General features: G+C 42.6%; 2 protein-coding genes across 2 annotated transcripts; both read right to left on the bottom strand.

Annotated features, from left to right (window-relative positions):
• Window positions 1–42,866: 42,866 nt before the first annotated feature.
• Window positions 42,867–99,518, bottom strand: tnfsf10l (TNF superfamily member 10, like). Its single transcript, XM_038995552.1, has 6 exons — window positions 99,254–99,518; window positions 76,759–76,908; window positions 47,903–47,939; window positions 47,497–47,604; window positions 44,864–45,027; window positions 42,867–43,157 (listed from the first exon to the last, which is right to left on the bottom strand). The coding sequence occupies exons 1-6, from the start codon at window positions 99,476–99,478 to the stop codon at window positions 42,867–42,869; spliced, it is 975 nt and encodes a 324-aa protein (XP_038851480.1). The 5' UTR covers window positions 99,479–99,518.
• Window positions 99,519–110,346: 10,828 nt separating this feature from the next.
• Window positions 110,347–117,360, bottom strand: si:dkey-171c9.3. The gene is made up of 2 exons (XM_038995551.1): window positions 117,297–117,360; window positions 110,347–112,515 (listed from the first exon to the last, which is right to left on the bottom strand). The coding sequence occupies exons 1-2, from the start codon at window positions 117,297–117,299 to the stop codon at window positions 111,124–111,126; spliced, it is 1,395 nt and encodes a 464-aa protein (XP_038851479.1). The 5' UTR covers window positions 117,300–117,360; the 3' UTR covers window positions 110,347–111,123.
• Window positions 117,361–144,179: the final 26,819 nt, after the last annotated feature.

Raw genomic sequence — 144,179 nt, 5'->3', positions numbered from 1 at the left:
TCTTCGTCCTGCTTGGGGAAGAGCGGGGGCTGATACCCCAGGGAACACTCAAATGGAGATAGGTCCATGGCAGAGCAGAGAAGGGTGTTGCGGGCGTATTCAACCCACACCACCTGCTGGCTCCAGAAGGTGGGGTTGGCATAGACCAGGCAGCTCAGAGTAGTCTCAAGATCCTGGTTGGCTCGCTCCAACTGGCCATTGGGCTGGGGGTGGAATCCAGAGGACAGGCTGGCCGATGACCCAATGTGGTTGTGGACAGGCAGTGGTTGCAGAAGACCAGCCAGAGCTTGCTGAGGAGTCTAATTCTGAGCACAGACCGTGCAGGCGGAGACAAACGAGGCGACATCTGGAACCATCGTAGGCCACCAAAAGCATTGTCGCACTAAGGCCATGGTCCAATGGGATCCCAGGTGGCAGGCAAGCCTGGAGGAAGGGGCCCACTACAGGACCGCAGAGCAGACAGCGTCAGGCACAAACATCCGATTATCAGGGCCCCACCCAGGGTTCGGCTGGGATTGCTACGCCTCCTGGACCTGTTTCCCTATACCCCAGTTGAGTGCCGTCACCAGGCACGAGATGGGAAGGATGGTCTAGGGCTCCGGTGGGGTTATAGTGGCGGGACAGTGCATCCGGCTTGACATTCTTGGATCCTGACCGGTACGAGAGGGAGAAGTTGAACCGTGTGAACAGCAGGTTCCATCTGGCTTGCCTGGAGTTGAGGCGCTTGGCGGTGCGGAGATACTCCAGGTTCTTGCGGTTGGTCTACACGATGAATGAATGTTCCGCCCCCTTACCCAGTGCCTCCATTCCTCCAACGCCATCTTCACCGCGAGAAGCTCACGGTTCCCAACATTGTAGTTATTTTCCATGGTGGGTGGTGGAAGGTGGTGGGAGAAGAAGGCGTAGGGATGTAGCCTGAGGTCCAGGGCAGAACGCTGGGACAGGACCGCCCCCACTCCGACATCGAAAGCATCGGCCTCCACTACGAACTGATGGGACGGGTCTGGATGAACCAATATGGGAGCTGTGGTGAAGCGATGTTTGAGGTCCCGGAACGCCCGGTCAGCAGCTGAAGACCATGTGAACAAAACCTTGGGCGAGGTGAGTGCGGACAGGGGGGAAGCTAGGGTGCTGTAACCCCGGATAACTTCTTACGGATCATTGGGACGCTAGCGTCTCACATTGACAACATCCGTTGAAATTGCAGATCGCGAAGTTCAAATTACAGAAATCGTAATATTAAACATTCATGACAATACAAGTGTCATACATCATTTGAAAGCTTAACTTCTTGTTAATCCAGCCGCGTTGTCAGATTTCAAAAAGGCTTTACGGCGAAAGCACACCATGTCATTATCTGAGGACAGTGCCCTACACACAAAAGCATTACATACATTTTCCAACCAAGCAGAGGCATCACGAAAGTCAGAAATAGCGATAAAATAAATCACTTACCTTTGAAGATCTTCATCTCGTTGCAATCACAAGGGTCCCAGCTACATAACAAATTGTCCTTCTTTATATCCCAAAAAAGTCAGTTTCATTGGATTACTCAGTAATCCACCGGTTTCCCTCGTTCAAAATGCATTCAAATGAATCCCGTAAGCCTGAAACTCTTTCTAAAGACTGTTGACATCTAGTGGAAGCCCTAGGAACTGCAATCTGGGAGGTCTTCCTTTTATATTCCCATTGACAGCCATAGCAATCAAGCGTGAGCTGAATTATTATTTTTTCTGGATGGATTGTCCTCGGGTTTCTGCCTGCCATATCAGTTCTGTTATACTCACATACATTATTTTGACAGTTTTGGAAACTTTAGAGTGTTTTCTACCATTATATGATTATCCTAGCTTCTGGGCCTGAGTAACAGGCAGTTTACTTTGGGCACCTCATTCATCCAAACTTCCGAATACTGCCCCCTAGCCCGAAGAAGATAAAGTGACGATAGAAGTTGGCGAACCCCAGGAAGCGTTACAGCTGCACCCTGGAAGTAGGCTGGGGCCAATCCACCACCGCTCTCACCTTCCCGGGATCCATTTGCACACTCCCTGCGGCGATGATGAAACCCAGAAAAGGGATGGTGGAACGATGGAACTCGCACTTCTCTGCTTTTACAAACAGCTGGTTCTCCAGGAGGCATTGGAGAACCTGTTGGACGTGGAGCACATGTTCTTGGGTGGAACGGGAGAAGATGAGGATGTCATCTTGCTAGACAAAGACGAACCGGTTCAACATGTTGCGGAGAACATCATTGACCACAGCCTGGAACACAGCAGGGGTGTTGGTAAGTCCAAATGGCATGACCAGGTACTCGTAGTGACCACTGGCCATGGTGATGGCGGTCTTCCACTCATCCCCTTCCCATATCCGCACCAGGTGGAAGCACGAAGACGAGGGCAGACTGAGCACGGAATGCCCGACAGGTGCTCGGCGCTCCATTGAAGCGTTCCGGAGGAGGTAAGCGGGGCTCCCGAGAAGTTGGGGTGACCGATGAGATGGCGCTGCTAGCAGCTGAGGAGCTGTGGGGTTGCCAACGTGGTAGGCGGCCTCCCAGACAACCCGTAACATTTGGACCCCCTCCACAAGGCCACAAAGCAATTCCTTGTGCCTACCGATGGTGGCTCTTTGGGTGGAGATGACGTTGCGCAGCTGGTCCGGGTCTGCTGGGTCAGTCATGGTCAGTTCGTGCTATCAGGAATCAAGGTAAGACCCAGATGCAGACACATCGAATTAACAATGGTTTAATAATCCAACAGGGGCAGGCAATAGACAGGTCAAGGCAGACAGGGGTCAGTAAACCAGAGGTGGGGCAACGGTACCGGACGGCAGGCAGCCTCAGGGTCAGGGTAGGCAGAGGTCAATAATCCAGAGGTAGGGCAAAGGTACAGGTCGCCAGGTGGGCTCAGAGTCCGGACAGGCAAGGGTCATAACCAGGAGGGCGAGAAAAATAGAGACTGGGAAAAGCAGGAGCTGAGAACAGAAACGCTGGTTGACTCGACAAACAAGACGAGCTGGCAACGGACAAACAGAACACAGGTAAAAATACACAGGGGATATTGGGGAAGATGGGCGACACCTGGAGGGGGGTGGAGACAATCACAAGGACAGGTGAAACAGATCAGGGTGTGACAATAATATGCAAGGGAGATATGTATACTGTAGCTAAGAAAGCAATACTAACTGTATATTGTGTAGTAAGCTGTTAGTAGCCCATGTGCCTCACCCTAATAATTTGGTCTATTTTCACCAACGCGGTATTGTAAACACATCGTTCGTTGCCAGTCTGTACTTGTTTGACAACTTTTTGTGTACAGCTTTGACAGTGCTACCGATAGTAGTGGTGAGCTTGTCTTGCACGTGCAAATTCAGCACACACAACATTCTACAATAGAATTGTGTTATTTGACGTGTCAAATTAAAAGCTTATTTACTGGGGGAAAAAGGCTTTGGTCAGAGAGGTGACCAAGAACACGATGGTCACTCTGACAGAGCTCTAGACTTCCTCTGTGGAGATGGGAAAATCTTCCATAAGGACAACCTTCTCAGCTGCACTCCACCAATCAGACCTTTAAGATAGTGTGGCCAGACAGAAGCCACTTCTCAGTAAAAGGCACATGACAGCCCGCTTGGAGTTTGCCAAAAGGCACCTAAAGAAGATCTGATGAAACCAAGATTGAACTCTTTGGCCTGAATGCCAAGCGTCACGTCTGGAGGAAACCTGGCACCATCCCTACGGTAAAGCATGGTGGTGGCAGCATCATGCTGTGGGGATGTTTTTCAGTGGCAAGGACTGAGAGACTAGTCAGGATCGAGGTAAAGATGAACGAAGCAAAGTACAGTGAGATCCTTGATGAAAACCTGCTCCAGAGCGCTCAGGACTTCAGACTGGGGCAAAGGTTCACCTTCCAACAGGACAATGACCCTAAGCACACAGCCAAGACAATGCAGGAGTGGCTTCGGGGAAAGACTCTGAATGTCCTCGAGTGGCCCAGCCAGAGCCCGGACTTGAAATCGATCGAACATCTCTGGAGAGACCTGAAAAATAGCTGAGCAGCAACGCTCCCCATCCAACCTGACAGAGCTTGAGAGGATCTGCAGAGAAGAATGGGAGGAACTCCCCGAATACAGGTGTGCCAATCTTGTAGCATCATACCCAAGAAGACTCGATGCTGTAATCGCTGCCAAAGGAGCTTCAACAAAGTACTGAGTAAAGGGTCTGAATACTTACGTAAATGTTTGTTTTTATGTTGGTTTTTTTTGTTGTTTTTTAAAAAATGTTTTTTTAAATGTTTTCTAAAAACCTGTTTTTGAATTGACATTATGGGGTATTGTGTGTGGGTTGATGAGGAAAAAAAGCTATTTAATACATTTTAGAATAAGGCTGTAATGTATTTTTTGTTGTTGTTGAAAAGGTTAAGCGGTATGAATACTTTCCAAAGGGGCTGTATATACAAAAGTGGACACCCCTTCAAGTTAGTAGATTTGGCTATTTCAGCCACACCTGTTGCTGACAGATGTATACAATCGAGCATGCAGCCATGCAATCTCCATAGACAAACATTAGGAACAGTAGGATAGCCTTACGAAAGAGCTCTGTGACTTTCAACGTGGCATAGGATGCCACCTTTCCAACAAGTCAGTTTGTAAAATTTCTGCCCTGCTAAAGCTGCCCCGGTCAACTGTAAGTGCTATTATTGTGAAGCGGAAACATCTAGGAGCATCAACGGCTCAGCCGCAAAATGGTAGGCCACACAAGCTCACAGAACGGGACCGATGAGTGCTGAAGCGCGTAGCGTGTAAGAATCATCTGTCCTCGGTTGTAACACTCACTACCGAGTTCCAAACTGCCTCTGGAAACTACGTCAGCACAATAACTGTTCGTCAGGAGCTCCATCAAATTGCTGCACAGAAGCCTAAGATCACCATGCGCAATGCCAAGTGTCGGCTGGAGTGGTGTAAAGCTCTCCGCCATTGGACTCTGAAGTAGTGGAAACGGGTTCACTGGAGTGATGAATCACTCTTCACCATCTGTCAGTCTGACGGACTAATCTGGTTTTGCGGATGCCAGAAGAACACTACCTGCCCGAATGCATAGTGCCAACTTGAAAGTTTGGTGGAGGAGGAATAATGGTCTGGGGCTATTTTTCATGGTTCGGGCTAGGTCCCTTAGTTCCAGTGAAGGGAAACCTTAACGCTACAGCATACAATGGTATTCTAGACAATTCTGTGCTTCCAAATTTGTGGCAACAGTTTGGGGACGGCCCTTTCCTGTTTCACCATGTCAATTCCCCCGTGCACAAAGCGAGGTCCATAAAGAAATGGTTTGTCGAGATCGGTGTGGAAGAACTTGACTGGCCTACACAGTGCCTTGACCTCAACCCCATCAAACACCTTTGGGATTAATTGGAACGCCGACTGTGAGCCAGACCTAATCGCCCAACATCAGTGCCCAGCGAAACTAATGCTTTTTTGGCTGAATGGAAGCAACTCCACGCATCAATGTTCCAAAATCTAGTGGAAAAACTTCCTAGAAGAATGGAGGCTGTTATAGCAGCAAAAGGGGGGCCAACTCCATATTAACACGCATGATTTTGGAATGAAATGTGTGATGAGCAGGTGTCCACATACTTTTGGTCAAGTAATGTAGTTAGATAAATCTGACTTGAATTACTCTTTGAATTAGTCTTTTCAGGGCTGAGTCTGGGCAAGGAAGGCCCCCTGGTCCATGTAGCATGCTGCAGTGCTAATATCCTCTGTCACTTGTTCACCAAGTACAGACAGAATGACGAGATGAGAGGTGGAAATAATGGGGAGGGAGGAAAAGGTAAAGGGAGAGTGGGAGGGGGATGTTGGGGCAGAGAAGAGGATAGATGGAACTAGGAGAGATGGAGCTTTATATGCATCTCAATAGCAATGATCTCCTGTTATTTTTTGCATATCCTTCATATCCTGAGTGGCGCAGCGGTCTAACACACTGCATCTTATCGCAGTGCTAGAGGCGTCACTGCAGACCCGGGTTTGAGGGTTTGGCCGGGGCAGGGCGTCATTGTAAATAAGAATTTCATCCTAAATTACTTGCCTAGTTAAATAAAGGTTAAATAGGTTATCATATCAAAAACAACTAAAAATATGGTGTCATATATACTGATCATACTCCTGCTCTATGTGTGTGTGTAATGAACGGCTATGTCTCTTGCTGTTTGTGTTGTCTGCAGCTGCGTCAGTGGGTGTGTCTGTAACCTTTGGAGCGCTCATTGGAGCCGTTCTCTTCAGTCTGGAGGAGGTACGTGATATGGAACTATTTAGCGAGACCAGTAAGAAACAGACCAAATACTTTAAGCGTTTGCTTTCGCCTGCCTGAAGTGCCACTTAGGTGGGATTTGCGGTTTTGCAACTATTTCACTGGTTCCATTTCTCCAGGCAAACTCAACCAAACCTAGATAAAGTATTTGAAATGAAATAGTATTTGAACCCAGGTCTGGTAAGGAAGTCAACAATTCAAGGGATAATTAGACAGTTTGGCAATGAAGACCTTTTTTCTACTTACCCAGAGTCAGATTGTCTGTGTGCACTTTGAAGGAAGTTGAAGGTAGTTTCTGGAGCCATTGCTAACTAGCGTGAGCACAATGACTGGAAGTCTACAGGAGCAGCTAGCGTGCTTTACTGATCTCTCTGAAGAACCTGTGGAGGTTGTTCTTCGCTGCATTGGTGGCAGCCTTCACGCTCGGCGCCATCAATCCTTTCAAGCCTAATTATTATTATTGTTAATGACTATTATTATTATTATTGTTATTGTTTTGTCATGGTTTTGTCTTGTTTCTGTTTTGTTTTACTGGTAACAGGCAGTTGGTGTTATTCTATTTAGAGTTCCATACTCCCTGGAACTAGTCCCATTTGTCCTGCTGGATATATTTGGTGGCCTCTGGGAGGCGCTCTTCATCAGAGCTAATATCACATGGTGCCGAAGACGTGAGTAGTGGACTGTCGTTCTTTTTCAGATAGAGAGGGAGAGAGAAAGAGAGAATGACAGAGAGAGAGAGAGTGTGTGTCTATACTTATTTTACTTGTAATGAATGACCCTCTCTGTTTTTCTCCTCTTCCAGTTTTGATTGTCTAAGTAACTGATTGATTAGTTGATTAATTGATTAACACAATTATTAAGTATTTGATGAACTTATTGACTGATTGACTTCCTCCAATCCCCCCTCCTCTTCCCAGGAAAGAACACTCATCCTGGCCACTACCCGGTGCTAGAGGTCCTGGTTGTAACTGGAGCTACGGCCCCACTATCCTTCCCTAACAGGTAGTTATAATGTGTGCCGGTATAACATGTATTAATGCACTACCAGTGTGTAACAGCACACACATTATAAACAATTTGCTGATGTTGGGTTACCAAGTAGCTTTTATTAATGAATAAAACAAAAACAAACTTCAGTTACACCTGCTTTGGCCTGGATTTGTCAATATATAGTTCATACATGCAGAATTACTCTTTTACTGCAATTATCCACAAAATCCCTAGTTTGACCTGTTTCTGGAAGCTGTGCGATGCCATTTTCCCTACATTTTCCCTCATGTGGGCCAGCCCCCCAGCAATTTGAGTTTCAGCCAATGAGCTTCAACCCCCTCGCCATTTGAGTGACAGTTGTGAGAGAAATGACGTGGTGCACATATCTGTACATACAATGCATTTGGAAAGTATTCAGACATTTTGTTATGTTACAGCTTTATTTAAACATTTCCCTTATCAATCCACACACAATACCCCATAATGATAAAGCAAAAACTTTATTTTTATTGTTGCTAATTTATATATTTTTTAAACATATCACATTTACATAAGTATTCAGACCCTTTACTCAGTACTTTTAGCGATTACAGCATCGAGTCTTCTTTGGTATGACGCTACAAGCTTGCCACACCTGTATTTGGGCAGTTTCTCCCATTCCTCTCTGAAGATCCTCTCAAACTCCGTCAGGTTGGATGAAGAGCGTTGCTGCACAATTCAATGGATTAGCATTTGTTGATGCACTAACTCATGATGCGCCCTACATGGTCGGACCCTCCCTTGGTAGTGCTCAGGAGGGTATGAGTGTAAGGAAGGTGGAGGGGATGGGAGCAGACACAGGATTCCTCCTGGTGGTCTCACAGGAATTTTAAAGACTAGTAGTCTTCGTACATGGGAGGGTCCTGGTCATATCTCTGGGGTGGGGTGTGTGAGATGCAGAACCAACTATCTCATTATTTTTCTTTCTCACAGTAACCATTCTCTCTGCTACTCACCCATTGTCTGTCTGCCTGTCTCTTTTTTGTTGGTCTCTGTATCTCTGTCTGTCTCTCTCTCCTTCGCTCTTTGTGTCTATGTTTGCTTTGTGTGTTTGCCAATCACTGGCACAGGTGATGTGTGCGTTTGCCAATGGACATGTTTGACAATGAGGTGTGAGGCAATGTTGGACTGTGTGGCTGATCTGTATTTGTTAACGTGTGTCTGTTAACCTTTCTGAACCACCCATCCCGGTACCGGGATAATTGTCATCAGCAACGCTGAATAGCAAAGCGCCACAGTCAAATAATATTACAAAAAATATATAATCATGCAATCACAAGTTAAATATACCAAAACACAGCTTAGCTTGTTGTTAATCCACCTATGGTGTCAGATTTTGAAAATATATTTTACAGCGAAAGAAATCCAAGCTTTTGTGAGTGTAGTTTTCAATGCTACATCAGCTAACCCCAAATTAGCTTAGTCACGAAAGTGTGAAAAACAATAAAATTCATCGCTTACCTTAGATAATCTTCGGACATTTCCACTCACGAGACTCCCAGTTACACAACGAATCTTCTTTTTGTTCGATAAATATTACTTTTATCACAAAAAAACGCCATTTGGGTTGTGATGAAATGATGAAAAAAAACGACAGCCTCATTCTGGTCCTGAAAGGAAGACGGAAATTTCCAAATGTATCAGATTAAATTTTTTTACAAAAAAATATTTATAATCATGCAATCACAAGTGAAATATACCAAAACACAGTTTAGCTTGTTGTTAATCCACCTATCGTGTCAGATTTAGAAAATATATTTTACAGCGAAAGAAATCCAAGCTTTTGTGAGTGTAGCTTTCAATGCTATAACATTAGCCTTATATTAGCTTGGCTAGCATGGTCACGAAAGTAAGAAAAGCAATCAAATTAATCGCTTACCTTTGATAATCTTCGGGTGGTTCCACTCACGAGACTCCCAGTTACACAACAAATGTTCTTTTTGTTCGATAAATGTACTTTTATCACAAAACACCGCCATTTGGTTTGCGCAATATTTTGCGGAAACAAAAGCCTTGTTCCGTTCGACAAATCCCCAAAAGTATCCGAAATGGTCGTAGAAACATTCCAAATGTTTTTTATAATCAAACCTCAAGTTGTCTTTAACAAACATAATCGATAATATTTCAACCGGAGCATAACCTATTCAATAAGAGAGAAAAGGAAAATGGTGAGCTCCTCCCGCGCGCGCAGGAAATATTCAGAGGACACCTGACCTCTTTTGAAACATCTCGCTCATTTTTCAAAATAAAAGCCTGAAACTATGTCTAAAGCCTGGTCACAGCCTGAGGAAGCCATTGGAAAAATAATCTGGTTGATACCCCTTTAAATGGAGGTTAGACAGGCCAGGAAACATTATTATTATTATTTTTTTTAATATCACTTCCGGGTTACTTTTTCTCACGATTTCGCTTGCAGAATAAATATAATTTTTCTCACAGACAACATTTTGACAGTTTTGGAAACTTTGGAGTGTTTTCTATCCTAATCTGTAAATTATATGGATATTCTACGATCTGGGCCAGAGAAAATTTATGTTAACGTTGGGACAATAGAATAGAATGTTTTGGTGATTACAGAACATCATTCTATTCAGTTATCTGAGGTTCTGAGAAACAACCCTCCTTCTCATCAAGCTGTTCTCCATTTTGCTCTCTCCCCTTTAGGCTCTTTCAAACCTAACTGGCTACAGTAAACATACCAGAGTTGGGGTCAATTCCATTTCAGTTCAGTCCAAACTGCAAAATTTTGCTCAAGAAGAAGCATTGAGAAAAATGTACATGCAAATTTCTGCTTACTTCCAAAATTGAGTGAATTTAAATTGATTTGACCCCAACCTTGACCCTGACACACACACACCCTCTCCCCTACTCACCCATTATGTGTGACCAGACACTGGCTGAGTCCCAGATTCCGAAAGATGTCCACAGCTACCGACGCGGCCTGCTCCCAGGACTGTGGGCTCTCGTTTTCTGTGGCCGACCCTCGCAAGGCTGCCGGCCCAGACGGCATCCCTAGCAGCGTCCTCAGAGCATGTGCAGACCAGATGGCTGGAGTGTTTACGGACATATTAAATATCTCCCTATCCCAGTCTGCTGTCCCTACTTGATTCAAGATGTCCACAAATGTTCCTGTATCCAAGAAAGCTCAGGTAACTGAATTCAATGACTATTGCCCCATAGCACTCAATTCTGTCATCATGAAGTACTTTGAGAGGCTAGTTAAATATCACCTCTACCTTACCTGACAACCTAGGCCAACTACAATTTGCATACCGCCCCAATAGATCCACAGACGATGCAATCGCCATCGCACTGCACACTGCCCTATCCCATCTGGACAAGAGGAACACCTACAGTGGATTCAGAAAATGTCAGACCCCTTGACCTTTTCCACATTTTGTTACATTACAGCCTTATTCTGAAGTGGATTCAATAGTTTTTTCCCCCTCACTAATCTAAACACAATACCCCATGATGACAAAGCAAAATCAGGATTTTTGTTGCTAATTTATTTAAAAAAAATGATATTACATTTACGTAAGTATTCAGACCCTTTACTCAGTACAGTTGAAGCACCTTTTGCAGTAATTACAGCATTGAGTCTTCTTAGGTATGATGCTACAAGCTAGGCACAACTGTATTTGGGGAATTTCTCCAATTCTTCTCTGCAGATCCTCTCAAACTCTGTCAGGTTGGATGGGGAGCGTTGCTCCACAGGTATTTTCAGGTCTCTCCAGAGATGTTTGAATGGGTTCAAGTCCGGGCTCGGGCTGGGCCCCTCAAGGACATTCAGAGACTTGTCCCGAAGCCACTCCTGCGCTGTCTTGGCTGTATGCTTAGGGTCATTGTCCTGTTGGAAGGTGAACCTTCTCCCCAGTCTAGGGTCCTGAGCATTCTGGAGCACGTTTTCACCACGAATCTCGCTGTACTTTGCTCTGTTCATCTTTCCCTCGATCCTGACTAGTTTCCCAGTATCTGCAGCTGAAAAACATCCCCACAGCATGATTCTGCCACCACCATGTTTCACGTGATGCTTGGCATTCAGCCCAAAGAGTTCAATCTTGGTTTCATCAGACTACAGAATCCTGTTTCTCATGGTCTGAGAGTATTTAGGTGCCTTTTGGCAAACTCCAAGCGGGCTGTCATGTGCCTTTTACTGAGGAGTGGCTTCTGGCCACTCTACCTTAAAGGCCTGAATGGTGGAGTGCTGCAGAGATGGTTGTCCTTCTGGAAGATTCTCCCATCTCCACAGAGGAAGTCTGGAGTTTTGTCAGAGTGACCATCGTGTTCTTGGTCACGTCCCTGACCAAAGCCATTCTCCCCCAATTGATCCGTTTGGCTGGGCGGCCAGCTCTAGGAAGAGTCTTGGTGGTTCCAAACTTCTTCCATTTAAGAATGATGGAGGCCACTGTGTTCTTGGGGACCTTCAATGCTGCAGAAATGTTTTGTACCCTTCCCTAGATCTGTGCCTCGACACAACCCTGTCTCAGAGCTCTACGGACAATTCCTTCGACCTCATGGCTTGATTTTTGCTCTGACATGCACTGTTAACTGTAGGACCTTGTATAGACAGGTGTGTACCTTCCAAATCATGTCCAATCAATTGAATTTACCACAGGTGTACTCCAATCAAGTTGTAGAAACAGTGATGATCAATGGAAACAGGATGCACCTGAGCTCAATTTCGAGTCTCATAGCGAAGGGCATTTCTGTTTTTTTATTTTTAATACATTTGTTTAAATTTCTAATACCTGTTTTTGCTTTGTCATTGTGGGGTATTGTGTGTAGATTGGTGAGGATTTTTTTTCTGTAATACATTTTAGAATAAGACTGTAACGTAACAAAAAGTACTTTCTGAAGCCATTGTATGTAAGAATGCTGTTCTTTGACTATAGCTCAGCCTTCAACACCATAGCACCCTTCAAGCTCATCATTAAACTCAGGTTCCTGGACCTGAACCTCGCCCTGTGTTACTGGGTCCTGGACTTCCTGACAGGCCGCCCCCCAGGTGGTGAAGATAGGAAACAACACCTCCACTTCGCTGATCTTCAACACAGGGAACCCAAGTGTGCACGCCTCCAACTCAATCATCAAGTTTGCAGATGACACAACAGTAGAAGCCCTGATTACCAACAATGACGAGACAGCCTACAGGGAGGAGGGCCCTGGTGGAGTGGTGCCAGGAAAATAACCTCTCCCTCAACGTCAACAAAATGAAGGGGCTGATCGTGGAGTTCAGGAAACAGCAGAGGGAGCACGCCCCTATCCACATCGACAGAACCGCAGTAGAGAAGGTGAAAACAACAGCGCCTCTTCAAACTCAAGACATCAACCACCCGAGCCATGGCCTGTTCACCCCGCTATCATCCAGAAGGTGAGGTCAGTATAGGTGCATCAAAGATGGGACCGAGAGACTGAGAAACAGCTTCAATCTCAAGGCCATCAGACTGTTTTATAGCCATCACTAGCTGGCTTCCGCCCGGTTACTCAACCCTGCACCACCTTAGAGGCTGCTGCCCTATGTAAATAGACATGGAATCACTGGTCACTTTAATAATGGAACACTAGTCACTTTAATAATGTTTACATACTGCTTTACTCAGTTCATATGTATATACTGTACTCTATCCTACTGTATTTTAGTCAATGCCACTCCGACATCGCTCGTCCTAATGTTGATATATTTCTAAATTCCATTATTTTACTTTTAGATTTGTGTGTACTGTTGTGAATTGTTAGATAGTACTGCACTGTTGGAGCTAGGAACAGAATAAATTCGCTACACCCGCAATAACATCTGCTCTATATATATATATATACATATATATGTGACCAATACAATTTGATACGATTTGATATGGCCGTTGTTGGCAAAAAAGCGTCATTAAATTGTTGCCAGCAGCACAGTTACAGTCACCAAAAATCTGGATAACATGAAAACAGCCTAACCAGCTCTGCTAGAGTGAGTGAAATGGTCAGAGTGAGGTGTTCTCTCATTTGTGTCTGGAAGTAGCTAGCAAGCCCTGTTAGCTTGGGTGCTTGACAGCAGTTCTGACATCAGAAATCTCAGATCAACCCTTCTCCTTTGGCCAGAGCGTCCAGTTTGAACGCTCCGATAGCGAAACGCTCTGAATTTACGAACAGACAATCTGACAACGCTCTGAATATACGAACGCCCAGAGAGCACTCTGAGCGCACTCTGGCACTCCAGATTGAATTTACGAACACACCCATAGACTGACCAGCTGAATCCAGGTAAAAGCTATGATCCCTTGTTGATGTCACCTGTTAAATCCACTTCAATCTGAGTAAATGAAGGGGAGGAGACAGGTTAAAGAAGGCTTTTTAACATTGAGACATGGATTGTGTATGTGTGCCATTCAAAGGTCGAATGAGCAAGACAAGACAAATATTTAAATTATTCATATGCCGGGGTATGGTAGCAAGTGCCAGGCCTACCGGTTTGAGTATGTTAAGAACTGCAACGCTGCTGTGTTTTTCAAGCTCAACAGTTTCCTGTGTGTATCAACAACGGTCCACCACCCAAAGGACATCCAGCCAACTTTACACAACTGTGGGAAGCATTGGCGTCAACATGGGCTAGCATCCCTGTGGAATGCTTTTGACACCTTGTAGTCCATGCCCCGACGAATTGAGGTTGTTGTGAGGGCAAACGTGGGTGCAACTCAACATTAGGAAGGTGTTCCTAATGTTTTGTACACTTGTATTTTGTCTATTTGTCTCTCTCAGAACATAAATACATACATTTAGGGTATAGAATAGAAAAGTGTGTGTGTGTGTGTGTGTGTGTGTGTGTGTGTGTGTGTGTGTGTGTGTGTGTGTGTGTGTGTGTGTGTGTGTGTGTGTGTGTGTGTGTGTGTGTGAATACATCCTCATCTCCATTCCCAGACAGAGAATGAGTGACAGTGAACATCCCCCTCTCCTCTCCTCTCTCCATCCTTAACAACATTATGGCCTGATTAGTGGAGAGGGTGGAGTCTGTCAACAGAATCTTCACTACACACATATTTAGACCCGGAAACCTTGTATGGTGATGTCAGTGTGTATTGTTTGGTTGTCTAGTAGGATGGCTCTTGTTGATTTGAACACAAAACCAGAACTTTGAATTGGATACAAGTTTCCTCTCTTTCATGAAGATCTCTCTTATGTGCAATTTAAAACGTTCTCTTTCCTTCTATCTCCACCTCTCTCTTCCACCCGTCCCACTCTCTCATCCCTCTCTCTCAGGATGTTGTTGGGAATCATCACTAAGAAGGACATTCTGAAGCACATGGAACAGATGGCCAACAGAGAACCACACTCCATCCTCTTTAACTGACCTCCTCTCCTACTTCCATATCATGCACTCCTCTATGGGACTAGAAAGAGGACGACTGGCAAATTAAGACCGTCTCCATATTCTTCAACTGAGCTCCTCTCCTCCTTCCATCCCTCGTGCACTTCTCTATGGGACTGGGAAGAGGACACCTGCCCTTTTGGACACCTCCGTTCCTCTGTCTCCTTGCATCCCGCCATCTCTCCTTTAATCCACTGCCCCATGGGAATGGGAAGAGGACACCATCCCCATAGGAGTGAAGACACATGAAGACTGTCTTGCTTCCCTAATAAAAGTGGGGACTCTCAAGGGAGGGAAGGAGAGAGTGTGGAAAAATAAGTGGCTACAGACAGAAGATATCATAATGGCAAATCATGAAGGAATAATTATGATGCATTGATACCACTGACACAGACAGGATGGGAAAAGGAGGGGAAAGAGAGAAGTAGGGATAAGAAGGGTGAGGAGAGGTGGTGGGAAAGTGCTGACTTAAGTGTTACTGATACTAGCCACAGTTAGAAACATAGTATGGAGCCCCAAGCTACCTCCAGCCTCCACCTTTCCCCGTCAGAAGACATGCCCAGACAGAGCACTCCATCCTGGGCTGATGGATGCTTGGGAGCCCCCCTGCCCTAGTTCTTCTGTTCTGGCTTCCTCTACCCTCAGGGAAGGGATAGGTTGGGAAAAGAGGATTCAGACACTTGCGCACACAAACACACACCAAAGACTCTCTGGCTGCCTGGGAACTACTCCGAGACATATTGAACAGACTGCGAGAGCTGCAATATCGCACACACAGAGAGAGAGAGACAGGCCAACGCTGTAAACACCAATCTGTGCCTTCTTCAGGAATCTTTTATACAGATGTCTATGGTCATAATCTCTGTGGGAAGGTATTTTTAAGGTATCTTTAAAAAACAAGAAGTGTGTGTGGGTTGGGAGCGGAGGTGTGTGTGTGTGTACGGACTGTGTGTCAAAGTGTATTTGTGTGTGTGTGTATGTATGTGTGTGTGTGCAAGTGTGTGCTGAAGTAAAGCTAGAACACAAAAGGGAAACATCAGTTTAGTATTCCTCCTAAAATAGTCCCCATTACTGCATAGGTATGTTTCCAAGACAACCTTGTTGCCTTCGTCAATTTGATACGCAACAGGCGTGGGAAAAGGATGACAACACACACACACACACACACACACACACACACACACACACACACACACACACACACATACTGACAAACTGTCCGGTTATTTGAATACAATGCAGTTAATTACAGGTGACTCCCACAGCTACAACAGAATGCTAGAGAGCTAAACGGACACAAAGAGACTTCACATGGTGATCAGGTTACTGACCTCCTCAGTTTCACACATTCCTCAAACACCTACTTGTTGGAAGACACACACAGGGACACACACGTGTGCGTGTGTTTGTGTCTGTGCATATGTGTCCTTAAGTGTGGGAATATTTTACAAAAAGTGAAAGTTTGCCAATATGGAACAGTTTCTGAGTTGAAAGATTTGACATTAAGGAAGTTCACACACACCCATGTTCCAAGTTAGTCAAGTTGTCAGTTTAACCTTGTCAGTTTAAATTGTTTGTCAAGTTGTCGATTTAATATGGTCAGCTTAAATTAGTCAAATTGTCGGGTTAACCTTGTCAGGAATCTTGTGGTCTTTTCTCTTCTCTTTTTCTGATCCTTAAATCTTTTTTGAATTGTGAATCAAATGGGAATCAATTCTGAATCGAATTGTAATGAAATGGAACCCAACAAACTGTAGTGTAGTTCTTTGATCCAACGACTAAGGGTTACTCGTGCACATACACACAGACACTGTATAGCTGTACTGAAGGTACTATTAGTAAGGTAGGTGTCTCACAAAACTGTGTGTGTGTGAGAGCTGGGGTGTCTGTGTGTGTTGTGCGTGTGTGTGTGTCGATGATGAGTTCTTGGGATGCCTTGTGTTTATAATCAACAATGTTATCGGATTATCTCATAATTGTATCCTGTTCTTGTAGGAAAAACCATTTAAATCACATCTTTCATATATTCACTGTTCCCTTTTTATTATGGCATTATTGCCGTCATTCATCAGTTTATCCACCCATCCCTCTCACGTGCTCACTTCCATCTTGGTATGTGTCCCAAATGGCACCATATTCCCTATATAGTGCACTACTTTGACCAGGACCCATAGGGAAGTAGTGCAGCATGTAGCGAATAGGCTGCTATTTAGGACGCAAGCCCTGGTCATTCCTTTTTATCGTCATCCCTCTATCCACCCATTCAATCTGTTTATTCCCCCATCTTCCTCATCATCACATAATGATATAAAGACACAAGGAGATTGTTTTGGCACCTGCTGTGATTCTTGTCCACCCATTTCTCTCTCCATCTTAATGTGATTCTCATGTTCACTGTTCTTGGACACTCATTTTATGCACTAAATCTCACACTCACCCATTCCTCCATCCACCCATCCTAACCTCTATTATTTTGTTCTCTCAGTCTCTGTCCTCAGACAACTCTCTCTCTTCTGTACTGTCCCCACCGTCCCTCTCTCTCTTCCTTCCGAAGCGACAAAACATTCCAAAGATGATTTCACAATGCTGCCTGTCCTGTTGAGCTGCTTGACTCCTCTCTCTCTCTCGTCTTGGAACTGGAAGTGCAATAAGAAAAAGGGTTGGGTCAGGTTTTGAGCGGAGCACTGGACAGTTTTTCCTTCTCTCACTGTAGGGGCCACTTCCTCTGCTACTGCCAACCTTTGTGTGCTTGGCTGGGGTTTAAAGCCTTATCACTGAGACGGATCACTGAGACTGTACTTACAATGAGCACCTCCATACTTCCTAAGAACCTTATCAGAAGTTTAATGATTTTTCATTCTGAATGTGGAATGTTGCATTGTTTTCATGCCCTATGAGGTATTCCAAAATTCCGTGTCCCTCCCAGAATTATAGAAGAGTCCAAATTCCTCTAAAGTCTGGGCAATGTGCTCGTTGCACTCGTATTGTTCTGCGTGTGTGTGTGTCACTGTCTGAGCCACACACACAGTTGTCTGGCCCCAGTTGGTCTATCCAGGATGTTGTTGGTTTGTTTCCTAGACCTGGCCACAGACAGGGTTTAGGGAGTGTGGAGGGGTGTGGGCTCCAGTCTTAGAAAGCCAATTTCCTGACTGGCCTTTAGAACAACAGAGAACTCTATAGACTAATAACACTGGAGAGAATGGAGAGAATGTCAACGTTGTAGATATGAAAAAGTGTGTGCGAGTGTATGTGAGAGAGAGAGGTGTGTGTGTGAGTGGCAGGATGGGAGATGTTGGAAAAAAAGGGGGATTAAAAAAGGGATTAGTCCTTGTTCACACTCCTTAGAAAATAATGAACGAGGGAGGAGGGAAAAGAGAACGGTTAGTCAAACAAGGCCCTAAGACCCACTGGTCACCTCAATCATACCACACGTGTGGGCATAGAAATTGAATGATGCAGTTCAATGTCTTACATGTAATTGACATGCCTTGATTGAACTCTGTGGATCATGTAATTGTTTCACTAATTGTAATTATCTAAACGTCGATCAGAAGTAAGAACTCCTAATGGCCAGTTGGAGTTAAGCGTTATACAGAACAATACGAATAATTGATCTAAACCACTTGGCTGTAAGTTCTAGAACTTGGCCATATTTTAGAACTGACCTAAACACTGCTGGGGAACTCTATTTGGCTCCATCCAAGAGGACCACATGCGCACGCACGCTTACACATGCAAACAAACACACACACGCACGCGCACACGCTATTACTTTTTTTGCAGGACTGGATGACGTAGTATAGACAAAAAAGGGACCTGTTTTGGCATGTGAGACCCACTTTCAAAACAACTGGATGAAATTATACAAAAGTTCTGGAGCATTACTTCAAGACTCAGGGGATTCGATATAGCTGGCCCTGGTGGGCGGAGATTGCACCAGGTGAAAAGTGATTGCAGTTGTTTTTAAATCGGGCTGACTCCCGGGCGTGAGCCGGGTGCCGCGTTCAAAGCCCACATCGAAGTCGATTCAAAACAAGGTGAGGTATGTCAAACACGTGGAGTAATGATTTAGAATGCAGGTGTTCACATCCAAACGTTGTTTGCTCTTGATAATAACGCATGTGTGACCAACTGGCTCGATTCGGTCTTATGTAGCAACATTTAAAATTGTGTTTTTTACATTGGATAGAAGTAGATACTCAGAGCTAGAAAATTGTATATCATACACTACACACACACACACAATGGGAAAGTGCTTTGAAAGTTGATGAACTTGTAACCCCACTTTTGAGAAAATGGCCCTTGAATGTTTTGGAACATCTACTGGAGAGCTCTTTGTTTACACCCATTCAGCATCATTCAAACCCTATGAAGCCTTAGCCCCACCCATCTCTTTAAGGATTCACATGCGAGGCCATGTGCTAAACAGACCTTGGACTTCACATTACCGTCTCTGGTAAACACGCACTATATCAAATAAATTCAACGTTTATTTGTCACATGCACAGGATACAGAAGGTGTAAAAGGTACAGTGAAATTGTTACTAGCATAATGGAGTCTTGTTTAGCCGTGAGTCTTTATGTTAAGCTAGCTAGCTAAACAATGAACCACAACCCAAACTCATAACATTACTACCCTGCATGAATCTGCAGGTAGCTAACCAACTAGGTTCAATGTTAGCTAGCTAGCTAACATTAGGCTATGACTAGCAATGCAAATGGCACTGAGATATGAATAATATTACTATACAGATCATAAATGTACCTTTAAGCTAGCGAGCCAGCCAGCTAACATTAGCTAGTTAGCTAACAGTACGCTTTAGCTTGCAATGAAAACAACTTTGACAAAATTTGAAACGTTTAATTTTTGAAAACGTAACTCGCTAGACTCTCTTACCCGTCCGTATACATGGATGAACACTTCTCCCTCTGTCACGTATGCTATGGTTGCACTTAATTTAACTTCTTCTGGCTGCAAGCCCTAAGTCGGGATCAATATGACAACAGCCACTTCAAGTGCAGGGCGCGAAATTCAAAATATATTTTTTAGAAATATTTAACTTTCACACATTAACAAGTCCAATACAGCAAATGAAAGGTACACATCATGTGAATCCAGCCAACATGTCCGATTTTTTAAAAAACAGCACGTATATTTATGTTAGCTCACCACCAAATACAAAAAAGGACAGACATTTTTCACAGCACAGGTAGCATGCACAAAGCCAACCTAACTAACCAAGAACCAACCAAACTAACCAACAAACAACTTCATCAGATGACAGTCTTATAACATGTTATTCAATAAATCTATGTTTTGTTCGAAAAATGTGCATATTTCAGGTATAAATCATAGTTTACATTGCAGCTACAATCAGAAATTGCACCGAAAGCAGACAGAATAATTACAGACACCAACGCCAAATACCTAAATACTCATCATAAAACATTTCTGAAAAATACATAGTGTACAGCAAATGAAAGACAGGCATCTTGTGATTCCAGACAATATTTCCGATTTCTTAAGTGTTTTACAGCGAAAACACAATATAGCGTTATATTAGCTTACCACAATAGCCAGAAACACAAGCCATTTCCCAGCAGCAAAAGTTAGCGATCGTAACAAACCAGTAAAAGATAAATAATTTTTGACTAACCTTGATATGCTTCATCAGATGACAGTCCTATAACATCAGGTTATACATACACTTATGTTTTGTTCGAAAATGTGCATATTTAGAGCTGAAATCAGTGGTTATACATTGTGCTAACGTAGCTACTTTTTCCCACAACGTCCGGATATTTTTCTGACACTTTTTCTGACACACATATTCTGACCAAATAGCTATTCATAAACATAACTAAAAAATACATGTTGTATAGGAAATGATAGATACACTAGTTCTTAATGCAATCGCCGTGTTAGAATTCTAAAAATAACTTCATTACGACATAAGGCTTACGTTATGGCGACCGAGTGCCCAAAACCTGGGCGCAAAACTAATAGTACACAGTTCGACAGATATATGAAATAGCATCATAAAATGGGTCCTACTTTTGCTGATCTTTCATCAGAATGTTGTACAAGAGGTCCTTTGTCAAGAACAATCGTTGTTTGGATTTAGAACGTCCTTTTTCCCTCTTGAATTAGCAAGCGCACTAGCCAAGTGGCGCGAAGCTCTCCTTCCTGAACAAAGGCACACAACGCAACACGCCTAACGTCCCGAATAAATTTCAAAAATCTAATAAAACTATATTGAAAAAACATACTTTACGATGATATTGTCACATGTATCAAATAAAATCAAAGCCGGAGATAGTAGTCGCCTATAACGACAGCTTTTCAAAAGGCAATCCCCGGTTCCTCCTTGCGCCTTCCTGAAAACAGGAAATGGGTGACACGTCATTCCAAGAGGATTTATTCCAACTCAGACCAAGATAAACACTCCATTTCTTCTCTCACAGCCTCTTGACATCTAGGGGAAGGTGTATGATGTGCATGTATACTAATACGTATCATGCCCATTTATAGGCAGGACCTAGAACAGAGCATAGTTTTCAGACTTTCCACTTCCTGGTCAGGAAGTTTGTGCCAAATGAGTTCTGTTTTACTCACAGATATAATTCAAACGGTTTTAGAAACTAGAGAGTGTTTTCTATCCAATAGTAAGAATAATATGCATATTGTACGAGCAAGAATTGAGTACGAGGCCGTTTGAAATGGGCACCTTTTATCTGGCTACTCAATACTGCCCCTGCAGCCCAAACAGGTTAAAGATGTACTGCAGAGACAGGTGTTTCATACAACAGCATTCAGTATGTTCTCTTTTTGACTCCCTCCACATATTTGCAATCAAAAGCCAGAATTTTCTCCATCTCCTTAGCTATCATACTGTGCTTCCACCGGGCTTTCCAGTGATTTTGTCAATCGGTCCTCCAGAAAGTGGAGAGCAACACTTCTGCAGTTCTTTGTGTTCTTTTTTCAAAAAAGCCACGTTAGAAAGGATTACCAACACATACTGAGCAGCTCATGTTATAGACAGAAGCCGGCTACATGGCAGACCAATCCGAACTCATCTTGGAATGACCAGCCCATCCATTAGCTCAGCTAAATCATGGCTAGCGGAAAGGTTCCTGCCTCTCCTGTCAAGTAGTGACGCGTGACATATGCCTTGATTCCTGAAATTAGTCACATGTACTTTTAAAAGTAAAACTAGTTTGAAAATCTGAACAAATCTGCTAATCAAGACAATCCAATTTGTGGGAGGTGCTTCAGGATGCATGAGGTGAAATCCCTTCAGATTACCAAATTGACAACTAGAATGCCAAAGGTCTGCAAGGCTGTAATTGCTGCAAATGGACGAAAGCAAAGTTTGAAGAACACAGTTATTATTTCAATTAAAAATCATTATTTATAACCATGTCAACATCTTGACTATATTTCCTATCCATTTTGCAACTCACTTCATGTATGTTTTCATGGAAAACATGGACATTTCTAAGTGACCCGAAACTTTTGAACTCTAGTGTGTATGTATTTATATATACAGTGGGGAGAACAAGTATTTGATACACTGCCAATTTTGCAGGTTTTCCTACTTACAAAGCATGTAGAGGTCTGTAATTTTTTATCACAGGTACACTTCAACTGTGAGAGACGGAATCTAAAACGAAAATCACATTGTATGATTTTTAAGTAATTAATTTGCATTTTATTGCATGACATAAGTATTTGATACATCAGAAAAGCAGAACTTAATATTTGGTACAGAAACCTTTGTTTGCAATTACAGAGATCATACGTTTCCTGTAAACCTCTACATGCTTTGTAAGTAGGAAAACCTGCAAAATCGGCAGTGTATCAAATACTTGTTCTCCCCACTGTATATCCATTGATTATTGTCTATCTATTAATCTGAGAGTGGTTACCTTTCTCCAGGCCCATCCCTCAGCTTTTTACCAAAACAGAGGCAGGGCGAACATTTTATTATTGTTTCATCTGTGGATTTGCCCTTTAAACAGCTGCATATTATCAAGATATCAAAGTGTTACCAACAAAAAGGTATACAAAATGCCTACAGCAAATGCAGCATATGGCATTCATTTTTTCACATGCAAATAGCACTTTTCAGTAGTGCTCAAAGCTTGCCATTCCATGAGCGCAGCGTTTGTTTTTCTACTCGAATCAATGAGCCCAATCAGTCCTCCATGACAACAAAATCCTAAACAACAGAGTAGGGCTGGCTAATAAGTCCTTAGTTTTGGGGTTATGGTCAGGTAAAACAATTTGGCTCATCTATACTTCTGTCACACCCTGATCTGTTTCACCTGTCCTTGTGATTGTCTCCACCCCCTGCAGGTGTCGCTTATTTTCCCTGGTGTATTTATCCCTGTGTTTCCTGTCTCTCTGTGCCAGTTCGTCTTGTATGTTCAAGTCAACCAGTGTGGTTTTTCCGTGCGCCCACTTTTTCTTTTCTATTCTCTTCTACTAGTCCTCCCGGTTTTGACCTTTGCCTGTTTTGTGGACTCCATTCCCGCCTGCCTGACCATTCTGCCTGCCATTCTGGATCTCTGAACTGGTTTTGACCTTTTCCCTGTCTACGACCATTCTCTTGCCTACACCTTTTGGATTGTTAACTTCTTTGGGGTAGGGGGCAGTATTTTCACATCCGGATGAAAAGCGTGCCCAGAGTAAACGGCCTGCTACTCAGCCATAAAAGCTAGAATATGCATATTATTAGTAGATTTGGATATAAAACACTCTGAAGTTTCTAAAACTGTTTGAATGATGTCTGTGAGTATAACAGAACTCAACTCAGCTCCTATTGAAGATACAGTGGGATATTGGTAATGCTGCACTTCCTAAGGCTTCCACTAGATGTCAACAGTCTTTAGAACCTTGTCTGATGCTTCTACTGTGAAGTGGGGCCGAATGAGAGGGGATTGAGTAAGGTCTACCATGACCTGAACATGCGCTGACCATGCGCGTTCATGTGAGAGCGAGCTCTGTTCCATCGCACTTCTGAAGACAAAGGAATTCTCTGGTTGGAACATTATTGAAGAATTATGTTAAAAACATCCTAAAGATTGATTCAATAATCCGTTTGTCATGTTTTTACGGACTGTAATATAACTTTTTTAACTTTTCGCCTGTACTTTCCGCTGGACTTGCCCGCGCGTCGTGAGTTTGGAAAGTGTACTGAACGCTAGAACAACAAGGAGGAATTTGGACATAAATGATGAACATTATCGAACAAAACAAACATTTATTGTTGAACTGGGATTCCTGGGAGTGCATTCTGATGAAGATCATCAAAGGTAAGTGAATGTTTATAATGTTATTTCTGACTTCTGTTGACTGCACAATATGGCAGAGATATTTTTGTCTTGATTGGGCTCTGAGCGCCGACCTCAGATTATTGCATGGTTTGCTTTTTCCGTAAAGCTTTTTTGAAATCTGACACAGCGGTTGCATTAAGAAGTGCATCTAAAATTCCATGCATAACACTTGTATTTTCATCAACATTTATAATGAGTATTTCTATAAATAAATGTGGCTCTGCAAAATCACTGGATGTTTTGGAACTTCTGAACGTAACACGCCAATGTCAACTCAGATTTTTGTATATAAATACGAACTTTACCGAACAAAACATACATGTATTGTGTAACATGAAGTCCTATGAGTGTCATCTGATGAAGACCATCAAAGGTTAGTAGTGAATTTTATCTATATTTCTGCTTTTTGTGAATCCTCTGTTTGGCTGGGAAAATGGCTGTGTTATTCTGTGAATAGGCACTTACCTAACATAATCGTTTGGTTTGCTTTCGTCGTAAAGCCTATTTGAAATCGGACACTCTGGCTGGATTTACAACAAGTGTATCTTTAAAATGGTGTAAAATACATGTATGTTTGAGGAATTTTAATTATGGGATTTCTGTTGTTTTGAATTTGGCGCCCTGCAGTTTCACTGGCTGTTGACGAGGTGGGACGCTACCGTCCCACGTACCCTAGAGAGGTTAATAAACATCTTGGACTCTAACCATCTGCCTTCTGTGTCTGCATCTGGGTCTCGCCTTGTGCCCTTATAACTTCCATATTTCAAAGCCCTATTCTTGAAGATCAAGGGGTATACGATTTATTGGAATGACTGGAATTCTGATAGACTTTGTTTTTTTATGTAATGATATAATTTAATTGTATTATTATATGTAGTAGAAAGCCAGCTATGAAAACTTTAACATTGATTTATCCTCCAATAGATGTTGTTCAATTGGTAACATACATTTTTGTCTTCTAATGCATCTTAAGGGGAAAGTAATCTAACACTAACTGAACGTAATCAGATTACATTACTGAGTTTGTGTATTCCAAAAATTTTGGACAGGGAATAATAACAGTAACGGATTAGTTTTAGAAAGTGACCTACCCAACCCTGTATTTTGTAGAGTTGCGTTTACTGTTTTGCAAAATAAAAATTCTTAGCATTTTCATAGTGTGTGAGAGCAATGAAAAATTAATTAGTTTTGCTAAAAATAATACTGTCGTGCTCATTAGGTTATGATGGAGATCAAGTCAACCCCAGTTTCATGAAAAGTGTCTTAGCAATCGAGAAAACTTCTAACCATTCCATCAATCAAATGTCCCACAGTTATGAGGCAAAGGTGTGGTCACACACACACGACTCGAATTACACAAATTCCTTCAGCACATTGGACTCACAAACACTGAGTGACCGATAGGAATGTGTGTCATTCGAGTCACAAGGCCAGGGTGGAATCCTCTCTCCCTCTAACCACAACTATTAGGACCAGTCTATACAGGCCAGGGTCAGCACTCTAATACATGGTTTCCCTCTCTCCACCTCCCTTCTTCCCTCTCTCCTCTACTACAGTATAGGACTTTAGTCATTTATTTGGCTTCCCTCTCTGCTCTCCATTCTGCGCCAGTGTAACAGAAGTGGTTTGAACCCAGTGAAATAAAGCAAAAACAAGAAGCTGAGAACAAAACCAAAGTTAGGGTGGCAATTACAATATGGTGTAGCTGGCTTCAACAGTGGAAAACCGTATACCCTGGGCAGCCTTGCGTGCCAGCCTCTACTAGGTCAACCCTGAAAGGCAGATTGTCCACATCAATAGGACATCCTGGTTTAAATAAAGTTGATATCTTAATATTGGACTTATGTGAGGTATCCTGCCGTTCGTATCTGTTTCTGCTTTTGTACTAAAACAAATACAGACCAGCAGCCAAACCAGATGATGGTCGAGTCTCCACAAGTTCAAAGCGGACAAATGACACAATACATATTGGTTTGATACATACTGCATGCCACGCACACACTTTGAGTTCAAAGCAGACAAAAGGTTTGATACTGGTTTGATACATGCAGTACATCTAATGCAGCCATGAAAATAGACAGAATACTATTTATAATATCGTGGATGTGTCCCAAATGGCACCCCGCCTGTAACTGCTGCATAGATCATGGAATCATATAGGCATTGGGCTTTACACATCACAATTCTAAGGGGAGAAGATTATTTTATACATAGAGTACGTAGCCTTAGCCATACATGAGGGACACACTTCCATGCATTTGGTCAGCCATGGGAACAGTCAGAACACCATTTGTTTTATGGCAGGCAGCAATGGAACCAATTGAATAGTCCCAACCTAACTTCTCCCATCTCAATCGAATGGGCGAGGTTTCTCAAAGGCCTACTTAAAAGAGAACAACATTTGAACCTGTGAAGGACTGGAAGGGCTTAGACAACATAATTGACAACACACTGGCCCTTATTTTGACTTCACGCCTTTGACTGATGAGAATCGGTAGGAAAAGACTGGTAAACCCAGCTAACAATTCTAGGAAAATAAAATGTTTTTGTAATGTTACCTGTAATGTTACCCTGATCTTTGAGGGTCCAGTTTTCCATTAGTTATGGGAACCTTCCATGTTAGCAAAAATCTTCTGAGAACCTATTTAGCACGTTTTGGTGTTAGAGTTAGAAACATTTCCTTAATGTCAAACACAACTTACCCAGAATGTGGTTACCATGTTCTCAGAATATCCTATGTCAACTTCTAGACAGGTTTCATGAGATGTTGCAAGAACATGTGTGTGTCCAGGTTTCTGAGGGTTAGGCGACTATTTCATCAATGTCACACCAAACATACACAGAAAATGGCTGCTATGTTCTCCGAATATAAGATATTGTTCTAGAAAAGTTTAATTGGAACGTTGCAAGAACATTCCTGTGTCTAAAGAAGTTTTTAAACATATGACATTCTGTCATGGTCCCCTGGAGGTTTTTGTCTAGTTCCCGGCTTGCTCCGGGGGCCTCCCTAAAGACGTTTTTAAGACGTCGCCTGATGTTCCCAAAGAAGCGCTCTCCCCCCAAAAAACGTTCATTACACATTACCCCTTGCTTCTGTTGCTGAGCCTATCAAGGTTCTGATTGGTGAACCAGTGATCCATTCACAACTCTTTGTTTGTTGGCAAGGTTAGGGACCCCAGGAAAAGACCCTTGAGGTTAGAAACCTGGAGTTGTGTGTGTGTGTGTGCCAGATACATTAATACATCATAAATCGATCTTATTCCCGCCGTCATTTTTCATGTGGTATTGATATGATTGATATGATGAGATGTTTACTATAGGAGCGAGAGGTCAGTGGTTAGAGACTTGGTCAGAATATTCTCCAACGGTTTGGCCTGTAGGCATGACTCTGACCGGTTGACCGCAGTGGGCCGGCCGAGATCACTGGATTGGCGTCACCAGGCATTTGCGTCTTTATCTTTCTGTTCTCAATTTTGTTCATATAATTTCAGGAAAAGTGCAACCAAATAAAACATCCAATGTATGCTTCCCCACCGAATGATGACAATCTGTGGCTTTTAGGAAGACTAAATTGGTCTTGTTCCAAAACAAACGCATCCTTCCTCCCTTATTGAAGTAACCACTGAATTGATATGACCACTGATCTGATATCAATAAAATGTATTTATAAAGCCCTTCTTACATCAGCTGATGTCACAAAGTGCTGTACAGAAACCCAGCCTAAAACCCCAAACATCAAGCAATGCAGGTGTAGAAGCACGGTGGCTAGGAAAAACTCCCTAGAAAGGCCAGAACCTAGAATGAAACCTAGAGAGGAACCAGTCTATGAGGGGTGGCCAGTCCTCTTCTGGCTGGGCCAGGTGGAGATTATAACAGAACATGGCCAAGATGTTCAAATGTTCATGGATGACCAGCAGGATCAAATAATAATAATCACAGTGGTTGTTGAGGGTGCAACAGGTCAGCACCTCCGGAGTAAATGTCAGTTGGCTTTTCATAGCCAATCATTCAGAGTATCTCTAGCGCTCCTGCTGTCTCTAGACAGCAGTTCTGAAACAGGTAGCACGTCCGGTGAACAGGTCAGGGTTCCATAGCCGCAAGCAGAACAGTTGAAACTGGAGCAGTAGCATGGCCAGGTGGACTGGGGACAGCAAGGAGTCATCAGGCCAGGTAGTCCTGAGGCATTGTCCTAGGGCTCAGGTCCTCCGAGAGAGAGAGAAAGAGAGAGAGAGAATTAGAGAGAGCATACTTACATTCACACAGGACACCAGATAAGACAGGAGAAATACTCCAGATATAACAGACTGACCCTAGCCCCCCGACACATAAACTACTAAAGCATAAATACTGGAGGCTGAGGCATTGTCCTAGGGCTCAGGTCCTCCGAGAGAGAGAGAAAGAGAGAGAGAGAATTAGAGAGAGCATACTTACATTCACACAGGACACCAGATAAGACAGGAGAAATACTCCAGATATAACAGACTGACCCTAGCCCCCCGACACATAAACTACTAAAGCATAAATACTGGAGGCTGAGACAGGAGGGGTTGGGAGACACTGTGGCTCCATCCGACGATACCCCTGGACAGGGCCAAACAGGCAGGATATAACCCCACCCACTTTGCCAAAGCACAGCCCCCACACCACTAGAGGGATATCTTCAACCACCAACCTACCATCCTGAGACAAGGTTGAGTATAGCCCACAAAGATCTCCGCCACGGCACAACCCAAGGGGGGGCGCCAACCCGGACAGGAAGATCACGTCAGTGACTCAACCCAATCAAGTGATGCACCCCTCCCAGGGACGGCATGGAAGAGCACCAGTAAGCCAGTGACTCAGCCCCTGTAATAGGGTTAGAGGCAGAGAATCCCAGTGGAGAGAGGGGAACCAGCCAGGTTGAGACAGCAAGGCCGGTTCGTTGCTCCAGTGCCTTTCCGTTCACCTTCACACTGCTGGGCCAGACTACACTCAATCATAGGACCTACTGAAGAGATGAGTCTTCAGAAAGAATTAAAGGTTGAGACTGAGTCTGCGTCTCTCACATGGATAGGCAGACCATTCCATAAAAATGGAGCTCTCTAGGAGAAAGCCCTGCCTCCAACTGTTTGCTTAGAAATTCTAGGGACGGTAAGGAGGCCTGCATCTTGTGACCATAGCATATGTTTAGGTATGTACGGCAGGAGCAAATCGGAAAGATAGGTAGGAGCAAGCCCATGTAATGCTTTGTAGGTTAGCAGTAAAACCTTGAAATCAGCCCTCGCTAACCTCTCTGAACCACCCATCCCGGATCCGGGATCATTGTCATCAGAAACGCTGACTAGCATAGCCTAGCATAGCGCCACAGGTAAATAATATAATATCATGAAATCACAAGTCCAATACAGCAAATGAAAGATAAACATCTTGTGAATCCAGCCAACATGTCCGATTTTTAAAATGTTTTACAGCGAAAACACAACATATATTTATGTTAGCTCACCACCATATCCAAAAAAACACAGCCATTTTTTCACAGCAAAGATAGCTTTCACAAAACCCACAAATAGAGATAAAATTAATCACTAACCTTTGAACATCTTCATCAGATGACAGTCATATGACATCATGTTATACAATACATTTATGTTTTTTTCGATAATGTGCATATTTATAGCCACAAATCGTGGTTTTACATTGGCGCCATGTTCAGAAATGGCTCCAAAATAGCCCGAATAATTACAGAGAGCAACATGAAATACAGAAATACTCATCATAAAACTTTGATGAAAGATACATGTTGTACATATAATTAAAGATAAACATCTTGTGAATCCAGCCAACATGTCCGATTTTTAAAATGTTTTACAGCGAAAACACAACATATATTTATGTTAGCTCACCACCATATCCAAAAAAACACAGCCATTTTTTCACAGCAAAGATAGCTTTCACAAAACCCACAAATAGAGATAAAATTAATCACTAACCTTTGAACATCTTCATCAGATGACAGTCATATGACATCATGTTATACAATACATTTATGTTTTTTTCGATAATGTGCATATTTATAGCCACAAATCGTTGTTTTACATTGGCGCCATGTTCAGAAATGGCTCCAAAATAGCGAGAGTAATTACAGATAGCCACGTGAAATACAGAAATACTCATCATAAAACTTTGATGAAAGATACATGTTTTACATATAATTAAAGATACACTGGTTCTTAATGCAACCGCTGTGTTAGATTTAAAAAATAACTTTAGTAAAAAGCATCCCATGCAATAATCTGAGACGGCGCTCAGCCATTCTCCGCCATGTTGGAGTCAACAGAAATACGAAATTACATCATAAATATTCCCTTACCTTTGATGAACTTTCATCAGAATGCAGTGCCAGGAATCCTAGTTCCACAATAAATCGTTGTTTTGTTTTATAATGTCCATTACTTCTGTCGAATTCGCAACTTTGGCTAGCATGTGTAGTTCACGTGTCCATACAAATGAACGAAAACTTCAAAAAGTGATATTACAAATCGAATAAACTGGTCAAAATCAGTTGAGAATCAATCTTCAGAATGTTTTTCTCATATATATCCAATAAAGTCCCAAACAGAGCATTTCTTCATGTCTATATAACCCATGGCAGAGAAGGACATCACATGCCCAGTGTGCGTGACCAAGAACTGGCAATCTGCCTGACCAGTCACTCCAATGGCTCTCATCCGGTCCCACATCAGGCTAGACGCTTCATTCCACGTTCTACTGCCTGTTGAGATCTAGTGGAAGGCGTATGAAGTGTATACAGATCCATAAATATAGGAGAATTGAATAGGCGATGACTTTCACAGCGACCCATTTCAGAATTTTCACTTCCTGTTTGGAAGTTTGCCTGCCATATGAGTTCTGTTTTACTCACAGATATAATTCAAACAGTTTTAGAAACTTCAGAGTGTTTTCTATCCAATAGTAATAATAATATGCATGTCATATGATCTAGGACAGAGTACGAGGCTGTTCAATTTGGGCACCAATTCATCCAAAAGTGAAAATGTCGCCCCCTATCCTAGAGAAGTTAACAGGAAGCCAGTGTAGAGAGGCTAGCACTGGAGTAATATGATCAAATTTTTGGGTTCTAGCAGCCGTGTTTAGCACCAACTGCAGTTTATTTTGTGCTTTTTCTGGGTAGCCGGAAAGTAGAGCATTGCAGTTTCTGATTTTTGCAATGTTACGTAGATGGAAAAAAGCTGTCCTTGAAACAGTCTTGATATGTTCGTCAAAAGAGAGATCAGGGTCCAGAGTAACGCCGAGGTCCTTCACAGTTTTATTTGAGACGACTGTACAACCATCAAGATTCATTGTCAGATTCAACAGAAGATCTCTTTGTTTCTTGGGACCTAGATCAAGCATCTCTGTTTTGTCCGAGTTTAAAAGTAGAACGTTTGCAGCCATCCACTTCCTTATGTCTGAAACACAGGCTTCTAGCGAGGGCAATTTTGGGGCTTCACCATGTTTCATTGAAATGTACAGCTGTGTGTCATCCGCATAGCAGTGAAAGTTAACATTATGTTTCCGAATGACATCACCAAGAGGTAAAATATATAGTGAAAACAATAGTGGTCCTAAAACGGAGCCTTGAGGAACACCGAAATGTACAGTTGACTTGTCAGAGGACAAACCATCCACAGAGACAAACTGATATCTTTCCGACAGATAAGATCTAAACCAGGCCAGAACTTGTCCGTGTAGACCAATTTGGGTTTCCAATCTCCAAAAGAATGTGGTGATCGATGGTATCAAAAGCAGCACTAAGGTCTAGAAGCACGAGGACAGATGCAGAGCCTCGGTCTGACGCCAATTGTGTAAGGTAAGTGTTAGGGAAGGATGGAAAGATGCAATTTTTTTACTTCTTGAACAGACCATGGGGCACAGCGCAACAGCTGAATGGTATCACTAGGTGGAGATGACTCAATGTTGAAACACAACACATCTGCTGTCTGGGTTGGCATGGCCACTGTCTACTCCTTATCTCTGGTCTCTCATAAAACATTTTTGCATAATGATTCTTAGTGAGATCACCATGGTTACATAAAGATAGATAAATACAGAAATGTAATATCATGAAAGTACATTGTCAGCAGATGAGGTGAGTTTGTCAAATAATCTTTGAAAATACTTTGAGAACCAGAGGGGTCCAATACTACAAAGCAGGATCAACGCATGAGACAGCTAAATTACTTAAATATTCTGAAATAATAGTTTTTTTTAAAGATAAGTTTGAAATGAGCATGGTCTAATTGACTCAACAACTAAAAACACATCAAAAAGGAGGACCAAGGCACTCTTCATATAATTAATTCAAATTAAAAACTAAAAACACATATCTAATATTGGATTTCTTAATTAAATCACAAAATCTATAGTTATTTCTGGCTGTTTATCAATATAAGCTGGCTAAGGCCTCCATACAATCAGATCAAATTATATAAAAATCTATAAAATGTGTCACATGCTTCGCAAACAACATGTGTAGACTAACAGTGAAATGCTTACTTATGGGCCCTTCCCAACAAAGCAAAGAGAAAAATATAAAAATAATAGAAAAAATTAGGAATAAATACATAATGAGTAAAGATAATTTGGCTATATACACGGGGTACCAGTACAGAGTCGATATGCAGCGGAACGAGGTAATTGAGGTAGATATGTACGTATTGGTCGGGGTAAATTAACTAGACAACAGGATAGATAATAAACAGTAGCAGCAGCTTTTGTGTTGAGTCAAAAGAGTTACTGAAAAAAGGATGCAATTAGCAGCCTGACTGCTAGGAAGGTCCACCAGAGCTGTTGCCAGAGAATTGAATGTTCATTTCTCTACCATAAGCCACCTCCAACGTTGTTTTAAAGATTTTGTCAGTATGTCCAACCAGCCTCACAACCGCAGACCATGTGTAACCATGCCAGCCCAGGACCTTCTTCACCTGAGACAAGCCACCCGGACAACTGATGGAACTATGGGTTTTCACAATTGAAAAATGTCTGCACAAACTGTCAGAAACCATCTAAGGGAAACTCAACTGCTTGTTCGTCGTCCTCGCCAGGGTCTTGATCTGACTGCAGTTCGGTGTCCTAACTGACTTCAGTGGGAAAATGCTTCCCTTCGATGGCTACTGGCATTCCGGTTTCAACTGTACCGGGCAGATGGTAGACGGTGTGTATGGCATCGTGTGAGAGAGCGGTTTGCTGATGTCAACGTTGTGAACAGAGTGCCCCATGGAGGCGCTGAGTTTATGGTCTGGGCAGGCATAAGCTAGAGAAAATGAACATAATTGCATTTTATCGATGGCAATTTGAATGCACAGAGATACTGTGATGTGATCCTGAGTCCCATTGTCGTGCCATTCATCTGCCGTCATCACCTTATGTTTCAGCATGATAATGCATGGCCCCATGTTGCAAGGATCTGTGCAGAATTCATGGAAGCTGAAAATGGCCCAGTTCTTCCATGGCCTGCAAATTCACCAGATATGTCACCCATTGAGCATGTTTGGGATGCTCTCAATCGACGTGTACAACAGCGTATTCCAGTTCCAGCCAATATCCAGCAACATTGCACAGCCATTGAAAATGAGTGGGACAACATTCCACAGACTACAATCAACAGCCTGATCTATGCGAAGGAGATGTGTCGCGCTGCATGAGGCAAATGGTGGTCACACCAGATACTGACTGGTTTTCTGATCCACGCCCCTACCAACAGATGCATACCCGTATTTCCAGTCATGTGAAGTCCATAGATTAGTGCCAAATGAATTTATTTCAATTTGTATTTGTATTTATTATGGATCTGTAAGGGGTGCGTGTTGGTGGCAGGGAAGTCAGACGCAGGAAAACGAACTTGGTATAAACGGAGTCGTTTAATAAGTGCTGACAAAACTCCAAAAACCAAAATATACAAAATAACAAAAGTGGGTACAAAACCCATCAATCTTCAGGATGTTGTTATCATTTATATCCAATAAGGTTCCAACCGGAGAATTCTTTTCAGTCTCTATAAGTAATGGAACGCAAGACGACAACATGAGGAAAGCGCATGTCCAGGAACTGGCAATCTGCCAGACCACTGACTCATTCCCCTCCCATCCGGTCCCACACCACAGCACAAGCTTCATTCCACTTTCTACTGACTGTTGACATCTAGTGGAAGGTGTATGAAGTGCAAACAGATCCATATATTACAGGGAATTGAATAGGCGATGACTTTAACAACGACCACTCAGAATTTCCACTTCCTGTTTGGATTTTATCTCAGGTTTTTGCCTGCCATATGAGTTCTGTTATACTCACAGACATCATTCAAACAGTTTTAGAAACTTCAGAGTGTTTTCTATCCAATAGTAATAATTATATGCATACATTAGCATGTGGGACAGAGTAGGAGGCAGTTCACTATGGGCACGAAATTCATCCAAAAGTGAAAATGCTGCCCCCTATACCAAATAAGTTAAAGAACACCCTCTGTGTTCTGTTAGACAGTAACTCTTTATCCACATTATAGCAGGGGGTGTAAAACCATAACACAAGTGTTTTCCAGCAGCAGACTATGATCGATAATGTCAAAAGCTGTCCTGAAGTCTAACAAGACAGCCCCCACAATAATTTTATCATAAATTTCTCTCAGCCAATCATCAGTAATTTGTGTAAGTGCTGTGCTTGTTGAGTGTCCTTCCCTATACGCGTGCTGAAATTCTGTTGTCAATTTGTTTACTGTGAAATAGCATTTGTATCTGGTCAAATTTCCAGAAGTTTACTAAGGGTTGGTAACAGGCTGATTGGTCGGCTATTTGAGCCAGTAAAGGGGGCTTTACTATTCTTGGGTAGCGGAATGACTTTAGCTTCCCTCCAGGCCTGAGGGCACACGCTCTCTAGTAGACTTAAATTGAAGATGTGGCAAATAGGAGTGGCAATATCATTTGCTAGTATCCTCAATAATTTTCCATCCAGATTGTCAGACCCCGGTGGCTTGTCATTGTTGATAGACAATAATAATTGTTTAACCTCTTCCACGTTGACTTTACGGAATTCAAAAGTACAATTCTTGTGTTTCATAAGTTGGTCTGATATACTTGGATGTGTAGTGTCAGCGTTTGTTGCTGGCATGTCATCCCTAAGTTTGCTTATCTTGCCAATGAAAAAGTAATTAAAGTAGTTGCCAATATCAGTGGGCTTTGTGATTAATGAGCCATCTGATTCAATGAATGGAGCCGAGTTGGATTTCTTTCCCCAAAATGTCATTTAAGGTTCCCCAAAGCTTTTTTTACTATCATTACTTATATAATTTATCTTTGTTTCATAGTACAGTTTATTTTTATTTAGTTTAGTCACATGATTTCTTAATTTGCAGTACGTTTGCCAATCAGAAGGTCTGCCAGACTTAATTGCCATACCTTTTGCCTCATCCCTCTCAACCATACCATTTTTCAATTCCTCATCAAACCAAGGGGATTTAACACTTTTTACAGTCATTTTCTTAATTGGTGTGTGCTTATTAGTAACTGGAGTAAGTAGTTTCACAAATGCGTCAAGTGTAGTGTCTGGTTGCTCCTCATTACACACCACAGACCAGCAAATATTCTTCACATCAACATATGAATCACTACAAAACGTATTGTATAACCTCTTATACACTATGTTAGGTCCAGCCTTTGGAACTTTGGTTTTCCTAGATATGGCTATTATATTGTGATCACTACATCCTATGGATTTGGATACTGCTTTAATGCAAATTTCTGTAGCATTAGTAAAGACGTGATCAATACATGTTGATGATTTAATTCCTGTGCTGTTTGTAACTACCCTGGTAGGTTGACTGACATCCTGATCCAGGTTGTAGGCACTGGTTACAGTTAAAATAAATGTTTTTGAGTGGGCAGCTTAATGATAGCCAGTCAATTTTTAAATCAGCCAGAAAATATACTTCTCTGTTGATATCACATGCATTTCACACATTATCCAGATACTGACTGTTAGCACTTGGTGGTCTATAGTAGCTTCCCACAAGAATGGGCTTTAGGAGAGGCAGATGAACCTGTAGCCATATTACTTCAACACTATTTAACATTAGATCGTCCCTAAGCTTTACAGGAATGTGGTTCTGAATATAGACCGCAACACCGCCTCCGTTGGCATTTCTGTCTTTCGGTAGATGTTATAACCATGTATTGCTACCACTGTATCATCAAAGGTATTATCTGAGTGAGTTTCAGAGATAGTCAGAATATGAATGTCATCTGTTACAAGCAAGTTATTGACTTCATGGACCTTGTTTCTTAGGCTACATATTGTAGCGACCCGCACAGACAGCTGTGTTATGTGTTAGGCTAGGAGGTGGTTGTGTTGTACTTACCAGTACCCAGTGTTCGCGGGGTCCGACATGCCAATCAACCTGCTATCTGCCAATCACGGGAATGCCTGGAATGTTCTGATGCCGGGCATCCTGGCGGTTGGCGGAGTGGCGTGGAGGGGGGTTGGGCAGGGGGATGGAGCATTGGAAGTTAAGACCAGGTTTAGCCTTTGTTCTCTCTCTTACGTCTGGCCTTCACAAGAGGTCACGGTTGGCTTGTGGGTTATCTTTCATTTATTTGGCGTGGGCTACAGCCAAATAGTAGCCTGTGTAAAGTTGGGTTAATAAACTGTCAATTCGTAAACTCAATCCTCTGTCTGGACAATTGTTCCTTTATGATCTAGTCAGGTCATTACAATATGTTAATATGGGCTATTTTTAGCACTTTTCTGGGATGCTTGATTGTTTTAAATCTTTACTGGGAAGCTTATCAGAGGTAGACCTACTCATGTTATTTACATCATTGGAGCTGATAGTGCATGGTGAGCTGCATAAAGTGGTCTTCCTACTTGTGCACACCGCTAACAGTGTAACTGGTTTATAGGCTCATGATTACTGCTTACAATAGCTGTAGGATAAACAGATGTATTAGGGGTACATACATTGAATTACTTCCATTGTGTTTGCCAATGCGCCTAAGACGCCTAAGATCATGTACTTGACTTCTCCTTATATGAACTGTAACTCAGTAAAATCTTTGTAATTGTTGCATGTTCAGTTTAGATTTTTGTTCAGTGTATTTAGTAGTCTTATGGCTTGGGGGTAGAAGCTGTTCAGGGTCCTGTTGGTTCATGACTTGGTGCAGAGATCGTTAACCCATGTTTGGAGGTGTTGGAGGTGTAACTGCGGTATGAGCTGACAAATAGGTGAGCGGCTGCTCGTGTGTGTCACAAAGCACTCCCTTCCATATGACTGCTGCTGCGTTAGAAGTTCAAAAACGGCGATCGAAAGTGTTTCATTGCATCCAATGGCTACCGATAAGGTAACAGGGGCTGCTTGTGGGCTGCTTGTGGATTTGACAGCTCTAACAGAGTACCTCCTCCGACACCACCAAAACAACCACTATGCGGCTGTGAGCAAGCGTGGATCTGATAGAATCTAGTCTTAACTAATTGATCCGGTTTTGTAGTATACCACTCTGGTAATAAGTAATCCAAATCCATTACAGTATTACCATTATTCAGCACTTTATTTAACACACGTTTCACATCATAGTCAAAGGAACATCAGAATACAATGTATACATGTACATACGTTCCATAAGTGGCCTATCATTATCAAACGAGTTAAAACAGAAAAACATTTGTAAAAGGAATGTAGGAAAGGATAGGATTGTTTCCCAAATGGCACACAATTTTCTATTTAGTGCACTTCTTTTGATCAGGGCCAATAGTGGCCTGGTCAGAAGTTGCACACGTGGGGAATAGAGTGCGATTCAGGACACAGTCTAGGAGAGAACGTGTGGTTAAAGCATGTAAAAAAAAAATAAAAAAAAAATACACCTTTTTGTTCTGAGAATGTGCCCTTTGGTTTTATAACGGTTTTCTCCTCTCTCGGTTTCTCGTATACACACCACAGACAGAGAGAGAGAGATTGACACAGAGAGTGTAGTACAGCTATGTAGAATAAGATCTGTCTTTGTCATATTTCACACCCATCCCTTACACATGCAGCTGCTACACCTCTCTCAACACCCATGCGTACACGCACGCACACCTAGAGTTCACTGAACCATATTCCCATGAACAAAAAAAAAACCTGTAATTTTACAACTGAACTGTTACAATGTACGCAGTATCTTTTTCAAGGACAGGGAGAGACTTTGAAAGTAACCAACATAGTATCTGGCAGTGACTACATTTGTGATTATAGTGTATCAATTCCGGCTTTCAAAGGCATATTTACATATAAAAACACACACAGGACCCAAGGTGCAAATCTTCTATAACGGGTATTCCCAAACTGGGAACGCTTACCCCCCGACCCCATTTATTTCTTCATCACATTTTCTAACAGTCCATTTAGATTTTCCAACGGGGGCTATACATTTTGTTTTTTTTCCCCTCGCATGAGTAGTCTCGTTTCACTGCCAAAAATAAAATTAAACCATCTAGTGTTCAGCGAAAACAACACAATGTCAAATTACAGGTAGCTTTGTCAAATAATTAACATCCAATTACATTAACTCTCTCGCGGGAATTCCAATAACGGTCTGTATGTAGCCAAATGTAGCTGCTGCTCATGTTGGCATCTGTACTGATGGTGCAAAAGCCATGACAGGGAGAAATAGTGGAGTAGTAACGCGCGTGCAAGCAGTTGCTCCCGACACCACTTGGGTACACTGCAGCATCCACCGCGAGGCTCTTGTTGCCAATGGAATGCATGACAGCTTAAAAAACTTTTGGACACTACAGTGAAAATGGTTAACTTTGTTAAAGCAAGGCCCCTGAACTCTCGTGTATTGTCTGCACTATGCAATGATATGGGCAGCGACCATGTAACACTTTTACAACATACAGAAGTGCGCTGGTTATCAAGGGGCAAAATATTGACGCTTTTTTTTTTTAATTGTGAGATGAGCTTAAAGTTTTCCTAACTGACCATAATTTTCACTTGTTTGACCGCTTGCATGATGACGAGTTTCTCACACGACTGGCCTATCTGGGTGATGTTTTTTCTCGCCTGAATGATCTGAATCTAGGATTACAGAGACTCTCCGCAACTATATTCATTGTGCAGGACAAAATTGAGGCTATGATTAAGAAGTTGGAGCTCTTCTCTGTCTGCATTAAGAAGGACAACACACAAGTCTTTCCATCATTGTATGATTTTTGTGTGCAAATGAACTCAAGCTTACGGACAATGTCAAATGTGATACAGCGAAGCACCTGAGTGAATTCGGTGTGCAATTACGCAGGTACTTTCCCGAAACGGATGACAGAAACAACTGGATTCGTTATCCCTTTCATGTCCTGCCTCCAGTCCACTTACCGATATCTGAACAAAAGAGCCCCATCGAAATTGCAACAAGCGGTTCTGTGAAAATTGAATTTAATCAGAAGCCAATGACCTATTTCTGCCTTTTGAAATCGCGCTGTTAAGACACTGATGCCCTTTGCAACCACGTACCTATGTGAGAGTGGATTCCCTCACTGGCATGAAAACTAAATACAGGCAGAGACTGTGTGAAAAATTATTTAAGACAGACTCTCTCCAATACAACCCAACATTGCAGAGTTATGTGCATCCTTTCAAGCACACCCTTCTCATTTACCTGTTGTGAGTTATTCACAATTTTCAATAAACAAATAAGGTTGTATATGTAAAGAGCAAAATTATTGATTGTTATTATATTATTATTTGTGCCCTGTTCCTAAAAAGAGCTCTTCGTCACTTCCCACAAGCCGGGTTGTGACAAAAACTCACACTCATTCTTATGTTAAATAAATGTATCACAGTGTGTGTGGGGCAACTTTTTCCCCCCAAAAGTTTGGGAACCACTGTTCTGTAACACCGAAAATTGCATATTCACATAACCAACATGCTACAAAGTAGAGAAATTGAATTTGCTGAATATGAATATGTATGTAATAAACGTACAGCTCCAATGTGTGTGTGTTGTATCTAAGCCTATAGGTCCATGTTCATAACTGTTGTCAGATTGTGTGTTGGGAAACCTTGTGTGTGTGTGTTGTACTACACTGTATGAAACAGAACAACAATGATATATCAACCCAAAGAGGACATCTGTAGAGGAACAGAACATGCTGGGGAACAATGTATCTATAACATACTCTGTCTTGTTTACGGTTGCAAAATTACAGTTATTTTCCCAAATTCTCAGGTTTTCAAAAAATACGTGTTGGGGTCCTGTGTGGCACAGTTGGTAAAACATTGACACTAGCAATACCAGGCTCATGGGTTTTATTCCCGTTGGAGCCACTAATAGGAAAATGTACCAGGTTGACATGAGTCTTATCCTGGAGGCAGAACTGAGTGATTTCCCCTTAGATCAGCTGCAAAGTCAAAATTGGCTAGATTGTAAAAATGCATGAAAACTAAAATTAGCTTTTGTGTCTTAATTTAAGGTTGTATGACTTTGTGGCTGTGCCAGCTAGCGTCTGCTAAATGGCATAGTGTGTTAGGATTCCCAGGTTTCCTGCTTATTCCCTTCTAATTGTAGCAATCTTCCAACATTTTGGGAAAGTTATCAGAATTAACTTAACTGGCAGGTGGCTTGGTACCATTAGTGGGGTGTAGTGTTTTTTTGGGGCTCCTTGCGATATTTTTGCAACTAGTAGGAGTGTCTGTGTGAGCGAGGGTCCAGTGAGAGAACTTGATCAAGGTAAAAAAATGTTGGAAGTGACAGGATTAAAACAGCAACCAAACAAATAAAGATGGCTGTCACACTTGTGAGAAAAAACAACCAATTGATGGTTCACTTGGTGTCTCCACCCTCTCCCTCAACTTTACATAGTATAAGAAATATACAGATTGAGGCTCCTAATTTGCAGTGCAGGAAATTTCTAAATTGTTGTGTATTTGAGGTTTAAAAGTCCACTTTGAAATTTCAGACTTGATTTTCCCTTACGAAAAATGTATCAACCCCCACATAAATGTCCATGAATTATAATATAATTATAATAATTCACATTTACTGTTGCTGCAGGATTATGTTCCCGCTGTAGCAAACTGGATCAAATTAAGATCCTACATCTGTACATACACTATAAACACAGATACTACCCACCACAGATTCTCGGAAGCAGAGGTTAAATTGTATGTCACCCAGTTTTGTGTGTTATGTGTGTGCGTGTGTATGTGTAAGAGAGAGAGCGTGTGGGTTGCATGTTCTGCGGAGTCCCTATCATGTGTATGTCTATGCATTTAAATGTTTTGCGTGTTCTGCGGAGTCCCTCTTGTGCGTCTGTGTGTTTGTGTGTTTTTCTGCATGTGTCTCATGTTCTGCGGAGTCCCTCTCGTGTGTCTGACTGTGTGTGTGGGTGTATTTCGTGTTCCTCTTTGAGAGAGAGAAAGTATTTGTGTCTGTGTGTGTATTGCGTGTGCCTCTTTGAGAGACAGAAAGTGTTTGTGTGTTGCATGTTTCTCTGTAAAACAAAGAATACAAAGCTGGCAGGCGCGCCCCCAAACAAACCCTGCTGTATGTTTGTTTAACTTTTCCTCCGAGACAACCACGGAGCCAATGAACACTGAAGACACACACACACACACACACAACCTCCGCTTGTGCACTGACAATTACCAGACGACAAAGGGAGGCGTTGTGTGTGTGTGTGTCTCAGAGAGAGAAGTGAAGTGTGTCTGTAGGGCAGGGAGCAGTGCTGTGCTCTGTATGGTTTGTGTTTAGATTAATGTGCGTTTACTTTCTGCCGATTGTTGCTGACTGGCATGGGCTTAGAGTAGGTACGGCAGTGGGTGTGTGTGTGTGTGTGTGTGTATGTGTTTCCCGGCATCAGTATGCTGTTCTACAGGTTACACTGGACAGACAGGTGGAGACCAGAGCGATTCCAGAGAGAGAGATTGAGATTTCAGAGAGAGAGCAAGAGAGAAAGAAAGAGACAGAGCAAGAGAGACAAAGTTTACTTAAGAGACTGGTAGGGCTGCATACCCCTCTTTCGCTCTCTCTCTCTATGTCCTTTCTTCGTACTGTCTGTTCAATTCCTCTGCCCTTTCCTTATCCTCCTCTTCTTCTCCTTTATTCAATCCATAACTGTGTTCAACAGTGTCCAATGTCGTTTAAACAACAACGAAACAGAGTCCTCTTCCAAAGTTTAAAAGTCCTCAATGATGCAGCGAGAAAAAGTCATCCACTCTTCTTCTTTCTCTAAATGGTCTTGTATACAACATATTAGTATTTTCTTCTAATTTCCCAAACCGCCGAATGTCCAGTTAGAACCCTTGGAACAGACAGTCAACTTCACAGAAATAGAATGATCAGAATATAACTCATTCTAGTTCTGTGCTCAACTCCTTTCTATACAGTCAGTATGTAATGTATGTATAAATGACACAGATAAAGCCAGCATACTGCACCAGTCTTGGCTATCACATCATCACATACATTTCTTTGTCCTTTTTTTCTGCTACCGTTCTGTTCCACAGTTCCACATTATATGATGTGAATTATAAATGAATACATTCTTCTGTCCTTTTGATCCTCTGTGTCCATCCAATGTTTTCAGGTTCATAACTCCCTCCTTCACATGTAGAATCTACAGATCTATTTACAATTCACTTTGGAAAGAATGGGGGAGTTAGTCCTTGGGGTCTCACCCTTCCATCCTCTAATCCCTCCTTTCACCCCCTAATTCCTCACTCTGGCAGTGTCCTCACCCTGCCTCCGTTCCTCACCCTCTCCTTTTCATCCCACCCCATACCCTCTTCTGGCAGTGGTCTCCCCTCTCTCTCTCCTCCATCTCCCCCTCCATCCATCTTTACAGATCCAAACGGAACGCCCCAAAATAACTTGATGACTCCTCTGCATGAACCATGGTGGGGGAAGAGACAGAGACGAAGAGCTCATCCCCGGCCCTCAGCTCAAACAGCCCTCCCTGGTAGACAGAGTGGAGGGCGTACTCTGCCTCTGGGGCCCAACACTTAGTGCCTACGCCCTTCAACAGCTGGATGGGCCGGAGGTAGGACGTCTTCTTGTAGACACACTGGACCAGCTGGTGACTGGCTGTTGGCTGGTCCCCTTCACTGGGCGATGGGTAGCGGAAGTAGACCTAGGGATGGAGGGATGAGGGCGGGATGGAGGGAGAGAGATATACATATGACTCAACGTGATAAAATGCATTATGATGTGATTATAATGCAGTAGAAGACTTGTCTTAAGCATGTATCACCACTTAATAATGTCTTATCATCGCATATGATGCTCACTATATTTAAAAAAAACTTTGAGTCTCATACTTGGTCCCACAATTATACAGTGCCTTGCAAAAGTATTCATCCCCCTTGGTGTTTTTCCTACTTTGTTGCAATACAACCTGTAATTTAAATAGATTTTTATTTGGATTTCATGTAATGGACATACACAAAATTCTCCAAATTGGTGACATGAAAGTGAAATCACCCCCTTTGCTATCAAACCCATAAGTATAATCTGGTGCAACCAATTACCTTCAAAAGTCACATAATTAGTTAAATAAAGTCCACCTGTGTGCAATCTAAGTGTCACATGATCTCAGTATGTATACGCTTGTTCTGAAAGGCCCCAGAGTCTACAACACTACTAAGCAAAGGGCACCACGAAGCAAGCGGCAGAAGAGTGGCCAGAAAAAAGGCATTGTTTAAAGAAAAAAATAAGCAAACACATTTGGTGTTTGCCAAAAGGCATGTGGGAGACTCTTCAAACATATGGAAGAAGGTACTCTGGTCAGATGAGACTAAAATTGAGCTATTTGACCATCAAGGAAAACGCTATGTCTGGCGCAAACCCAACACCTCTCATCACCCGGAGAAACCCATCCCCACAGTGAAGCATGGTGGTGGCAGCATCATGCCGGGGGGGATGTTTTTCCATCGGCAGGGACTGGGAAACTGGTCAGAATTGAAGGAATGATGAATGGTGCTAAATACAGGGGAATTCTTGAGGGAAACCTGTTTCAGTCTTCCAGAGATTTGAGACTGGGTTGGAGGTTCACCTTCCAGCAGGACATTGACCCTAAGCATACTGCTAAAGCAACACTTGAGTGGTTTTAGGGGAAACATTTAAATGTCTTGGAATGGCCTAGTCAAAGCCCAGACCTCAATCCAATTGAGAATCTGTGGTATGACTTAAAGATTGCTGTACACCAGCGGAACCCATCCAACTTGAAGGAGCTGGAGCAGTTTTGCCTTGAAGAATGGGCAAAAATCCCAGTGGCTAGATTTGCCAAGCTTATAGAGACTTAAAGCAAAATTAGGCTCTACAAAGTATTGCCTTTGGGGGGGTAAATAGTTATGCACGCTCAAGTTCTTTTCTTTTTGTCTTATTACTTGTTTGTTTCACACAAAACAAATATGTTGCATCTTCAAAGTGGTAGGCATGTTGTGTAAATCAAACGATATAAACCCCCCACAAAATCAAGTTTAATTCCAGGTTGTAAAGGCAACAAAATAGGAAAAATACCAAGGGGAGTGAATATTTTCGCAAGCCACTGTACATGCACTGTGTGTATTAATACACGTGTGAATTGGAAATGTGTTTTTTGCATATCCGAACTCTCCTTCGGACAACCTTGGCGAGTGGGGTCAACGCAAAAGTCAGCCATTATCAATGGCAACCTTGGAGCAATTAGAGTTAAGTGCCTTGCTCAAGGATACGTCGGCAGATTTGTCACCTTGTCGGTTTGGGTATTCAAACTAGCTACCTTAGCCTAGCGTTTAGAGGATTGGGCTGGTTACCTGCCGCCCTTATACAGTATACTTCAATGTCAAATGTGTTTACCTGAGAGTACATGTAGTAACGCCCATCCTGGGGCACACGCAGCCTCCCATCGGCTAAGGTCATGTTGTGAAGGTGGGCTCCGAAGCTCTGATTGGTCCACGAGCGGACTGGGTGGCGACATGATTGGTGGAGGTCGGGCTGGGGGGTGGGATACACGGGAGACCCTGTTGGAGAGAGAGTGCGCGAGAGAGAGAGAGCGAGGAAAGGAGAAAAATGGGCAGCAGCGGGCACAGAGAAAAAAACGAAGCGAGGTTGAAAGGGAGGGAGAGGCAGAAAAGAAGTGAGTATAGGAGGAGTAACCAAACAGACAAGTAATATTCCTGCAGGAAAATATATATCAGATAAGTGTGCATGTGTCCCAAATGGCACACTATTCCCTATTAAGTCCTATTGGACCTTTATAAAGGTACACCTATTTATTAATTTGCCTCCAGAACAGCCTGAATTCTTCATGGCATGGATTCTACAAGGTGTAGTTCAAACGTTACTCAATTGGTGTCAAGGGACCTACACCACCGCCACCAGCCTATACCATTAACACCAGGCAGGATGGGACCATGAACTCATGCTGCTTACACCAAATCCTGACTCAGCCATCAGCATGACATAACAGGAACCGGGATTCATCGCCTCCTAAATTGTCCAGCGTTGGTGATCGCGTACCCACTGAAACAGCTTCTTCTTGTTTTAGCTGATAAAAGTGGAACCCGGTGTGGTCGTCTGTTGCAATAGTCCATCCGTGACAAGGACCGACGGAGTTGTGCGTTCCGAGATGCCGTTCTGCACACCACTGTTGTACTGCACCGTTACTTGCCTGTTTGTGGCCCGCCTGTTAGCTTGCATGATTCATGCCATTCTCCTTCGACCTCTCTCATCAATGAGCTGTTTTCACCAACACGACTGCCACTGACTGGATTTTTTTCCCCCCCAGACCCCTTGACTTTTTCCAAATGTTGTTATGGTACAGCCTTATTCTAAAATGGATTCAATTGTCCCCCCCCTATCAATCTGCACACAATAGCCAATAATGAAATAGGGAAAACAGTTTTTTTGAAAAATTAAAAACAGAAGTGCCTTATTAACACAAGTATTCAGAACCTTTGCTATGAGACTCGAAATGGAGCTCAGGTGCATCCTGTTTCCATTGATCATCCTTGAGATGTTTCTACAACTTGATTGGAGCCCACCTGTGGTAATTAAATTGATTGGACATGATTTGGAAAGGCACACACCTGTCTATATAAGGTCCCACAGTTGAGCGAAAACCAAGCAGGATTGTGTTTTTGATTTGCCATTATGTGGTATTGTTTGTAGATTGATGAGAGAAAAAAAAGATTGAATACATTTTAGAATAAGCCTGTAATGTAACAAAATGTGGAAAAAGTCAAGGGCTCTGAATACTTTCTGAATGCACTGAATAGGGTGCTGTCTTTAATTTGAACAAACTGATTCCTAATGTTCCTATTAGTTAAACCACACAAACGTGCTTGCATGGATGCACACACAAACACACACACTAATAGCGCTAGGCGATGAGGTAAAACACATAGCCCTTTGAAGTGTGTGTAAGTGTGCATGCACGCCTGCGTGTGTGCGTGCATGCATGTGTACATTCCTGTAATGTCACCCAGGGCTTTTTGGCTGGTCTGGAATGGACTTCCTTATTGCCTTACAAGAAGAGCCAGGAGTTTTGCCAAGACAGGAGACCTTCCAGATCAGGATAAACTTCTGGCACTCATAAGGAATTGAAGCCAATTATTTCCTTATGAGAAAAGTTGATTCACTCTTCCTCCTCCCTACTGACTGTTTTTTATTTATTTTATTTAACCTTTATTTAAGTAGGCAAATCAGTTAAGAACAAATTCTTATTTACAATGATGGCCTAGGAACAGTGGGTTAACTGCCTTGTTCAGGGGCAGAACGACAGATTTTTACCTTGTCAGCTCAGGGATTCGATCTAGAATACTTTCGGTTACTGGCCCAACGCTCTAACCACTAGGCTACCTGCCGCTCCTGTTGACTAACAAAGAGACAGGCCTTGGCCTGGATGGCTAGCAAAGAGAGAGAGAGCGAGAGAGCAGGAGCGAGAGAAAAAGGGGAACCATGCCCTTAGTGCCCTTCTGAGCAGTGGATGCTGCTATGGGGAGGACGGCTCATAATAATGGCTGGAATGGAGTAAATGGAATGGTACTGTATCAACCAGATGAAAACCATGTGTTCGATACCATTCCATTTACTCCATTCCAGACATTATTATGAGCTGTCCTCCCCTTAGCAGCCTCTACTGCTTTAGAGCTGATGGTATTAACACCAGAAACGCAGGCCAAACCTGACTACAACCTGCTGTAGCATTTCAAATAATTTCCCATAAATAGCCGACTATTTGAAAGTATTTTCAAATGCCTGGGTAAACACTTCAGAGTGTATTTGAGTATTTTCAAATACTTTCCAATTGTATTTCCAAATACATTCAAATATTAAACTAGCTGTCTTTTCAAACAACAAATATCTAAATTACAAATGTAAAAGTAACTGAAAAGTAAATAGAAAAGTAATTGAAATACCTTAAATAGTATTTGAACCCAGGTCTGGTACACACACTAGCACAGACAGAGAGACATACACACACTCACCTTGAGTGCTGCTGTCTCTGAGGGTCAGGTGGGCTGACGGCCGCTGGGGCACAGAGGTAGCGAACTTTGACCCCGAAGTGTTGAAGGTCTGAGGTAACGTTCTCGCTTCTGACAGAGAGACGCATAAACATGACATCATCATCATTACCACCACTATCGCGGTCATGACCGATAAAAACAAAATGTAAAAACAAAATGTTCCAGATTCAACACCACGATAGGGGGTATACATGTACTGTATGTATAGATAGGTTTGTCATTGTTTTTTAGTCACACAATAGTTCATGCAGGTAGAGTATGATAGGGGATAGGTATTCGGTTGATGGAGTTTTAAATTGTTGTCATTGTTACTGAGTGTCACACAACGGTCATACAGACAGGTACAGTATTTGAGAGATTGACTCACCTTCAAACGTCTGCTTTGAGATTATGTTCTCTGTCACCTATAAAATTAAGATAAAGATGTCGTATGAGAACAGGTGGCATTGGTGCTGGCAGAGACTAGATCAGCATCATTATCTTTATGATATAAACTTCCAATACAACAGGTATAGACATCGAAAGTAAAAAAAACACAACCAGCATCATCATTATCCTCATCTTCATCACTATCAGTCACGTGCTGTGGTTTAGCTTCTCCCTTATGCCATTTCTCTGGCATGTACTATGTAGTCTTGACTTACTCAAACTTAAGACACTACTCCTTTTACGGAGGTTTGGTGGGTACGTGCGAAAGATAAACAAACAAAATAAAAAGATCCAACGAGATATCACTTATTTGTTGGGCAGAGTGTGTTTGTGGGTTAGATTCAAGATGCATTGCTGAAGTTCTGCTACTGGCATATAGACATTGTAGGAAAACGTATCAGGAAAGCCAGTGTGATGGTATTTACACAATACATGTAGGCAGTGGAAAGACGGATATAGACATTGTAGGAGAACATAGCAGGAAAGCCAGTGTGATGGTATTTACACAATACATGCTGACAATTGGCAGCAACAACCAGTGATATTTCAAACTGTACTCTGTACTTTATGTGTACGGTATGTGTATATAGCCCTGTTATTGTTATTTTATTGTGTTACATTTAAAAAAAAAAATTACTTTCGTTTATTTGGTAAATATTTTCTTAACTCCTCTTGAACTGCACTGTTGGTTAAGGGCTTGTAAGTAAGCATTTCAAGGTAAGTTCAGTGCAGTTGACAAATAAAGTTTGATTTGTTGTTGTTAGAAAGACCCTGTTCTCTGTCTCTCCGTCTATGTACACTACCATTCAAAAGTTTGGGGTCACTTAGAAATGTCTTTGTTTTTGAAAGACATGTTTTTTTTGTCCATTTAAATAACAGCAAATTGATCAGAAATACAGTGTAGACATTTTTAATGTTGTAAATGACTTTTGTAGCTGGAAACGACGGATTTTTTAAATGGAAAATCTACATAGGCGCACAGAAGCCCATTATCAGAAACCACCACCCCTGTGTTCCAATGGCACGTTGTGTTAGCTAATACAAGTGTCTAATTTTAAAAGGCTAATAGATCATTAGAAAACCCTTTTGCAATTATGTTAGCACAGCTGAAAACTGTTGTTCTGATTCAAGAAGCAATAAAAAACTGGCATTCTTTAGACTGGTTGAGTATCTGGAGCATCAGCATTTGTGGGTTCGATTACGGGCTTAAAATGTCCAGAAACAAAAAACATTCTGAAACTCATCAGTCTTTCCTTGTTCTGAGAAATGAAGGCTATTCCATGCGAGAAATTGCCTAGAAACTGAAGATCTCATACAATGCTGTGCACTACTCCCTTCACAGAACTGCGCAAACTGGCTCTAACCAGAATACAAAGAGGAGTGGGAGGCCCCGGTGCACAACTGAGCAAGAGGACAAGTACATTAGAGTGTCTAGTTTGAGAAACAGACGCCTCACAAGTCCTCAACTGGCAGCTTCATTAAATAGTACCCGCAAAACACCAGTCTCAACGTCAACAGTGAAGAGGTGACTCCGGGATGCTGGCCTTCTAGGCAGAGTTCCTCTATCCAGTGTCTGTGTTCTTTTGCCCATCTTATTATTTTCTCTTTATTGGCCAGTCTGAGATATGGCTTTTTCTTTGCAACTCTGCCTAGAAGGCCAGTATCCAAGAGTCGCCTCTTCACTGTCGACGTTGAGACTGGTGTTTTGCGGGTAGAACAAAACAGGACAATGACCCCAAGCATATAACCAAAGCAATGTTGGAATGGCTTCAGAAGAATGGGATAATTCCATGAAACATGGGACCAACACTTTACATGTTGCGTTTATATTTTTGTTCAGTGTATGTTGGTTTAGCTATATGCCCAAATGTTGAGCAAACTCACAATCCTATTGCAACTGGTTACCTTACAATTGTACATTGATAACATTTTATTTTACAGTGCACGCACGCATACATACATAAAACACACATGCACAAGACAATTGCTTTCACACTGGAGTTTTGGTTTATAGCACGAAGAGCTGTGTTCTAAATGTGACCAGGGTTAAAGTTTGAGCACCGACTCCAACCATAACAGTAAAACCACCAGCTGCAATAACAACAAACAAACTAAGTCTTCAACCTTTCACCCTTTTTACAGAGGCCCTAGTACAGTACAGACCCCGTAGAGAAAGATTTCAGATGAACTCGGATACCATTTTTATATCTCTGCGTCCAGCATAAAGGAAGTTAAACGTAGTTTCGCGAGCCAATGCTAACTAGCGTTAGCGCAATGACTGGAAATCTCTGGATGCAGAGACCTAAAAATGGTATCCACGAGTTCATCTGACTAGGGAAGTAGATTGAGGGCTTCATTGCCAAAATCTTGACCTATCCCTTTAAAGTTCTTAAGAATGAATTTGAAAAAGTTCTTAAGATGATTCTGCACAGAGCCTTATTGGGGCCAGTAATCAAAGCGACTCAAACTAGGAGTGCTGATCTAGGATCAATCCCCTCCCTCCCCATGCAATCTTATTAATTACGATCTCTGAAGGCCAAACTGATCCTAGATCAGCAGAACTACACCGTCATGCATTGTGAATATGGCCACTGATATCAGAAAGAGATGATAAACAGGGTCTTGATTCACTAAACATTCTTAAGGAGGAATTTGAGATAGTTCTTACGATTTTGCAGATTTGCATGTACCTCATAACTTCCTTAAGAACTTATTTGTGTTTTTTTTGTTATGAAGCTTCTTGGATTTTTTTCTCTAGAATGTTTTACTGAATCCATGCCCTCGTTATTCACTGGAAAGGCTAGTCAAAAGGGAAGAAGTAAAGAGGGAAAACAAGGGGAGAGGGAAAGACAAGTATGCACATGAACAAGTATTTGGACTACTCTGGGAGCTTAGCAGAAGATGGAAACCCAATCCCTTAATATGTGTGTGTGTGGTGCAGGTCTGGGCCAGTCTAAGCTCTCCATAGCTCTGTGGCACAGAAAGGGAAACTTATCTTGCCATAATCTACTCAAAAAAGTTACCGTCTCTCAGTTCCTTCAGCAGGGCTGATGATTAATATGTAACTTATATCTCATTTAAGAGACAGATATAGAAATGTGATATACAGATCTGGATCTATGGAACGGACAGGGAACCTTATCTAGGTCTGATCGAATCTAAGAAGTTACTGTTTTCCCGTTCTTTCAGCAGGAGTTAACATTAATAAGTAACTTATACCTCGTTTAAGACACAGTTCTAGAAATACAGTAGAATGGCCACAGTCTGAGTGATATATAGATCTGAGCTAGTGGTCTTACATTGGGCGAATCTTATCTAGTACTAATATACTCTAAGAAGTTACCGTTTCTGTATTTCAGCAGGGCCAATGATGTAATAAGCAATTTATACCCTCCTATAGGTATAGAATAGAAATATAGTAGATTGAATTTGTATTTGTATTTATTATGGATTCCCAGCTACTCTTACTTGGGTCCGGCAAAATTAAGGTAGTTATACAATTTAAAAATCATTACAATACATTCAGAACAGATTTCACAACACACTAAGTGTGTTCCCTCAGGCCCCTACTCCACTATCACATATCTACAACACAAAATCCATGTGTACTTGTGTATAGTGTGTCTGTTATCATGTGTGTGTATGCATGTGTCTGTGTTTGTGTTGCTTCACAGTCCCCGCTGTTCAATAAGGTGTATTTTTATCTGTTTAAAAAAAAATCTGATTCTACTGCTTGCATCAGTTACTTGATGTGGAAAAGAGGTCCATGTAGTGATGACTATATGGAATACTGTGCTCCTCCCATAGTTTGTTCTGGACTGTGAAGAGAACTCTGGTGGCATGTCTTGTGGGGTATGCATGGGTGTCTGAGCTGTGTGCCAGTCGTTTAAAATGACAGCTCGTTGCTTTCAACAAGTCAATACCTCTCACAAATACAAGTAGTGATGAAGTCAATCTCTACTCCACTTTGAGCCAGGAGAGATTGACGTGCATATTATTAATGTTTGCTCTCTGTGTACATCCAAGGGCCATCTGAGCCAATTGTAATTTTCTAAAGTCCCTCCTTGTGGCACCTTTAATTTTTTTATTTTATTTCACCTTTATTTAACCAGGTAGGCCAATTGAGAACAAGTTCTCATTTACAACTGCAACCTGGCCAAGATAAAGCAAAGCAGTGAGACAAAATCAAACACAGACTTACACATGGGATAAACAAACGTACAGTCAATAACACTATAGAAAAATCTTTATACAGTGTGTGCAAATTATGTAAGGAGGTAAGACAATAAATAGGCCAAAAGTGGCAAAGTAATTACAATTTAGCAATTTACACTGGAGTGATATATGTGCAGATGATCTGCACGTAGAAATACTGGTGTGCAAATGAGCAGAAAAACATAAACAAATATGGGGATGAGGTAGGTAGTTGGTTGGATGGGCTATTTACAGATGGGCTATTTACAGATGCCGCGATCGGTAAGCTGCTCTGACAGCTGAAGCTTAAAGTTAGTGAGGGAGAAAAAAAAACTCCAACTTCAGTGATTTTTGCAATTCGTTGCAGTCATTGGCAGAAGAGAACTGGAAGGAAAGGTGGCCAAAGAGGAGTTGGCTTTGGGGATGACCAGTGAAATATACCTGCTGGAGCGCATGCTACAGGTGGGTGTTGCAATGGTGACCAGTGAACTGAGATAAGGCGGAGCTTTACCTAGCAAAGACTTATAGATGACTTGGAGCCAGTGGGTTTGGCGACGAATATGCAGCGAGAAGTCAAGGATCGGTAGGATAGTCAGTTTTACGAGGGTATGTTTGGCAGCATGAGTGAAGGAGGCTTTGTTGCGAAATAGGACGTCGATTCAGATTTAACTTTGGATTGGAGATGCTTGATGTGAGTCTGGAAGGAGAGTTTAGAGTCTAGCCAGACACCTAGGTATTTATAGTTGTCCACATATTCTAAGTCAGAACCATCCAGAGTAGTGATGCTAGTCAGGCAGGCGGGTGCGGGCAGCGACTGTTTGAAGAGCATGCATTTAGTTTTACTAGCATTTAGGAGCAGTTTGAGGCCAGAGAAGGACTGTTGTATGGCGTTGAACCTCGCCTGGAGGTTTGTTAACACTGTGTCCATAGAAGGGACAGAAGTATACAGAATGGTGTCGTCTGCATAGAGGTGAATCAAAGAATCTCCAGCAGCCAGAGCGACATCATTGATATATACAGAGAAAAGAGTCGGCCCGAGAATTGAACCCTGTGGCACCCCCATAGAGACTGCCAGAGGTCCGGACAACAGGCCCTCCGATTTGACACACTGGACTCTATCTGAGAAGTAGTTGGTGAACCAGGTGAGGCAGTCATTTGAGAAACCAAGGCTGTTGAGTCTGCCGATAAGAATGTGGTGATTGACAGAGTCAAAGGCCTTGGCCAGGTCGATGAAGACGGCTGCACAGTACAGTCTTTTATCGATGGCGGTTATGATATTGTTTAGATATTGTTTAGTGCCTGAGGTGCACCCGTGACCAGCTCGGAAACCAGATTGCATAGCAGAGAAGGTACGGTGGGATTCGAAATGGTCGGTGATCTGTTTGTTCACTTGGCTTTCGAATACTTTTTAAAGGCAGGGCAGGAAGGATATAGGTCTGTAACAGTTTTGGTCTAGAGTGTCTCCTCCTTTGAAGAGGGGGATGACCGCGGCCGATTTCCAATCTTTAGGAATCTCAGATGATACGAAAGAGAGGTTGAACAGACTAGTAATAGGGGTTGCAACAATGGCGACTGATCATTTTAGGAAGAGAGGGTCCAGATTGTCTAGCCCAGCTGATTTGTAGGGATCCAGATTTTGCATCTCTTTCAGAACATCAGCTGTCTGGATTTGGGTGAAGGAGAAGCGGGGGGGGGGGCTTGGGCCAGTTGCTGAGGGGCGTGTGGAGCTGTTGGCCGGGGTTGGATTAGCCAGGTGGAAAGCATGGCCAGTCATAGAGAAATGTTTTAAAAAGCTAGCCTTTGCTTTCCTAACTGACTGTGTGTATTGGTTCCTAACTTCCCTGAAAAGTTGCATATCGCTGGGACTATTCGAAGCTAGTGCAGTACACCACATGGTGTTTTTGTGCTGGTCAAGGGCAGTCAAGTCTGGAGTGAAATAAGTGCTATATCTATTCTTAGTTCTAAATTTTTTGAAAGGGGCATGCTTATTTCTGATGGTGAGGAAAGCACTTTTAAAGAATAACCAGGCATCCTCTACTGACGGGATGAGGTCAATATCCTTCCAGGAGACCCGGGCTAGGTCGATTAGAAAGACCTGCTCGCAGAAGTGTTTTAGGGAGCATTTGACAGTGATGAGGGATGGTCATTTGACCGCGGACCCATAAAGGACGCAGGCAATGAGGCAGTGATCACTGAGATCCTGGTTGAAAACTGCAGAGGTGTATTTAGAGGGCAAGTTGGTCAGGATGATATCAATGAGGGTGCCCATGTTTACGGATTTGGGGTTGTACCTGGTAGGTTCCTTGATAATTTGTGTGAGATTGAGGGCATCTAGCTTAGATTGTAGGATAGCCGGGGTGTTAAGCATATCCCAATTTAGGTCACCTAGCAGTACGAACTCTGACGATAGATGGGGGGGGCAATCAATTTACATATGGTGTCCAGGGCACAGCTGGGAGCTGAGGGGGGTCCATAACAAGCGGCAACAGGGAGGGACTTATTTCTGGAGAGATGGATCTTTAAAAGTAGAAGATCTAACTGTTTGGGCATAGACCTGGATAGTATGACAGAACTCTGCAGGCTCTCTCTACAGAAGATTGCAATTCGCCCCCTTTAGCAGTTCTGTCTTGACGGAAAATGAAATTGGGGATGGAAATTTCCGAATTTTTGGTGGCTTTCCTAAGCCAGGATTCAGACACGGCTAGGACATCAGGGTTGGTGGAGTGTGCTAAAGCAGTGAATAAAGCAAACTTAGGGAGGAGGCTTCTGATGTTAACATGCATGAACCCAAGGCTTTTACGGTTGCAGAAGTCAACAAATGAGAGCGCCCGGGGACACACAGGGCCTGGGTTAACCTCTACATCACCAGAGGAACAGAGGAGGAGTAGGATGAGGGTACAGCTAAAGGCTATACGAACTGGTCGTCTAGTGCTTTGGGAACAGAGAATAAAAGGAGCAGATTTCTGGGCGTGGTAGGATAGATTCAGGGCATAGTGTACAGAGAAGGGTATGGTAGAGGGTGCGATTACAGTGGTGGTAAAACTAGGCATTGAGTGACGATGAGAGAGGTTGCATCTCTGGAGGCGCCAGTTAAGCTACAGTACAGTAGTCCAGGTGTGCCATTACTAGGGCCTGTAGGACCTGCCTTGTTGATAGTGCTGATAAGAAGGTAGAGCAGAGCTTTATTATGGACAGACTTTTCCCCATCTTAGTTACTGTTGTATCAATATGTTGTGACCATGTCAGTTTACAATCCAGGGTTACTCCAAGCAGTTTAGTCACCTCAACTTGCTTAATTTCCACATTATTTATTACAAGATTTAGGGTTTTGTTAATGATTTGTCCCAAATACAATGCTTTTAGTTTTTGAAATATTTTGGACTAACATTCCTTGCCACCCATTCTGAAACTAACCGCAGCTCTTTGTTAAGTGTTGCAGTCATTTCCGTCGCTATAGTAGCTGATGTGTATAGTGTTGAGTCATCCGCATACATAGACACACTGGCTTCACTCAAAGTGGCATGTTGTTAGTAAAAAATTGAGTTCGACCCTTTCAAAACAACCACCTTGTTCACAAACACAGAATTATTCACAGCCTAAAATTGTCACGTTCTGACCTTAGTTCAGTCTTTATTTTAGTTTGGTCAGGGCGTGAGTTGGGGTGGGCATTCTATGTTGTGTTCTGTTATATTTCTATGTGTTTGGCCTAGTATGGTTCTCAATCAGAGGCAGGTGTCAGTCGTTGTCTCTGATTGGGAGCCATATTTAGGTAGCCTGTTTTCTATTGTGTTTTGTGGGTGGTTGATTCCTGTTTCGGTTGCATGTACTTTTGTTAAGTGTTCTGTTGATTTAATAAATATCTCATTATGGATACTTACCACGCTGCACATTGGTCCGATCCTTGCTACTCCTCTTCAGACGAAGAGGAAATCCGTTACAAAAATATCTAAAATCCATTCTATAATTTTTTTCTATGATCTCAGACAGTCACAAACACAACATGGTATCGCCTCTATTGTGACTTTTGTCTCTGTAGGGCACTGTGGAGCAACCACAGCCATCGATTTCATGCCAGACATCCAATCTCATGATAACCCCTATACTGGAGTTTCCAGTCCTACATATGCTTCACGTGCATTCATGGGCCAGGGAGGGGCAAGACAGTGCTGAAGCCCTCTTTAGAATAGGCATAGCACCTCCACTAGCACCAGCAAAAAAAAGTTTTATTAGTACCTGCATGCACACCTAATAACACCTAAGAATTTAGACTTTTGTTCAACCAGTTGCCTTGATCCGTTGGTTTCATTTCACTAGAAACCCTCTGAGCATAGAAATGTGTCTGGACTGGTAGAATATGAAGGCAATGCATTTAAACTTCAAAAGATTAGCATTCTCAAGTCTGAACTGATCTCCAATGTTATAAATGCTTAAATAGAATTAAATCTATCAAGAGTATTTTCCCTCTAGCATGGGGAGTAAACATAATCTTAACACATCCTACCCTAAATTGTTCGTATTTATTGGAGGTATTGCCTAAGAAACAGACATTTACTCCTGAGGTGCTGACTTGTTGCACCCTCGACAACTACTGTGATTATTATTATTTGACCATGCTGGTCATTTATGAACATTTGAACATCTTGGCCATGTTCTGTTATAATCTCCACCCGGCACAGCCAGAAGAGGACTGGCCACCACTCATAGCCTGGTTCCTCTCTAGGTTTCTTCCTAGGTTTTGGCCTTTCTAGGGAGTTTTTCCTAGCCACCGTGCTTCTACACCTGCATTGCTTGCTGTTTGGGGTTTTAGGCTGGGTTTCTGTACAGCACTTTGAGATATCAGCTGATGTAAGAAGGGCTATATAAATCTATTTGATTATATTTGAAATTTGATTTGAAGGCACAGTGATGCCAAAATGTAATTACTGGAAGCGTTTATGTAGTGTGTTACTCTATTTACTGTTATTGCAAACAGATGATCAACATCAATTCGCTAGGGATATTAGCTCCATGGGTCCAGGCACAACTGTCTTCAATGGGGTACTGAATGAGACACCAAGATATTCTGAACATTAATAATGAACACCTTTTTCCCCAGCACTTGGCCTGTTGTTGCATCACTGGCGCTATCACAACAGCTGTTGTTCACTTGACTGTCATTAGGAAAATTCCTTCCTGGATCAGATGATGATGTGTGAAAATATCATGGCGTAACTAAATCAGCTGGACACCAAATGGCATCCAACAAGTAGTATGTATAATTATTGAAGAACCACGTTAACGACTGTATCGATTTAGGTTTTACGTATCAAGGTATGGTGACTCGGTTAGAAGCATTCGATTTTTGCAATGCATACATTGTTTTGGATTTGTTTGCCCATGAAAACAGTTTTCACCCAATAACATAAGGAAACACGAAATTATATGTAGTTACACTTCATTTCTGGGATTTCTACAACAACAAAAAAACAGTAGGACAGCTAGATCCAGGATTCTTACATGGTTCAAGTTCAATGGCTAATTTAACTGGTTAAAGCTTGATATAGTAAGTAATTGCCATTAATGCAAGGACAGAAAAGTAATGTTTTATGTCACATGATTTTGGACAAATCTGTCAAGACACCAACCATGATAAAGGGTTAAACATAGGTTTTAAATCAACTTGTGAATTTTATTGAAAATAGCAATGATCCATCCTTATATCTTAATGTAATGGCATGAAAACAATTGGCAGATTACTATCAATGACTTAACAGCAGCTGTAACAAGTCGTCCAGTGTAGGGAATCCTCACTGGCACCCTAGTTTATAGAAAGATGTAAACACCTGCTCTTTCCATGACATAGCTTTTACCTGGATTCACTTGGTCAGTCTATGATCCTTTATTGATGTCACTTGTTAAATCCACTTCAAATCAGCATAAATGAAGGTGAGGAGACAGGTTAAAGACAGATTTTTAAGCCTTGAGACAATTGAGACATTGATTGTGTATGTGTGACATTCAGAGGGTGAATGGGCAAGACAAAATATTTAAGTACCTGGTATGGTATATAAGTGCTTGGTATGGGTATGGTAGTAGGTGCCAGGTGTCCTGGTTTGTGTCAAGAACTACAACGCTACTGTGTTTTTCACACTCACTGAGTAGATGCAGTGTACTCAGTGTGTTTGTTCCTACGTGCAATATTCTCTTTGCTCTGTCCTCTCCACTGCACCGTAACCTAAGTATGTAACCTGACTCTCAGCCATACCAGCTCTGACTGAGCTGCTGCACATTGTTGGCAGAGAGAGAAAGAGAGAGGGGGGAGAGAGAGACACGAGTTCACAGTACACAGCAGGACTACCACCACAACCCCCCCTATACCAACTTGACCTTAGCTACTTTATCAACCAGCCTCCGTCTCTCCCTCTCCCTCTCTACACACTCTGCTTCCTTGCTCTTTCTCTCTGTCCCTATAACTCTACCTTTTTTTCACTCTCTCGCTCTCCCTCTCAATCATTCCATTATTTTATTTTCCTCTTCCAAACAGTCTGCTCTGTTCACAGGTTATAGAGCAAGACCCCCATAGCACGCTACACTCGAAGATAATATTTTCCCCCTTTATTTCTTCCTCTCTTTTTTCTCCTTTTTTCCCTTTTTTTAAAGACACAAAGGGCGGACAGACAGACAACTCCGAACTGGGTGGAACGCAAACCTTGACCCAGGACGGAGAGAGGGATGGAGGGAGCAAGGGACGATGGAGGAACGGATGGAGAGCAAGGAGAGGGGTAGAGAACTAGACACACAGATGCCTTTTTGTGTTTGTTTTTCTGGTAGAAATTAGACTAACACTAAGACTTTTGTGACCCCCACACCTGGCCGTCAATCGTTATTCATTTTTAATCCTGTTGAATATAGCCCACTTTGTTGGTACACAACACGTCCCATACCTCCTCATCCTCGGGCAGGTGTTGAAGGGAGGAAAGGAAGAAAATAACACAAAGAGCACACATGCACATATACACCTGTTGTATTCGGCGAATGTGAGAAATAACAATTTGATGAGTGTGTTCATGTGTGCTCTTTGATGTGTTAGATGGTTAAACAATGTATCTACAGTACCCAGGATCTAGACAAAATCTATCTACAGTTATTACATATCCCCCTCTATTTACTTCCTTCCCTCCCTTCAACCCATGCCCGAGGACAAGAAACTTCCGAAATTAACCAGCAATTTGTGTGTGTGTGGGGTGGAGGGTGGGGTTAAAAAGAAAGGATTGGAATGAGGAAGAGGGAGGGAGTGAGGGCGGACAAAACAAGCCATTGAGACTGGGCAGCGGAAGAGGGGATAGTGAGGATTATCTACAACGTTTGGAGAAGGCTAGCCGAGGAGGGGGGAACAGAGGAGAGATGGATAAATTAACAATTTGGATGACTATGGGTCAGATGAGTGGAGGAGAGGAAGAGGAGGAGAAATAAAAGGATAGAAGAGGTGGATGAATGAGGAATGTAGATGACTATGGGTCAGATTGATGGTGGAGAGAAGGACGAGGATGGATGAGATACGAGGATGACTATGGGTCAGATGAGTGGAATGAATGAGAAGGACTATGAGTGCTGTATGGTCTCCTTGTCTCTAAGGTGTTAATAATAGATTATACCAGCCATGTCTGGTTAAAGCCACATGGTGCCTAAGAGATTAGAATGAATGAAGGAACATCAGTGTTCTCTTCAAGTTGACCTGACATACTTGTTCCCTTCAAGTTTTTTAAATTTTTTATTTCACCTTATTTAACCAGATAGGCCACTTGTGAACAAGTTCTCATTTACAACTGCGACCTGGCAAAGATAAAGCAAAGCAGTGCGACACAAACAACACAGAGTTACACATGGAATAAACAAACATACAGTCAATAACACAATAGAAGTAAATCTATATACAGTGTGTGCAAATGAGGTAAGATTAGGGAGTTAAGGCAATAAATAGGCCGTAGTGGCAAAGTAATTACAATTTAGCAATTAAACACTGGAGTGATAGATGTGCAGAAGATGAATGTGCAAGTAGAGATACTGGGGTGCAAAGGAGCAAAACATTTTTTTATAAATAACAATATGAGGATGAGGTAGTTGGATGGGCTATTTACAGATAGGCTATGTACAGGTGCAGTGATCTGTGAGTTGCTCTGACAGCTGATGCTTAAAGTTAGTGAGGGAGATATGAGTCTCCAGCTTCTGTGATTTTTGCAATTCGTTCCAGTCATTGGCAGCAGAGAACTGGAAGGAAAGGTGGCCAAAGGAGGAATTGGCTTTGGGGGTGACCAGTGAAATATACCTGCTGGAGCGCATGCTACGGGTGGGTACTGCTATGGTGACCAGTGAGCTGAGATAAGGCGGGACTTTACCTAGCAAATACTTATAGATGACCTGGAGCCAGTGGGTTTGGCAACGAATATGAAGCGAGGGCCAGCCAACGAGAGCATACAGGTCGCAGTGTTGGGTAGTATATGGGGCTTTGGTAACAAAACAGATGGCACTGTGATAGACTGCATCCAATTTGCTGAGTAGAGTGTTGGAGGCTATTTTATAAATGACATCGCCGAAGTCAAGGATCAGTAGGATAGTCAGTTTTACGAGGGTATGTTTTGCGAGGATGCTTTGTTGCAAAATAGGAAGCCGATTCTAGATTTTGGATTGGAGATGCATGATGTGAGTCTGGAAGGAGAGTTTACAGTCTAACCAGACACCTAGGTATTTGTAATTGTCCACATATTCTAAGTCAGAACCGTCCAGAGTAGTGATGCTGGACGGGCGGGCAGGTGTGGGCAGCGATCGGTTGAAGAGCATGCATTTAGTTTTACTTGCATTTAAGAGCAGTTGGAGGCCACGGCAGGAGAGTTGTATGGCATTGAAGCTCGTATGGAGGTTAGTTAACACAGTGTCCAAAGAAGGGACAGAAGTATACAGAATGGTGTCATCTGCGTAGAGGTGGATCAGAGAATCACCAGCAGCAAGAGAGACAATCATTGATGTATACAGAGAAAAGAGTCGGCCCGAGAGTTTAACCCTGTGGCACCCCCATAGAGACTGCCAGAGGTCTGGACAACAGGCCCTCCGATTTGACACACTGAACTCTATCTGAGAAGAAGTTGGTGAACCAGGCGAGGCAGTCATTTGAGAAACCAAGACTGTTGAGTCTGCCGATAAGAATGTGGTGATTGACAGAGTCGAAAGCCTTGGCCAGGTCGATGAAGATGGCTGCACAGTACTGTCTTTTATCGATGGCGGTTATGATATCGTTTAGGACCTTGAGTGTGGCTGAGGTGCACCCGTGACCAGCTCGGAAACCAGATTGCATAGCAGAGAAGGTACGGTGGGATTCGAAATGGTCGGTGATCTGTTTGTTAACTTGGCTTTCGAAGACCTTAGAAAGGCAGGGCAGGATAGATATAGGTCTGTAACAGTTTGGGTCTTGAGTGTCTCCCCTTTGAAGAGGGGGAATTTGACGATTTGTTTATCTTCAAGTTGACCTAACTTGTTCCTGTCACGCCCTGACCTTAGAGATCCTTTTCATGTCTCTATTTTGGTTTGGTCAGGGCGTGAGTTGGGGTGGGCATTTTTTGTTTTGTGTTCTATGTTTTTTATTTCTGTGTGTTTGGCCGGGTGTGGTTCTCAATCAGAGGCAGCTGTCTATCGTTGTCTCTGATTGAGAACCATACTTAGGTAGCCTTTTCCCACCTGTGTTTTGTGGGTAGTTGTTTTCTGTCTTTGTGTCTGTACCAGACAGGACTGTTTCGTTTTGTTCATTCTCTTTGTTATTTTGTTTAGTGTTCTGTTTTAATAAATTAACATGAACACTTACCACGCTGCGCTTTGGTCTGATGATTCCTCATCTTCAGACGACGAACGTGACAGTTCCCTTCTAGTTGACATTACTGTACTCTTTACAGTGAAGCGTCAGTGTCACTGCCCTTTAGTTGCTCCCATGGAGGGTGTCTAGCAATGGAGCATTGGTCTTTAATGGTCTCCAACCCTGGTACAGGAGAGCTACCGTATGCAGGCTTACACTAGCACATCTGATTCAGCTAAACAACTAATCGTCAGGAGCACAAAAAGTTTTCAACCTTTTTCAGATGCTCTCACCCATCTGGAAAAAAGGAATGCATATGTGAGGATGCTGTTCATCGACTACAGCTCAGCCTTCAATAACATAGTGCCCTCTAAGCTCACCACAAAGCTCACGGCCCTGGGTCTGAACTCCTCCCTATGCAACTGGGTCCTGAACTTCCTGACAGGCCGCCACCAGGTGGTGAAGGTAGGCAACATTATCTCCTCGACACTGATTCTCGACCCAGGGCCCCACAAGGGTGCGTCCTCAGTCCACTTCTGTATACCCACGACTGTGTGACCTCATACAGTTCCAACTCCATCATCAAATTCAGAGTTCCAACTCCATCAAATTCGCTTATGACATGACAGTAGTAGGCCTGATTACCAACAACGACGAGGCGGCCTACAGGGAGGAGGTACGCACTCTGACGGCATGGTGCCACGTAAACAACCTCTCCCTGAACGTCAGCAAAACAAAGTAGTGGATTGTGAACTTCAAGAGGAACCAGGCTGGGCACGCGCCATCCTCATCAACGGGGAGACAGGCAAAAACTTCAAGTTCCTCGGCATACACAACTCCAAGCAGCTGAAATTGTCAAATTACAAGGACACTGTGGTGAAGAAGGCATGACAGCGACTCTTCAACCTCAGGATGCTGAAGAAATTCTGCCTGTCCCAGAGGGTCCTCAGTGTTCTACAGGAGCAACATTGAGAGCATACGGTCGTGCTGCATCACAGCCTGGTACAGAAACTCCATCGCCGCGGATCGCAAGGCACTACAGTGGGTGGTACGCTCAGCCGAACGCACCATTGTCCTCCAAGAAAACACCAATATTTTCTTTATAGAATTATTTATTTAATATTACATGTATTGCTTTTATTTCATTTTGACCTTCATTGTTGGAGCTCGGACCTTAAGATGTTCCCTGTACCCTGTAATTACACCTGCAACCCTGTACATGTGACTATTAAAATTATAATCTAATATCTCTCGTTCTCTCCCTCTGTTCAGCCCTCTCTACATACCCCACACCTGGAACCACATCACAAGGCCAATGCATGAAAGAGAGAAGGAGATAGATGTAAAAAGAGAGAGAGATGTAAAAAGAGAGAGAATACCTAACACACACAGGGGGTCCAGCGGACACGAAAAACACTGTCCCCTTTCAATAGTTCTCTCCATTCCTTAGTCTTCCTCTCTTTCCCCTCCATTCTGCTCTCTCTCCATCCCTCCATTCCCCTCTGTTCCTCTCCATACAGTCAATAAGTCTGTGACCCACGGTCAGGAATTCGATTACGTCATAGAAACTTATTCTCTCTCCCTGTGTTAACTACTACCAGGTGTGTCAGCTACATGTTCTAAAAAATGGAATGCCTTCGTGAAAAGTAGGTTATGAGTCTTTTCTTTCTCTTTTTTCCTTTTCAATTTCCCTCCTCTGTTCTTCTCCCTCTCTCTCGCTTATCCATCATTCCCAGACTCTTCCATTTATCTCGCCTCTCCTCTTTTCATCCATCCATCCATCTGTCTCTTATTTTAATTCTCTCCATTGATTAACCTCCCTCCTTTCTCTACCAGCTTTCTTCATCTATCACTCACTTTTCTTTTTCTCTACCCTCCCTCTCCATCATCAAGTACGAGGACAGATTTATAATCGCGTTATTCATCGTTGTGGCAATAGGCCTAACCACAGCATTCCGTGGGTCTATGTTAATACACTTCATGTCTCCGAAGTGTGATTGTGTGTGCCCGCAGTGTGTGTGTGTGCGAGTGTATATATGCGTGTATATGTATATAGTATGTGTGTGTGTGTTGTGGTCCATGTGTTTCACATTAGGATCTAGAATGCCTCTGTCTCTGCTGACAGATAATGGACTACAGCCGCTCTCAATTAGCACACAGATTTGATGATCCACTGGGAGTGTGAGTGTGGGCGTATGTGGGAGAACCCCAAAATACATACATACATACAGACAGACGGATGGACGGACGCAATGCATTACACTGTGTCTTAATGACAGCTATCGAGAGTGGAAGCTAAAGTGCGTATGTGTGATTGTGTGCATCCCCTCACTCAATCGCTCGAATGTGTATCTTGGATAGGGAGATATAATATATTCCATATTAACAGTGGCTATGTGAGGGCGCTAGCAAAACAGTTTGGTTAAAGTTAAAGCTAGGCCAGTTTTTCAGCTCAAGTGTTTCATACAACGACAGAATCTAACACAGACCAGCCAAAGCCCCACAGAAAACCATCGGCACTGATTAGCCTGAGTATTTTCATGCAAGAACACTGAGCAGAAAGAGCAAGCCAAGTGCTGGGTTTGGCTTACGCTAACCTAATGTTAGCCATTTGGCCTAGCATAGCCTAACACGTGTTAACCCTAATTGAAAAAAATTAAGAATTGCCCCAGTTGCAAAGAACATTAAGTGTTTCCCTTAAGGATTTACCTTCAGGAATAATTTTCCCATACCTAAGGGAATTGTTTAAAGTGGAACTGACAGAGATTTAGCAACATAAAATCTGTTCATATACACACAGGAAGAATAAGACACTTTTTTTTTTTATGACAAGCGAACACTTAGATGGTCATTTTCAAGTTTTCATAAATTCATAGAATGTTTGGGAATGACTTATAGTAAGGCATTTGCGAAAATTCAACAGCAATGTAGAGTGGGAAAGCGGCCATGCGTTTGGACAATTAATAGACACTGCAGTAAATAAAACCTAACATAAACATCTGTCTTGTCCAGGACCGGAGTCTAGGCAGACCGGTGTGCCATAGCCAATCAGAGCTACAGTAGGACTATATGCAAATAAGACATTTGTCACAAGGGCCTGAAATCAATCATTTGAACTGGAATGTGTGTTCACAGGCAGTAGCAACAGTTCGACTTCAGCTCATTAGAACGCATTTGCCAAAAGCCACCTGCATGGATATCAGCAAATATGTGAATACCACGTTCGGGAACTTCACAGTTCTATTGATCAAACAACAATGAAAAGGTAGGCTTTCTCCCCCTCAGCTAACTATACACATGAACTATGAGATCACCAACTAATGCTAGACAGAGAGAGATAAGCTAAAATCTAACCAGGGAACATGAGATAAACCCACTCAAACTTTTTAAACCGAAGCCAGACTGCAACATTTTCATAGCCTAGCTAGTACTATCGCATGTACACTTCCCCCCCGCTGCATGATGTAAATGGGACAAACAAAAGCAGCATCATTTAAGTTTAAGTGAGATGTTACCCCACTCTTCGACCAAGGCACATGGGGGGGGGGGGGATAGCCCTCCAATCCAACAGGTCCCAGACGTGCTCAATGGGATTGAGATCCGGGCTCTTCGCTAGTCATGGAAGAACACTGACATTCCTGTCTTGCAGGAAATCACACACAGAACGAGCTGTATGGCGAGTGGCATTGTCATGCTGGAGGGTCATGTCAGGATGAGGATGTCTTCCCTGTAACGCACAGCATTGGGATGGCCTGCAATGACAACAAGCTCAGTCCGATGATGCTGTGACACACCGCCCCACACCATGACGGAACCTCCACCTCCAAATCGATCCCGCTCCAGAGTACAGGCCTCGGTGTAATACTCATTCCTTCGACGATAAACGCGAATCCGACCATCCCCCCTGGTAAGACAAAACCGTGACTCGTCAGTGAAGAGCACTTTTTTGCCAGCTCTGTCTGGTCCAGCAATAGTGGGTTTGTGCCCATAGGCAACGTTGTTGCCGGGGATGTCTGGTGAGGAGCTGCCTTACAACAGGCCTACAAGCCCTCAGTCCAGTCTCTCTCAGCCTATTGTGGACAGTCTGAGCACTGATGGAGGGATTGTGCGTTCCTGGTGTAACTCGGGCAGTTGTTGTGTCCATCCTGTACCTGTCCCGCTGGTGTGATTTTCGGATGTACTGATTCTGTGCAGGCGTTGTTACACGTGGTCTGCCACTGCGAGGACGATCAGCTGTCCATCCTGTTTCCCTGTAGCGCTGTCTTAGGCGTCTCACAGTACGGACATTGCAATTTTTTGCCCTGGCCACATCTGCAGTCCTCATGCCTCCTTTCAGCATGCCTAAGGAGTCAGTAGAAAGGCCTCTTTAGTGTCCTAAGTTTTCATAATTGTGACCTTAATTGCCTACCATCTGTAAGCTGTTGGTGTCTTAACGACCGTTCCACAGGTACATGTTCATTAATTGTTTATGGTTCATTGAACAAGCATGGGAAACAGTGTTTAAACGCTTTACAATGAAGATCTGTGTTATTTGGATTTTTACAAATTATCTTTGAAAGACAGGGTCCAGAAAAAGGGACGTTTCTTTTCTTGCTGAGTTTAATATAAACTCAGCAATTTATATTAATCATGTATTGAACTGCATCCACATATTCTGCCAACAATGTCATTGGAATTTTTTGTCAAATAGAACCTATTTTTAAAACCTCTTATGAAGTTAGTTTTGAAGCATAAGCTGGGAATTTCATATTTTTAACAAATATTATAATTGTCTGTTTCATATCTGCAAAGTAGTTAACACGCTGTCAGTTCCACTTTAAGGGCATTGCATAGAACCCATAAACGTTCCTTAGGTAAGGGCATAATGTCAAATGTGCATAAAGATGGCAGAATTCAGATATGACATCATTGTTTTGGCACTATCCACTGAGTTTGTAAACTACGGTGCGCGACATGGTTCAATGTGCCAATAAATCAGCACAAAATACCTTTTCGGTTTTTCACATTGCCTGCGTCTTGAAGCTAAAATTGGGATCATGTATTGTCAGCTAATGTCCTTATAAATAAATAGTAACGGAGAGCAATGTACAATACAGTTTTGAAGAGGGGAAGTATGATTTTACAATTATCTACTTTTCTTCTCCATGAACTTGAGCTACAATACAGTGTGTGCAGTCAGGCAGATGTTCAATCTGAACGAGACATTGTGTAGCCTCAGGGGGTTCGCTTTGGACAAGCTCAGTCTCATACATCCTCAATCCAAGTCAATTAACAGGCACATACATTCACATGCACACGCATGCATGCACAAACAAATATATACATGCACACTATCCAAGTAAATTTACACCACAAGAAATAAGACATTCCATTTCTATTACAACTGGCGACAGGACTGGCGATAGGACAATTGTATAATTGTGGTGGAACGGTGACTGTCGGAGTGTGTGTGTGTGTGTGTGTCTGTATTGAAGCGGAGAAGTAAGGAAATGAGGGGGATGCAGAAATAATCAGATACCAACACAGATGGGGAATGCCTGTGGTGGTGTCTGTGTTAAGGTAGTGTGTGGTACAGACTATGACTCATTAAACTCACTGACTCAGTAGAAATCAAGGTAATCTGAACCAAAAGCAGACCTATGTGACCCAGGGTCCATATGTATCAAGCAGTCCTGATTAGGACTGAGTGTGTAGTTACGTGTGTATGTGTGGCTTTTGACTGTGTGTGCGCGCGCTTGTTCACATGTACATGTTACGTGGGTGTTGAAAACCCCATTAAATGGAAGACACCATATGTTTTATGAAGGAACCCTAACATGACAAAAACAGAACTAAAACCCAAACACTTTAACCCAATGCTGTCAAACCCAATGCTCTCCTCACAGTAAATTTGCGATCAGATTTTTAACACCCACAGTGTTAAATGTAACACTTTCTTAGAAATAATATGTGACCATTTCATACAGTGATAAACCAACACCCCAAGAGTCTTGGGAAGATAATACAATGGGTGTTACACATTTCAAATCATTGGAGCTGATGCTGTTACACTTTCTCAGTGTTACTGAATCAAAAAATGTGGTGTTACAGTAACTCTTTTTTGGGGTGTTGTTTTAACACTGTAGGGTGTAAATTTTTATTTATTTCCTAGGGTGCCTTTAGAGTGAATTTTAGAGGTACCAGTTCCACCCATGACTATGTTTGCTAGTGACAGAGACATGATTGTTGCATTCGATGGCTTTCAACCTGTAGCCTTAACCAAGTGAGTGCCTAAGTGAATATTTTATCATAAATATTTTATTATTTATGACAATACATTTATTTATATATTTTTTTACAATACTATACTTTGACAGCCTAGCTTTACCCTAACACAGTTGTTTGATGTGGCCTGCAAACCAGAAGTTTCAGCAAGTCACATTATACTGGCTGACAAAGTGTTATATAATTCCTATTGGAATCCAGCCAGAGTTAGGATAGCCAACAATTGAAACTTTAAAAATCACCCGCAACTGCAGTTAGAATGACTGCCAAGGTAGGAAAGATTTATAAATAAGACTACCTAATAGGCTTGGGCAGTATCCAGATTGTCATACCTACATACCAACCTTGTGCCATACCAGGATATGCTGTAATACTGGCATTGAACACAATGGGCGCTGTTTTCGAACCCCACTGATAGCATTGCTATCCTTCGGATTACAGAGTAACAAATACATGTAACATCCCATAAAGAATGCTAACTAAATGCTAACGAGCGCATTGCAAACATTTTGTACAGTTTCTGACCTAAACTATACAAGTAATTCAAAAATGCTACACAGTTTGCTGCACGCATAAATAAAAATTTGCCAGCAAGGCTCCTGATCCAGGAGCGGATTCTTTGCTGTCAGCAAGCGAATGCTTGATTTTGGAAGACGCTAACCCTTAGCTAGAAAGCTAACTAGCTACTAAATTAGCAAACCAAATGCACAACTGCAAAGCATTTAGTACATTTTAGACAGTTAACTTAATAGCTATAAAATATCTTTATGGCAAACATTTAGTTGTGAATTCCATACTGTAATTAGATCACCTGGCGCATGCTGCACAACAATGAGTGACTCAGAAGGCTCCGGTCTCTCGCCTTTGTGTGCTTGTAAACAAACACCACGTGACTGGGGACTACTTTAGGCTTCATAATAACGTGACCGGTGAAATTAAGAACGCAATGTTCTTTATCTCCTAACGTATTGCGCAACTTGACTGCAGTTATTTACTTAAAAGTACCTACAAATATCAAAGTAATCGTTTCAATGGTATTGAAAAACCATCCGTGGCTTTTTCCAAATACCCCGGTATACTGTATATACTTTCGTAATAGTTTCTGAATGCACTGTATATATTTACACTCCGGACTCTGACATTGCTGGTCCTAACATTTCCATATTTCTTAATTCCATTCTTTTACTTAGATAGTTGTGTGTAATATTAGATATTTCTGCACTGTTGGAGCTAGAAAAACAAGCATTTCACTACACCAGCAGTAACATCTGCAAAATACAAAGCATGTGAATGCAACCGATAACAGTTGATTTATGTGATAATGAGGTCCCTCTCATTTCTTTTCCAAAATCAAAGAATTAACGTAAATTAATTCAACACAGTCGAGTTAGTGGTGATCCCACTGATTCAAATAACACTTAATTTATTCACTGCAGGTGGTGTCGATTTCAATCCCACTGGTGGAAACCCCACTAGAATCAACACTCAGATACAACACTCAAAACACTTTTCACCCTAACACTTAGATTTAACACCCGTAAATTTGCTGTGCTCTCACACAGAATGGAATGTATGTAGAGAACCTTCATGCTGACAGCCAGTGGAATGTTCCCTGAACACCAGTGTTCTTCAAATAAATAGTGGATTGGTCTGAGTCAGCCAATCTGCACCTTGTATTTGGCTCGTCAGTTGTACAATGTATAATTTAGAACTATTTACCGCTTCATGTCACACAAACACACACACTTTCTCAGACCAATCCACTATGTATTTGTAGAACACAGGTGTGAATCTACATGATTATTTACAGTCCTTCGACTTGGCCGCACAATAGAACTCTGGCGTGATAGAATTCAAAAATATTTATATATTTTTTTTACAGGTGATGACAAAGGCATAAAATTAATGCTAAGCATCAGGTCTGGAGGAAACCTGGCACCATCCCTACGGTGAAGCATGGTGGTGGCAGCATCATGCTGTGGGGATATTTTCAACGGCAGGGACTGGGAGACTAGTCAGGATCAAGGGAAAGATGAACGGAGAAAAGTACAGAGAGATCCTTGATGAAATCCTGCTCCAGAGCGCTCAGGACATCGGAAGGTGAACCTTTGCCCTAGTCTAACAGTACAACTACCCTGAGCACACAGCCAAGACAACGCAGGAGTGGCTTCGGGACAAGTCTCTGAATATCCTTGAGTCACCCAGCCAAAGCCCGGACTTGAACCCGATCGAACATCTCTGGAGACCTGAAATTATCTGTGAAGCGACACTCCCCATCCAGCCTGACAGAGCTTAAGAGGATCTGCAGAGAAGAATGGGAGAAACTCCCCAAATACAGGTGTGCCAAGCTTGTAGCGTCATACCCAAGTTGTTGCCAGTTGCCATACCAGGCAGTGATGCAACCCGTCAGGATGCTCTCGATGGTTCAGCTGTAAAACCTTTAGAAGATCTGACGACCCATGCCAAATCTTTTCAGTCTCCTGAAGAGGAATAGGTTTTGCCGTGCCCTCTTCACGACTAACTTTGTGTGCTTGGACCATGTTAGTTTGTTGGTGATGTGGACGCCAAAGAACTTGAAGCTCTCAACCTGCTTCATTACAGCCCTGTCGATGAGAATGTGGCGTGCTCGGTCCTCCTTTTCCTGAAGTCCACAATCAACTCCTTTGTCTTGATCATGTTGAGGGAGAGGTTGTTGTCCTGGCACCACACTGTCAGATCTCTGACCTCCTCCCTATAGGCTGTCTCGTCATTGTCGGTCATCAGGCCTACCACTGTTGTGTCATCGGCAAACTGAATGATGGTGTTGGAGTCGTGCAGTTATGAGTGAACAGGGAATACAGGAGGGGACTGAGCACGCACCCCTGAGGGGCCCCTGTGTTGAGGATCAGCGTGGCGGATGTGTTGATACCTACCCTGAGCACCTGGGGGTGGCCTGTCAGGAAGTCCAGGATTCAGTTGCAGAGGGAGATGTTTAGTCACAGGGTCCTTAGCTTAGTGATGAGCTTTGAAGGCGCTATGGTGTTGAACGCTGAACTGTAGTCAATGTAGTCAATGTAGTCAATGAATAGCATTCTCACATAGGTGTTCCTTTTCTCCGGGTGGGAAAGGGCAGTGTGGAGTGCAATAGAGATTGCATCATCTGTTGATCTGTTGGGGCGGTATGCAAATTGGAGTGGGTCTATGGTTTCTGGGATAATGGTGTTGATGTGAGCCTTTCAAAAAAATTCAGGGCTGCAGATGTGAGTGCTACGGGTCGGTAGTCATTTAGGGAGTTTACCTTGGTGTTCTTGGGCACAGGAACTATGGTGGTCTGCTTGAAACATGTTGGTATTACAGACTCAGATAGAGAGAGTTTGAAGATGTAAGTGAAGACACTTGCCAGTTGGTCAGCACATGCTCGGAGTACACGTCCTGGTAATCCGTTTGGCCCAGTGGCCTTGTGAATGTTGTCCAGTTTAAAGGTCTTACATCGGCTGCGAAAAGCGTGATCACACAGTCATCCGGAGCAGCTGATGCTCTCATGCATCTATTAGTGTTACTTGCCTCGAAGCGAGTCATAGCTCGTCTGGTAGGCACGTGTTACTGAGCAGCTCTCGGCGCTGCTTCCATTTGTAATCTGTAACAGTTTGCAAGCCCTGCCACATCCGACGAGCGTCGGAGCCAGTGTAGTACGATTCCATCTAAGTCCTGTATTGGCGCTTTTCCTGTTTGATGGTTCGTCGGAGGGCATAGCAGGATTTCTTATAAGTTTCCGGGTTAGAGTCCTGCTCCTTGAAAGCGGCAGTTTACCCTTTAGCTCAGTGTGAATGTTGCCTGCTGACGACGTCCTCTATGTACTTATTAATGAAGCCAGTTACTGATGTGGTGTACTCCTCAATACCATCGGAAGAATCCCGGAACATATTCCAGTCTGTGCTAGCAAAACAGTCCTGTAGTTTAGCGTCTGCTTCATCTGACCACTTGTTTTATATACAGAGTCACTGGTGCTTCCTGCTTTCATTTTTGTTTGTAAGCAGGAATCAGGAGAATAGAGTTATGGTCAGATTTGCCAAATGGAGGGCGAGGGAGAGCTTTGTACGCATCTCTGTGTGTGGAATAAAGGTGGTCTAGAATTGTTTTCCCTCTGGTTGTACATTTAACATGCTGATAGAAATGAGGTAAAACTGATTTAAGTTTCCCTGCATTAAAGTCCCCGGCCACTAGAAGCGCCGCCTCTGGATGAGCGTTATCCTGTTTGCTTGTGGCTGGAATACAGCTCATTGAGTGCGGTTTTAGTGCCTGGCTCGGTCTGTGGTGGTATGTAGACAGCAAGAAAAATACAGATGAAAACTCTAGGTAGATAGTGTGGCGTACAACTTATCATGAGATACTCTACCTCAGGTGAGCAAAACCTTGAGACTTCCTTAGATATCGTGCACCAGCAATTGTTTACAAATATGCATAGGCCCCGCCCCGTGTCTTACCAGAGGCTGCTGTTCTGTCTTGCCGATAGTGTATAACCCACCAGTGTTATGTTCTTAATGTCTTCGTTCAGACATGACTCTGTGAGACATAAGATATTACAGTTTTAAATGTCCCATCGGTAAGATATACGTGCTTTCAGTTTGTCAAATTTATTTTCCAGCGATTGAACATTAGCGAGCAGAACGGAAGGCAAGGGCAGATTAGCAAATCGTCACCTGATCCTCACAAGGCATCCTGATATCTTTCCGCAAAACCGATGTTTCCTTTTCCGGCGAATTACGGAGATCTGGGCCTGGTCGGGAGTCCGTAGTACAGTTGAAGTCTGACGTTTACATACACCTTAGCCAAATACATTTAAAAACTCAGTTTTTCACAATTCCTGACATGTAATCATAGTTAACATTCCTGGTCTTAGGTCAGTTAGGATCACCACTTTATTTTAAGAATGTGTAATGCCAGAATAATAGTAGAAAGAATGATTTATTACAGCTTTTATTTCTTTCATCACATTCCCAGTGGGTCAGACGTTTACATACACTCAATTAGTATTTGATAGCTTTGCCTTTAAATTGTTTAACTTGGGTCAAATGTGTCAGGTAGCCTTCCACAAGCTTCCCACAATAAGTTGGATGAATTTTGTCCCATTCCTCCTGACAGAGCTGGTGTAACTGAGTCAGGTTTGTAGGCCTCCTTGCTCGCACACGCTTTTTCAGTTCTGCCCACACATTTTCTATAGGATTGAGGTCAGGGCTTTGTGGTGGCCACTCCAATACCTTGACTTTGTTGTCCTTAAGCCATTTTGCCACAACTTTGCTTGCAAGTATGCTTGGGGTCATTGTCCATTTGGAAGACCCATTTGCGACCAAGCTTTAACTTCCTGACTGATGTCTTGAGATGTTGCTTCAATATATCCACATCATTTTCCTACCTCATGATGCCATCTATTTCATGAAGTGCACCAGTCCCTCCTGCAGCAAAGCACCCCCACAACGTGATGCTTCCACCCCCGTGCTTCACAGTTGGGAGGGTGTTCTTCGGCTTGCAAGCCTCCCCCTTTTTCCTCCAAAACATAACAATGGTCATTATGGCCAAACAGTTCTATTTTTGTTTCATCAGACCAGAGGACATTTCTCCAAAAAGTATGATCTTTGTCTCCATGTGTTGTTGCAAACCGTAGTCTGGCTTTTTATGGCGGTTATGGAGCAGTGGCTTCTTCCTTGCTGAGCAGCCTTTCAGGTTATGTCAATATAGGACTTGTTTTACTATGGATATAGATACTTTTGTACCTGTTTCCTCCAGCATCTTCACAAGGTCCTTTGCTGTTGTTCTGGGATTGATTTGCACTTTTCACACCAAAGTACATTCTTCTGTAGGAGACAGAACGCGCCTTCTTCCTGAGCGGTATGACGGCTGTGTGGTCCCATGGTGTTTATACTTGCGTACTATTGTTTGTACAGATGAACGTGGTACCTTCAGGCATTTGGAAATTGCTCCAAGGATGAACCAGACTTGTGGAGGTCTACACATTTTTTTTGAGGTCTTGGCTGATTTCTTTTGATTTTCCCATGATGTCAAGCAAAGAGGTACTGAGTTTGAAGGTAGGCCTTGAAATACATCCACAGGTACACCTCCAATTGACTCAAATTATGTAAATTAGAAGCTTCTAAAGCCATGACATCATTTTCTGGAATTTTCCAAGCTGTTTAAAGGCACAGTCAACTTAATGTATGTAAACTTCTGACCCACTGGAATTGTGATACAGTGAATTATAAGTGAAATAATCTGTCTGTAAACAATTAGCCAAAACTATAGTTTGTTAAGAAATTGGTGGAGTGGTTGAAAAACGAGTTTTAATGACTCCAACCTAAGTGTATGTTAACTTCCGACTTCAACTGTATATCCCTCGCGTCCTACTCATTGAAGAACTCTGTCTAATTTGAGGTGAGTAATCCCAGTTCTGATGTCGAGAAGCTCTTTCGGTCATAAGAGACGCTAGCACAACATTATGTACAAAACAAACTAATTAATTTAAATAGCAAGGTTGGTTAAGAGCCGATAAGACAGCAGCCCTTCCCTCTGGCGCCATCTTGTATTCTTATCCTTGCTGGTGTTTTCAGATCCAATGGGAAATCCACAGAAAAGGAGGGGTGGACAATTTAGACAAGCTGGTGACTGACTACAGCTGCAAAAGAAGAAACCTACGCTGGCCAGTTGTGATATTCTTCAATATCTTGGACATCTCGGCGTACAACGCGTTTGTCGTCTGGATGGCGTTGAACCAAGATTGGAGCAGAGGGAAGCTCCAGAGGAGATTGCTCTTTCTCGATGAGCTGGGCAAGGCATTGGTAAGACCTCAAATCCAGAGGCAACATATCCCAAGGACCCCAGCTTCTGCAGCCATCGTGAGGAGGATTCAGGAGGAGGATGCTGGTGCCCCATCTGCCCGACCCATAGAAACAACACCTCCAATACGGGAAGAAAGTGTGAGTGATGTTGTTGCATGTGTGTGTGTCTGACTCTCTTACCTTGGCCTGAAGTAACTATACATGTGAGTGAGATGTTAGTAAAATTCCTGAAGTGTTTTCATCATTCTAGATTGTAGCAACAACAAGAAGCGCTGTGATGTGTGTGGACCCAAGAAGGACAGGAAGACAGTACACATGCATCAAGTGCAAGAACAACATTCGTAACACACACAGTAAAAAACTCTGTCCCTCATGTGGTATGTAGACAGGCCTTAATTTGTGTTCAATGGGGCTCATTTATAATTTCCATAAAATACTGTATGTAAAATGTGTCCTTCCAGTTAGTTCAGTTCCAAGCAATAAACATCAATAGTGATGAATACCTTGTTTCATTCATATATGTTCAAGATAAACATGATTTATTCTACCGATGTCTTGATTATACGTTTTTTAATTTGAAATAAATGAATAGCGCTTTTATTGATAAATGTGAATCTTGCAAGGTAAATGGCAAATATTAACCATGTATGCTGTCTATATTTCTTGTAATTGATATCAGTCAACATCTCAGTATTTTTACGTAAATTGTTATGGCTGTATTGTTTTAAAAACCCAATAATGTTGTGCGTCCATCAGACACGCGAACATTGGGTAATTAACCAAAACATGGAAAACACGCGAGTTAAGCAGGTGTGCCTTGATGAAAGTTAATTTGTGGAATTTCTTTCCTTCTTAATGCGTATGAGCCAATCAGTTGTGTTGTGACAAGGTAGGGGTGGTATACAGAAGATAGCCCTATTTGGTAAAAGACCAAGTCCATATTAGGGCAAGAACAGCTCAAATAAGCAAAGTCATGAAGGTCAGTCAATGCGGGAAACGTTCTTTGAACGTTTCTTCAAGTGCAGTCACAAAAACCATTCAAGCGCTATGGTGAAATTGGCTCTCATGAGGACCGCCACAGGAAAGGAAGACCTGGAGTTACCTCTGCTGCAGAGAATAAGTTCATTAGACTTACCAGCCTCAGAAATTGCAGCCCAAATAAATGCTTCACAAAATTCAAGTAACAGACATCAACATCAACTGTTCAGAGAAGACAACGTGAATCAGGCCTTCATGGTCGATTTGCTGCAAAGAAACCACTAATAAAAGGACCAATAAGAAGAGACTTGCTTGGGCCAAGAAATACGAGCAATGGACATTAGACCAGTGGAAATATGTCCTTTGGTCTGATGAGTCCAAATTTAACAGTGGTGTCTTTGTGAGAAGCAGAGTAGATGAACGGACTATCTCTGCATGTGTGGTTCCCACCATGAAGCATGGAGGAGGAGGTGTGATGGTGCTTAACTGGTGACACTCTGTGATTTATTTAGAATTCAGGGCAAACTATAGTTTTAATGTCTTCACTATTATTCTACAATGTAGAAAATAGTAAAAAATAAATAAAAATACTTGAATGAGTAGGTGTGTCCAAACTTTGACAGGTACTGTAGGTCTTGATGCCCTTGGCCAGTTTGATGCAGGGTCCTATTGTAGTGCACTATCTAGGGAATAGGTTGCCATTGAGCACTACATTTGTGTTCTTCTTACCTTAGAGATGTAGGCCTTGATGCCCTCGGCCAGTTTGATGCAGGGCTCTCCAAACAGCTGAGCCAGGTTCTCTGGGATGTCTTGGTCTTTATCCAGAGCATTTAACAGACTGAGACACTTCAGCTCCTCTGTTACACCCTGGCTACGCACCTAAAGGGAGGAGAGAATCGAAAAAATTGAGTTACGAGAGATAGTATAAGTGTTATAAGCGTACGTAGCAGTAACAAAGCATTCAGCAGACTGATACACTTCAACTGCTCTATAATGCCCTGGCGGGAAAAAAAGAGTGTATTTAACCTTTATTTAACTAGGCAAGTCAGTTAAGAACAAATTCTTATTTACAAGGATGGCCTTGGAACAGTGGGTTGTTGCCTTGTTCAGAGGCAGAACGACAGATTTTTACCTTGTCAGCTCAGGGATTCGATCCAGCAACCTTTCGGTTACTGGCCCAACGCTCTAACCACAAGGCTACGTGCCTCCGCAAAATCACCCGACCTCAAGTCCGTGAATCAGGCCTTCATGGTCGAATTGCTGCAAAGAAACCACCACTATAGGACACCAATAATAAGAAGAGACTTGCTTGGGCCAAGAAACACGAGCAATGGACATTAGACCAGTGGAAATATGTCCTTTGGTCTAATGAGTCCAAATTTGAGATTTTTGGTTCCAACCGCTGTGTCTTTGTGAGATGCAGAGTAGATGAACGGATGATCTCCACATATGTGGTTCCCACCGTGAAGCATGGAGGAGGAGGTATGATGGTGCTTTGCTGGTGACACTGTGATTTATTTAGAATTCAAGGCAAGCATGGCTACCACAGCATTCTGCAGCTATACACCATCCCATATGGTTTGTGCTTCGTGGGACTTTCATTTGCTTTTCAACAGGACAGTGACCCATCACACATCCAGGCTGTGTAAGGGCTTTTTGACCTGGAATGTGATGCATCTACAGGGAGGAGAGAATATAAAAGACTTAGAGTGACATAAAGCCATATAAGCAATGCATAGATTGATATAGAGCATTCAACAGACAGAAACTTTAGCTCCTCTGTTATGCCCTGGCTACGCACCTAGAGGGAAGGAACAGGGAAAACATATTTTAGGAGAGGTAGTGTAAGTGTTATAAGTGTGACATATGGCATTCATAGGCACTTTGTATGTCACAATCAATGAGCGATTCCGTCGATGATGGCAGACCAACAGCAAGATGAGAACAAGATTGTAACAAAGGATCGGTCATTTTATGAATGTTAGTGCTTTCATTATGTCTGGAATGTGTTGTCCTTAATAACAGTTTCAATGACATTCACAGACTGCTTAACTAGCGGTTTGATTCTCCTGGAATGAACTCGAACATACACCCAGATCCCCAGATATCTAATGGGCCAATAAACCAACCACTCCTCCAGGGCACACAGGAAATACAAAAATGTCTCTCTTTTCTTGCTCTCTTTTTGTCTTTCTCTCCATCTGAGACTGAGTTAATTTCTGTATTACGTTTGAGTCTGTGTGTAATTTGTATGTAATTGAGTGTGTGTGTAATTTGTGGCCAGGGGTATGGAACCGTTCAGCATCACGGTTGGGGGGGGTTGTACTATTGACTCTTTAACAAGGCCCAACAGGGGTATGACTGCGGTGTGTGTGCATGCGAGCATACAGTATATATGTGGGTGATTGTGTGGGGGGGTTGCTTTCTTCACATTCTCTCAGACCTATTGTTGACGTTTGAATGGTTCTCTATCCTCCTAATAAAAGGGGAGTGAGGGAGGAGACATAGGAGTGATTCCTCACGAAACCCAGTCAACAAAAAAAAGATCTATGGATTATATTTCATGAAAAATTCCCAAATCATGATTGACATATATACTGTATCTAAATGCATGTTGTTGACATATATACTGTATCTAAATGCATAATTGGGAAATAATTGATAAACGTTGGCATATTTATGACATTTTGGCCTTCCCAGGACTCCATAATGTTTCATCCGTTTTGATTTCAAGAAAACTTTTTTTCACATGAATTTGACGCGTACCAAAACAGGGTGTGATCATTCTACAGTGGTCCCTGCAGCGTACACTCAAACCCCAGTGACTAGAATGTATTAAGAACGTCCAGCTTCAATTGACGCAACAGTCAGCGTTTGAGCTGGCAACACTGTTTTTTTACAAACATTTTGCACAAACAGTCCTTACAAATGTGACCACTTTATTTGTGGATGCAAATAGAAGTGGCGACAGCATAACACAATCATCCAAACCGGAAAATGTAGGCCACATTAGTCCTAGCGTTAACTGAGGAAAGATTGACCTAAACACAAGCAGTCATATTCAACTAACTCTCGGCTGACAGAAATCATAATTTCAATTAGACAATAGAAATTACGGGTGAGTTTACCATTGATGGAAATAATTTCATAAAACTCTTTCCAAAAATCGAAAGTAATCCGATGGGTAGTTTGTGGACACCGCCATGTTTCATTTTTCTGGTCAACCAAAGATAAAAAATGAGACTAGATGAGTTTGATCTGTTTGCGGTACGCATGTTGAAGGGGGTGTGTCGTCTACCATTACTCACTTCCCGTCATTCACTTCCGGAAGTTTACTCGAAAGATGAGTGAACCATCCCTCACCTCATTTTGTTATAACATCTTTGGTTTGACAGATGTTTACGTGACAACCAGAATGCATTGTATAATGTCAACAAACATGGCGCCCCACATACCTGGCATATAGATTAGCATTAGCTCATCATAATCAGTACAACCTTCAAAAAAGTATTTTACACACATCATATGTGTCCATTACAATCTATGCATGAATAGGAATGCATGATTTGTCACAAGAACTTGAAAACGTAAATACATTATGAAAACAATAAATACAGTTGAAGCCGGAAGTTTACATACACTTAGGTTGAAGTTATTAAAACTCGTTTTTCAAACCACTCCACAAATGTCTTGTTAACAAACTATAGTTTTGGCAAGTTGGTTAGGACATCTACTTTGTGCATGACAAGTAATTTTTCCAACAATTGTTTACAGACAGATTATTTCACTTATAATTCACGGTATAACAATTCCAGTGGGTCAGAAGTTTACATAAACTAAGTTGACTGTGCCTTTAAACAGCTTGGAAAATTCCAGAAAATGATGTCATGGCTTTAGAAGCTTCTGATAGGCTAATTTACATAATTTGAGTAATTTGGAGATGTACCTGTGGATGTATTTCAAGGCCTACCTTCAAACTCAGTGCCTCTTTGCTTGACATCATGGGAAAATCAAAAGAAATCAGCCAAGACCTCAACAAAAAAATTGTAGACCTCCACAAGTCTGGTTCATCCTTGGGAGCAATTTCCAAATGCCTGGAGGTACCACGTTCATCTGTACAAACAATAGTACACAAGTATAAACACCATGGAACCACACAGCCGTCAAACCGCTCAGGAAGGAGGCGCGTTCTGTCTCCTAGAGATGAACATACTTTGGTGTGAAAAGTGCAAATCAATCCCAGAACAACAGCAAAGGACCTTGTGAAGATGCTGGAGGAAACAGGTACAAAAGTATCTATATCCACAGTAAAACAAGTCCTATATTGACATAACCTGAAAGGCCGCTCAGCAAGGAAGAAGCCGCTGCTCCAAAATCGCCATAAAAAAGCCAGACTACGGTTTGCAACTGCACACGGGGACAAAGATCATACTTTTTGGAGAAATGTCCTCTGGTCTGATGAAACAAAAATAGAACTGTTTGGCCATAATGACCATTGTTATGTTTTGGAGGAAAAAGGGGGATGCTTGCAAGCCGAAGAACACCATCCCAACCGTGAAGCACGGGGGTGGAATCATCATGTTGTGGTGGTGCTTTGCGGCAGGAGGGACTGGTGCACTTCACAAAATAGATGGCATCATGAGGTAGGAAAATTATGTGGATATATTGAAGCAACATCTCAAGACATCAGTCAAATGGGTCTTCAAAATGGACAATGACCCCAAGCATACTTGCAAGCAAAGTTGTGGCAAATTGGCTTAAAACTTCTTAAGTGTAGGGGGCAGTAATTTCGTTTTTGGCCAAAAAACGTACCCATTTGAAACTGCCTATTTCTCAGCCCCCGAAACTAGAATATGCATATAATTGTCAAATTAGGATAGAAAACACTCTAAAGTTTCCAAACTGTCAACATTTTGTCTGTGAGTTTAACAGAATTGATATTGCAGGCTAAAACCTGAGGAAAATCCAATCAGGAAGTGCCTCTGTTTTTGAAACCTCTCTGTTCTTATGCATCCCTAATACCCATTTAAAGGGATATCAACCAGATTCCTTTTTCTATGGCTTCCCTAAGGTGTCAACAGCCTTTAGACATAGTTTCAGGCTTTTATTTTGAAAAATGAGCGAGAACAATCACATTGCATAAGTGAATATGTGGGGGCTCTCAGAGTGAGTTGTGCGCAACAGAGAAAGGCGGCCATTGTTACACCCGGTCCTAGTGAAAAACCAACACTCCCGGTTGATATATTATCGAATAGATATTTGAAAAACAACCTGAGGATTGATTATAAAAAACGTTTGACATGTTTCTGTGGACATTATGGATATTATCTGGAATTTTTGTCTGCGTTGTCGTGAACGCTTTTTCCTGTGGATTTCTCAGCATAACGCACGAAACAAACGGAGGCATTTGGATATAAAAATATCTTTATGGAACAAAAGGAACATTTGTTGTCTAACTGGGAGTCTCGTGAGTGAAAACATCCGAAGATCAAAGGTAAACCATTCATTTGATTGCTTTTCTGATTTTCGTGACCAAGTTACCTGATGCTAAGAGTACTTATTGTTTTGTCGAGCGAGCGATAAACTTACACAAACGCTTGTATTGCTTTCGCTGTAAAGCATCATTTCAAAATCTGACGACAGGTGGATTAACAAAAGGCTAAGCTGTGTTTTGCAATATTGCACTTGTGATTTCACGAATATGAATATTTTCTAGTAATATTATTTGACTGTGGCGCTATGCTATTCAGTGTTGCTGATGTCAATTATCCCGGATCCGGGATGGGTGGTTCAGAAAGGTTAAGGCAACAAAGTCAAGGTATTGGAGTGGCCTCAATCCTATAGAAAATGTGTGGGCAGAACTGAAAAGGCGTGTGCGAGCAAGGAGGCCTACAAACCTGACTCAGTTACCCCAGCTCTGTCAGGAGGAATGGGACAAAATTCATCAAACTTATTGTGGGAGCTTCAAACAAATTGTCCACAACAGTGAAATGGGCTACATCTATTTGAAATAATGAGGAGGCGGAACATATCTAAATTCAAACTGTTGTTCGAAAATAAAACTTGTTGTAAAATAATTTCAAATTGACAAGTTTAAATATAGCCTGTAGATAATTTGCAGGCTTAGTTTGAGGGCAGGGTGGGTTAACATTCATGTTGCGTAACAATCACATTTTGGAACAGTTGAGTGCATTCTGACATCACGTTGGAGATATTTGGAACTCACACGTGAAAAGGTTCATTTATGAATATTGAAATATATAAACATAAATATAGAAAATATACCATTTGGATTTGGCAAAATTATCAATATATTGTTTAACATAATATACTCTACGGGCATATCAATGTTCCCGAGTGGGATCTCTGCTAGTTTTAAAGTTATGGCCCATTTTATAAACAGAAATTGGTATATTAGGCAATGTATCCAATCACAGTCCTCTTTTTACTTGCATCATTGCACATTCTGTAAATCACCAGCAGACGGCGGCCATTTTGAAACTATTTTCACATTCACTCTGTTGGTAATGCTTACTTAAAAGTTTCATATGACACAAATGTTTGCTATGTAGCACTTACAGACTAAACAATATGGAGTCTTAAAAGAGGCCCGGGTAAGGCCAAAATGTCATAAATATGCCAACTTTGATAAATTATTTCTCAATTATGCTTTTAGATACAAATGTCAAATATATGTCAACAATCCTTTCTCCAATGGACTATTCTATCGATTACATTTTGTGAAAATCCTCAAAATCATGGTCTTATTTGTCTGTGTTTCATGAGGAATCACTAGTATAAAACAAGATTCTGGCACATTCTACTTACGGGAAGTGTCTGGGTTCTCCAAAACAGTGGCTGGCTGCGCCTCAATCCAATATAGCCAGACATGGGGTGCATCTCCATACTCTTGACAGTAGCATCCTCTCATCTCCTTTTCTTAGTCTAAAACGTTGTTAAAGTGCATGACTAATTTGTAAAAATACAAGAGCGATTGCTTTTTAAAATATTTTCACCGTATTGCTGTGTTTTCAGATGACTGCTAATGTAGAAGATGAGACGAGGAAAATAAGGAAAAGGAAGCCACGTTAGGGTGCATCTCAAAAGTCTATGTCTGGCTGGACTGCTGACTTTGCATTGTCTTTGTGATATCAGTGAGAGTTGATGTTTGTGCATGAGTGTGCATGGCATGAAAGAGAAAAAGTAAAAGTGGGCTATTGGTGTCTTTGTAGGCCATGGTCAAATTATTTGTTATTAAGGGGTATTCGTTTTCACAGGGCTAGTTAGGGAGTGGCTGGATTTGTGTGTGTGTGTGTGTGTGTGTGTGTGTGTGTGTGTGTGTGTGTGTGTGTGTGTGTGTGTGTGTGTGTGTGTGTGTGTGTGTGTGTGTGTGTGTGTGTGTGTGTGTGTGTGTGTGTGAATCCAAACCTCATTATTATAATAGAGATAATATCTACTTGAGGGCACTGAAGAGATAATGGGATAATTAAAAAGTCTTAAAGTACAGTTATTTTAACAGATGTTTACAGCAGGGAAGTGGAGACTGCAGTGTGTGCAAGTGTGTGTGTGTGTGTAATCCTTCCCTCCCATTAGAAAAAAACCTATTACAGGATTAATATGTCATTAACTCTTCCCATAGCCAGGTGGAGGGGTCAGAGAGGACAGGAACACACACAAATCGACAAAGCCCCACAGATCTCAGGAACGCCATCAAGGAAGTGGGGAACAATGTAGCAGTGTTACCTCCGGAGTCCCGGACACCAAGCACCGGCCATGGCCCAGGGAGTGTGTGTGTGTGTGTTCACAACGCAGGATTTTACCAAGTCTTATTAAAGGTGATTATGGAAGAGAAGCCAGCCATGTAACTCAAATCCGGGCCCAGAGACCTGGAGTGTGTGTGTGTGAGGGAGTGTGTCTGTGTATGTCATGCATGTGTCTATGTTTAAGCGCTTCTGTACATTACATTTTGTAAGTGTGTAAGTGTGTTTCACTCCTCCCTACACTGTTATTACAAGAGCACAAAGGAGGAAAAGGAGGTAGGAAAAAGAGGAGTGTAGGAGTTCAGCCATGTTCAGCCATCATCAACTAGATTCAGCCTCGGACTGATTCTTTTCTTGAGCTTATGGTCAGGTGGCTGGAACATAATTACAAATAATTTGTAGACTGCAAATTGAGCGCAAGAAGCCCACACACACATATTTGACTAAAACATAATCATTTCAAACCTGATGATGGCCCATGTTAACTCCAGGAAACTGTTGAGCGTTGCAGTTCTTGACACACTCAAACCAGTGTGCCGGGCACCTACTAACATACTCTGTTCAAAAGGCACTTAAATATTTCGTCTTGTCCATTCACTCTGAATGGCACACACACAATCCATGTCTAAATTTTCTGAAGGCTTATAAATCATTCTTTAAATCTCTCTCCTCCTCTTCATCTACACTGACTGAAGTGAATTTAAGAACTTACAATAAGGGATCATAGCTTTCACCTGACAATAAGGGATCATAGCTTTCACCTGGATTCACCTGATCAGTCTATGTTATGGAAAGAATTGTACACTCAGTGTATATCTCTCTATTACGATTGGGAATACTTCCAAAATTAAAACCACTCGGAGCTGATTTGCTGGCATTTTTACAGTAATTTATGTCCAACGATTAAAAAAAAGATATACACTACCATTCAAAAGATTGGGGTCACTTAGAAATGTCCTTGTTTAAAAGAAAAGCACATTTTTTGCCCATTAAAAAACATAAAATTGATCAGAAATACAGTGTAGACATTGTTAATGTTGTAATCGACTATTGTAGCTGGAAACAGCTGATTCTTTTAAATGGAATATCTACATAGGCGTAGAGGCCCATTATCAGCAACCATCACTGCTGTGTTCCAATGGCACGTTGTGTTAGCTAATCCAAGTTTATAATTTTAAAAGGCTAATTGATCATTACAAAACCCTTTTGCAATTGAAAACTGTCGTCCTGATTAAAGAAGCAATAAAACTGGCCAATGTATGGAATAGGGTGCCATTTGGGACACAGTCATTGTATAAATCAGAAACAGAATGGTAACCAACCAGCCAAGAGTAATTTTTTCTCTCCCTCCCCGTCTCCTCCCTCCATTCCCCTGGTCCCCTTCTCATGTCCTTGAGAACATAGTTCTTGTTCTTTTAAACACATGCTGTAATGATTAGCTACGATAACACAATGAAGCACACACACACATTAAGTAGAACAGGTGATTACAGATTTTCATTCACTTTAAACCAGGGTTAATTTAAAGCTGCAATTTGTAACTTTTTGGGCGACTTGACCAAATTCACATAGAAATGTGAGTTACAGATCTGTCATTCTCATTTAAAGCAAGTCTAGGAAGCGGCAGATCTGTTCTATGTGTGTTATTTCAATGATTCCCTTGCTGATCTCACGGTCAGTTTGGCGTTGCCACAAATGTTAAGGTCAGCAGTTATGGTAATATATTCCTACATCAGAACAACATGGGGCTTCAGTTCAGCCAACTAACAGACAGAACCCGCTGCTTCCTGGGTTCTGTCCCAGGGTTCCACTTCCATCTATGACTCATTGCATTCTACTGTGTCCAAAATCGCTCATGCATCCAATTGGCTACCGCCTCCAAACGCCTAGCGCGTCCAAGACGCTAACGTTGTCTCTAACCTCTGACCTCTCATCTGAACCTCCTGCTAAGGAACACAAGAGCTAGGATAATTTTCCTAGAACAGCCTGAAGCCACTGGATTCTTTGTCATGGAGGAGTGAGAGGGAAAATATGTTTTAGGGAGATGAGGCAATAGCGGGGTAAAGAGAGATTGGGAAGTTTAAAAAAATAGGGAAGAGGTGTGGGAGGGGTTAGGGAAAGGGGAGAAGACAGAAGGGAGTGAGAGCAGAGAGAGAAGGAAGAGGCGATAAAGAGGTTAGGAAAGAGGGTAGAGGACAGCGGAGAGGGGAGTAGAAGGGATAGAGTACAGAAAGGAGAACGAAGAAGAGGGAAAAGGAGGGTAAAGAGAAATAGAGGCCTCGAGTCGGGAGAGAGAGAAGAAGAATGCGAGAGAGGAGAAAAAGAGGGGAATGTTCTTCCAGTAGCTTGAATTAATAGCTCGAGAAATGAGAGTTGACTGTGGGACAGGAGGGTCCAATTTCTACATTTATTTTGCTTTGGAGTGTGTCAATCTCAAGGTCAAATCAAATTAAAGGTTATCTCTCTCTCTCTCAATTTTCTATTCAATTCGCTTTATTGGCATGACGTAACAATGTACATATTGCCAAAGCTTATTTTGGATATTTTCAATATAAAAATAAGAATCAAAATTGTCAATGGGACAACAGTAACAACAATAACCAAGGGTCAAAATAACCATACATTGAACAATAACCATACAGTAGAGTACATGTGCAGGTTGATTGGTCTGTCAGACACTGTCCCTCAACTTATGGCAGGCAGCAATGTAGTGCGCTGCCAACCCACAGCTCTCTGCGTCCTCCCCCAACAGGACGGGTAGCCTATCCTCATCAGAGAGGTCTTTGAAACCTTGAATTCACAATTCCTGACATTTAATCCAAGTAAAAATTCCCTGTCTTAGGTCAGTTAGGATCACCACTTTATTTTAAGAATGTGAAATGTCAGAATAATAGTAGATGCTCTCACTCCCTTCTGATTGATGCAGTGTTTTATATGCACTGCAGAGATAATTGCTTGATGGAAAAGTGTTTTCTCATATGATCTTTATTTAGTATTTGTCAAGAGCTACAGTTGTTTTCCCCCTATTGTAAATGTCTTTCAAGTGATTGGAGTGTGTGTGTGTGTTCACAACGCAGGATTGTGGGAAAGGGGATTCGCTAGTCTAGGAAGCCAAGTACAAATTGGGAAGATTAGTGTGTGTGTGTATATATATATATATATATATATATATATATATATATATATATATTAGTGTGTGTGTATCCGTCTGCCAGAAGTGTGTGTGTATCCGTCTGCCAGCCCGTCAGTCCGACCGACCTACCTACTGACAGACCGACCCACTCACTGTCTCACATGCAGTGTTACGCATCCCAAATGGTACTCTACTCCCTATAAAGCACACTACTTTTGACCAAGGGGCCATAGGGTGTGCGTGTGTGTTTCCGTCTCTGTATATTTGTAGTACACGCTGACATAATCTATAGCAGTGACACTATCCTCTCTTCTTCCCGCTCATTTGTTGACTGATTTTGACCTATTGCTCTCTCTATAACGCACAAAAACTGTATATAAAAAGGTTTGCGTTATGCAAGTCAGTTGCACAACACTCATTGGCAGGAGAGAATGAATTGAGAGAGAAGAAAGAGAAAGGGGTGAGAGAGCGAGAAGGAGCGGAAAGATGGGTAGAGAGAGAGAGAAATAGGAAATAAGTGAGAAGGAAAGAGAGAAACAAAGAGATAGTGTGTGTACTTTGGCAGAAGAGAATGTGTGTGACGTTTATTATAGTAGCTTTGAGGGAAATGTCATGCATTGTGCTATTAAGATAAACCGCTAAAAGATTAGTATATATACACACACATATATACACACACACTAATCTTATACTATAGGAGACAATTAAAGTATGTTGATCTTTCCAAAGTCTTTCCCAACAGTGTGTTGTATCCAATCCAAGCACACCGAGTTGGCATAGCAGAAATGATGGCTGCGTCTTGTCCAAGGAACTTAAATGTATATTTTTTCCCCGCTGTGTCTCTTTCTCCAACTCCCTCTCTCTCCTTCTCCCTTTCTGCTGGATCGAGCATAGCCTTGCATCATCAGTTAGAAACTACATTATAAAGGCTTGTCTGTATCAGCATGATATTGACCAGTCTAGTGTTAACGTTTACTCAGTTTAAATCAATATGCAAAATCAATTACACTACCGGTCTAAAGTTTAAGAACACCTACTCATTCAAGAGTTTTTCTTTATTTGTACTATTTTCTACATTGTAGAATAATAGTGAAGACATCAAAACTATGAAATAAAAAAGTGTTAAATCAAAATATAATTTTGAGTATTCAAATAGCCAACCTTTGCCTTGATGACAGCTTTGCATACTCTTTGCATTCTCTCAACCAGCTTCATGAGGTAGTCACCTGGAATGCAATTCAATTAACAGGTGTGCCAATAACTTCGAAAGTTTCTTCAAGTGCAGTCTCAAAAACCATCAAGCGCTACGATGAAATTGGCTCTCATGACGACCGCCACAGGAATGGAAGACCCAGAGTTACCTCTGCTGCGAAGGATAAGTTCATTAGAGTTAGCAGCCTCAGAAATGGCAGCCCAAATAAATGCTTCATAGAGTTCAAGTAACAGACACATCTCAACATCAACTGTTCAAAGGAGAATCAGGCCTTCATGGTTGAACTGCTGCAAAGAAACCACTACTAAAAGGACACCAATAAGAAGAAGAGACTTGCTTGGGCCAAGAAACATGAGCAATGGACATTAGACAGGTGGAAATTTGTCCTTTGGTCTGATGAGTCCAAATTGGAGATTTTTGGTTCCAACCGCTGTGTCTTTGTGAGATGCTGTGTGGGTGAACGGATTGTCTCTGCATGTGTGGTTCCCACCGTAAAGCAAGGAGGAGGTATGATGGTGCGGGGGTGCTTTGCTTGTTACACAGTGAGTGATTTATTTAGAATTCAATGCACACTTAACCAGCATGGCTACCACAACATTCTGCAGCGAAACGCCATCACACCTGGTTTGGGCTTAGTGGGACTATCATTTGAATTTTCAACAGGACAATGACCCAGCACACCTCCAGGCTGTGTAAGGGCTATTTTACCAAGAAGGAGAGTGATGGAGTGCTGCATCAGATGACCTGGCCTCCACAATCCCCAACCTCAACCAATTTGAGATGGTTTGGGATGAGTCGGACCGCAGAGGGAAGGAAAAGCAGCCAACAAGTGCTCAAAATATGTGGGAACGCCTTGAAGACTGTTGGAAAAGCATTCCAGGTGAAGCTGGTTGAGAGAATTCCAAGAGTGTGCAAAGCTGTCATCAAGGCAAAGGGTGGCTATTTGAAGAATCTCAAATATATTTGGACGTGTTTAACACTTTTTTGGTTACTACATGATTCCATGTGTGTTATTTCATAGTTTTGATGTCTTCACTATTATTCTCCAATGTAGAAAATAGTAAAATAAAGAAAAATCCTTGAATGAGTAGGTGTTCTACAACTTTTGACCAGTAGTGTAGGTTATATCCCTTTCATGCTCACTTGGCGAAAACATGAAAGCCTCTGTTGTTCCAGATGACTGTGTGATCTCACTCTCCATGGGATGTGAGAAAAACTTTTAAATCATGTTAACACCTGCAAGGCCTCCGGGCTAGATGGAATACCAGGACCGACCCGTTCACAGAGCATGCAAGGACAACCTGGCAAGTGTCTTCAGACATTCAATCTTTCCTTGTCCCAGTCTATAATCCCAACATGTTTCAAGGTGACCACCATTGTCCCTGTTCCCAAGAACTCCAAGGTAGCATGCCTATATCGCCCTGTAGCACTCACATCTGTAATTATGAAGTGCTTTAAAAGGCTGGTCATGACACACATCAACACCATCTCAGACACCCTGGGCCTACTCCAATTCGCATACCGCCCCAACAGACCCACAGATGGTGAAATCTTAATTGCACTTCACACAGCCCTCTCCCACCTGGACAAGAGGGAAAATAACTATGTGAGAATTAGGCTTGGGCGGTATACCGTATATATCATAAACCGAGGGTATTTGGAAAAAGCCACAGGATGGTTATTCAATACCGTCAATATCAAAACAATTTCTTTGAACTTTTTCAATAAATTAGAATATTTGTAGCTACCTTTTAAGTTAATACCTGCAGTCAACTTGTGCAATATGTTAGGAGATGAAGCAGATTGCGTTCTTCATTTCACCAGTCACATTATTTTACATTATGAAGCTTACCGTAGTTACCCAGATCAGTTGAGCCTGTCACGCATTTATTTCTAAATAGCACAACGGGAGAAAGCGAGAGCCGGTGAGTCCATAGCTTCTATATCTATCGGCGAGTCTCTGTTGTGTGGCGCACATGAGGTGATGAAGTTACAATTGTACGCAATTCACTACAAAATGTTTGCAATCAGATATCTTACAACGGCTTTCTGTCAGAAGTCAAAGAGCTCTGGATGAGTTCTGTAAAGCTGCCATTTCCCCCCGTTTTTTTCTTCTCCCTCTTCCTTCAGAAAAGCATACGTCACAACTATGTTAATTTGAAAAAAATGTCTAGTTCAGTTGCTATTAGCTATGCTTGTATCACTTTATGTGCTTGATTTGCCTCTTTGCAATTCGTTTATGGCCGTTTTTACTTGTTAGCATTTAGCCAACAATATCTATGTGATTTCGCTATTAGTTTGTGCAAATGTTTATAGCATTCTCGTAAGAGAGGCCCAATGGGCATTTCTTACTTTTTTATCGCCCCCTTGTGTGCTATGCCGGTAATACCGTAAATCCAGGTACGAGAGAAGAATGGTATTGCAACATGAAAATATGGATACCTCCCAGGCCTAATAAGAATGTTGTTCATAGACTACAGCTCAGCGTCCAACACCATAGTCCCCTCCAAGCTCATCACCAAGCTCGGGACCCTGGGAAGACCACAACATCTCTGCCAAGCTGACTCACAACACAGGGGCCTCTCAGAGGTGTGAGCTTAGTCTCCTCCTGTTCTCCCTGTACACCCACGACTGCGTGGCCATGCACAATTCTAATATCACCATCAAGTTTACTGACAACACGACAGTGGTAGGCCTGATCACTGACGGCGATGAGACAGCCTACAGGGAGGAAGTCAGAATTGCCAGTGTCCATAGCAGGATTTCTTATAAGCTTCCAGGTTAGAGTCCCGCTCCTTGAAAGCGGCAGCTCTACCCTTTAGCTCAGTGCGGATGTTGCCTGTAATCCATGGCTTCTGGTTGGGGTATGTACGTACAGTCAATGTGGGGAAGACGTCATCGATGTACTTATTGATGAAGCCAGTGACTGATGTGGTGTACTCCTCAATGCCATCGCAAGAATCCAGGAACATATTCCAGTTTGTGCTAGTTTAGCATCTGCTTCATTTGACCATCTTTCTATTGACCGAGTCACTGGTGCTTCCTGCTATCATTTTTGCTTGTAAGCAGTAATCAGGAGGATAGAATTAGGGTCAGATTGGCCAAATGGAGGGTGAGGGAGAGCTTTGTACGCGTCTCTGTGTGTAGAGTAAAGGTCGTCCAGAGTTTTTTCCCTCTGGTTGCACATTTAACATGCTGATAGAAATTAGGTAAAACTGATTTAAGTTTCCCTGCATTAAGGTCCCTGGCCACTATGAGCGCCGCCTCTGGAAGAGCGCTTTCCTGTTTGCTTATGGCGGTATACAGCTCATTGAGTGCGGTCTTAGTGCCAGCATTGGGCTGTGGTGGTATGTAGACAGCTATGAAAAATACAGATGGAAACTCTAGGTAGATAGAGTATCTCATGCTAAGCTGTAGACCACACTACCTCAGGCGAGCAAAACCTCGAGACCTCCTTAGATATCGTGCACCAGCTGTTGTTTACAAATATCCATAGACCGCCATCCCTTGTCTTACCAGAGGCTGCTGTTCTATCCTGCCAATAGAGTGTATAACCTGCCAGCTCTATGTTATTAATAAGGATGCGCAACATATCGGTGAGCATATCAGAATCGGATGATATTAGCTAAAAATGTCAACATCGGCATCGGACCGATGTCTAGTTTAACGCCGATGGGCAAAACTGATGTCAAAGCTGACGTGCACACCTATATAACGTAAGTAGAGGACGTAACAAAAAAAAACAGCGCTACACAGAACAAAAGCAGAAAAATACTAAGCACACACTACCAACAACTAAACAAGTTCAATTCGAGCAGTCATTTTTAAGAGTAAGAACATTTCAACGAGACAACTCAAAGGCGAAATCCATTAGTGCCAAGATAATGGCATTCATTGCCCTTGACAACCAACAGTGCTCTGTCGCGGATGATGTTGGCTTTCGCCGACTGGTCGAGCCCCAGTACACACTATTTTTCAGATGTTGCACAACCGGAGTTATACAGTATTGTTGAAACTCACATCCATGAGCGTCACTGTTATTAGCTTCACGACTGACATTTGGACCAGCGGTGTCAGCCCCATGAGCATTATGAGTCTGACAGCACAGTGGGTCGATGAGGATTTCATACTGAGGAAAGCTCAAGAATGTGCAGGTTCTCATACCGCTGCTGCCATTTCAACGGCATTTGAGAACATGTTTGAAACTTGGAAATATGAACATTCCTAGCTCCATTCGAACAACTGACCCAACTGCGTCTTCAGCAGACGGGATACCCTGTCATGGCATCAAAACGCCTGCTCAACAGAATTGCCAACACAGACCGTGGGGTTAAAACAAAAGTACTCGAGGCTGTGAACAAGCGATTCGGTGGCATGCTCTCTGAGCCTCTTTACTGTGTCGCCACTATGCTCGATGCTAGATACAAGGACCGCTACTTCGATGCAGACAAGAAACTGGGTTTACGTGAAATGTTACATACACAGCTGGACAAAATGGAAATGGACACAGTGACAGTGCGCCCAGAGGAAGAGAGGCCACAGACAGACAGATATGAAACTTCACTGCTTGACATGCATGATGAAATCCTGGTTGAGAATGAAATGACTGAACAAATGAACAACGAAACAGCACAGCAAGTAAGTGAAAGAAATAGGTTTTGATTATGTTTTACTGGTAATGGGGATATACGTAAATGCCAACCAAATAACTTTTTGGTCAGTGTGTGTGTGTGTGTGTGTGTGTGTGTAAACTTTATTTAACAAGGCAAGTCAGCTTAGAACAAATTCTTATTTACAATGACAGCCCACCCCAGCCAAACCCGGACGACACTGGGCCAATTGTGCGCCGCCCTATGGCACACCCAATCACGGCCAGATATGACACAGCCTGGATTCGAACCATTGACTGTAGTGACGCCTCTTGCACTGAGATGCAGTGCCTTAGACCGCTGTGTCCATGTGTGTGTGTTAACTATTTACTGTACTAGAATACTTAAAAGGCCACTAAAATGTAAAAAATTGGTCATCGGTATAGTTCCTTTTTTGGCAAGGAAAATATTAGATATCGGTATCGGCTAAAAATGTAATATCAGTGCATCACTAACTAATGTTGCATTGATTCAATCACAATTGCCACAGACAAGGGTTGTGTGTTAGCTTTCTAGAGTTAAGTGAAGTTCAATCTCGTGCTTCTCTCCACGGGCTGATTGTTCCCACTAAACTGCGCAAGTACTTTGCTCACAAGCTTATACAGTTGAAGTCGGACGTTTACATACACCTTAGCTAAATACATTTAAACTCAGTTTTTCACAATTCCTGATATTTAATCCGAGTAAAAATTCCCCGTTTTAGGTCAGTTAGGATCACCACTTTATTTTAAGAATGTGTAATGTCAGATTAATAGTAGAGAGAATTATTTATTTCAGCTTTTATTTCTTTCATCACATTCCCAGTGGGTCAGAAGTTTACATACACTCAATTAGTATTTGATAGCTTTGCCTTTAAATTGTTTAACTTGGGTCAAACGTTTTGGGTAGCCTTCCACAAGCTCCCACAATAAGTTGGATGAATTTTGTCCCATTCCTCCTGACAGAGCTGGGGTAACTGAGTCAGGTTTGTAGGCCTCCTTGTGTGCACACTCTTTTTCAGTTCTGCCCACACATTTTCTATAGGATTGAGGTCAGGGCTTTGTGGTGGCCACTCCAATACCTTGACTTTGTTGTCCTTAAGCCATTTTGCCACAACTTTGCTTGCAAGTATGCCTGGGGTCATTGTCCATTTGGAAGACCCATTTGCGACCAAGCTTTAACTTCCTGACTGATGTCTTGAGATGTTGCTTCAATATATCCACATAATTTTCCTACCTCATGATGCCATCTATTTCGTGAAGTGCACCAGTACCTCCTGCAGCAAAGCACCCCTACAACATGATGCTGCCACCCCCGTGTTTCACGTTTGGGATGGTGTTCTTCGGCTTGCCCCCCTTTTTCCTCCAAACATAACAATGGTTATTGTGGCCAAACAGTTCTATTTTTGTTTCATCAGACCAGAGGACATTTCTCCAAATAGTATGATCTTTGTCCCCATATGCAGTTGCAAACCGTAGTCTGGCTTTTTTATGGCGGTTTTGGAACAGAGGCTTCTTCCTTGCTGAGCGGTCTTTCAGGTTATGTCGATATAGGACTCGTTTTACTGTAGCCTATCAGAAGCTTCCAAAGCCATGACCTAATTTTCTGGAATTTTCTAAGCTGTTTAAAGGCACAGTCAACTTAGTGTATGTACACTTCTGACCCACTGGAATACTGATACAGTGAATTATAAGTGAAATAATCTGTCTGTAAACAATTGTTGCAAAAATTACTTGTGGCATGCACAAAGTAGATGTCCTAATCGACTTGCCAAAACTATAGTTTGTTAACAAGAAATGTGTGGAGTGGTTGAAAAACGAGTTTTAATGACGCCAACCTAAGTGTATGTAAACTTCCGACTTCAACTGTATATATAAAACATAACATGTGACCCGTTTCAAGAAGCTAGGCCAATGTCGCACGTCACTACTACACAGGAGAGGCATTTGAATGTTTTTATTTTTACAAAAATGGGTTTTTGGCAGAATTGCCTTCTGGAACATGTGAACTTTCATGTGCCTTAATAACAAATTTGTATGCCATCTGTAAATATGAATAAAATTGTTAAATTACGAGCCTAGTTTCCAGGAAAAAGCCACGAACCTTCCCACTAACCGTGATTGACTGAGATAATGGATGGGCTGGACATGCCAAGAGATTAGTTCAGGTTGGTCTGCCATGTAGCATGCTTCTGTCTATAACATGTTAAAACTATAGTGTTAGCCATGGAGAACTGCAAAAGTGTTGCTACTGCTCTCAACAATATTGCTGCCCTGAAGATCAGTGGGAACAAATTGTGATGGTCTACTTTCTGCACACGATCAGTGTGAACCGGGATGACCTGACACAACGGCCAAACAAGTTTTAGCTAGCTACAAACCAAATGGAAAAGACACGCTCCCGTGAAGTGTTCATCCATATATATGGACGGGTATGACTAACTATATTTTCAGATATTATACGTTTCTAATTTTGTCGTTTTCATTGTAAATTAAAGCGTTCTGTTGGCTAGCAAGCGAACTGTTAGCTAGCAAGCAATCTGTGTAGTAATCTTATTTGTATCTCAAACAGCCATTTGTATTGCTAGTTATAGCCTAATGTCTAAGCCCGCTGCGCTATGAAACCTGTGATAGAAAGATGACATACTTACCTGATTTATTTGATATTAATGGTTAAAAATTAATAATAACAAATAGTAAGACATTTCTGTTCTACTAATGCTGTGTTTTTATGGACTCCACTCAAGCTCCCTGCAGCTAATCTGGTCGTATGGTCAAGAATGGGTTTCACCAGAGATAATGAGGGATTGTTCTACTCCTAAACTGTCTCAAAATCATTCTTGCATCTGGGAGACTAAGCCAGGTGGGGGTCTGCTCGGCCCAACAGTCAAGAGTGTTGGGTTGCCTAGTCTCATTATTGCAATAATTAAATCGATATTAAATAAAGATGATTGTTTGAAGAAATTACAAAGTCTCAGTATGAATTTCCACGACAAACCACACACTATTGCAAAGACTTTGATATTACCGGCCACAATTGATATGGTGAAAACAATGTGAGGGGAGGCAGAGGCATAGAAACTCACATCAATACCTTTGTCAGATAACACTGTCAAACTAAGAATTTATGATATAGCTAGCAATCAAAAGGAAACTGAGGAACGACTCAAACTCCCCACCTTATGCTCTCCAAATGGATGTTAGCTGTGAGGGCCAAGATACACTGACTTTTGTTTGCTACATGTCGGGGGATGCTATTCACGAAGACATATTGTTCTGTCTCACGATTCCCGAGCAAGAAACGGCACGTACGAGGTACGCACTGTCGACCACGCCTCCTGACTTTGAGAATTTCCGATGCGACATGCTAACAAAAGCTAAACCTTGTTAGACCTTGTCGATATCATGAAATGGCTAGCGGACATCCGACACCTTAACTCTCTATGGCAGGGAGAGACCGAATTTGTATTTTACAAAATTGTTACCGAGGTCAGAGTGGCAAACAGCAAGGTTCATAGAGAAAGATTCATACAAACCTGCGCTGTTGCAAACTAAATGCTAGCTTTTATAAACACATGATTTCCTCTTGCTTTAAAATAAATACAAATTAAGGGGTTCTACATAGAACCTTTGTGATCATTTCAAATTTTAACTGCCCTTCAGAATCGAAAACCAACTGCCATAAAAGCATGAAGACGCAAGAGGAAGGTGGTTGAACTTGCAAATATACTATTTTTCAATTTATTAAAGGTAAACAAAGTTGATTATTTAATTCAAATATATGAAGCCAAAGTCATATGATGAACTATGGGCTAGATAGATAATGTTGTATTAGAATTTGTGCACCATTTGTAAGCTAGCTAGCTAGCTAGCTAGCCGAAAAAGCTAGGCTACTTTAATAAACCACTTTACAAGCTAGCTAGCTTACTCTTACAAATAAATTTACTTTTTAAATGATGGAATATGAAAAATAAAGCTACAGACCCAGCCTGACATTGGAAATGAGCTAATTGTTTATTTTATTTGAGTATTTCAGTGAGGGGACTATTTTCTTGAAGTCAAAGAAGACTGTTGCTGACCTCTGTTGAACTTACGTGATGGCCAGTGGGATGACTGAGAGGAGGTATGTATTTAAATGATTTATTAATAAAGTATTATATATGCTATAATAAGTCTTGGTGATTCAATAGCCTAGTTAATCATGAATTGACTTTTAACACACAATCTATGTTTTGCTCGGTCTGGCAGTAACCTAACTATCAGAGGCAGAGGATCTCTTTTGGCTGCTGCTGACAACAGCTGCATGCAAATTGTTCTTCTACATCATAATAATATGTTTACGCAGCATTTTTTCTTCATTTTGGCATACTAATTCATGTTTCTGCTCCTTTCTTTGTATTCTCAGGAACCAGCCAGGCAACCACCCAAAATGTACTGTTCCATAAAGAAGTCAGAGTTGTTACCAAGATTGACATGGCCATCATTCAAACAAAGGGATGCCACCCAGGCCACCAGAGCATACTTCCAAACTATGTTTGCATATAATGAAAATAAAATCAAAAAAATATGCTGGTCTTTTTCTACATTATGTAACTGTTTATTCTATTATATTCTTGGCTAAAAAAATATATATATTTATTAGTAGTAGCCTTAATTCATAAATTACACCATACGGGGTTCCAGAGTACCAGTCAAAGGTTTGAACACACCTACTCATTCAAGGGTTTTTCTTTATTTTTACTATTTTCTACATTGTAGAATAACACATATGGAATCACGTAGCAACCAAAAAAGTGTTCAATTCTTCAAAGTAGACACCCTTTGCCACAGTGACAGCTTTGCACACTCTTGGCATTCTCTCAACCAGCTTCACCTGGAATGCTTTTCCAGCAGTCTTGTTGGCTGCATGTCCTCCACTCTGCGGTCCGACTCATCCCAAACCATCTCAATTGGGTTGAGGTAGGGTGATTGTGGAGGCCAGGCCATCTGATGCACCACTCCATTGCTCTCCTTCTTGGTTAAATAGCCTTTACAGAGCCTGGAGGTGTGTTGGGTCATTGCCCTGTTGAAAAACAAATGATAGAAACACTAAGCACAAACCAGATGGGATGGCGTATCGCTGCAGAATTCTGTGGTAGCCATGCTGGTTAAGTGTGCCTTGAATTACCAGCAAAGCAACTTGACACCATCTCACCTCCTCCTCCATGCTTCACGGTGAGAACCACATATGCGGAGATGTTGGTTGGAACCAACAATCGAACATTTGGACTCATCAGACCAAAGGACAGATTTCCACCGGTCTAATGTCCATTGCTCGTGTTTTTTGGCCCAAGCAAGTCTCTTTTTCTTATCGGTGTCCTTTAGTAGTGGTTTATTTGCAGCAATTTGACCATGGAGGCCTGATTCACGCAGTCTCCTCTGAACAGTTGATGTTGAGATGTGTCTGTAACTTGAACTGTGAAGCATTTATTTGGGCTGCAGTTAATTGCCGATTTCGGAGGCTGGTAACTCTAATGAACTTATCCTCTACAGCAGAGGTAACTCTGGCTCTTCCTTTCCTGTGGCGGTCCTCATGAGATTCAGTTTCATCATAGCGCTTGATGGTTTTTGTGACTGCACTTTAAGAAACTTTCAAAGTTCTTGAAATTTTCCGGATTGACTGACCTTCATGTCTTAAAGTAATAATAGACTGTCATTTCTCTTTGTTTATTTGAGCTGTTCTTGCCATAATATGGACTCGGTCTTTTACCAAATAGGGCTATCTTCATTATACCAACCCTACCACATCACAGCACAACTGATTGGTTCAAAAGCATTAAGAAGGAAAGAAAATCCACAAATGAACTTTTAACAAGGCACATCTGTTAATTGAAATGCATTCCAGGTGACTACCTCATGAAGCTGGCTGAGAGATTACCAAGAGTGTGCAAAGCTGTCATCAAGGCGAAGGGTGGCTACTTTGAATAATCGAAAATATATTTTGATTTGTTTAACACTTTTTTGGTTGCTACATTATTCCATATGTGTTATTTCATAGTTTTGATGTCTTCACGATTATTCTACATGTAGAAAATGGTTAAAAAAAATAAAGAAAAACCCTTGAATGAGTACGTGTGGCCAAACTTTTGACTGGTACTATTTTTGGGGGGTCAGAAAACGTGAGTGCTAAATAAAACCACAAATAATGTGTAAGGCTACACCAGGGTTCCACAACTGTTAGATTATTGATGCACAATCTAACACAAACAACATGGTTGGTCGCTGTTGTCAGACAGGCGACATGCCAGTTAACATTTTCGGTCACACGATTTCCTAAAACTTTGTCAAATCGTGCATAAAGTTCGTCCACAACAGTGTTGGAATATCATCAAATGAAACTTTATTCAAAGTGTTCGTTAAACTCCAAAACTGCACTGCTGCTGCGGCCAACCTAACACCCTCCTCTCTCCCTCTTCCTTCTCCAATCCACTGAACAAAAACCAATTCCTTACCTGTGATACTGACATATTTAGGTACACGAACAGTCCGGTGGTCGAGGCAATCTGTAGAACGATCACCACAATAACCACCATTGCGATCCACATCTTGGATGGCGCGGCATCGCGACGCGCGTTTACCGCAGCCGCCGTGGCCGGGACCATCATATACGTTGTGGATTCGTTGCTGACGCTTCTGAAGTAATCCTGCTGCTGCTGAAGACTGTTCGGCGTGGCCATGGTAGCATTCCTGACACATGAGTATCCGTGAAAAACAACAACGAAGTCAAGGACGGGACGGGTATATTAAATCAATGCCCACGCTACATGAGCTTGTCTCCTACTTTTTGAGACGGAAAGAGCCCCTTCATTCAATTTAGCGTGGGAGGAAGAGAAGGAGGGTAACCACTCCAGTCTTTTATTCTATTCCTTGTATTCCTTCCTCTTTGCCCCGACGACTTGAGAGAAAGTTGACTGGGGTAACCACGTTCCAACCCTGCAGACAGAGAGTGTGCGCAGCCTGCCTCCGCTCTAGTTCCTTCAAAACAGAGATGCGTGCGTGGTGTTAACCTCTCAGTTACCTCCTGAGAGAGTCCACCGCCACTGCACTGAACAGAATAGGACAAATATTTAGCCAAAACTCTAGAAAACTGAGCCTTGATTAAATATTTGAACTTTCCCTTGGCAATCGTCTATTTTATTGTTAGTATGGCTATGGAAATGTGTATTTGAAATGAATGGTACTTTTTTTATCATGAAAAATTCAAACCTAACTAAAGTGTTTTTCATCTGACTTATATTTATTATTAAGAATAGATTACATTTGTGAAACTAAAAGGGAAGCGTTTATGGTAAAATAAACAACTTTCATCTCAAACACAAACTCCCAATGAAGATGCATTAAGTTGCATTTGAAATTACTGTAAAAGAAGCAGATAGATGGGAACAGATAAGTGACTGCTTTTAGCGCTGTAAATATGTCTGACTATCTTTATTAATAATCTTGATTTCCTTTCCGTCTCTCCCACTTTCTGTCTCTCGTCTCTACAGCTGTGTCGTCATGTGTGAGCCAAGGGGACCACTGCTTGTCTCATTGCTCCATGAGTGTATGCTCTATATTGAGATGGGAGACAGATTGTGGGGGAGACAGTGGTTTTGGGACCCCGCCAGACAGACAGCCCTGATACTGAGGACCTCTCCCCCTCAAACGTTGTTATACGACCGACTGACCGAACAGAGCCCTGGGAGAAAGGGAGTAGCCTAGGTTTATGAATAAATCATATCCAGACACAGACACTTACTAATCTAAGGTTAGTTGTTTTGGGTGTTTTCTCGCCCAAATAGTTTGGCACAGGTACTTTGATTCGTACACTTCATAGTAGTGCACAGATGTGTGGTGATCCCTTTTCCAAACAAGTATGGCTGGCCTATTCCTCTCTACCTCTCCAAATTAGTGTGACATCTCTCTCTCATAATTCCTGGAAGCAGGGGAAGGAAAGCCCTGTCGCTTTTATGCTCCCATCCCTGTAAAGAGGTGAAACCACAGGTCTGCTGCTGATGTCAAAGGAGAAATAAACTCTTCACAGAGATGTTCAACATGGTTGCGTTGAAGAGCAACAATAAATCATTCAGACATTCATATGACAGAGCTGGCTGCAATCATTTGATTCAAATGATAGGGGGACTCGAATTATTTTTTTTTTGAACCAATGACCTACAGAGATGAAATTATATACAGTATATGTCTCTGAGAGACAAATGTACCTTTTCTTGAGTCAGGCTTTTAATGTATACCTGAGTGAGTGAGTGAGTGAGTGAGTGAGTGAGTGAGTGAGATTTTACCCTTTAAAATGTATGTCAAACAAAAACGCATGACTGCAAAGTTAAACAAATCATAGAACTCTATGCACAAGGACTACCTTTAATAATTTCCACGGAAAATGTAACAAAAACACATTTACTTGAACAGTGCACGTGCAAAGTTCGGTAACAAGGAAGGTTTGTGCTGTTTCTGCCATCATTTTGTTACCAAACGTTGCATCTGTACCTCGTGCATAGAGTTGTATGGTTTGTTTAACTTTGCAATCACCTATTTTTCCATCCAGGCAGTTTACAGGTGAAATACAGTGTGAACACACACTCCTTTTTGTCTGTATAGTAACACATGTGGATTACATACATTGATAATTTTCTGCAGTCCCAGTTGCACAGTAGATAGGCTACCACTACACTATCCACTGGGTACACACTTGTTGAATCAACGTTGTTGAAGACTAAGCTTCTGAAACTCTGTGCATGTATCCGTCTATATATCCTCTTTGTATATATATTTCGCATGTGTGTATGTTTCTGCCTATGTGTGTGTGTATGTTCCTGTCCGTATTGTGTCCCGCGGAAGGGGCTGCCTGTGGCCAAATGTGGGAGGCAAAAGTTCACAATCTACATTCCTGCCATGTTAGATATCTGAGTTGGGGGAATACATCAGACACACACGCGCGCATGCATGCACGCAGGCAGGCAGAAACACACCTCAGCCAAACATGCGCGCACACACACACACACACACACACACACACACACACACACACACACACACACACACACACACACACACACACACACACACACACACACACACACACACACACACACACAAAAACATACCTTAGCCACACACACACACACACACACACACACACACACCGGACGCACACAGTGCCGTTTGTAGGCATAACCGACATAAGCAGCTACCCCGCTAGGGGGCCCCACAACTCAAAAAGTATTTTCAGCTTACTGTTAGTTAGTATAGTAGAATACACAACGTGCCATTTGGAAATTTGGTAGTGCATCAGCAGTTTTTCTCTTTTTACTGTATGTCAGTCACTGACAGTCACTCAGTTAGCCCATGTCAGCACTTTATAGATTGCTAGGTAAATTAGTCTAGCCAGCAATCTAAACCTTCTAGTAATCATGGCTGAATTACTGACCAGACACACAAGACCCTGACCTCTAGGGGGCCCCCATTGATTTTGTTAGTCACTCTCACTGCGATATCAAATGAACATGGCATGCACAATATATACAAAAGTATGTGAACACCCCTTCAAATTAGTGGATTTGGCTATTTCAGCCACACCCGTTGCTGACAGGTGTATAAAATCGACCACACAGTCATGCAATCTCCATTGGCAGTAGAATGGCCTTACTGGAGGGCTCAGTGACTTTCAACGTGGCAATATCATAGGATGCCACCTTTCCAACAAATCAGTTCTTCAAATGTCTGCCCCGCTAGAGCTGCCACGGTCGACTGTAAGTGCTGTTATTGTGAAGTGGAAATGTCTAGGAGCAACAACGGCTCAGCAGTGAAGTGGTAGGCCACACAAGCGCACAGAATGGGGACCACCGAGTGTTGAAGCACATAGCGCATAAAAAATCTTCTGTCCTCGGTTCCAACTCTCACTACCAAGTTCCAAACTGCATCAGGAAAAAATGTCAGCACAATAACTGTTCGTATTGAGCTTCATGAAATGGGTTTCCATGGCCGAGCAGCTGCAAACAAGCCTAAGATCACTATGCGCGATGCCAAGCGTCGGTCGGAGTGGTGTAAAGCTCGCCGCCATTGGACTCTGGAGCAGTGGAAAAGCATTCTCTGGAGTGATGACTCACACTTCACCATCTGGCTGTCCAATGGACGAATCTGAGTTTGGCGGATGCCAGGAGAACGCTACCTGCCCTAATGCATAGTGCCAACTGTAAAGTTTGGTGGAAGAGAAATAATAGTCTGTTTCTGGCTAGGCCCCTTAGTTCCAGTGAAGGGAAATAATTGTATACATGTTTTAACCCTTTTCTCCCCAACTTCATGATATCCAATTGGTAGTTACAGTCTTGTCCCATCGCTGCAACTCACGTACTGACTAGGGAGAGGCGAATATCGAGAGCCATGTGTCCTCCAGAACACGACCCTGCTAAGCCGCACTGCTTCTTGACACACTACTCGCTTATCCCAGAAGCCAGCCTCACCAATGTGTCAGAAGAAACACTGTACAACTGGTGACCGTGTCAGCATGCATGCTCCCGGCCCACCACAGGAGTCGCTAGTGAGCAATGGGACAAAGACATCCCGGCCGGCCATAGCTAGGTTGCAATGGAGCCCGCTTAGCCTGGAATAGCTAACGAACATTTCCAGCACTGTAGAAGCTCTGTTTATTACGCACTTGTTCAGGACAGTATTAACAATCCGAAGTTCCAATGCTATGCTTAAAACACAAATCTCAATTCTGTGCAAATTTATGGAGAAAAATGTTTGTCTTTCTCAACGACGCCTTGTCATCTGTCCCTATCTGAATGGCCTGTGCTACCTGGAACTTGCCTGCCAAGGAAACCGAAGGCAGCAGCATGCTGCTAAGCAGACGGGAGTAACTGTGAGAGGTTCGGAGCAGATTGACATCAAAAATAATAGCTTAGCTGCACCGGTGTCTGATCTACCTGGCCATCATCAAGTCAAAAATCAAATCAAATTTTATTTGTCACATACACATGGTTGGCAGATGTTTAAGCGAGTGAAGTGAAATGCTTGTGCTTCTAGTTCCAAACCATTCAGTAATATCTAACAAGTAATCTAACAATTTCACAACAACTACCTTATACACACAAGTGTAAAGGAATGACTAAGAATATGTACATAAAAATATTTCGATGAGCGATGGCCAAACGGCATAGGCAAGATGCAGTAGATGGTATAGAGTACAGTATATACATATAAGATGGAGTAATGTAGGTTATGTAAATATTATATAAAGTGGCATTGTTTAAAGTGGCTAGTGATACATTTTTTACATCCAATTTTTTATTATTAAAGTGGCTAGAGATTGAGTCAGTATGTTGGCAGCAGCCACTAAATGTTAGTGATGGCTGTTCAACAGTCTGATGGCCTTGAGACAGAAGCTGTTTTTCAGTCTCTCGATCCCAGCTTGATGCACCTGTACTGACCTCGCCTTCTGGATGATAGCGGGGTGAACAGGCAGTAGCACGGGTGGTTGTTGTTGTCCTTGATGATCTTTTTGGCCTTCCTGTGACATCGGGTGGTGTAGGTGTCCTGGAGGGCAGGTAGTTTGCCCCCGGAGATGCGTTGTGCAGACCTCACTACCCTCTGGAGAGCCTTCCGTTTGTGGGCGGAGCAGTTGCCGTATCAGGCGGTGATACAGCCCGACAGGATGCTCTCGATTGTGCATCTGTAAAAGTTTGTGAGTGTTTTTGATGACAAGTCAACTTTTTTCAGCCTCCTGTGGTTGAAGAGGCGCTTCTGCAACTTCTTCACCACGCTGTCTGTGTGGGTGGACCATTTCAGTTTGTCCGTGATATGTACGCCGAGGATCTTAAAACTTTCCACCTTCCACTACTGTCCCATCGATGTGGATAGGGGGGTGCTCCCTCTGCTGTTTCCTGAAGTCCACAATCATCTCCTTTGTTTTGTTGACATTGAGTGTGAGGTTATTTTCCTGACACCACACTCCGAGGGACCTCACCTCCTCCCTGTAGGCCGTCTCGTCATTGTTGGTTATCAAGCCTACCACTGTAGTGTTGTCTGCAAACTTGATGATTGAGTTGGCGGCGTGCATGGCCACGCATTCATGGGTGAACAGGGAGTACAGGAGAGGGCTGAGAACACATCCTTGTGTGGCCCCAGTGTTGAGGATCAGCTGGGTGGAGATGTTGTTTCCTACCCTCACCACCTGGGGGCAGCCTGTCAGGACTCCAGGACCCAGTTGCACAGGGCGGGGCCGAGACCCAGGGTGGGTCTAGGGTGTCAGGTAGGGTGGAGGTGATATGGTCCTTGACTAGTCTCTCAAAGCACTTCATGATGACGGAAGTGAGTGCTACGGGGGATAGTCATTTAGCTCAGCTACCTGAGCTTTCTTGGGAACAGGAACAATGGTGGCCCTCTTGAAGCATGTGGGAACAGCAGACTGGGATAAGGATTGATTGAATATGTCTGTAAACACACCAGCCAGCTAGTCTGCGCATGCTCTGAGGACGCGGCTAGGGATCCCGTCTTTGCCGGCAGCCTTGCAAGGGTTAACACGTTTAAATGTTTTACTCATGGTGGCTGCAGTGAAGGAGAGCCCGCAGGTTTTGGTAGCGGGCCGTGTCGGTGGCACTGTATTGTCCTAAAAGCGAGCAAAGAATTTGTTAAGTTTGTCTGGGAGCAAGACATTGTGGTCCGCGACGGGACTGGTTTTATTTTTGTAGTCCGTGATTGACTGTAGACCCTGCCACATACCTCTCGTGTCTGAGCCGTTGAATTGTGACTCTACTTTGCAGTTCAGGCGCCGTTGGGCAGACGGGCAGTTCAGGCGCCGTTGGGCAGACGGGCAGTTCAGGCGCCGTTGGGCAGACGGGCAGTTCAGGCGCCGTTGGGCAGACGGGCAGTTCACGCGCCGTTGGGCAGACGGCAGACTCTGGCCGGCTGAGGCGCACTGTAGGCCTAGTGCGTGGTGCCGGAACTGGAGGTACCGGGCTAATGACACGCACCATCAGGCTAGTGCGGGGAACAACAACAGGGCACACTGGACTCTCAAGGCGTACTATAGGCCTGGTGCGTGGTACCGGGCTGAGGGCACGCACATCCGGGCGAGTACGGGGAGAAGGAACAGTGCGTACAGGGCTCTGGAGACGCACAGGAGGCTTGATGCGTGTTGCCGGAACTGGAGGCACTGGGCTGGAGACACGCACCACAGGGAGAGTGCGTGGAGGGGGAACAGGGCTCTGGATACGCACAGGAGGCTTGGTGCGTGGTATCAGCACTGGTGGTACTGGGCTGGAGACACGCACCACAGGGCTAGTGCGGGGAGCAGTAACAGGACGCACAGGACTCTGGAGACGCACAGGAGGCTTGGTGCGTGGTGTAGGCACTGTCTTAACCAGACGGCTAGCACGCACCTCAGGACGAGTATGGAGAGCGGTACCCGGTGACATCAACTCACCAACACGTTCAGTCGGACGGATGCCGTGCCTAAAGCACCAAACCAGTACATCCCTCATAACTCTCTCCTCCAATTTCTCCATTAACTCCTTTACTGTCTCTGCGTCACTCACCTCCAACTCCGCCCTCACCGGCTCCTTACGGTAAGCAGGAGGAGTTGGCTCACGTCTCCTGACTGACCCAACTACACTTCCCGAGAGCCCCCCCCCAAGAAATTTTTGGGTTTGACTTACGGGCTTCCAGCCTTGTTTCCGTGCTGCCTCCTCATATCGCCGCCTCTCAGCTTTAGCTGCCTCCAGCTCCTCTTTGGGGCGGCGATATTCTCCTGGCTGTGCCCAGGGTCCTTTGCCTTCTAGGTCGTCCTCCCATGTCCATTTCTCCAAATAATTCAGCCTCTCCTGCTGCCGCTGCTTGGTCCTGGATTGGTGGGTGGTTCTGTAACGGTTGTCCTCCTCCTCTTCTTCCGAAGAGGAGGAGTAGTGATCAGACCAAAATGCAGCGGGTTTTGAAAACATAATGAATTTATTAACTGCCGAAAACGAACACGAAAACAAACACTTGGAATGATTACAAAATAACAAAACGAACGTAGACTGACCTAAAACATGAGAACTTACATATAACACGAAGAACGCAGGAACAGGTACAGACTACAACAAACGAACAAACAAACGCTACAGTCCCGTGTGGTACGAACAAACATACAGACACGGAAGACAACCACCCACAAACAAACAGTGTGAACAGCCTACCTTTATATGGTTCTCAATCAGAGGAAACGTCAAACACCTGTCCCTGATTGAGAACCATATAAGGCTAATTACCAACGACCTAAACATAGAAACACAAAACATAGAATGCCCACCCCAACTCACGCCCTGACCAACTAAACACATACAAAAACAACAGAAAACAGGTCAGGAACGTGACACTGACGCTTAGCTTGTTTGATTGCCTTGCGGAGGGAATAGCTACACTGTTTGTTTTCGGTCATGTTTCCGGTCGCCTTCGCGCTTTCAGTTTTGCATGAATGCTACCATCAATCCACGGTTTCTGGTTGGGGAAGGTTTTAATAGACACTGTGGGTACAACATCACTGATGCACTTGCTAATTAACTCGCTCACTGAATCAGCGTATTCATCAATGTTATTGTCTGACGCTATGCGGAACATATCCCTGTCCACGTGATCGAAGCAATCTTGAAGCGTGGGATCCAATTGGTCGGACCAGCGTTGAACAGACCTGAGCACAGGCGTTTCCTGTTTTAGTTTCTGTCTATAGGCTGGGAGCAACAAAATGGAGTCGTGGTCAGATTTTCCGAAAGGAGGGCAGGGGAGGGCTTTGTATGCGTAGCGAAAGTTAGAATAACAATGATCCAGGGTTTTACCAGCCCGGGTCGCGCATTCGATATGCTGATAAATTTTAGGGAGCCTTGTTTTCAGATTAGCCTTGTTAAAATCCCCAGCTATAATAAATGCAGCCTCAGGATATGTGGTTTCCAGTTTACATAAAGTCCAATGAAGTTCTTTCAGGGCCGTCGATTTGTCTGCTTGGGGGGATATACACGACTGTGATTATCATCGAAGATAATTATCTTGGTAGATAATGCGGTCGGCGTTTGATTGTATGGAATTCTAGGTCAGGTGAGCAAAAGGACTTGAGTTTTTTTATGTTGTTATGATCACACCACATCCCGTTAATTATAATGTATACCGCCCTTCTTCTTACCAGAGAGATGTTTGTTTCTGTCGGCGCGATGCGTGAAGAGACCAGGTGGCTGTACCGACTCTGACAACATATCCCGAGTGAGCCATGTTTCTGTGAAACAAAGAATGTTACAATCTCTGTCTCTCTGGAAGGCAACCTTTGCTCGGATTTCATCTACCTTGTTGTCAAGAGACTGGACATTGGCGAGTAGTGTACTCGGGAGCGGTGCGCGATGTGCCCGTCCACGGAGCCTGACCAGAAGACCGCTCCATCTGTGGCGCCGTTGTTTTGGGTCGCCGGCTGGAATCCGATCCATTGTCAGGGGTTGTGGACCAAACAGAGGATCTGCTTCGGGAAAGTCATATTCCTGGTCGTAATGTTGGTGAGTTGACGTTGCTCTTATCTCCAATAGTTCCTTCCGGATGTATGTAATAAAACTTAAGATTTCCTGGGGTAGCAATGTAAGAAAAATACATTAAAAAACAAAATACTGCATAGTGTCCTAGGAACGCGAAGCAAGGCGGCCATCTCTGTCGGCGCCGGAAGTTGCTGGGATTGCCTGTGTCTGCGATGGTGGTGCTGACTCCAACTCCAGCAGAGGCTTCGTTGTCGGGTTGGGCTCCTTTTCCTCTCTCTGGATCTGACGGGGCACTACCTGCAGTGGGAGGTCTGGACCTTTCGCCGGGAGCAGCGCGCGTACACTTTCCTGCTTCTCGTGGGCCCGTGAAAAACTCAACTAATTGTGTAAGAGGTGGGACTGGGCGGATTTCGCCATTCCCTTCTCTGGCAGTTGTATTGGGCAATTCAATAGTGAGAAATGTCTTAGTCCCTGAAGCAAAAGTACAGGACATCAATAAGCTGTTCCCAAACATTTTAAACCAGCATCAGGAAACTGAATCAATCATAGTTCATGTTTGATGCAATGACATTATGAAGGGCAGCTCATAACAGCTGAAGATGGATTTTAAATTACTGATTGGGTAACTGTTTGACCCCCAACAAACGCCCCATCATATCTGTCCCCCTGCCCTCCCTAAATCGTGGCATTGAACGGTTCAGCAGACTTTTAGCACTCCATAACTGGCTACGAGACTATTGCAGCTCTGTAAGTGTATCATTTATTGACGATGTTGATACCTTCTGGAAACAAAGCTCGTATTATAAGGAGAATGGGACTTAAGACTACCCCAGAAATCACTCCTTTCAAAGGTGCCCATATTCCTTAGAGCAAAGCAAAAAACAGATATTGACCCAAGATGCGTGACACGGAGCGCCTGCTACTTCTGGTCAGAAGAAACAGAAACGAATATCACAAGTCCACTACAGGTTAACTTAACTGATTCAACTGCAACCCAGGAGTTTGGATTTCACACTAAAATCACTTGTTTTTCTAGTCAGAGTTTTCTTGTCGTCTCAATATGCCTCCCTTTCTCCACCCAAATACACACACACACACACACACACACACACACACACACACACACACACACACACACACACACACACACACACACACACACACACACACACACACACACACACACACACACACACACACACACACACACACACCCTAACACAAGCTCAACAGAGAGAAAAAAAACACACACTGACCTCATCCTTACTCCCACTCTCTCCCAGGGCCGGGTTAAGAAATCATAAACCAGGGGGCTTCTTTTTTTTAATAGAAGTGGGGTGTATTTTCCTGGCATGGCTTAGATCCACTAGTAGAATCTATGCCAAGGTGTATTGAAGCTGTTCTGGCAGCTTGTTGTGGCGCAACACCCTTTTAAGACACTTGTTGTTTTCTTAATTTTGGCTGATACCTGTATGTGCTTGTAATAAAACTTAATCCACAGTTATTTTTGACCCTCTGTGGCTAGATTATTCTCTTTGGTGTATTTTGAACATTGTGTGGTTGGATAAAAAATGTATTATAATACAGTATATTTGGGCCCAGTACGTGCTTGGGCCCAGGCACTGACTCATACAATTCACCAGTCACATATTTATTAAGCATTTTGTATTTACTGTTATTAACCTTTCCACCTTCCCTGTAGCATACAATCAAACCGGTGTGATTAGAACACGTATTTGGAAACTCAAATTTCGAATCACGCAACAAGCTGGCCACACTTTTTTTCAGAAACTATTTACACAAACACAGTCCTTACAAAGTTATGTCCAGAATGTGAACAGTTTATTTTTGGATGCAATGTTCAGACATTCACAGAAGTAGCTACAGCATAACACAATCATCCAAACCGGATAAATGTAGGCTACATTTGTCCTAGCGCTAACTGAGGAAAGATTGATATATCACAAGCGGTCATATTTTTATAACTCTCGGCTGACAGAAACTACAAAATGAATTAGCTAATAGCAATTACTATTTATAATTAATCACATCATGGGTGAGCGAAATAATTGAGTAAAACACTTTCTAGAAATCGAAAGTAATCCGGTGATGGGTAGTTTGTGCTCTCCAACATGCTTGTTTTTTTTGCATCAACCAAAGATAATAAGAGGTGACAAGATGAGATTGGTCTGTTTATAGTATGCATATTGAAGGGGGTGAAATGGACTACTTCTATGTGAATTAATGAAGAGGCAAACATTGTCAATTTTCTCTTTCAGTTCAAGTTATGGTTCAGGTTCACGTGCACGACAACATTGTCTGACCACTAACTCTAACCTTGTGGCAGGGAATATTGTCAGAAAGCAATTATACATAAACAATGCATTCTTAATTTTGTGTTTAGGTTATAGCCCATGTACATCAACCTCATCGGTTCTGGCAATAGTAGCATGTAATTTTGACCACTAACTCCAACCTTGTGGCAATATCATCAGAAGTTAGCAAATTCAAAGTCCATTCCTAATTAGGTCTATAGCTCATGTAAACAAACCTAATCATAATTGTGGGTTTAAGGTTGTGTCTTACATCAAGGTCATCAGTTTTGACATTACCAACTGTTTTCCATCTCCAACACTTTCTTCAGGAGCTGTTTATTACTCTAATGTCGCCCTCTTGGGGTCAGTTAGTTTTTTTTTACCACCAGGCCGTCCAACACTGTCCAACCAGCCTGGAAAACTACATATATTCCCTATATAGTGCATTACTTTTGACCAGAGATTTGGTCAATAGTAGTCCATACCACCGTAGGGTATAATTTGGGATGCAACCCTGGAGAGCTACATACACTGCTTCCTGGAGGCTTCCATTACACAACACCTCACCACAGCTCGGGCCAAGTCTTCAGCATAGGATTGACTGATTACAGAGGTTGGCGAGTGGGCTGGAGGGTGGGCTGTGTTGGTGGTCAGATCCAGATCCATCTCATTGGTTTTGGGTGAACAAAGTTGGATGCTGGATGACTGGTTGGGATTGGTTGGATAGGGATAGACAATTAGATGAGCCTCAGGGTCCATTGGGTTTGGTTCCCTTCTCCCTATCTGCTCCTGCCGGAGAACCAGGGAGTCATGGAGAGAGGCTGCCTTCTGCGCTTCCCATCCCAGGGAGAGTGCATCTGAGACCAGCCTTCCAACGTACTTCCTCAGCCTCACCTCACTCATGGAGGATGTGATGATTTGATCAACCATTTGATCACATATCAGAGAGAGGTTGTCAATATTTGTCATGTTATTTGTCATCCAGGTGGTGATCTCATCAGAGAGTGCATCCACATATAGTGCATCCACAAATGCCATCAGCTTGGCTCTCCTTCCATGGGGTCCTCGCTCTTCATAACCGTCCATCAAAATACCTGTTGGTAAATCAATCTCTTCCTCTTCTTTCCAAACTTCCTCTCTTTCAGAACACTCTAGAGAAAGAGAGCTCCACAGACGCCCCATGAAATCCTCCCCCTCCCGGTTGTCCTCAACCTCCCCCACAGTCTCCAATGCGAGCCCCCCCTCTCTGTGCTTTTCCTTAGGGGTAGGGGGAGGGGGAGAGGGGAGGAACTCTTTAGCCAAACGCCCCTTTAGTTTTTGGGTAAAGCTAGCCCTGCTCTGGACCATCTCTGGGAAAAGAGGGGTGGTTGGGGGGGCATCTGGGTAGTCCAGTGATCCCACTGTAGGAAGCCCTGACTGGGGTAAGAAGGAGCAGTAGGAGTGGGTGTGCTTGGAGGGTTGTGAAGTGGAGGTGGATGATCCAGAGCTGTGGGACTTGATGGTCACATTGGGATTATATTGAGGTTTCTCACCGTTGCCACTCATCTCTGTGTGCATATGAACCTCCCCATGTCTTGTATTGTGTAGTCCCTGCTCCCTTCTATCTGAGGATGGGATGGGGTTGGAATATGACCAAGATCTTGTATTAGACCAAAAGATCTCACTTCTAATTGCTTCCTTCAAGGCAGCTGTGATGGCCAGAGAGGCTAACTTCTCAGCCAGTCTCTCCTGGACTGGAGGACACCCGGATGAGGACTCATATGTAGCTGAGTACATTATGTCTTCAGCCATGGTGTGGGCGAAACAGTGAATGGTTCTTTCATTGTCTGGGCTGGGATCTAGAACCTTCAGGCTCACACTTTCTGGACTGGGTTCTGGAACTTTCTGGACCCCATTCAATACCTCCATTGGAACCTGTTAATAAAAAATAAAAATCCAAAAGACACATTTAGTTTGAGTTTATTGTACACATTTGGGAGCTAAGAGCTGTATTGTGGTACACAGTTACATTCTTTTTTATTTATTTTGACTTCAAGTTCAGGGGGGTAAAGTACTAAAGTAAAAATACTTTAAAGTACTACTTAAGTAGTTTTTTGGGGTGTCTGTAGTTTAGTTTACTACTTATATTTTTGACAACTTTTACTTTTACTTCACTACATTCCTAAATAAAATAATGTACTTTTTACTCCATATATTTTCCCTGAAACCCAAAAGTACTCATTTTGATTCCTTAGCAGGACAGGAAAATGGTCCAATTCACACACTTATCAAGAGAACATCCATGGACATCCCTACTGCCTTTTGATCTGGCGGACTCACTAAACAGAAATGCTTATTTGTAAATTGTGTTGGAGTATGTCCCTGGCTATCTGTAGATTAAAAAAAGAAAAACATTTTGTTGTTTGATTTGCTTAAGAAGCTATTTCAAATGATCTTTACTTTTACCGGGTGATTTTCACTTTTGCTTGAGTCATTTTCTATTAAGGTATCTGTACTTTTACTCAAGTATGACAATTGGATACTTTTTCCACCACTGTTCAAGTTTAAGTTTATGTTGTCTGTGTGTTCATGTGTTTCTAACGTCACAGACTAGAGTAGGGTTGGGAAAATTCAGTGGTTGGAAACCACAACCAGTGTGTATGTGTGTTGTGCGTGAAAAAGACAGAGGTTGGAAACCCACTGCGAGCCAGCCAATCACCACAGCTGTCAAGGTTCCAGGAAGTCAGTGAGTCACATGACAGACTGACAGGAATTGCAGTTTTATTTAGATCAGAGATGAAAGAGAAACCGTTTGGCTTTGTTCTTCAGTCTTTTACTGTGGTTGAATGTCTGACTTTATAAGAGCTTCTATGATACATTGAAAAACCAATACCTACTCTCTCTGCCTTTGCATGCTCTACAATATTAGGCTACTACAAGAAAGTGAGAAAAAAGATTTACAAAGTTAGACTAGAAGACCTTTATTATCCCAAACTTGGGAAATTCGATTGGCATTTTAAGCTTCACAACATCACCAAGTACGTTTAGATAACTATGAGTACTAGGAAACATTTCACATCACTTACCTTCACTTACAAGTACAAAAAAACCGATTAAAACGCTCTTGGCTTTCTCACTGCCAGAGCATGTCTATAACACATAATTGAACTGGCACAAAGTCAAGGCGTTTATTCCCGTCTATGTTATTACAGAGAACTGACCTGAAACCCAGGATGTGTTTTGATAGGTGATGGAAGTGTGTGTGTGTGTGTGTGTGTTGGATAATTTGACAGATGAAATACAGCTCAATAAAGGATAGTTCACAGTGGCAACAGTGTGTCAGGGTGTTCTAATGGATAACTGCATCCACATGTGAAATGTATTTGGTTTGAATGTGTGTGCAGTGGAGGCTCTTCAGAGGAGGAAGGGGAGGCCCCATCCTCCTCAATGAATTTCATAAAAATAAAAAGTTATCATTTTTAGATAAACTATACTAAATATATTCCCATGTCACCAAATAATATTTAAAAACACACTGTTTTGCAATGAAGGTCTACAGTAGCCTCAACAGCACTAGGGTAGCACCATGGTGTAGCCGGAGGACAGCTAGCTTCCGTCCTCCTCTCGGTACATTGACTTCAATACAAAACCTAGGATCTCACCCCCTTCCATAACTTACAAAGTAATTATGACAACTTCTGGAGGATGTCCTCCAAGATATCAGAGCCCTTGCAGTATGAACTGACATGTTGTCCACACAAGCAAAGGATCCGAGAATGAATATTTTACATTATTTTACTTAACCTTTATTTAACTAGGCAAGTCAGTTAAGAACAAAGTCCTATTTACAATGACAGCCTACCCCGGACGACGCTGGGCCAATTGTGCACCGGCTAATGGGACTCCCAATCACAGCCAATAGTGATACAGCCTGGAATCGAACCAGGGTCTGTAGTGATGTCTCTAGCACTGAGATGCAGTGCCTTAGACCGATGCACCACTCGGGAGCCCCATGAATTTAGTACTGAAAGCATAAGCTACTGCTAGCTAGCACTGCAGTGCATAAAATGTGGTGAGTAGTTGACTTAAAGAGAGAGAAAGACAATACTTGAAGAGTTTTGAACAAATAAAACATTTTAAATGAAGGAGAAGCAAGAGAAAGATTGTCATTTCTTTTCACTTTCAGTGTCACTTACTTAGCTAGCAAATGCAGCTAGATAGTTTAGCATACTCAAAACACTCCGCTCAAAGAGAGGAATGCTATGTTAGCTAGCTGGCTATGACTATCCAACAAAACATTGGGAATTTTCCAAGGAAAGGCACGTTTTTGGTTTTACAAATGTATTGCCAATGGGGCCTGCCGGTGTAACTGCTAAACTGCTATCTGACTATGCACTGTAAAGTTAGTGCATGATTGTAGCAGGTTTACTAACGCATTAGTCCTATTAGCTATGCTGACTATGATGTTACTTTAGCTAATATGGTGACAACGATGTAGGCTGTGTGTAGCAGTTATGATATGGTTTGGCTTGGAAAGTTTTTTTTGCTTGATCACATAGAGCTGATGTGTTGTGCATTGAAGTCCACAAACGAAGGGAAAGGGTGAGAGGAGGAGAGTGCATAGATGCGAGAAGGAATACAAGGTGGCTGCTATGAATGTGAACTGTGTTTACGTGTGACCAGAGATGTATTCGTTCCGCCGATTCTGTTGAAAAACGTTTCTTAAACGGAAGCAAACGGAACGAAAAGGGGATAAACATACCTGACTTTGTCCAATATAAACTCTCATTTTCAACTTTTGGACTAATGATTACACCTTAGATCAGCTAGATGCAGTCTAGAGTGTGCAAGGCGGTATTGAATGTCTGTCCATGTCTGTCCATGTGTCACTGTCTGTCACCTCAATATTTTCTCTCGACCTGTGTGCACCTACATTGTAACTTTTTATTCATAGGCTAGGTTGTAGCAACCTCATGAGTATCATATAGTAGCATAAACCTAGCGATGTAACATTGAACTGGGTGAATGGAACATGAATGACAGTCATTCAATATGCTGTAATAGAAATAAGGCCATGCTCATAAAAAATACAAATTGTCCTCCCTAATCATAAACGGCACTGACCACCACTATGTGTGTGTGTTCTATGTGTGTGTGTGTGTGTATCTGTGTGTATGCGATTATAGTTTATTATCCAAGGCTAAAACACACGCCTCTGCCTACGAAACATAGATGATGCTATAAGAAAACAGGGGTATATTTTTACTAAACAATTACAGTCTCCAGATACAGTATGATGTTATAGTAATACTAATCAGTTCTGTTCAGAAGGGTGAATGTGAGTCCCAAATGGCTCCCTATTCCCTATATAGTGCACTACTTTTGACCAAAGTCTTACGCAGACAGAGCAGATGCAGAGCGAAGTAATGTGGAACCAATCAGACAGACAGGGATATCTCTTTGGCTATTCAGACACGAGGAGGTAGGCACAGGCTTCTCCCCAAATGGCACCCTATTTCCTATGTAGTGCATTACTTCTGACAAGAGTACTACAGGCCCTGTTAAAAAGTAATGCACCATGTACAGAATAGGGTGCCAAATATCTTGCATGCTCCAAAAAATATATATTTTTAATGATTTTATCCTAATACAATATTTTGTTTAAAAAGTAAAGTACTTCGTAAAGTTAATTACCGTTGCCCTTAACAAGGGCCACAGGACCAGTGGAAGCAAAATATCCCAATAACATCAAAGATGCACCACCACATTTTACCGTAAGTTTGAGGTCATTTTGTGCATTTGCTTATTTTTTATTTTTTTGTTGTTGCCAACGAGCTCTATTTTCATGTCATCTGACCATAGCACCGTCTGCAGTTTGATAAACGGCATTGGCACTTGGATTGGAACCGGTGCTATGGTCAAATGACATGAACATAGAGCTATTTTTCCACGCACACCAGTAGTGGGTTTGTCATTGAAAAACAGATCTGGTGGTTGATCTTTGATGTTATTGGGATATTTTACTTCCACTGGTCCTGAGGCCCTTGCTAAGGTCAACAGCATCATGAATTTTACCAATTACCAGAACATTTCAGCCAAAAACCTGGTTACCTCTGCCAGGAGGCTGACACTTGGCCGCTAGTGGATCTTCCAGCAAAGCAATAACCGCAAGCACTAATCAAAATCCACAAAAAATGGTTAATTGACCACAAAATCAACATTTCAGTCTCCGGACTTGACCCCATTAAAAATGTGGTTTGAATTGAAAAGGGCAGTCCATAATAGCTGACAAAGGATATTAAGGATCTGGAAACATTCTGTATGGAGGAATGGTCTAAGATCCCTCCCAACGTGTTCTCCAATCTCATAAAACATTTCTTGAAAAAGACTCAGTGTCATTATCCTTGCCATTGAAGACAGGGGTGCCAATAATTTGTATTACATGTTAAGAAAAATCTCTTTCTTTGAGAAATTGTATTAGCATAAAATAATATAATTTCCTTTTTCTGAGCATGCAATATAACTCAGTATTTGTATTTCTTTTATACTGTCTTTTTGTTTATCTTTATCAAGGGTGCAAAACATTATGGACCTGACTGTATATTATTTCTATAAATAAAGGATAGATAAATTAAAAGATTGGAGAAGAGACTAGTTCTAGAGAAGAGACAGTAAAGATAGTAAAGAAAACCTTTTTAGGCCTGTAGGCTACTCACCATTTTCTATCTGCGAAAGAAGCGTCAGGCAAGAGAAGACAAGACAGGTTTGCTGTAGCTGAGATGCAAATGGCCATGATGAGGAAATAGGTATACTGTTATGAGCATATACTCACTTCCTGTGTGTGTAATATGAGACGGAGATATGAGAGCGAGTGAGAGCGAGATATTAAAAAGTTTCTAATGGTTTCTAACCCTTTCTTTCTAATGCAAAATAATTATAGCACATGAAATTTGTTCAAAGAACCCTAGGAACTTTTTGTAATATGAATTTGACTTTCAAATAGGAGTGTTTCAACAGTAAAAAAATATATAGGCAGAAACTGCTTTTCCAAAAGATTGGAGCTTGTCCGAAATAATTTTGAGTTTTATCATGTCAATTAACTCATGGCATTCCTGGATTACTCATTACACTTATAAAGTCAGATTTAATCAACAAAAATTGTAGTCAGTTAAAAAAAGGTTAAGGGTGCTGTGTAGGTAAATATCTGTCTGTCTTGGCAAAATCACCAGGTAATGCTTGTTGTAGGGGATATCATGGCGACATTGACTAGCTAAGCTCATGCGCAGAAACACGGCATTGGGTCTAACGGTCGTTGTGCAGGCCGTCAAATCAAAGGCACTCCTTCGAAATGAAGTTGTTTTTGAAGAAAACATGTTCAGCTACTTAAGACATTGGCTCGAATCTAGGTTGAGGCTTTAGATTTTGAGAAAATTAACAACTAAGGAATACTTTTTCTGTTTTCTCTTTGACTTCTCAAACCCCAAACCGCGGCCTGGTCTGCTTGATCTGTTGCACAAGCCATCCCAGAAGTCTCATTATGTTGTCCCTCTGTGTTTAGAAATGCTGTGGTTAAAATCAGAGCAGAACTCTTGCAAAAATAAGCTCAATGCGTTCCAATGGGTTTATTTTGGACCCTAAGCTTGTGCTACCTTCCCACCTTTGAGACAATGACTCCGATTGTTAGGGCGGAGACATAAGCATCTTGTCATTATATACAGATTTCTGTTAATTAAAAACCTTTTCTCAATAGGGGGTGCTGTTGGGACTTTGTAATATTTACGTTCCCAAATTAAACTGCCTCGTACTCAATTCTTGCTCGTACAATATGCATATTATTATTACTATTGGATAGAAAACACTCTCTAGTTTCTAAAACCGTTTGAATTATTTCTCTGAGTGAAACAGAACTCATTCTGCAGCACATTTCCTGTCAGGAAGTGAGATTTCTGAAATCGAGGTCCCTGTTCTGAGGTCAGTTTATAAGTCCCCATGCAAGCTATGGGGCTACATGCACTGCATACGCCTTCCTCTAGATGTCAGTAAGCGGTGAGAATTTGAATGGAGTGGATTGCGCAATCTGGGACACTATAAAGGATCATGGAACGGAAGTACCGTTCTTTTCAACGGGGCATCTGGCGCAAGGGGGACATCACAATGGCGTCCTGCAAAAGCTTTCGTTTTAGCAGTTCTATATCTCCGGTCATGTTTTTATTTGTTATAGGTGTTAAAGACATCATAAGGTAGTTAATTTAAACCGACTTATAGCAGTTTATATCAGTTTATTGCGATTTTCTGGGATTTCTTTGTGACGCGCTTTCACGAGTTGGACACCTCTCCAGTGGGTGGCTATCGTTAGCTGCTATTTCTACAGGAGAAGAGGACATCTTTCAACCAAAAGACGATTGTTCTGGAGAAAGGACACCTTGCCCAAGATTCTGATGGAAGCTCGGCAAATAGTAAGCAATCTTTATGTTGTTAATTCGTATTTATGTTGACAAATGTCAAATAATAATTCCGCCATGAATTTCGGTGCGGTCTCGCTTTAGCGCACGCTGTATTGCGCAGTAACGTTAATTTAAAAAATCTAACACAGCGGTTGCATTAAGAACTAATGTATCTTTCATTTGCTGTCCAACCTGTATTTTTTTAGTCAAGTTTATGAATAGTTTTCGATTAGATTAGGTGCCTCTCCAAGATGGCGCCGGACAGATTGCTTGAAGTTTTGGCCACTAATCACATTGTATAACCACGATTTGTGCCGCTAAATATGCACATTTTCAAACAAACTCTATATGCATTGTGTAATATGATGTTATAGGACTGTCATCTGAAGAATTCTGAGAAGGTTAGTGAAAAAATTTATATATTTTGGTGGTTTATACGTTATCGCTATTTTTGGCTTGAATCAATGCTGTTGTGATGTTTGCTATTGTGGTAAGCTAATATAACGCTATATTGTGTTTTTGCTGTAAAACACTTAGAAAATCTGAAATATTGGCTGGATTCACAAGATCTGTGTCTTTCATTTGCTGTACGCTGTGTATTTTTAAGAAATGTTTTATGATGAGTAATTAGGTAATACACGATGGTCTCTGTAGTTATTCTAGTTTTTTTTTTGAGAGTTGTGATGGTGGCTGCAATGGTAAACTATGATTTATACCTGAAATATGCACATTTTTCTAACAAAACATATGCTATACAATAAATATGTTATCAGACTGTCATCTGAGGAAGTTGTTTCTTGGTTAGTGGCTATTTATATCTTTATTTGGTCGAAATTGTGATAGCTACCTATGCAGGAAAAAAATGGTGGACAAAAAAAGTGGTGTCTTTTGCTATCGTGGTTAGCTAATAGATTTACATATTGTGTCTTCCCTGTAAAACATTTTAAAAATCAGAAATGATGGCTGGATTCACAAGATGTGTATCTTTCATCTGGTGTCTTGGACTTGTGATTTAATGATATTTAGATGCTACTATTTACTTGTGACGCTATGCTAGGCTATGCTAGTCAGCTTTTTTACTGGTGGGGGTGCTCCCGGACCCGGGATTGGGAGGAAGTAGAAGTTAAAATGATATTTTCAGAAATATGCTATGTAGAGCAAGCGCCTCTCCGACATTCAGAATATGGAGCCACGTCGGCTCTATTCATGGTTTTCTACCTGCAACGTTTGCAACTGAACGTGACCCTGATCTTGTGAAAGAAAGCAAAACCAGAGACAGTACAGTCCTGTTGCAAAACGTATTATGCAGAACTCCCACAAAAGCTGCCTGCAGGAAACTACTACTACAACGCAAAAACCTCAACAAACACCAGCAAGCTCCAATTAGTTGCTAAAAAATAGACAATTCTAAAAGGCTCCGCCACCTAACAAGAGCATCATAGCGGAGCGCTGATAGGCTAACTAGCAATACATTTCAACCAATCGAAGTGCGCTTGTTTGAAATGAAAAAATATTGCGGTAGCTTTTAAAAAAGAATAACATCAAGACGAAGCAGCTGCTTTATAAGTGGAAGGCACTGTTGAGCGATACATCCCAAGTGGTCCGTGCTGATTGTACGGAGATTGTGAAAGCCGTATAAATGGCTTCCCTTGAGAAAGCAAGAACAAGATGTACGTCAGGAGAAGTGCTGTATTATCATAAGGAGACGTATACTTGGAATACGGAGGAGGAATGGAGGGAAAAGGAGAGGCGAGGAGGTCTAAGAGAAAGAGGGAGGAAGACGATGAGCTTGAGTCAATTAAAAATGGATGGCGGAAAAAAGGGAGATGGTTTGTTGAAGAAGAATGGTATAAAGTGTCAGCAGAGTGATTTGAAGACAGGAGGAGAAATGGAAGTGAATGAGGGCAAAGTATTGGAGGTGGTAGGTGTGGTGAAGTTCTCAGAACCCGAGGCTTGCACCGAGGGTCAGGATAAAGATGAGTCTGTGACAGTAGGACTGACATTTTTGGAAAAAGTGGACCCTTGCCTTTTGGCTGATCCAATTGTGGTGTCAGGGTTGGTGAAAACAGAGTTGGATACTGTGGAATCGGTGAGGATTACCAGAAGTGGTCTTGTGATAATTGTTTGTGTTTCTGCTGGTCAGAGGGAGAAGGCGCTGGGCAGACGGACAGCTCAGACGGCGCTGGGCAGATGGGCAGCGCAGGCGGCGCTGGACAGACGGGCAGCGCTGGGCAGACGGGCAGCGCATGTGGCGCTGGGCAGACGGGCAGCGCAGCCAGCGCTGGGCAGACAGGCAGCGCAGGCGGCGCTGGGCAGACGGCAGACTCTGGCCTGCTGAGGCGCACAGTAGGCCTGGTGCGTGGTGCCGGAACTGGTGGTACCGGGCTGGAGACACGCACCACAGGGTGAGTGCGTGGAGGAGGAACAGGGCTCTGAAGACGCACAGGAAGCCTGGTGCGTGGTGTTGGCACTGGTGCTACTAGGCTGGGGCGAGGAGGTGGCACCGGATATACCGGACCGTGAAGGCGTACTGGAGCTCTTGAGCACCGAGCCTGCCCAACCTTACCTGGTTGAATGCTCCCCGTAGCCAGGCCAGTGTGGGGAGGTGGAATAACCCGCACTAGGCTGTGCTGGCGAACCGGGGACACCATGCGTAAGGCTGGTGCCATGTACACCGGCCCAAGGAGACGCACTGGAGACCAGATGCGTTGAGCCGGCTTCATGGCACCTGGCTTGATGCCCACTCTAGCCCGGCCGATACGAGGAGCTGGGATGTACCGCACCGGGCTATACACACGTACAGGAGACACCGTGTGCTCTTCCGCATAACACGGTGTCTGCCCGTACTCTCGCTCTCCACGGTAAGCCCGGGAAGTTGGCGCAGGTCTCCTACCTGACTTCGCCACACTCCCCTTTAGCCCCCACCCAATACATTTTTGGGGTTTCCTCTCGGGCTTCCTACCGCGTCGTCGTGCTAACCTCATTCGCCGGTATCCCTCCGCACATTGCTCCATAGAATCCCAGGCGGGCTCCGGCACTCTCCCTGGGTCGACCGACCACCTGTCTATTTCCTCCCAAGTACTATAACCCAGATCCTGCTCACGCTGCCGAGCTAGCTCCTCATAATGCCGCCTCTCCGCTTTCGCTGCCTCCAGCTCAGCTTTGGGGCGGCGATATTCCCCTGGCTTTGCCCAGGGTCCTTTGCCGTCTAATACTTCCTCCCAAGTCCAGGAGTCCTGTGTCTTCGGCCGCTGCTGTTGTTGCCCTTTACTACACTGCTTGGTCCTGTTTTGGTGGGTGGTTCTGTAACGGCAGCCTTCCTCCTCTTCATCTGAAGAGGAGGTGTAGCAGGGATCGGACCAAGACGCAGCGTATTCCGTGTTCAACATGATTTAATAAAGAGACAATAACGTGAACACTTACAAATACAAAATAACAAACGTGGCAAAACCGAAACAGTCCTATCTGGTGCAATGAACACAAAGACAGAAGACAACCACCCACAAATCCGAACACAAAACAGGCTACCTTAATATGGCTCCCAATCAGAGACAATGACAAACACCTGCCTCTGATTGAGAACCATATTAGGCCAAACAACAAACCCAACATAGAAACACAAAACATAGAATGCCCACCCAGCTCACGTCCTGACCAACACTAAAACAAGGAAAACACAAAAGAACTATGGTCAGAACATGAAAAGGATTTTTTATAATTTATAGCAATGTTATCAACTGTACTGTGGTGAAAGAAAATTGAGGTTGTGGTGGCAGCTGCAGAGAGATATTTGGGTGTGCGAGACTTGACATCAGAAGAGTTACAGGGTGAGATGGGAAAGATGGTGCCAAAAGAGGGCCACCTCGCTTCTTGTCCTTAGGAACCTTTGCAGTATTTAGTTTTTTTATGTATTATGTATTATGTATTTGTATTATTTTTTTGTTAGCCCAGCAAATCTTAAGTGTTATTACATACAGCCGGGAAGAACTATTGGATATCAGAGCGACGTCAACTTATCAGCACTACGACCAGGAATACGACTTTCCGAAAGTGGATCCTTTGTCCGAACCACCCAGGACATCTGAACTGATTCCAGAGGCTGACCCAAAACAACGTTGCTGCAGAAGAAGTAGACGGAGCGACCTTCTGATCAGATTTTGGAGGCACGCACACCAACCACCGCTTCCAAGTATATTACTTGCTAATGTCAAGTCTCTAGAAAATAAGGTAGACAAAATTAGGGCAAGGGTTGCTTTCCAGAGAGACATCAGGGATCGTAACATACTCTGTTTCACGGAAACATGGTTCTCTCGGGATATGCTGTCAGAGCCACCAGGATTCTTTGTGCGTCGCACCAACAGAAATAAACGCTTTGTCAGATTTCAAAAAGGCTTTAAGGCGAAAGCAAACCATGCGATTATCCGAGGACAGCGCACCGCATACGAAACATGAAATCATATTTCAACCAGGCAGGTGCGACACAAAAGTCAGAAATAGCGATATAAAAAATGCCTTACCTTTCATGATCTTCTTCTGTTGGTACTCAAAAAGGTTCCAGTTACATCACAAATGGTCCTTTTGTTCGATAATGTCCTTCTTTATATCCATAAAAACTCTGTTTAGCTGGCGCGCTTCAGTCAATAATCCACTCAGTTTCCCTCCATCAAAATGCATACAAAATGAATCGCAAACGTTATTAATAAACTTTTCCAAACAAGTCAAAAAAAATTATAATCAAACCTTAGGTATCCTAATATGCAAATAAACGCTAAAATTTAAGATTGAGAATAGTATGCTCATTATCAGAGATAAATAAGAAAGAACGCGCTTTCCTCCACGCGCTTGGAAACACTACAGCCAAAATGGGAGCCACCTACAATTTCTGGGTCATTTTTCCAAAAACCAGCCTGAAACTCTTTCTAAAGACTGTTGACATCTAGTGGCAGCCCTAGGAACTGCAATCTATGAGGACTTGGCCTTATTATTAAAATAGTAGCCATTGATAATAGTGGTAAGTTGAAATTTACTTTTTTTGGGATGGTTTGTCCTCTGGGTTTTGCCTGCCATATCAGTTCTGTTAAACTCACAAACAGTTTTGGAAACTTTAGAGTGTTTTCTATCCAGATCTATCCAGATCTAATTATATACATATCCTAGCGTCTGGGCCTGAGTAACAGGCAGTTTACTTTGGGCATGCTTTTCTTCCGGACGTCAAAATACTGCCCCCTACCCCAGAGAGGTTAAATATATAGCTAACCTTAAACAAAATCAACAGTTTTGGTCACACACGAAAAGATCTCTCATTTACTTGATCAGAAATTGCCAAACAGGCTTGCTACACCTACTGTGTCATTTAGATTTGAAGAGGTCTGAATGGAGTGCTATTACTTATTGCGGCCCTGTGTTCTTCTGTCAGATCCCTGAGGGATAGTCCTGGTTACCTGGACTATTTGCATTGTCCCCACCCCGCATTTTTACGCTGCTGCTACTCTCTGTTTATTATCCATGCATAGTCACTTTACCTCTACCTACATGTACATATTAACTTTGCTAACCGGTGCCCACGCACATTGACTCTGTACCGGAACCCCCTGTAGATAGTCTCGCTACAGTTATTTTATTGTTGCTCCTTAATTATTTATTTGTTATTTGTTATATTTTTTTCTTAACTGCATTGTTGGTTAAGGGCTTGTAAGTAAGCATTTCACTCAACCTGTTGTATTCGGCCCATGTGACAAATAAAATTGGATTTGATCTGAGTACGCGCACGGAGGAGGGAGAGATGCATTCCGATAAGCCTGCATTCCGATGACCTTTGCACAAAATGCAATTGCAGGAAAAAGACTGATTACTCACAGCTTTCAGTGAGCATATAATTTATTTCTCACCTCTCAATATTGAGTTCATGACATCACTTTATAACCAGAGTAAGCTATGTAGTAGGGATTTACATTTTCTTGAATATCGATAAAATTTCAACCGGGAATAAATCATTTTTATCCCGGGCGAACCAGGAACTCCACATTTTTTAAGTATTTTAAAACCAGGATATAGTCACTATGCCAGGGTTCTCCCTAAATAAAGAGGGACACTGCACCACAATAGAAAGATTTCAGAGCAATTTAAACTGATATTTAATAATGATGGCGTAACCATTTTTGATCGACAATGATGTTGTGAATTGCGAACCAGGCCTTTCATAAATTCAGAGTTATCCCCAATTAATTCAGCACATTTAAGCACACACACAAGTTGGCTCTCTCGACACTGAGCGAGCTCAGGATGCACAGAGTGCACCCCGAGTATAAGGTTGTCGAATCATACAAGCTTTGTAACTGCAGTCAAAAGTCAACTTACCAAAGTTGCCAAGCTTGCTAGATAACCTCCTTCAACTAAAGACATATCTCCTATTTTTGGCTAAATTGAGTTGATTATACAGATGGCAGATCCACTTCTAAATAACGGGGAAATAAAGAGTGGAAATAGTTTAAATATTAAGGTATCGTAACAGAGATCAACTCTGTTTAAAAAAAATACCGTACCGTACCGTTTGTGGATCACACATTTTCTACCAAAGTTCTCATATGGGCAGCAAGTACGAGACAGCAGGGGAAATGTTATAGCAGTATTTTCACATGCTTAGGCGAGAGACTTGCACTTTGATAATGCAACCTATGGATTACAGAATAAATTCTGAATTTTGAGTTTCAGTGGGATTGGGACTGGATAGGAAAACAGCCTAGGCTATAGGACAGGAGAAGGTAGATTTTTTTTAAGGCACTGCATCAGTGCTAGCGGCATCACTACAGACCCTGCTTCGATTCCAGGCTGTATCACAACCGGCCGTGATTGGGAGTCCCATAGGCGCACAACTGGCCCAGCGTCGTCCGGGTTAGGATTTGGCCAGGGTAGGCCGTCATTGTAAATAAGAATTTGTTCTTAACTGACTTGCCTAGTTAAATAAAGGTAAAAAAATAAAAAAAAATAAAAAAAATAGTAAATAAATATAAATAATACATTTATTTTATTTTAAATAAATAAAAAAATAGTTAAATAATTGTCAGACTTCATGTCTGTGACAGAGATGCCTTTGTAGTGAATTGTGCATAGGCCTATCAAATCTATGAATGTCTGAAGAGTCACAATGACAGCTCAAAGAGGCACACGCTATTTTATAGGCTATACTGTAGGGGGTTCCAGTAGGGTTTATTAACTGCATTCGGTCCCGTGTGCAATCCGGCAGTGGCAATTATGTGTGCGTTTTAAATTTATGTTGACTTTGTGGGAAGTAAATACGCTATGCTAAAGGCTTCCATGCAACAACCTGTTAGAAAAATGTGCTATAAATGTTGTGTTCTACAGCTGCTCTTGATGGTGCAGCTGTAGAAATATGAGGGTCTGGGGACCCATGACACATCTTTTTCGTCTCCTGAGGGGGAAAAGGTGTTGTCATGCCCTCTTCACAACTGTCTTGATGTGTTTGGACCATGATTGTTTTTTGGTGATGTGGATTCCAAGGTGATGTGGATTCCCGTTTCGCTATAGCCCCTTCGATGTGAATGGGGGCTTGTTTGGCCCTCCTTTTCCTATAGTCCACAATCATCTGTTGTTTTGCTCACGTTGGGGAAAGGTTGTTGTCCTGGCACCATATTGCCAGGTCTTTGACCTCCCTGTAGGCTTTCATCGTTGTCGGTGATCAGGCCTGCCACCGTTTTGTCGTCTTCAAACTTAATGATGGTGTTAGAGTCTTGCTTGGACACGCAGTTGTAGGTGAACAAGGAGTACAGGAGGGACCTAAGCATGCACCCCAGAGGGGCCCCCGTATTGAGGATCAGCGTGGCAGATGTGTTGTTGCCTATAAATTATGTATAACAATAGAGAAATCATGCACCAAGTAACCTACACAATTCTAAAGCATGTGAAATATATATTGACATGGGTGCCACACACACAGCCTAGTTTCATCAGAATATCCTATGCAGGCATCTGGGGGTTGCCCGTCAGGAAGACCAGGATCCATTTGCAGATTGTGGTGTTTAGTCCTAAGGTCCTTAGTTTAGTGATGAGCTTTGTGGAAATGATGGTGTTGAACGCTGAACTGTAGTCAATGAACAGCATTCTTACATAGGTGTTCATTTCATCCAGTTGGTAAAGGGCAGTGTGGAGTGCGATTGAGATAGCGTCATCTGTTGAGGCGGTATGCGTATTGGAGTGGGTCAAGGATTTCCGGGATGACTGAATCTTGAGCCATGACCAGCCTTTCAATGCGCTTCATGGCTACCAACGTGAGTGCTACGGGGTGGTAGTCATTTAGGCAGGGTACCTTTGCTTTCTTCGGTACAGGGACCATTGTAGTCTGCTTGAAATGGGTAGGTGTTACAGACTCGATCAGGGCGAGGTTAAAAATGTCAGTGAAGACGCTAGCCAGTGTCGTAGAAATTCAGTACTGAGAAAGACTTGGTCATTTCTTCAAACAATCATCTTTATTTAATATCGATTTAATTATTGCAATAATGAAACCGTCAGCCCAACAATCTTGACTGACTGTTAGGCTGACAACCTTCCCTTTACAGACAATGCACAGTTTATATAGCTAATACCTAGAATGCTTGGTTCCATCCCATATAGATTGGGGAGCACCATAAACCACTCTGGGTTCATCTCCTGGTGTCACGTTCCTGACCTGTTTTCTGTTGTTTGGTATGTGTTTATTGGTCAGGGCGTGAGTTTTGGGTGGGCAGTCTATGTTTTCTGTTTCTATGTTGGTTTTGGGGTTGCCTGGTATGGCTCTCAATTAGAGGCAGGTGTTTGACGTTTCCTCTGATTGAGAGTCATATTAAGGTAGGTTGTTCTCACTGTTTGTTTGTGGGTGATTGTCGTCCGTGTCTGTGTCTGCGCACCACACGGGACTGTAGCGTTTGTTCGTTCGTTTGTTATAGTCTGTACCTGTTCCTACGTGCTTCGTGTTATATGTAAGTTTTCATGGTTTAGGTCAGTCTACATTCGTTTTTGTTATTTTGTAATCCTTCCAAGTGTTTGTTTTCGTGTTTCGTCGTTTGCTTTAATAAATCATTATGTATTCACAACCCGCTGCACTTTGGTCGAATCACTACTCCTCCTCTTCGTATGAAGAGGAGGAGGAATGCCGTTACAGAATCACCCACCAAACCCAGATCAAGCAGCGGGTTAACGGACAGCAACGACAGCAGCAGTGGGTCAAGGAGGATTGGACATGGGAAGAGATTCTGGACGGAGAAGGACCCTGGGCAGAGCCAGAGGAGTGTCGCCGTCCCAAGGCGGAGCTGGAGGCATCTAAAGCGGAGAGGCGACGATATGAGGAGGCAGCACGGAAGCAAGGCTGGAAGCCCGCAAGTACAACCCAAAAATTTCTTGGGGGGGGGGGGGCTAAAGGGTAGTGTGGCGAAGTCAGGTAGGAGACCTGCGCCAACTTCCCGGGCTTACCGTGGAGAGCGAGAGTACGGGCAGACACCGTGTTACGCAGTAGAGCGCATGGTGTCTCCTGTACGTGTTCATAGCCCGGTGCGGGTTATTCCACCTCCCCGCACTGGTAGGGCTAGATTGAGCATTGAGCCAAGTGCCATGAAGCCGGCTCTACATATCTGGCCACCAGTACGTCTCCTTGGGCCGGCTTACATGGCACCAGCCTTACGCATGGTGTCCCCGGTTCGCCTACATAGCCCGGTGCGGGTTATTCCACCTCCCCGCACTGGTCAGGCGACGGGGAGCATACAACCAGGTAAGGTTGGGCAGGTTCAGTGCTCAAGGGAGCCAGTACGCCTACACGGTCTGGTATATCCGGCGCCACCTTCCCGCCCCAGCTCAGTACCACCAGTGCCTGCACCACGCACCAAGCCTCATGTGCGTCCTCAGAGCCCTGTACGCACTGTTCCTCCTCCACGCACTCTCCCTGTGGTGCGTGTCTCCAGCCCAGTGCCTCCAGTTTCGGCACCACGCAGCAAGCCTCCTGTGCGTCTCCAGAGCCCTGTACGCACTGTTCCTTCTCCCCGCACTCGCCCTGAGGTGCGTGCCCTCAGCCCGGTACCTCCAGTTCCGGTACCACGCACCAGGCCTATAGTGCGCATCGAGAGTCCAGTGTGCCCTGTTCCTGCTCCCCGCACTAGCCTTGAGGTGCGTGTCTCCAGTCCGGTACCACCAGTTCCGGCACCACGCACCAGGCCTACTGTGCGCCTCAGCGGGTCAGAGTCGGCCGTCTGCCCAACGCCTTCTGCACTGCCTGTCTGCCCAGCTCCGTCTGAGCCATCCGTCTGCCCAGCGCCGTCTGAGCCATCTGTCTGCCCAGCGCCGTCTGAGCCATCTGTCTGCCCAGCGCCGTCTGAGCCATCTGTCTGCCCAGCGCCGTCTGAGCCATCTGTCTGCCCAGCGCCGTCTGAGCCATCTGTCTGCCCAGCGCCGTCTGAGCCATCTGTCTGCCCAGCGCCTTCTGAGCCATCCGTCTGCCCAGCGCCTTCTGAGCCATCCGTCTGCCCAGCGCCTTCTGAGCCATCCGTCTGCCCAGCGCCTTCTGAGCCATCCGTCTGCCACGAGCCATTAGAGCCGCCCGTCTGTGGCCTCTGCCCTCCAGTCATGAGCTGCCCTCCAGTCATGAGCTGCCCTCCAGTCATGAGCTGCCCTCCAGTCATGAGCTGCCCTACAGTCATGAGCTGCCCTCCAGTCATGAGCTGCCACTCAGTCCGGAGCTGCCACTCAGTCCGGAGCTGCCACTCAGTCCGGAGCTGCCACCCAGTCCGGAGCTGCCACTCAGTCCGGAGCTGCCATTAGTACAGAGTTGTCCCTCTGTCCTAAGCTACCTCTCTGTCCTGAGCTACCTCTCTGTCCTGAGCTACCTCTCTGTCCTGAGCTGTCTCCTCTATGTAGGAGGGGCCTTAGTGAAGGTTCCTGGACCATGGTCGGGGGCGAGGGTCGCCACTCAAAGGACGCTAAGGAGGGGGACAAAGACAGTGGTGGAGTGGTGTCCTCGTCCACCGCCGGAGCCGCCACCGCGGACAGATGCCCACCCAGACCCTCCCCTTGAGTTGTAGGGGTGCGCCCGGAGTTCGCACCTTGAGGGGGGGGTTCTGTCACGTTCCTGATCTGTTTTCTGTTGTTTGGTATGTGTTTATTGGTCAGGGCGTGAGTTTTGGGTGGGCAGTCTATGTTTTCTGTTTCTATGTTGGTTTTGGGGTTGCCTGGTATGGCTCTCAATTAGAGGCAGGTGTTTGACGTTTCCTCTGATTGAGAGTCATATTAAGGTAGGTTGTTCTCACTGTTTGTTTGTGGGTGATTGTCGTCCGTGTCTGTGTCTGCGCACCACACGGGACTGTAGCGTTTGTTCGTTCGTTTGTTATAGTCTGTACCTGTTCCTACGTGCTTCGTGTTATATGTAAGTTTTCATGGTTTAGGTCAGTCTACATTCGTTTTTGTTATTTTGTAATCCTTCCAAGTGTTTGTTTTCGTGTTTCGTCGTTTGCTTTAATAAATCATTATGTATTCACAACCCGCTGCACTTTGGTCGAATCACTACTCCTCCTCTTCGTATGAAGAGGAGGAGGAATGCCGTTACACCTGGTTATTTGCCTCTGGTGTTATTTTTAACCCCACTTTGTCTTAGCTTCCCAGATGCCAGGATAATTAGGAATACTGAGGCCTTTAATCTGCTCCTCCAGGCAGTCTATCCCGGCTAAACATACACCTTATCTTGTCTATGGAATGCAGGTTCAATCAGACCGAAGACATATGTTTCACATGCATGTGAATGTTGCGGTTGTGCACATTTGTACGGAATGGGGTTAGCGTACGTTACATGTCTTAAAAGACTCCACTCTAATTTTGACAATGTATTTTAATTTCAAGTTAGTGCACTATTAGCTAGCTAGTTAACGTTAGCTGGCTGGCTCGCTAACTAACATTACATAATGCGTTGGGATTCATTGTTTACCTAGCTAGCTATCTAGCTACATTTCTTAACAAAAAGACTCTTGTGTTAAGTGTGCCAGAGCGCAGTACAACTGATGAATTGTTGAACGCTCAACACCCATTGAATATGTCCGGTGTCAGTAAACGTCAGCAAGAAAGCGTAATTCAATTGTTTTTCAGCACTGTTAACCACAAAAGCTCTGCATAACATGAAAGCTGCCTATCCAGCTCTGCTAGGGGGAGTAAAATGGTCAGAGTGGGGTGTCTCATTATCTGTCTGGAAGTAGCTAGCCAATGTTAGCCAATGGGTGCTTGACTGTCGTTGTGAGGTCAGAGCTTTCGGAACAATCCTACTTATTGGCCTACTTATTCAGTGTGCGCTCTGAACGCAAAACGCTCTGAATTTACCAAGGAACAATCTGACAGCACAGTTGCAGTCACCAATGCTCTGGATAACATATTGTAACAGTCTAACAAGCTCTGCTAGGGCGAGTAATGTTCAGTGAGCTGTTCTCTCTCTCTCTTATATGTCTGGAAGTAGCTGGCAAGTTAGTACAGAATGCACAGATCAACCCTTAAAGAGATAGGTGAGGCTAAGGCTTAAGAGGGTGTAAACAATGCTGAATGGGTATAGACAAAGAAGGGCTCTCCCAATAGTAGTACCAACACATTGAAAGACGTTTTTTTCAAAAGTGAGTTTCCAAGTTGATCAACTTTCAAAGCAGAATTACTTTCCCATAATTTCCTCAAATGCAGTGTATGCTATGCCATTTTGTAGATCGGAGTCTCTACTTTTATCCAATGTAAAAAAACAGAAATTCAAAAGTTGTTACATAACACAAATCCAGGTTGTGAGTCACAAATGAGTTACAACCAATGTGAAAAAACATCAGCCACCCCCCCGGCGACATTATTCAAATGGTCTGCTTAACACCATGCTGTGTGTGACTGTCTTTCCATCGGCCCATGCCGTCAGCCCTAAACATACAGGAAAACAAAAACATAGGATATTTGACACAGGGTGCTTTCCTTCGCTGGGCGGGCCGTTTGAACTTTTTAGAGAAATTTGAGTATACCCACTTCTCCAGACAACACTGCATAGGGCCGATGGTAAGACAGCAGTCACACACAGCATGGTGTTAAAGGATAAGCAGTCCATTCCCTCTGACATAATAAGCCAGTAGGTCCCAGTCATAAGAATACCGAAACCCAACCCTTAGGCTTAGCATTTCCTAATCGAAATGTACAATTATTATGTCCCATTGCAAAAAACATTCCACGTTTAGCACACAAAGTAACCGGTGACCTAAAGTTTAAATGCAACAATGCTTCACACATGCAAACTGCAATAAAAAACAGTTCCACTCACCGGATGATTATTTGAAGCTTTACTTATTGTTGAAAGTTATTCTTGAAAAGGTAGAAGCTAACAAATTAGCAACATCCTCTTTGATAACACCTGCTGCAGCCGCTGCAAACTAGCCTAAAACAAAAGCTAGCTAGCTAGACTGTGTAAAAACTTCTGCTCGCTATTGGGCAGTGACCTGTTAGCCTTTGAGAAGTAAGAAGTTTAATGAGTAAAAAGAAAAATGTTAACGTTCCTACCCATTCCAAGTTAATGTGATTGGTTAAGTCCACTGCCATACCAAATCTTGCGCTAGTACAGTTGAATGGCAGAAGCCTTCTATCTAGCTTCTGATGGCCTAACCAATGACTTTTTCTTTTTGACTATGGGAAGGGAGCATATACAGTTGAAGTTGGAAGTTTACATACACTTAGGTTGGAGTCATTAAAACTCGTTTTTCAACCACTCCACACATTTCTTGTTAACAAACTATAGTTTTGGCAAGTCGGTTAGGACATCTACTTTGTGCATGACACAAGTAATTTTTCCAACAATTGTTAACAGACAGATTATTCCACTTATTTCACTTGTTTCACAATTCCAGTGCGTCAGAAGTTTACATACACTAAGTTGACTGTGCCTTTAAACAACATGGACATTTCCAGAAAATGATGTCATGGCTTTAGAAGCTTCTGATGGGCTAATTGACATCATTTGAGTCAATTGGAGGTGTACCTGTGGATGTATTTCAAGGCCTACCTTCAAACTCAGTGCCTCTTCGATTGACATCCTGGGAAAATCAAAAGAAATCAGCCAAGACCTCCGAAAAAAATTGTAGACCTCCACAAGTCTGGTTCATCCTTGGGAGCAATTTCCAAACGCCTGAAGGCACCACGTTCATCTGTACAAACAATAGTACGCAAGTATAAACACCATGGGACCACGCAGCCGTCATACCGCTCAGGAAGGAGACGCATTCTGTCTCCTAGAAATGAACGTACTTTGGTGCGAAAAGTGCAAATCAATCCCAGAACAACAGCAACGGACACTGTGAAGATGCTGGAGGAAACAGGTACAAAAGTATCTATATCCACAATAAAGCAAGTCCTGTATCGACATAACCTGAAAGGCCGCTCAGCAAGGAAGAAGCCACTGCTCCAAAACCGCCATAAAAAAGCCAGACTACGGTTTGCAACTGAACATGGGGAAAAATATCATACTTTTTGGAGAAATGTCCTCAAAAGGGTGGACAAATGGATATCTTGCAGTAATGTGTTGCAAAATATGTGTTTGTTCATAAATTGTATTACATAATTACAGCATGTATAGTATTTTTAAGAATAATAAATATCAATTGAATCAGGTCTTTCTGAAGGAATTTCACCTCCTCTTAGTGCAGCTGAAAGACAGCGGCAATACAGAGAACAATGTAATGCTGACCCAGAAAGGAGAGAGCATCTAGAGAAAGAGAAGGAGAAATGGAGGAAAGATAAAGAGACAGGGAAGAAGAAGGCAATAGTTGAACTCAGTGACAGAGATTCAAAAAGGATACTCAGAGCCAGGGCCAAGGCTAGTGCGTTGCTGCAGTCCCAAACACCCACCTCAAGTCCTGAAAATCAGCCTGGGCCTTCAAGGTTAGCATATGCTTAAGATAAGGCATTTAAGATTATTAGTTGCTAAACTTTGTAACTCTAACCGTAAGCCCTAACCATAACCCTAATCCCGATCTACTAACCCTTATCCTTAACTTTATCTCTGACTACCCCTACAATCCTAACCATGCATTTAATGTGTTTTGGGCAACGCCAGCAAGGGGAACGCATTATAAAAAACTCACAGAAGTCTCCAAAAAGAGAGAGCATTTAAAATCAGAAGTGACAAATAAGAGGAAAAATACAGGAAGAGGTATGCAAGGATTAGGGGAGAACAGGCATCGGTATCGCCTCATTCAACAGTCAAAGCATTAATGAGACGTAAGAATGTGACTATTAAGTAGTAGTAATAGTACCTATTGAGAGGGCTCTTCTCTTTCACACATCTCTCATTAAAGATATCAAAACAAAATACAGAAATGCAAGGAAACAGAAGAACAAGCAAATCATTGCGAAAGTGACCCTTGTGAATATGCTAAAGAAGTATAAACTTCAGAAGTATGCCCAGACGGTGTTGGGCTTTTCAAATAAGAGAGCGAAGTTGGAAGGGGGACTTTTGCTAAGACTTCTGAACAATTAATCAAGTGGCCACCGGACTATTTACTGCACGGCTACACGTACCTATGTGTGGAAAACATTTAATCCACAGGATGTTGATGGCACCTTAATTGGGGAGAACAGGCTCGTGGTAAGGACTAGAGCGGAATTGGTGGAATGGTATCAAATACATCAAACGCATGGTTTCCAGGTGTTTGATGCCATTCCATTTGCTCTGTTCTGGCCATTATTATGAGCTGTTCTCTCCTTAGAACCGTCCTGGGATTTCAACGTAGGTAAGACATTTAACTTGTTTAGTATAATCCGTTTGTAACTCCACTCACTACTTGTAGCTTTATAGTGCGTTTGCTTGTGTTGTTGGTCTTGGCTAGATTAATGTTCCGGTCGGTAGCTAGCTAGCACTCACTCACTTGGCTGCTAGCACCTTCATGAAATGGGGCATGAGGGAAGCCCTACAATATTACATTTTACTAAGTGGTGACAAAGCTCACGAGCTGGCAATGTTGAAAAGTAATCTTTAGACATATTTTACTTTCCTTAAATGTAGTTTTGTAATTGACAAGCAAACAACAAGAAAACTGCATTTGAAAAAGGTCAGCAAAGAGGAAAAAGTTTTTGCTGTGAGCCAATGGGGTAACCTAGGTAACTACAGGTTGTTTTCCTCACAGGGAGGAGGGGCCGCAACGTTCAATCTAGTACCGACTGGGACTATGGCTGAAGGGGTTTTTAGCACTGGTACATTTGTCGAGACTGACTGACTACAAACCATTCACTGGGCTCTGGGTCAAAGCTGCCTCTATAGGCACAGATCTGGCATTGGTTAACCTTCAAATCCTTACCTAAACCAGTAGGTGGGGGAAAAACAAATGGAGAATCTCAATTGCATTTCTTTAATTCCTCGCTTCCTTTCTCTTCGCCTTCTGCTTAAAGCCAATTGGATGAGAAGGTTAGAGGGGAGGGACCTCTCAAGGAAATGCATTTGAGAATCTCTTCATATTTTGATCAGTGTGTATGGAATGAGAAGAAAAGGCGAAGCTTATTTTGGACCTAAGCTTGTCGCCTGCCTTCCCCCTTTGGGACAACGACTCTCTTTGTTAGGGCGGAGACATGAACATCCCGTCATTATATATATAAGTACCAGTCAAAAGTCTGGACATCAAAACTATGAAATAACACTTGGAATCATGTAGTAATCAAAAGAAGTGTTAAACAAATCAAAATATATTTTAACTTTGAGAATTTTCAAAGTAGCCACCCTTTGCCTTGATGACAGGTTTGCACACTCGTGGCATTCTCTCAACCAACTTAATGAGGTAGTCACCTGGAATGCATTTCAATTAACAGGTGTACCTGTTAATTTCTGTCATTCTTAATGCATTTGAGCCAATCAGTTGTGTTGTGACAAGGTAGGGGTGGTATACAGAAGATAGCCCTATTTGGTAAAATACCAAGTACATATTATGGCAAGAACAGCTCAAATAAGCAAAGAGAAACGCCAGCCCATCATTACTTTAAGACATGAAGGTCAGTCAGTCCAGAAAATGTCAAGAACTTTGATAGTTTCCACAAGTAGAGTCGAAAACACCATAAATCAATATGATGAAACTGGCTCTCATGAGGACCGCAACAGGAAAGGAAGACCCAGAGTTACCTCTGATGCAGAGGATAAGTTTGTTAGTTAACTGCACCTCAGATTGCAGCCCAAATAAATGCTTCACAGAGTTTAGGTAACAGACACATCTCAACATCTACTGTTCAGAGGAGACTGCTTGGGCCAAGAAACAGGAGCAATGGACATTAGACCGGTGGAAATCTGTTCTTAGGTCTGATGAGTCCAGATTTGAGATTTTTGGTTCCAACCGCTGTGTCGTTGTGAGACGCAGAGTAGGTGAACGGATTTTCTCAGCATGTGTGGTTCCCACCATGAGCTTCCAGGAGGAGGTATGATGGTGTGGGGGATGCTTTGCCGGTGACACTGTCTGTGATTTATTTAGAATTCAAGGCACACTTAACCAGCATGGCTACCACAGCATTCTGCAGCGATACGCCATTCCATCTGGTTTGTGCTTAGTTTGACTGTCATTCAACAGGACAATGACCCAACACACCTCCAGGCTTTGTGAGGGCTATTTGACCAATAAGGAAAGTGATGGAGTGCTGCATCAGATGACCTGGCCTCCACAATCACCTGACCTATACTTAATTGGGATGGTTTGGGATGAGTTGGAAAGGGAAGGAAAAGCAGCCAACAAGTGCTCAGCATTTGTGGGAACACCTTCAAGACTGTTGGAAAAGCATTCCAAGTGAATCTGGTTGAGAGAATGCCAAGAGTGTGCAAAGCTGTAATAATGGCAAAGGGTGGCTACTTTGGATGATCTCAAACATAAAATATATTTTGATTTGTTTAACACTTTTTTGGTTACTACATGATTCCATATGTGTCATTTCATAGTTTTAATGTCTTCACTATTATCCTACAATGTATAAAATAGTAAAAATAAAGAAAAACCCTTGAATGATTAGGTGTCCAAACTTTTGACTGGTACTGTATCTCTGCTATGGACTACTTCTGTAGTATTCATATTTGGCCAGTAGATGGCAGTAGTGAATTATGAATGCTATCTCCACACCTGTAGTTTGACAAAAGAAGGATAATGATAACTGACTACATGAAAATGAATAGTCTCTGACTGTTTTCATAGAACTGCTTGTATGTGTGCAGTCCCTGACACACACACCTTGCCTGAGTAGCACAGTAGTTGTTTTCAACAGGTTGTAATAGTGCCGCTGGCACTAGCTTCCTCTGCAGTTTTGTTCTCCAGTACACACACACACACACACACACACACACACACACACACACACACACACACACACACACACACACACACACACACACACACACACACACACACACACACACACTTCTCTTGTAGAGTTCTATGAGGGGTGATAAAGACCATAAATGAACCCAAGGATGATCCCATGGGGGCAAATGAACGCTTATCGAAGGGCCTCAGTCTTATCTAAGGGGCCTCTCTTTTGTACCTACATGTACAGATAAACCATTCGATACGAAAGTAGATCTGTTTAAAATCTTTCGCAAGATTAAACTTAAGCATGTGTTTTTGCAAAACACTGATTCGGGCCTAGTAACACATCAAAGAACTGGTACCCATTTTAAGCCCAAAAGCAAATTCTGTCCCATGGTTAACAACTCCTCGATTAATACCTATTGTAGGTTAGTCGAACAAGAAGCCATGTCAGTATATACGAGACAAACAAACCACATTCAGAAGAATCTCACTAGAATAGAAGAAAAGGCACTCAATGAATTAATGAAAGATTCATCTTTGGTTATAAAACCTGCAGACAAGGGGGGTGCTGTGGTTGTTTTAGACTATGAAAAATATAAGGAAGAAATTCAGAGACAACTCGGTAATGAACGTTTCTATAGAAAACTGAGTGTTGATCCCACACAGGTGTTCCAAAGGGATATATGCTCCAATCTGGAGCAAGCCCTATTAAACAACATTATCTCAAAACCCGAATATGAATATCTTTGCTGCAAATGTGCCATACGTCCATGCTTGTACATTTTACCGAAATTACACAAATCTAAAACACAACAAGGCAACTATCCAGGCAGACCAGTGGTTGCAGCAATAGGCTCAATGTTAGAGCCATTGTCGAACTTTGTAGACTCTTTTATTAAATCTCATATGCAATCATTGCCATCATATGTAAAGGACTCTATAGACTTCATAAACAAGATCTCACCAATAACGGGTTTAAAAGAAGACTGTATTTTGGTCACATTAGATGTCGAGAGTCTATATACCAGCATTCCCCATGTGGGGGGGCTGGCAGCACTAGCACACTATCTGGGAGACTGAGATACTAATGAATATCCACCAACAAACTTCATTCTAGAGCTGGCTGAATATGTTTTGACGTATAACTATTTCAGGTTTGATGATGTATACTACCTCCAAATGAATGGAACATCGATGGGCTCCACATTCGCTCCGAGCTATGCTAACCTTTATATGGGTCTTTTTGAAGAACGTTTTGTTAATAATGAAAACAAAAATTCATTTTTGAATAAAGTCCTGAAGTGGTATCGATATATTGCCTACATTTTTTGTATATGGGAAGGAACTGAAAAAGAGCTGTCAGTTTTTATGGCACTACTCAATGACATTGACCCCAATCTCAAATTCACTATTGAACGTGACACTCAATGTGTTCATTATCTCGATATGTGGATTGAGAAATCAAATGGAACCCTGTTTACAACTCTGTATAGAAAAGAAACGGACAGAAATACTCTATTGCAAGGGGACAGCTTCCACCCTGAGCCATTAAAAAGAGGACTTCCAAGAAGCCAATTTTTTAGACTGCGCCGTATATGCCACTCCACAGAGGATTATCTAGAAAAAGTAGCGGAGACGCGCATTAGGTTTCTAAGAAGAGGCTATTCGTCACAATGTGTGGATGAAGCTCATCATTTGTCATTGGAAAAAACACGAGATGAACTGCTACAAAAAAGACCCGCTAAAGCTAAAGAACACTCCGTAATGTTCACAACTACATATACTTTGAATTTGAGAAAGTGGTGTGGTCAAGAAACACTGGCATATTTTATCATCGGACCCAGCTTTGCTGGCTGAATTTAAAAATCCACCACTTATTGTGTATAGGAGAGGTCGCAATTTACGCGATAAATTGGTTCATGCCAACTGCCAGCCACAAAAGAAAATCAGCCAGGCTCTTTTACGCCCTCTACCAAATGGTAGCTATAAATGCAGAGGATGCGCACAGTGCAACAATATGATGAAGTGTGAATATTTCTGCCATCCACACACAGGAAAACGGTTCCAAATAAATGACATTATTACGTGTTCCACCATCCATGTTATTTACATTATTAAATGTCCATGTGGGCTCTGCTATGTCGGTAAAACCTCCCCCTCTCTCAAACAGAGAATTAGTGAACATAAAAGTTCAATCAGGAGAAACGACAGGGATTATCCAGTCGCTGTAGATTTCAATGACCTGAAGCATGACATTTCTACCTTTAGATTTTGTGGCATAGAGAAAGTTAAGACATCAGACAGGGGAGGGGATATTAATAATATTCTGAGTAAAAGAGAATGTTTTGGGATTTTCACCCTCCAGACATTATTTCCTAAAGGACTTAATGATGAAATGCCTATGTATGTGAATATAATGTGAATTTGAACATGAATTATGTGCCTATTGAAGATTACTCTGACGTTTTTCGTACGATGTACCCAATGACTAATGAAAACTTGCTATGTCTTCATTGTGGTTTTACAGACTTGTTCAATACGTCTTATTTATACACTTTTGTAATATTTATGAAATGCATATTGTTATATTTGGTAGCACTTATTTGTTTTTCCTTTGCCTCCAACCCCGCTCGATGTGTGAAACGGATGTGGGTGGGGCCAGATCTACATAAGGGTGCACATTTCAAACAATCACAAAAGCTCTGACGAAGGCCGTGAGGCCGATACGTAAGCTTATTAAATATCAGTGATACTATCAAGAGCAGTGTGCGGTTTCCTTTTTCCTTCGGGCAACTGAATGCTTGTTGAACGTTTCAACGCCTGAATACGTAAAAAATAAAACTGTTATTGTCACGCATGAATGTGATTTTTGTGTTGAATTTTTTGCAATTTCAATGAAAGTCCATTCAATACATCGAGCCACAGTCCAGAACTGGATGTTCTGGCCCTTTTTATTCTTGCCACCTTCCAGTTGAAGTGTGTGTGTGTGCATTTGGGAAGAAAAAATATATATAATAATAATGTTTAGGGCTGTTGGTAGCCAAGCCTAACAGTTTCAGTTTTTTTTAACTGAACTGTGTATTTTGCAATAAATAATATACATTTTTAATCACATTTTTCATTTTTCAGAGCTCCTGTCAATCTTGAGTAAGGACATGCACCTGATTACCTGATTAGGAATAGTCTACATGGCCTGCACGCAAATGTAGGCCTAGAAGTGGGGATATTTGGGGATCTGATACTAAACTCAGCAAAAAAAGAAACTCACTCTCACTGTCAACTGCGTTTATTTTCAGCAAACTTAACATGTGTAAATATTTGTATGAACATAACAAGATTCAACAACTGAGACATAATCTGGACAAGTTCAACAGACATGTGACTAACAAAAATTGAATAATGTGTCCCTGAACAAAGGGGGGAAGGTCAAAATCAAAAGTAACAGTCAGTATCTGGTGTGGCAACCAGCTGCATTAAGTACTGCAGTGCATCTCCTCCTCATGGACTGCACCAGATTTGCCAGTTCTTGCTGTGAGATGTTACCCCACTCTTCCACCAAGGCACCTACAAGTTCCCGGACATTTCTGGGGGGAATGGCCCTAGCCCTCACCCTCCGATCCAAAAGGTCCCAGACGTGCTCAATGGGATTGAGATCTGGGCTCTTCGCTGGCCATGGCAGAACACTGACATTCCTGTCTTGCAGGAAATCACGCACAGAACGAGCAATATTGCTGGTGGCATTGTCATGCTGGAGGGTCATGTCAGGATGAGCCTGCAGGAAGGGTACCACATGAGGGAGGAGGATGTCTTCCCTGTAACGCACAGCGTTGAGATTGAAAATAACAGTTATTGGCTATCCATCTAGCTAGCTAAGTTTACTAGCTAACAGTGAGAAGAAACAATAATGTATAAATGTACTGTTGCAAATCTCAAACTGATGAACTGGTTTTACTCTAAAATATTAGCCTAAGCATGCCTGATAGATATGGCTTTAGCTAGAAACTAACCTGGCTGGGTACATTTGTTCAGTCTGGTCACTGTTCAAAGGTTGAGGGTTAAGCCATTTTTTTTCTAGATATTGGTCTAAATGTAATTTCTGTGCCTGTGCACATGTATGCATGTTCAACTATTCTAAACCTAAAGTAATGTCCTGCTGGCACAGTTCAACTGTTGTTCAAACTATACAATAGAGTATCATTTATTATGTCATCATCGTGTCTGTCATCATGACATGCAACACTTTGATGTGGACAACCATTTTGCTCGATCCATGAGATAAGACATGAAATAGACAAGATGGCGGCGTTAACTTTGTTGGATTACTTCATGGAACAAGAACATTTATTTTAATAATGGAGCATTTTCTAAATTCAAACTGACCCTCTGCAACTGGACATGCACATTTTACGAGTCTCCTGTTTCCACAAATCAGGGACGAAGACAATATTGACAATGTTGATCTCAAATTCTCTGTGCAACACCAAACAGTACCTATCCTGGAGCTCCCAGTAATGGATACCAAAAATATTAGGTGAAATCACATTATCTGGTGTAACAATCTGTAGCTACAGTTCTCTGCACTTTACTACACCCGAGGCACACTGAGACCCACTAAACTGTACTACACTGTTCATACTTAATTTTGTGTGTGTTATTTTAACCATATAACATTCTTGCTGAATAACCAGTTCTCTTTTTGAGTTAGCATTAAATAGTGTACGATCTCCTGTATTTTAGATTTTGACAAATAGACATTCTTTGGATATACTGTATCTGAATATCTAACATCTGTTTGATGCTACAGAGCCCTGTACAGCTTATATAAATATATTATATGGATCTATAAAGGCAGACAACTTTCGAAGATTGATAGTAAATATCCATCTTCATGTTATGGCGGTTCTACATCAGGGGTGTCAAACTCATTCCATATAGGGCATAGTGTCTGCTGGTTTTTGTTTTTTCCTTTCAATTAAAACCTAGACAACCAGGTGAGGAGAGTTCCTTACTAATTAGTGACCTTAATTAATCAATCAAGTACAAGGGAAGAGCAAAAACCGGCAGATGCTCGGTCCTCCGTGGACTGAGTTTGAGACGTGTTCTACATGGTCTTATGCTGAGCCACACTGGCTGCGTTTACACAGGCAGCCCAATTCTGATATGTTTTCCACGAATTGGTCTTTTAACCAATCAAATCAGATATTTTTCAGAACTGATGTGATTAGTGAAAAGACCAATCAGTGAAAAAAAGAACACAATTTGGCTGCCTGTGTAAACGCAACCATAGTCCTTCATCCTGCTTTGGTGTTTGACATGGTGGGCTGTGGAAGCTGAGACTCTTTGTGCTTGTGGCGAATAGTCTTGTCCTGTCTGTGGTGTATGGCCAGCTGGATAAGACTGCCGGAAGTGATGTAGGGCTCGTAGACCTCTTGCAGAATATGTACTGGTACTGCACGACTCCTGGAATGACATGGTTGTGGTGTTACCATTTTACACTTTTTATAGAAGGGACGTAGGGCAAAATGCCTTTGTTGGTAAAGAACCAAAGATTGGTACCTAAGTGTTTAAAGACAGACTAATGTATTGTTTAGGGACATTGAGGGACATTGGGAGCTGCTTTTGAGAGAAGATCAGTCATCAAAGGGAATTTTATTTATTTAACCTTTATTTAACTAGGCAAGTCAGTTACGAACAAATTCTAATTGACAATGAAGGCCTACCAAAGGCAAAAGGCCTTCTTCGGGGACGGGGGCTGGGATAAAAATAAATAAATAAAATATAAATATAGGACAAAACACACATCACGACAAGAGAGACAGCACAACACTACATTAAGAGAGACCTAAGAAAACAACATAGCAAGGCAGCAACACATGACAACCCAGCATGGTAGCAACACAACATGACAACAACATGGTACCAACACAACATGGTAGCAGCACAAAACATGGTACAAACATTACTGGGCACAGACAACAGCACAAAGAGCAAGAAGGTAGAGACAACAATATATCATGCAAAGCAGCCACAACTGTCAGTAAGAGTTTCCATGATTGAGTCTTTGAATGAAGAGATTGAGATAAAACTGTCCAGTTTGAGTGATTGTTGCAGCCCGTTCCAGTCGCTAGATGCAGCGTACTGAAAAGAGGAGCGACCCAGGGATGTGTGTGCTTTGGGGACCTTTAACAGAATGTGACTGCAGGAGGAGTATAGAGTGCAGTGATGTGTCCTATACGGAGCATTGGTGGCAAATCTGATGGCCGAATGGTAAAGAACATCTAGCCGCTCGAGAGCACCCTTAACTGCTGATCTAGAAATGATGTCTCCATAATCTAGCATGGGTAGGATGGTCATCTGAATCAGGATTAGTTTGGCAGCTGGGGTGAAAGAGGAGCTATTACGATAGAGGAAACCAAATATAGATTTAACTTTAGCCTGCAGCTTTGATATGTGCTGAGAGAAGGACAGTGTACCGTCTAGCTATACTCCCAAGTACTTGTATGAGGTCACTACCTCAAGCTCTAAAACCTCAGAGGTAGTAATGACACCAGTGGGAAGAGGGGTATTCTTACCATAACACATTACCTTTGTTTTGGAGATGTTCAGAAATGGTTAACCTTTCTAGGACACACGTTCCGCTAGCCTGAGAAAAAATCCAACCAGGAAGTGGAAAATCTGAGGTTTGTAGGTTTTCAACTCTTTGCTTATCCAAGATACAGTGGAAATGGTGTCATGTTGCACTTCCCAAGGCTTCCACTAGATGTCAACAGTCTAGAACCTTGTTTGAGGCTTCTACTGTGAAGTGGGGGCGAATGAGAGGGGATTGAGTAAGGTCTGCGATGAGCTGACC

This window comes from Salvelinus namaycush, chromosome 6 (genome assembly GCF_016432855.1).
Source record: "Salvelinus namaycush isolate Seneca chromosome 6, SaNama_1.0, whole genome shotgun sequence".
Taxonomy (NCBI): domain Eukaryota; kingdom Metazoa; phylum Chordata; class Actinopteri; order Salmoniformes; family Salmonidae; genus Salvelinus; species Salvelinus namaycush.
The sequence above is the reverse complement of the archived record's forward strand: the minus strand, read 5'-3'. Positions and strand labels throughout refer to the sequence as shown.

Coding starts and splice junctions, on each gene's coding strand:
- tnfsf10l (XM_038995552.1), bottom strand. CDS start 99,478: ATGGCCACGCCGAACAGTCTTCAGCAGCAGCAGGATTACTTCAGAAGC. Junction 76,909..99,253: donor TAAATATGTCAGTATCACAG/GTAAGGAATTGG, acceptor TCCTCCCTTTAG/GTGCGTAGCCAGGGTGTAAC. Junction 47,940..76,758: donor TCAAGGCCTACATCTCTAAG/GTAAGAAGAACA, acceptor TTAATTTTATAG/GTGACAGAGAACATAATCTC.